The sequence below is a fragment of the Rhea pennata genome, chromosome 6 (genome assembly GCF_028389875.1).
Source record: "Rhea pennata isolate bPtePen1 chromosome 6, bPtePen1.pri, whole genome shotgun sequence".
In the NCBI taxonomy this organism is placed as follows: Eukaryota; Metazoa; Chordata; class Aves; order Rheiformes; family Rheidae; genus Rhea; species Rhea pennata.
The window spans coordinates 37,519,194-37,662,822 of NC_084668.1; the positions used below are offsets into that span (position 1 = coordinate 37,519,194).

The 143,629-nt window shown below is 43.0% G+C and overlaps 1 protein-coding gene across 1 annotated transcript; it reads left to right on the forward strand.

Moving 5' to 3' along the window:
- The first annotated feature begins 10,727 nt into the window (after positions 1–10,727).
- Positions 10,728–104,879, forward strand: CPS1 (carbamoyl-phosphate synthase 1). Its single transcript, XM_062578995.1, has 38 exons — positions 10,728–10,850; positions 19,827–19,936; positions 23,255–23,399; positions 24,885–24,974; positions 25,677–25,733; positions 28,821–28,913; positions 32,540–32,629; positions 33,743–33,871; positions 34,466–34,572; positions 34,987–35,128; positions 37,713–37,790; positions 39,383–39,481; positions 40,177–40,272; positions 44,682–44,871; positions 45,471–45,628; positions 46,382–46,510; positions 48,758–48,902; positions 49,297–49,507; positions 52,562–52,760; positions 55,013–55,189; positions 59,979–60,097; positions 69,602–69,743; positions 71,613–71,678; positions 72,255–72,318; positions 75,323–75,504; positions 81,098–81,292; positions 81,879–81,946; positions 84,874–84,949; positions 87,443–87,520; positions 88,504–88,611; positions 89,796–89,885; positions 91,094–91,264; positions 93,830–93,904; positions 96,799–96,897; positions 101,770–101,829; positions 102,760–102,872; positions 103,447–103,576; positions 104,781–104,879. Exons 1-38 carry the CDS (start codon positions 10,728–10,730, stop codon positions 104,877–104,879), a joined length of 4,503 nt encoding a protein of 1,500 aa, XP_062434979.1.
- The last annotated feature ends 38,750 nt before the right edge of the window (positions 104,880–143,629 follow it).

Below are 143,629 nucleotides of genomic sequence, written 5' to 3' on the forward strand. Positions count from 1 at the left end.
ACAAACTGAGGCTGTTCCTGACCCTGTGACCTATATATATATATATAAGCCAACTCCTGATCTTTGCTGTGATTTCCTGAGCACATGCTATTGCTGGGGCCTGCTTGACCAGGTGAAAGAAATGAAAACTTTCCAATGTTCTTAGCTGTTGTGGATTTTATGAACTTAGCTCCATCTTACCGCATTGGATGCGAGAGTTTTAATTCCTTTGGTTATAATGTATCATAGCATAGTGGAATCCTTAGTAAGTGGAAACAAATGAGTCAAGCTGATTTTACCAAACTTACGGCAATGGATAAATATGAAAAACAGTGGTGTATTTAAATGACTTAAATGTATACAGGAAAATGAATATGCGACCTTTATACTATTCACCTGCACATTTAGACTACTTGTTTTACTAATATCTGATTATATTCTAATCACATCTGTAGAAGTAGTTAACTATCCTAACACTGAAGTCTGTGTTTAGACCTCTCAACTGAAATATGCACTAACAGCTCTTTTTTTTTTTTTTTTTTTTTTTTTTTTTTTTTTTTTAGTACATTTGGTATGCTCAGCTCAATTTTACCTCTTGTGGGGCTGAGAAATGAGAAAATGGTGGCAGGAATGTCAGCGTGCACAAGATCCTCAGGAAAAACACAACCTCACCGCATTCAAAGCGTACACCCCTGGCCGCACGTGCATGGCTGTGGACGTGTGTCCTCTCTATGGGTGAGCAATGATAGTCCTCGCTCGAAAGTGCGGACACTTTAAGGCACCTGGTCTTTGTGGGAGAAGCCTGTTTCTGGGGTTTCTTTAAGGAAAATAGTAATGTAAAGAGCTGTGTTTGGCGAGGGACGAATATAGCAGTATGTGTTGCTGGGTATAAGGCTTTATCAAGTGCCTCACATCCCCGTGGAGGGTGATACAGTCTTATAATTATCTCCCTCCCACACTTGTAGTGATTCCTCACTTACTATTATACAGATACCAGCTGAATAGATGATGTTGGGGTTCTTTGGTTAGGGTATTGAACACTTACATGAGAGCATTGATTACGTTTTCAAACCTCTTCGTTCTCCTGCCCTAAATACCATTTCCTAGTCTGTTTAAAAAAGTAAAATAAAAGTCTTTGTTCTTTTTCTTCCCGGCTAAATGGCATTATAAAGGCATATAGCAGGAATATGTTGTTGTATTTGAAGAGCTACCTCCAGCCTTAGGCCTGTATCTGCATATCTATCTGAATGCTTCACTGCCCAGCCTAGTGTACAGTGGCTAAAGCTTTTTATCTGTTTTTTTCCAGAGTAACTACAGGAAGAAAGAAAAAAATAGGGATGAAGAGAAGAAAAAAGGCAAACATTTTGCAAGTCCTTCCAATCTGGAGCACTGGGCGTGAAGCAACAAGTAAAATGCTGATTGGTGAGGGATGCTGTAGTATGGTAAGAGGCCAAGGCCATGTTAGGTAATATCTGAAATATTAACACTCGCTTCCACCAAAACCAGGAACAGCCAGTACTGTGCAGACTGATGCTAAAGGATAAGAAACTAGATTGGAGAGAAATTCTGTGCATTCTGTTTTCACAGAGTAAAGACATATATTGAAAAGTAAGATCAATTTGCTCGTATATTGTTGGAGTTTGGGAAGAAACTTTGTCTAGGAAATGTCCTCTATCTTCACAGTGATGTCTGTTGTAGTAAAAGAAATGTTAAAGGCTGTTATTAGCAGGGTGTTTGCTGTCAGGATAAGGCAGATGTGGAAGACGGGGAGATGATACTTTAACCATACTCGTGGTATTAGCCCATAAACTAATAATTGGAACTGCTAGTATGTTTCAGTGGAGCTACTGTTTTCCTCAAATTAAGCCAAGCTTTAGCTCTGTTCAGTAATATGCTGGGAACAAGGAGTATCTTTTGTTTTCTTTTTAGTCCAAAGATGAACCCCAGCATCTGCAGCAATACAGGTTTCCCCCACTGTCCCACCAGTGACTGTTACTATGAATTCACTTTAGGGTGCCCAGCTGCCAGGAGCTGTTGTTCTAGGAAATGTGTGTGTCTATAACATGATCTTCTAATTTGGCATCTGTCTCTTCTGTTGGCTGCTTTGTCTCTCTGCTCAAATTCCTGACTTGTTTTCCAGGTCTCCCTAGACATAAATGTATGATCACAGACTGCAGGGTGGCCTGTGATGGGTCTGGCCAAGATCCTCTGCAGATGTTTGCCAAGTGGTTTAGACCAAATGGTCTATCCTAGGTCAAAATGTCCATGAAAATAGTGTGGTCAGAGAAGTTTTGTTTCAGTAAAGCTGTATTTAATTGGAGTTAAATTTAGAGTCCAAAAGAGAAATGGCAAAACTGTGCACTCCAGCGAACACAGTATGTGCACACATGCACATACACAATTTTATGTGCATAAATTAGCAGCTCAGTTTATGTTGCAACCTTCATTCCACATAAAAACCCATTAATTTATAGTCTAATCAAGGACAAGGCAAATTTGTTTTCTTTGTTACAGCAAACATACTGGGGTATGATATTCTCTCAGATATTCACCCATGATAGGACTTCCACTGAACGAAGGAAGCGTAACATGAATCTTGAGCAAATGCAACTAATCTTGCATTGTAAGGTCATGTTATTTTTAAACTGTGTAAAGAATGTGTAGCACGGGGGAGAGAGTGTTTGTCTGTGTAGTCCTTTTGATTTGTTTTTCTTTCATAAAGCTGGTTTGGCCTTTTTAGTGATCTATGGGAGCAAACCACTGGAGTGTATGAGGCTATGGAATCACAAGAGGAAAGGGATGATTCTTAATCCTGGCCCTTCTTTGGAGAGGAAAAAAAAAAAAAAAAAAAAAAAGGAAATATTTTTACAAAATGTCAGGGAATAAGAAATCATGCTGCCTTCCGAACATCTTCCAGTAAATAGAGTTCAGCTCTGGACTGAAGTCAGACACCCCAGACTCTTCTCTGGGTAGCTCCAGGACGCCTGGGGCCAGTGTCCATTAGTTGCATCAGCATGAAAATAAGAGTAATGTTTGACGTGCAGTGCTCAGCTGTGGCGTTGGGAGCAAACTGCCCTTTGCATAGTAATTATTGCCACGCGGGCTACGCTCTTCTTGGCTGCACTCAGTTTTAGCTAAGTAAGGGGTTTTTGAAATTGGCCTTTTGGAATGATATCAGTCTCCCTCAGAAACTACAAGGGTTTTCTCTGTTACTTTGAAATCAGCTGATCTAAGTGGAGCTACTAATCCCAGTGGCAATGGAATTTGACCCATTTCCAAGACTTTGATTCTTTTTTTCTCTTGCTGAAGATAAGAAAAGAACCTTATCTTTGTCCAGTTTGGGTGAAGCTTGGGCTCAGTAGGGATAGCAGCTGAGCGTAGCCTGGGCTACTCAAACCTGAAAGAAAAGTTTAAACCCCTTGAAAATGGGTTTTCTCTAGCCTGAGAATGGATATAACAGTCTTGTTGCTGAGCATCCTATAAATCTTGCTGGTCAAAAGCCTGTCTTGACTACTGTAATATGTGAGATTTGGAGAAGGAGGGAGGTGCCAAGATGGGCAATTCAGAGTTAACAAGTAATTTGCCCCCCCCCCTTTTTTTTTCTTACAAAAAAAAGCTATTTGAGACTTCCATGTGACCTTGATGTGAGATTTTTGAATTATTTGGTTACAGTTTCAAAATAAAAAGTCTTTATTATCTTTTAAAAGTATGATACAGGAAATTAAACTAAACGATCATTAACATTTTTGTGACCTGAATACCTTTGGTATTTGCTGCTCCTTGGGGATACTTTGTTTATTTTGATGGATGCTTCCTCTGTTTCATGAAACAAGCTGTTGGGTGTGAGGGTGTGTTCTTGCAGCCAAGTATTTACCTTGCAGAGCTAAATTACTATTAGCTGTCAGTTAGACTGAGCTAGTATTCTTGAAGAAAAATGTGAAACTGCATTTCAGTTTGATTCTGATGCTTTTTGCTATTTTAATTAAAAAAATAAAAGTTTTGTTTAGTTTTTAACTGAAACTTGCTTTTTGGTTTGTGTTTTGAAAGCAAAAATTGAATGAAAATTTCAACTTAAGAGAGAACTAGTTTCTTTAATAAAAATATTTCTGCAGGAGTTCAAATAACTGCTTTTTTTCTTGATCATGTTATTCAACAGCTCTTTTTCTTCAACAGGAGGATCCTTCTCAGCAGCACTCTGAATTGAAAAGACTGAATTTTCTGAAGCTCTTCACAAGGTAAAATGGTTAGCATGAGAAAAGGGTGGAGTGGAGCCACGGATAAGCGTAGAGTATGCTACCCTGGCACTATTTTAGCCTGGTGGGTAAAACTGCATTTGAAATAGTACAGATCCCTCCTTGCTCTTGCTTATCTCATCACTAGGAATTGTTTTTATCTAAAAAATGAATAGTCCTAATGTATGTTTAATTACTCGTGACTTTTTCTCAGTTTAAAAGTCTTTTGCTCTTTGAGGAGTTCAGAATATAATAAAGTTTAGGGTGAACTCTAGGTTACTTGAGACATTGTCACATTTGATCTCTACTTTACTGGAAACTGGAACAGGTGAGTGAAAGTTCTGTTTAGCCTAATATATTGAGACCTATGGTAGAATAATAAATAAAAGAAAGGGCAGCAGTCAGCTGTACTTGGCTTTTTGAAAACAGTCAGTCTCTATCTCTGAGGAATGAAGCAGGTGGATTTTTAATAAGGTTTATTTGGCTTGTTGGTAAGTTAGACAAACAAAGTAAGTGGTTGTCAGTGTTTATGCCACATGAAGGCACTCTGAAACAAGCAGAGAGCATGCAGACTTGAATGCACGCTGTTTACTCAATTTGACTGAGACTGAAATGGAAGAGGCATTGTTATGGCCAAACTTTGATCTTTTTAAAATCTGTGTGGCATATACTTGTGTCAAATACCACTTGGCAGGAGCTGTGAGATCCCAGGTGCTGCAGAATGGATTAGCCATTCTGCCAACTCGCGACATACTAACCTGCATATATTTTTCTGCCAGATTTCATGAGCTTTTCCAGTCATATCCATGTGAATGTGTAGCATGGTTTGTGTGGTATGAATTCCCAACTGCAGGGCAGTGGCCTACCTGTCTTTCAAGCAGGTGTGCTGTTGAGCTTCGTGCATGCAGGACATCTGATGTTTCCAGGAAACTTTGCTTTCCATATGTGAGTTCTGTTGAACAAATCTGTGCAGATACAGCCAGTATTTGTAGCTGCCCAGGAATCCTGAATGAATATATGAAATCATCAAATTTTAGTGATGCAGAATTTCTGCAGATATGATCTGGCAAGACTTGAATGCACAATAACTTGAAATGTTGCTTTTTATTTACCTTCTGGTGCTGAATCCCTTAGGTTATATCCTAAAATTTTCTATCACTGCTACAAACCTTGTTTGTTTGTTTGTTTTGTATAGGAAGGCCGAAGTTCTCTGGTAACCAGCTGCTACAATTTGGCTGGACTTCAGGAAAAGGGGAAAATGTCAGGATGGTCACGTGGGTTGGTAAGGGTGAATCAGAACGTGGCACCTTAGTCTGAAGATTGTCTTTTGATCTACTATGAACTTCTCGTATCAAAATTTAAAATACCCTTTTTCCTAAACCCCCTCTAAGATAGGATAGAGTCGGGGCGGGAGGGAGGGGAAACATTCTGGCTGTGGCTCAAATAACAGAAGTCAAGAGATCTAAGGTGTAAGGCTTGTACGTGATTCTTATTCCATTCAGCTTCTGCCCATATATACTTCAGTTCTGAAAGTCTTGGCTTGTGGCACTCTGCATCATGATTACTGTGCTGTTTAAGCATTGTGGGCTTTATTCAAAATGCTTCATTTGATCTGAGATTGGCTCAGAGCAGCAGGTCTGAAAGTGTAACTAGCTTGCTTTCTCTCCTGAAGCAATCGGAGAGGATCAGGTGATGGGGGATGCCTGGATGCTGTCAGCTCATTTGCATGTGAACAAGGTAACTTACTATTTCCTTGTGATACATAGGGGGAAATAAACTGAAGTTACGGCCTCCAAGGTAACAAGGGTTTGATAGAATTGTTAGCGGGATGCTGTGAACAAAAATTAACTTCCCTAGCTCAAGCTTATTGCTGTATCTACTGCAATGATCTTGTCTGATAAACCAAGACCTGATTAGAAAACATGTGGCAAATCTTAGCATTACTCAGGTGCTTTCTAAACTCTCCTCCCAGTTCCTTGGGGAGCAAGGGAAGCTTCCCTTGAAATTGAAGCCAAGGTTTCCAAGTCACTTTGGCATCCTTTCTGCTAGCTGTAGGGAAGGAGAAGGGTATTCATATTGTTCCCCGTGGCTTCAGACAATTTCAGTTTTGGCACCTTCAGTTGCTCTACTTTTCTGCTCAGGGTATTTTTGGAATATGTTTTAGTCAGGGAAAGACAGGATGATCAGAAATTGGACACAGTCTGACAGATGGCAGGAGACAGCTTCCAGAAGTATCTGAAAGACACTTGGAAAAATCTCCTCTTTGATCTCAGTTACAAGAAGGAGAGCCCAAACAGTTCACATGGACTGCTTGGTACACGGAACCCAATCCTAGTCTCAGAGGAGATTTGCACCTCTGGAGCCTCACTAGGGTGGAGGCAGTTACTTGGCACTTAGACTGAACCTGGGCCAGTATGTCCACAGATTGACTCTAATCTCTTGTCTTTTGAATAATATTTTTTAGGAGAGAACTTGAAAATGTCAGTCATTTTATTGCAATACTTGTAAAAGTTGACATGAATGTGTAGACTGATCTACTAGATCTGTAAAGGTGGATGAGTAATATTAATATCAGATGAAGAGAGTAATTCTATTTCTCTCTCCCCCCTCTTTTGCCATGAACTTGTAAGTTGCACAAAATTCAGAAATTCATAGGATTCCTCTGTCCCCATTTTCAGAATTTCACATTGCTCCTTTCAGCATTAGGAGCTTCCATTAATTTGGAAAATTTCCTCTACATTCTTCCTGAGGAAAGGAGTTGCAGATTGTCCCAGCAAATCATGAATGGTGCAGGGCTAGGGAGCCCCTGCATCTGCACTGAGCTTTCTTGCTGGTTTCCTTCTCCTGGCCTTATTGAAAGGCACTACAGTAGTAGGCTTCTTGCTTACCTTAATTTCCTTGCTTAGCTTGAGAATTGTCATCCCCTGTGAAGCTGAGCAGTCAGAAATGAGCTAGCACTGGGACATTTAGTTGATGCCCTCCTGCAAGCATTAATTCTATGTTGAGTCCACACAGCTGTAAAGCTGTGGCTGTGAATCATTCATGGAATAAATCCATGCCCCCAGAGTGGAAGCCCTTTCTGGGGATGCTGTGTGGTGATCATCAGTGAAATCATGCAGGAAAAAACAGTCCTGTTCCATAATCAACATTTGCCCTTGTGCTGGGGGCCTGATCTAATGATCTGCTGGCCTACAGCTATTACAGCGAACACTGCAAAATGGCAAGTTTGCAGTGGGTGTTTCTCTCCCAAGAAGATCTGTTTAGCTTTGAGTGGTGACAATTTCTGCCCCCTTTCCCTTCCTTTGGCTAGTGACCCATTGTGTTCAGTTCAGAAGAAACAGAAGCAGTAACTGACAGTACTCTCCCTCTACCCAGGCTGCTTGCTTTATGCAGTGTGCCCAGATTGGAAGAGGGAAAACTTGGGTTAAGAACTGATGAATAGTGGAGCTGATTTTTTGTGCACTTAGATGTGTGTGAGTGCTTGTGTGTAAGCTCTGTGTGTGTGTCTGCGTATCTCAAACACATGAGCTCCGAGTTTCCCCCCTCTATCCCATGACACCATTGCTGGAAGTCACAGGATGTGACTAGGGCAGTAAGATAGTTTGGGATTGAGGAAGGCGCTTGCCGACAGACCTGTGCTTGAGTGCTTTGCTGAAGTGAGACCAGGGAGGGCCCGGGAAAGAGGGCCTGCCTTCCTCCAGAGCCCCTGCCCAAACTTCATCCCCTGAAGGGGAAATATGATTAATAGTGGTATACTGACAGTCAAGAAAACAGCTTCTCAGTATCCTGGCTTTTAAGAGCACGCAGTGTTGTTGCATCTACTTAAAATCGTTCATGTCTACTTTCCTTTTTCCACTCTTCAGTGGTTCACTTCTTCTCATTGATTCCCCATTTCTTACTTATTTTGCCTCATTTGTGCCATTTTATTTTGCTGGCCCTGAAGTGTCTACAGTTCATCACCCTTTTTAGCATGCCAGAAGTGAGAAGAATATAACTTTGAAGTAGTTTCCTGCTTTTGATAGAGAAAAATTTCTTTTGCCTTACATAGCAGTGGAGGCCTTGGAAATGAAGGTGCTTTGGACAGTGGAGGGATAACCTTCTTACCCCCAGGAGGTCTGAGGTGGACTTAATAAATCAGTTTTGTTAATAAGGGAAAGCAGCAGGGTCAAATCCATAGCAGTCAGTAGAGCATCATTGCTTTAACCTTGCTGTGGAGGTAATGACAGGTAGTAGTTTCGTGCCTATTGTTCCCCCATAGAGCATTTAATTCAAAATATACAGCTGCCACATGAGCTCTGCGTATGTACTGCAGGCCCCTGACAAGCTGGCTCTGGTTCATGATGTGGTTACGTGTCTGTTGCTGCTCTGCTGAAAGGCACGGTCCTTTGTCTACTCTGTGTTCATGAATGGCTGCATGGTGGAAAGAAAGATTTGGCTTTTAACTGGATCTGTTCCCTGGTCTGCCTCATTGGGCAGCTGCATTAAAACTCACGTGATAGAAAGAGGTAGTTAGGAATGTGCAAATAGAATAGTTAAACTGGCAGTGTGGGTTGATGCTGATTCAAATACATGTGTGTGGGTGATTTCACTGATATTGACAGAGAATAAAATAGGGTGCTGAATTTGTCCTTCAGCGTAGACATAAAGCAGGGCAGTACTTCTGATCTTCAGAGAGCTGCATGTGACATTCATGGCAGTGTAAAGCTAACATGTGAAATGTAACTTTGGAAAAAGCTGGCTTCTGAATTGCATGCGAGAGTTCACATGTGTTTGCATGCGAACGTGACCTTTGTAGTAAAATGTACAGGTCTTTGTAAATCATTCATTTGTAAATTGCTTTTCCTTTTTGTATGTATCCTCTCCTGTCTGTATATCCAGCTTCAATTGCTAGAGGCTGAAGCCAAGTAAATAGAGGAATAACTAACACAAACACTTCCCAGTTCTTTATTTCTTTCTCTGCCAGAACTCCTTCTGTGAATCAGAATGATTGTCTGGTATCTTCTCGTAGAAGAACGACTGAGTCTTTGCTAAGCCACACGCTAATCACCAGTGAGCAGCAGGGAGCCTTGTTGGCCTGCTTCTCCCAGCTTTGCACACTTGTGAAGCTTATCTTTAAGCTGCGAACTTGTCTACACCTACTCTGTCTTCCACCCTATCTCTGTCCATCTCTCTCTCTCTGTCATCTGGATCCTGCCTTTTTCCATGTGTTTCTCATCCAAATCTGCAATATGCAATCCATCATACAAAGCCTATTGCCCTCTTGTCTTTGTGTTTTATTAGGTACACTACTGTTCAACCTACTGCTGCAGCGAGCTGTGTAGGAAATACTTTCATGTGCTACTGGCATCAGTTTTGACTGATCTTGAGCCACTGTATACGAAGAAGTCCTAATTGTTACTGTCAGATTAAAAAAGGTCAGCTAAATTTTTTAGAGCAGTATGTGTTGAGCTGCTCAAAAAAAGTCTGAATGTCTTTTTTCTCTCTTGGTGCTAATTGAAGCTTTGATCACCTGGGTTTTGAAAGATGCCTTGCCATTTTAATTCATGAAGGAGAATAATGTGCATTCTTCTCCCACAGCTTGTGTGTTCATTAGACATTTTCACCTCTGGCTAATGAGGAACATGATTCTTTTTGAAGACTATTGTGTGGAGTTATAGAAAATATGTGATAGTTATCAAGGTCTGCAATCAGTTAGGCGACAGCATATGGAACATTTCGTCTCATTTCAGCTGCTGTCCATTGAAATTTTGCCAAAAGGCTTATTTCTTTTACAATCGTTTTTTCCTGGCAATGTCCTTTCTATTTATTTGGGGAGAGGCAGCACTTTGGGTCTCCAGATGGGGCTTCTGGTGACTATGCGTTTTCCAAAAACAAAATAAAAAGACCACAGCTTTCCACAGAATTTAGTCCTCCCATTTTGCTTCTTTCATTACAAGTAGGTTTGTAACAGTCAGACTGTCCATCTCCCTAATGCGTAGACCCCAGATTGCACGCTGGAGAGCACTAGAAAGCATACTACAAACAAAAGCTCTTAATTTACATGGGCTGCTGCTAGAAAAACAAGTGGCGCTCTTCCTTGTGTCCTACGGAAATAATAACCCGGATGTTCGTTTCCGTGTGTGAAGGATGGTTCATGGCTGTGGGTGCAACTTCTCTAGCAGGTTTTGCTCTCCTCCTGGAGACAGAACTAGCATCTGACCTGTGATGCAACCTCTACAACAGTGCTTAGATACCAGCTTGAGGAAAAATGTTGCAAGGGCATCTAAGCAGGCGCTCCTCCAAAGAGGGGCAGGAGGAGGTGGGGCTACACCGAAGACTTTTAATGACAGAATGAATGGGAAGGCGTAGAGCATTGCTGTGCAGTCGGTCCGGCATACCGACTGTGCCTCTGGTTTCTGATTCCTGTAATCTGCAAGAGTGCATCGTCTGCGCCAAATCTGGAAGAAACACGTACAAGCAGATTTTTGTTTTGTCTTGTGTTCTTTAAACTTTAGTTACCCATCAGCAAGTTGCAAGATGACAAGAGTTCTGACAGCTTGCAAAGTGGCGAAGACTTTGAAAGGCAGATTGGAGTTTTGCAATGTGTCTGCTGATCACTGGAGTTTCACAAGGACTGGTACCAGGTTGTTGAGCATCAAGGTAACAGCAGCTAAGCTACCGTGTCTCTAGGAGATGTGTTTGGCATGCTTGGAGATAGCCCACTGCAGATAACAGTGCTTGCTTAGACATAAAACTGGACAAAAGGGAATTTGTCTGAACCCTAAGCAAGGGATTTGCTTGACGACAGGGCTTTATTGGGCAAGCAAATACTTGTTGTGTAGTCTGGAAAGGAAATTATAAGATAAATTCTATGAAAAGGTGGAAGTTCATGGTCTCTGTTAATTATTATCTGATTTTCTTCACGAGCATCCTACATCTCTCTAGGGCTGATAGCAACTCCTTCAATCCATGTCAGCCTGAATCAGCGAGGTATTTAAATACAAGTGTAAATTTAGGCATGTGAGTAATCCCGTTGGGTCCATATAGGACCATTTTCAGTGTATCAGAAACCAAGCTAGCTCTGAGACTCATCAGAGGTACAGTCAGCTCTCTGTGAATACGTCAGTGTATCAGCCTTTCATTGTAGTTACTGGAACCTATTAGTTCAATTCTCCAACTCTCTTCTGCTCCTCATTACAAGAGCTGCATTACACCAGCTTTGTCAGTGTAACTCAGGCAGTTGCAGCAGAGCACAGTGGTGAAGTGAGACCTTCTGCATGAATTGTGTAGCACTGGTGCTATTTTGACATCAGAGACAAAAAGGGGACTCTTGGACATGTGTTCTGTTGGATTAACAGTTTGATAGAATTAGTAGCTTGAGGAATGAGGTTTCAGTGGGTGAAGGCGAAGAGCTCCAGCAGACTAGGGCTGTGGTACCCAGTGGATGCTGCTTTGTACATTGGGATGGGGTAGGAAACTGATTAATACCATTTCTGTCCACTGTAGATTCAGGTTTCCCTTACCTGTTCCATGGCCACTGATTTCCATGAGAAAGCGGATCTCTGACCTCCTGACAACAGACCCATTACATCTTAAAACAAAACTTGACTGCAAAGAAAAAATGAAGACGGAAAGAAGCATCCCTATTTTTCTTGTCCCTTCTTTCAGCATGCGAGTTCTCAAGTTCATTTTTGGCTCACCTGTACTTGGAGACAAACCTTTTGTTTTAATTGGTATATTTGCTAACAGACCGGTCTTCTCCTCCCTGAGAGTGTACAGCGGGCATGAACTGTTACCTGGTTCACCATGCCGTAAAACACAGCGATCATCTTCCTCCCAGCAGACTGATCCTGATTGGCAATCAGATCTGGCTTAGGAGGATGTTATTTCTCCTTGTGATGACAACAGGAGTCTTGCTCATGAATTACAAACCCATCATGATTGCCAACCTCCCCAGGGGCACCATATGAAGAGGAAGAAGAGTGCAGTTGTGTATGGAGGGGATGATACAAGTTCTGATATGGGGAGCTAAGTTCCTCCCCAAGACTGCAGATACTTTGTTCCTCAGGCTGTAGAGGCTCTGGTGGTCTGGCACTGACCACTGTTTAAACTATGTCAGAGCCATCAGGTGGGAGAGTGCCATTTCTCACCTTGATTCTTGCAGGATAGGCACCAGCTTCTCATCACTGGACAGGAAAGTGCCCCTCAGTGTGACAGAAGAAAGTGTGACACAGTTTCTTTTCTGGGCTTAGTGCTTCAAACTGAAGTGGTATGGGAGGGGAAGGAGAAAATTGACTGCAGGTGTTGCTTGATCTGTGGAAGCTGTGAGTGCAGGTACTGCACTGAGAAATGCTGTTGGCAGAAGTCACTGCATCTGGAGTGTAAGAGCCCAGGGTTCGTACTTGGTAGCTTGGTTTATCGCTGGTGACTGCCTGTAGTGTCAGTATGCCAACGCGTACGTTTGCGTCTCAGAACGGGGATCTGTGCAAGATACACTCAAGTTCACCAGGGTTTTAGAAACTGTCCAGCCACCTAAGGAGGACTGAACAGCTCTGCTGGAACGACCTCCTGGCTTGTCTCTATTGTTTTTGATACCTAACTAACTGTTTAGAGCTGATTCTGTTACTTCTGCTGTGCCCTTTAAAGTGCAATAGTTGAAGGCTTGTGATGCAATGAAAGGTGAGTTCAAAAACACCTTACTGTGGCAGATAGTTGTAACTGCAGACTAAAAGGCAGCTTCTGCCTGTAAAGATCTGTGGCCTGTGGTTAGGACTGCTGGTTCAGTATTTGAGAGCATTTTTATTTATACATTCCAGATAATTCTGGTAGGCACCTGGAGCTGGCTGGATCTGATGTGCTCTTCTACCAATGCATTAGCATCTGAAGTTTGGATCTATTGTCTTAAATGACAGATTGATGATGTTAGGTACCTCTTTTGTCACTCATTCAAGGACTGCACAGTGGCAGACCTACCAGGTCATAGCTCATCATGCTGTGGCACCTGATTAAAAAGTTTCTTGCTCATGCAAAACTGCTGCCCTACTCCGAAGCAGTTACAGTACCAGCTGCTCTAGCGCCTACCTTGTTCTGCAGTTGTAAAGCTGCAGAACGATTGCTTGAAGCCAAAGGCACACCCAAGCGCTAGCAGAAGGCAAAGAGAGCATGTGCCTGTTTTGGAGACAGTGCTAAGTGACACCCCTGGGAACTATTTTAACTTCAGTCCCAGCAATGGCATATATACCCTGGGTGGATCAGAGCTAACTGGGCACTGTTTGTACTTCAGGGTGTGTTAGCACAGGTAGCCAAGTCCCACCGTGTGTCAGAAGTGCAGTGTCTAGGGGAGCATTTGTATCTGCAGTGTGGCTATCTGACCTGGTGCAAGCTGCGGTGCTGGCTGGCTTGCCCCAGAAGTGTCTGTAGGTTTGAATTTAAAACCCGGGAGCATGGGGCTGCTACTTTAAGGCAGTGTCAGGCTCATATACCACTATCCACAGGACACGCAGAAGCAGAAGTCAAAGAGCTTCTGTAATATAGATAGGCAAGCAGTAAACCAGCAGGCCTGAGAGAAAGTTTAGGGATAAGTGATCCTAAAAGGCCAACCCATTGCATAGTTTTGCTTAAGAGTATAGTAGTTAACTATAACTACGTGGGACAAGTGACCAAATGAAGACTTACGACTGTGCTTGATATTCTGTCCATTGTTACGGGTAATGGATATTTGTAGGAAGGTAGAGAAGGAGTGAAATGCACAGCAATTAAGATGTGTGGGCTAATGGCAGTATAGGTAATGATCCCTTTATTGTAAGTTTAAAGAAGTGTTTAGTTGCCTTTAATTGCTTTTTCTCAGTGGGCTATTTTAGGGAGCATAACAAAATACAATTAAAAAAACTTCCTGATCTATGTATAAGCTAAGCTAAGTATTAGAGAGCTGAGAGAGAGGTGGTGGTTTTAGCAGAAGAAGCCCTAATAATTATTCTCCTAGGACTGTTTTCTGTCCAGTTACACCCAGCATGTGTGAGGAAACATCACTTTAGATGAGCAGTCGGAGATAGTGGGACTCACAGATCTGTTTCCCCCTGTTGCATCCATCCTTTCCTCTGCAGGAGAGAGGCAGCGTCCTTTGGGGAATGGGGACCCTTCCCTGCAGACTGGGGCTATGTTTGCCCGCAGAGAGCAGGTCCGAGAGCCCTCTTGACTTTACCTGGGAGAAGGAGCCTTTGGTGAAGCATCTCCGTGCTGAAGTGCTCAGTGAAACTGCTTTCAGGATAATTCAGCTTCTTTGTAATCCAGAAACGGGCAGAGAGACTGCAACTCGAAGCTCAGATCATTTAATGCTTGTCTGAGGCCCATGTAGTTAAATAGGGATGTAAAGAGTAGTATGTGCAATAAATAGGTGGCTTGTAACCATATAGCTGGCTCAGTAAGGAGGGAATTGGGAGAGTTATAAAAACCACGAGGAGCAAGCTAAAAGTACAGTTAGAAAATTTGAGCACTGACTGTAGACACTATTTCAGATAACTGTAAACAGACTCCTCAGATATTATATTTTGAAGCAGGTGGAAAGTGGCAGAGAAGAGCAGCACTCTTGCCTCTGGGCTGCTGTGTGGGGACACTTGGTCATGGGCTGTGTGAGTGGCAGCAACGTACAGCGTTCTTCTGCCTGTACCACAACCGCTATAGATGGTGGGGAACAAATTTTCTTGGCATTGTTGTGAAGAGCCTTAAGAAATGGAAAGTTTGAGTTGTAGGAGCTGTTAACTTTTCTACCGTAGCACCTGTGCTATCTTTCTGGCTTTTCTTTCTCTTTGGTTTTGATGATAAAGGAACTAACCCAAAACTTCTCACTAAATTTAACTTAAATGTGAATCTTCTTTTGATATTAAAGACTTTGACTTGGCTTTTGATTCATTTTTAATTCCTGCCTTTCTGCTTTTCATAGTTTCAGCCAGAAGCAAACGTGCTAAAAAAAAAAAAAAGTTGACAAAAGAAGACCTGACTGTGAGCAATGTCCAGATAGATTTCCAGCCTGTGATAGTCTAGTGCTTCCAAGAAGAGATATTTTTCCAGCAGAGATAGGATTGTCCACTTTGTTGTTGGTTATGTGGTCTTGAGAGAGTGGATGTAGTGCAGTCCTGGGTTTCCACTGTAGAAGAAATCTGGTGGGGTTTGGCCTCTTCTGCCATTTTGATATGTTGGCTGTTGTGCAGCCAACTAAATGTGTTTTGTGTCTAGAAATGTTGTGCTGTGTGCAATTATGTCTCGTCTTAGAAAGGAGATGTTTTATCAGCTTCTTACTGGAGGGAAGTAAACTGGCCAGCAATGAAGTCAAGCCCCAGCTGTGCCTGTGCCATACACCAGCTCTTGTCCTGGCTTGGGTGCTTGGTGTCCTCCAGTAGCTCAGGGTTTAGCTTGGCTGTGCCAAGGGGGCCTGTGAGATGTCTTTGGAGAGAAGCACTGGGGAGCTGCTTGACTGGTTATTACAGGAGGCAAGTTTGAATTCCAGAGGAAAAAAATTACCTGTTCCGTTTTCAGAAAAGAGGTTTATAGCAGGCATGCAGTAAAAAAACAAACTGTACTGCAGATCTTCGGGGATTCTGCAGATCTGTATCATCCATCCTGTAAATGGGGAAATGGGGAGGGCTGCTAGAGCAGAGAATGCAGCTGGAACTATATTCATCCACTTTTTGACTGTTTTTTTTTTTTTTTAACTGCCACAACATATATATATATATATTTTACTTCATGTGTGAAGTGCTTAGTGCAGTGAGACCTGAGCAAGTTAACTCTTCAAGTTGTTTTGACAATATGCATAAAAGCTACCTATACTGTGGGAAGAGCAGTCACCATTTCTCTTGGCCATCTCCATCCTCCAAGCTCTTGAAGAGCCTTACAACCTCTCCAGAGCCCAGGGAGTTGTGTGCTGAGGTGAAGTTGCTGGTGAGTAGGAAGGAGAAATTGGATTGTAAGTGGTGTATGTCACAGTGGGTGTGTGTGCAGGAAACATTTTAGTTGAAACTACAACAAAGATTTATTCTGTGCTACATAGAGATGCTTCTGAAAAGCATGGAGACAAAAGGACCTCACAGCAGCTCTTTTGTTTGTTATTACTACTACTACTACTATTATTATTATTTTTATTTTATTTTATTTTTTTTTTAGTGAAAATCTCTCCCAGCTAAGTCCGGACTGGGTCAATTGGCCTTTTTTATAGCCTGTAAATCACACTTCACAATTAAAAACAAAACTGAAAAGATAAGATAGGTTGGCCACTTAGGGATATGGTAACACCTCCGCTAGAAATGTAAGCAAGAATAATTACTCCAAGAATGCTCAACAAACAAACTGAACTCTTAATTAAGAATAATAAATCAAGGAGGGGAGGGAAGTATTTGAATGTCTCTCCCTTGCTGTAACTGAACATGCATGCAGTTTATGACTGCTCAGGGATGTCCTTCTGCATTACTTGAACAGAACGTAGGGTCTTTAATAGTACAGCAGTGCTTGCGTTCGACTGAAGTTATTTCTGCACCAGTCTGGTGCGTACAAGAGCAAGAGGCCTGTTGTGGGGAGGAAAAGACATGCAGATTCCTATCAACTATTGCAATGTGAGTGAGGCTTGAAGGTCCTGGTAATGGCGCTGGATTTTGGCCCTCAGGAGCTAGGTGGATGTTAACTTTTCCAGTCCTTCCACCGATGTGGACTTTGCTTCCTGAAGGAGTACCTGCCAGGTAGATCTTGCAACTGTGGCTGCAATTCAAGGCAATTACCCCAGCTTGTGCCAATGTATGGCAGAACTTACCTGAAATGGAGTTGGTATCTGGGTGTTGCCAACTTGCAGGGGGAATCCATCCCTGGAAACAAAGGCTGAGAGAAGCAGATTCCCGAGGTCTACTTTCGATGCCAGTAGCATGAGCTGGATTTCCAGGAAGGCTCGGAAAGTGCAAAGGTCTGGTCCAGAGCCAGTCAAGGCACCCAGCTGACCTCTTTGCTTTGATTATGCTTTGAGTGTGGCAGCTCTCATGAAGCAGCTGCTTGTTTGCAGACACAGCCTGTGGCCCAGAGGCTGCTGCTGCTCTTGCTTCAAAATCCCTTTCAGAAAGAAGCATTTTCCCTGTGCCAGGGAGGGTCCTTCCTTTGGAGGAGTCACTGCTTCTCGGAGGCATTTTACAGTGAACAGCTTTCTCTGATGAGAGGCTCAGTGAGATCTGGGAGCTGCAGTTTCTTTTTGAGCTAGATCTAGGAGATTTAGCCACAAAATCTGTGTTTATAAGTGTAGAGGGAGTTCGGTGTTGTTGACTTTCCCACCCTATGGTTTGGAGAGGCTCAGAAATGATGGCTAAACCTGTTGAGACTGACTGGATGTTTGATGCTAATGAGGAAAAAATGCAAGGCTAAAGCCATCCCAGATACACAGAATTCAATTACTTCGCAGTGTGGTTTGGTTTTTAGTGTATTTTGCAGTACATTAGTAATTGATCGGCACAGTATTTATAACTGCAGAGAAGCTCTAGATGAATGTCTGCCATGATTGTTACAAAATGTTCAATTCTGGGAATGAAATTTCTCCTCACTGTGATTGTTCATCTCATTTACAGCTAATGGAAAATAGCTCTTCTGCTCCTTGCTGCAACAAATTGATCTTGGTTCTTCTCTAAAAATCCCAGTATGAAGAATTCTTCTGTGTTTTTTTTTTTTTAATCGAATTGTAAGATATGCTGAGAACTTCTGCTTGGTGGACCAGCTTGGCACATTTTCTCTGGCTTAGACTGGTGAGGTTTCTGCAGTGGCATTTGCTCAGTGACTGCAGCTCCAGGCCCAGGAGGCAGCCCCACTTTTGTTCCAGAAGTAGAAGTTTCTTAGGGTGCAAAGGGTTCATCTTCCACATTTCAATCCCCTATTAAATGCTTAAAGTCACTGGCAAATCTACTTCCAGCTTTGCCTTTTCTCTTTCCCTGTTGGTTGCTGGTGATTCTGGTGCCTGAATGAATCTCCCAACTCATTCTCTTTCTGCCTATTTACTGGTCATCTTTTAGTGGAAACTGGACTTCCCAGGTGGTTTCTCATCCAGCTCCTGGATAGGCTAAGAAAGATTTAATTTCTAAATCAGGCAAAAACTGTTATGTTAGTCTGGTATAAGTGAAGAGCTAGCTGCGCCATTGACTCCTTCAATGACTTTTGTAAAATCTCACTTTGTGTCCTGTTTTCCTCAGCTGAACCTAGTGCTAAGTCTATAATAGATCCTCCATTTCGCATTTGCCTGCAGGAATGTCCCTTCTGAAGCCATGGGAAAACGGCAGCAAGGAGGTTGCTAGCATCTCAGGAGCATTCGTTCTATTTGCTGTCTACCCAGAGGGGCAGAAGAAGGGGGAACTGAGGCTTGTGTCTGTGCTCTGCTGGGAGATCTGCGGGTGAATGGCATTTGTGACCATAAATCAAGGTGCAACCCAGGCTGTCTCTGCAGAAAGCCTGGGTTTGATAGTCAGACTGCTGAGGTGGGAGTGCAGCTGATGGCTGCTGCACACAGACCTAAACTACAAATATTGGAGGTGGTTTTTTTTTTAAGAGGCCTGAGCCAGGCTAATGATGACAGGCTCAGTACCAGGTTTAGAGTTGCCCACAGCCTGCAGTGTGGGCTGGAGCTGGCATGTCTGTTAGGAGAAGGTGTTGTGAAACTCAGCAAGATCCCTGTTGCCAAAGCGGTGGCACAGACATGCGGTTGAGGTGGGTTCTTGTAGTGGGCATTGCCCTGCTCTTGGATGGAAGAAGACCCATCAAAGGGGGAAGGCGGTGATTGCAGGTCCACAGCACCCTGCTCAGCAAAGATTCTACTGCCTGGAGCTGGGGGTGTGTGCTGACTAGCCCTCCCCACATCTGCCACTTTGGGCTATGTGACAGAGCTGTACACGAGGTGACAGCCACAGTGCTCTGCTTGGGACAGTAGAGTCCCTGAGGGAGAAAAAGAACTGCAGATTGATTAAAGTGATCGTTCCTCTCTGTTGGTGTGAGCTTGCTGAAAGGAAACGAACCAGGAGCATGATGTGGAGAGGGTTTTATTAACCTGCTGTATAAGAGCATTTTAAATTCATGCGGTATACCTGCATCTGCTCTCATGGTGTGGGATCTCATGTTGATTAGCAAAAAGCAAAAGCTGCTTCTGCCTTCAGCTTCCACCCTCCTCTAACAGCAACGCTGCTTTCTTAGGGCTGTCATGTTACGGCAGATACCACAGGAGGCTAGCTTCCCTCCTCGTGGGTGCGATTCGGCTCTCCTAAACGCTCGCTGAAACAGCTACTGCTTTGTAGGATGTTTCCCTCTAGGCTGCTTATTCCATGCTTACCTCTTTCAGGACAACTTATGCCTCTCCCTGAGATAACTGAGACCACGAATGTCTGTCTGATCCGTGAGTTTCTCTCTTTCCCTGTCTGACAGGGGAATAGGCCTACATTTAGAATTTTAGTTTTTGACACCAGTCCAGTTAAGCATGCACTTATTTTTTTGGTGGCTGGGGAGAAGAGAGGGGCATAACACAAGGCATGGGAGGCATGTGTCCTAGGTGTACCTAGGACTAGGTGTTACCTGTGTAAACATCAAGCCTTTTCCTCCTGCATTTGAGTCTCTTCATGTACCTTTCTCTAGGCGCAGACAGCAAACTTGGTTCTGGAAGATGGAATGAAGATGAAGGGCTATTCTTTTGGCTATCCATCCTCCACAGCAGGAGAAGTTGTGTTCAACACTGGTCTTGCGGGGTAAGGTAAAAGCAAACAAGGTTTAAGGAAGCAAACTATTCTTGGAGTACGTTATAGTGGGAGGGAGATGGTAGAGCAGCTGCTTTTTCCATAGGGTGCTTATTGAAGCCCGTGGGGTGTTCTTTACAGAAGCACTGCACTCTAAGGATATAGAGAGGGAATGAGTTAATGAAGAGACTTCAGTTAGTCCTTTTGTGTCATAGAGAGGACTTGTGATGGTGGACAACTTTAAAGATTGATATGACTAACACCATGGTAGTGAGGTATGTAGAGATCCAATTGAAATGCAGACACTGCTGATTTAGAGCAGAGGAACTGCTCAGTGGCTTACAGGAACAGGACAGTAAGAATCTCAGGAAAATTTCTGTGATGTCCCTCCAATTTCTGGGTCAAATACGGAGTATGAAACATCTGTAGCCTCCTGGGCAGTAGAACTTGGTATCTGAGTGCAAAATTTTTAAATCTGGAGGTTCTCAGGTTGGGTTCTCCTGTATGACATGTGGTGGCTCATACCACAGTTCAGAAAGCTTTTGAACTCTGTGCCCCTTCCAGCTAAAGGAGAGAGTCGAATTGCCTAACCTAGCATGACTCCAGTGTCGTCCTGAGTGGTGAAGCTTATGGCTGGCTTAGGACAGCAGCCAAAAGCTGCAAATCCTCCTGGTGAATTGTTCTGAGTAGAGAAAATCTGACCAGAGGAATGAGGTCTTTGGTGAGAAGGACATGTTCCTGGGGAGGTGAGACAGCTCTGAGGTTGGTTCTTGAGCTTTGCCTGCAGTCTTTCATAGCTGTCCTTGCCCAGCAGTCTTGTGCTCTCCAAATTCTGCTCTCCCTTTGAGAAACCAGTACCCACAGGATGAGTTTTTAAATGGTCCTGTTGGTAAGAATGTTAAATTGCTGCAGAGGGGAATCTGTTTGCAAAGTTTTGCATTAGTAGCCAATTATTTAAGCGTTTTGACAGCACTAATTACTTGCTGTGTTAATATACCTGCCAGCAAACAACTGTTTAATATAGATCAGAATGATGGAGGGCAGCAGAGTTCTCTTCTCTGTGATAGATTATGGGCAATAAATCTTGTCACGTCACAAAAGTCAGGCAGGGCCTGATGGATTAATTTCCCTTCCACATGTTAGTGTGGCAGCAGAAGCTGTTTGCTCATTTTCTGGTGATTTGGAGAGGGTGTGTGTGAGAAGGGAGAACTGTTTTGCTCTGTGGAGCATATGGGGATGGAAGGAACATGCGAAGCTTAAGGTTCTATCTTCAGTGCAGTCGCCAGAAACTTAACCTTGATTGATTTGGGGAGGAGGAGGAGAGTTTGCAGCGTCGTCGTTGCAGATCATAGGAAAAACAGCTGCTAGTCCAGAGGCTGCTGCCCAGTTAAAGAAATGCTGCAGCTCTGCCTGGAGCTGCTGAGCAAGGCATTGTGTCTGAAGGAACCCAGCTAAAGGCTTTCATTGACACAGCAAGGGGCTAAGTGCCTGCGTGGAGGAGGTGCTTTGGCAAGGTTGCGGCCTTCTGCAGCCTGTTTGGGCCTATAGCTCTTTGTCCATACAGGGAGCAAGAGGCTAGTAAAGGGATGTTTTTTGCCATGGCAGGTTTTAAGCCACAGAGTATTGCTTTCAGTGACCTTGCTGTTTCTAGACCCTGAGTGGGGTCAGAATGACCTCTGTGGTGCGACAATTAATATGTTGTCCTGTACCTTGTCTCCTCATCTGGACTCCCACACTCTGATTCATGTTGTAGAATAGGGAGGCAAAGTGCTTCATGTATTTAGAGCTTTTGAGTTTGAAGTAGCTGAAGCCAGCTGAAATGTTGTCTAATTGCTCTAGGATAGAGGGCAGAGAGCACCATTTTAGGTGTAGCATGTTGAAATTTCATTAAAAAATGTGCTAGGATGAACTTCTTGGAAACATTTACTCAAAAAAATCCCCCCAAAACAACACCCCAAACCCTAGTGTTGCAGCCATCTGTTTGGAATGGAAGAAAAAAGGAGGGGATGAGTTTCTCAGTTAACAAAGAATTAAAGCCCCTGAAATGTTTCCATATTTCAATTAGCTCAATAAATACATTTGCTTCCAGTATGTCTGCATGTGTTTCCCATGATATTCTGGTAAGAGAAGTGATTGACAGGAATTTCCTGAACTTAGTCAGGGCTTTGGGCAGGCACAGAGAGGACTGGACCTTGCAGCGTCTGTGGAGCTTCTGCTTCTATATGCTCCGCGAGGCATCGTGCCTGCTTAAAGAGCATTATGTCCCAATGCAGAGCTATGCCTCTGTACCTCAGCCAAGCCCAGTGGCTCTTTGTCCTTGTTTGCTGATTACAAATAACATGCAAAGGTTAATTACATTAGCTTTGTCGTTAACAAAGAGTGTTTTTTTTTTTTTTTTTTTTTTTTTTTTTTTTTATTGGACGCTTAACCAGTTGACTGGGAAGGAGAAAAAGATGCCAAATGTACATGTGCCATGTGCTTACTGCAATCACACTGCACCTAGTGTGGATGTTTACCCTGTGGCAGGAAATATAGGTTTGAACATAAGGAGAGGCCTATGTGGAAATATTTCGTGGCCATTGTTCATTTGACACATCAGTTCTCAGAGCTGGCTGCTGTACTGCGTTGTCTGTATCTGCCTGCAACCATTCTGGGTTTTGTAAAGATTTTCCCAATATTTGACAATTAATCTTCTGGCAGCAATTCATGTTCCATAAAAATGTTTCTTGTGACTTGCTGATATCTGGTAGGTGGTTGGAGTAGCTAGTTATGTACTATTTAAACAATGATGACAATAATAAATTATCTTCTATATAGGGCAGATTCATCTTGGAGTGTCTCAATGTGTTTGGCTAAATATTGGTGTAGATAACTTCATCAGTTGCTGAATTGCAGCTGCTTTGGGGTTGAAAAACAGCAATTGTTTTAACAGCTTGCAGTATGCAACAGAAAGTGAAGGCCTATTTACTAATCTGAAGCCGCAGAATAGAGGTGTGGGTAGGCAGACCAGAATTACCCTGTCACCCTGCTTGGGGTTGAAAGTGAGAATGGATCTGCTGGATCCAGAACTGATACAGGAGGTTTTGCAAAATCTTAGATTTGATTTCCCCAAAATCTTAGGTTCGAGCATCCATTACAGTAACATATTTCATCACGTTTCTAGATCAGCCCTTATTGGGGAGAAAATTCAGGCAGGTGCTTGAACATAGTTGCATTTTTTCCACATAAACACTGTTTCTGTCTTTTGTCCTATGGAAATTCAGGTCTATCTTATATTTATTTATTTGCTCTCTCGTTTTCCTCTCACCTTTCTATTGCTTATTGACCTAGATACACTGAAGCCTTGACAGATCCCAGCTACAAAGGACAGATTCTTACACTAGCTAACCCCATAATTGGGAATGGTGGAGTGCCTGACACAGCTGCTTTGGACGAAATGGGCCTCAGGAGGTTTTTAGAGTCTGATGGAATCAAGGTAACACCAGAGTTGATCGTGGGGATTGGGGTGGAGGGGGCGCTAGAAAGTTGGGCTTTTGCATCTGTGCATCAAAAAATTTCAGCCTCATAGAAATGGAAAGGAATCAACAATTCTTAACTTTTTTATTTGTTTTTCTTCTGGGTATTGACCTCTGCAGGAATGGTGGCAGCAGATACTGACTTGCTTTCTATACCAGACTATGTGCTATCTGAAAGTAATGTCCTATTAGTGATACACAGGGCACATTTTGTGAACTGCTGTCCTGGATGGCTTTTTTTTCACATTCCCTTCCCAATAAGATAAGTCTGTGTCTGCCCAGGACTGGCTGCCACAGAGAAATAAATGCCAGAGAAGCTCCTGTGTGCATAGATTTTTCTCTGTGTACCTACACTGTCACACACAGGGGAGGTGGCGGTTGTGTGCAGAACGTGGTACTTGCTAGTGCAGGAACCAATACTTAGGCTGTACTGGAACCTGTGCTGTCCCAGCTAGGCTTCTCTTGAGGGACTGAATCATGTCTCTGGTCTGTACAGTCTTCCCTGACCCAACTGGTAGCATATAATAAATTAAAGGAAGCCATATGGTATTCTGGCCCATTCTGTCATTAAAAATTATCAGTGTAGTGGGGTGTAGTATTGTACTGGATGAACAAACATTCCAGGAGAGATTTTTTATGCTGGAGGAAGGATGTAACTTTTTTTCCTGAGTAAGAATAAAGGAACAACAGGGGAAATTTAGGTAAAGATCAAAAGTTAATGCTGGTAAGTGTGTTCCAAAAGAGCAGCATGTCAAAGCAACCGAGAAGCCCATTTCTGCACTGTAAGGCCATCTTTGATGGCCCAATGTATGAAGTGGCCACAAAGAAGAGGGAAAGTCTGTGTGCTTTCTAGGCATCCCTTTGCATTGGCTAGGAGCAGGAGTGTATCCATGTGGTAGTGGCAGTACTGAAAAATGAAACATAATCAAGTAACTCCAGTGCCAGTGAAATGCTTTATCTGTCCTGAGGTGAAATGACTCCTCTATAAGCTGCTAACAATGGAAGTGGAGTTGCCTTTTGAAAAGAAATGCCACTTAAAAATGAAAAGCTTTCTTAAAAAAAAAAAAAAAAAAAAAAAAAATCCCCCCTTCCCCCCAAAAAGAAAACAGGGCATGTTTTCTCAGTTCAAGCAAATTTGCAGCTTTGCTTACCTGGAAGCCAAATTCTTTTATGAATTTTCAACTAAAATGACCCAGGTAGGATCATGACAGAGCATGGAAACGTTTGTATTTGCCAGTTACTTGTTCTATGCACTTCCACTGTGAGGAACGAGTATTACTTTCTTTTCATTGTATGAAAACAGCCACCAGGTCAGAGAATGGTCTGTTTATCCTAGGTTCTCGTCCATGATATGACTTGCAGTGGATGAGAAGTGAAAACCTGGAAGGTAGAGGACAAGTAGAGCGTGAACCTTCAGTGTAAAATGCCATTTCTTCTCTCTGCAGGCTTCAGGTTTGGTTGTGTTGGATTACAGTAATGAATATAGTCACTGGCAGGCTGCTCGGAGCCTGGGAGAGTGGTTGCAGGAAGAAAAGGTGAGAGAGCCAGAGGTAACTGCATTATGGGAACAGACCTGTATGGATGGGAGTAGGGGAAAGAACTGCTGGCCTTGTGCTGGTAACTACTCTTCTCCTCCGATGCCTTTACCAGTCTGTACTGGGCTCATCCTGTGTTTGCTAGTTCTAGTTCTTCATTTTTCTTTTTCAAAATACAAAGTTATTTCCAAGATCTGTTCAGCAGAAATGTTAATTAAATGGGGGATATCTTTATAAAAATCGTCCACATTAGGTTACATTCTCTCATCAGTAGTGCTGTTCCTAGTGGTTGCCACAGTCATAACCTCAAAAGATGTTTGTTCCCAAAACCCCGTTGTCTTGAAGGCAAGGGAATCAAGGATGTGTCAGTAGAGTGCTGCTGATATACGCAACTGGGAGAGGTTAGGGGAAATAAGGCAAAATGGGGCTCAGAAATGAGGTAGGGATTTGTCACGTTAACTTTTTTCTTTTTTTCACCTATGCTTTTTAGTGCAGAAACTAGAAGATTTTGAGAAGAAATCTATTTATGAGTGAGAATAGGGACAAGTGTGCGGGGAAAAAAAATAATAGGTAGTAAAGCTGCTAAGAGCTAGTGCTCCCTAACCAAGGATGTGCTTTTGTGAGCAAAGTGATCTTGGCTGCTCAGTTCCTCGGTCTGAACTGCTTGTTCTCCAACTTGCTCTTCTCTAATGTTTCCTTTAGGTGCCTGCTCTGTATGGGATTGACACCAGAATGCTATCCAAATTAATTAGAGACAAGGTATGATCCCCTTCCCTTGCTTGAGGTACATTAAACTGGTCATTACTGGACCCTTTTTCTGACATCGCAGGTGACTGGGGTAGCAGTAGTAGCTGCTGGGTTGCCTTGACCTCAAGGTGCTGCTCAGATGCTCATGCTCTTCCAAAGGCTCTGTGTCTTGTGTACGGCTGTGGCACTGTTTACATCCCACGGATCTCCCTCTCCTTGGCTCTGTTCCAGGTTTCCTCTTCTATGTATGTGAGCCAGCACAAGCTGATTTAAGTGACAGGCGTCAGCTAGATGTGCAGACACTCAGAGAGGCAGCAATGCTTCTGTGGGATTTTGTGCACATTAGTTTGTAGGCAGAACCAGCTCTGTTCAGCAGAAACTCCTCTGCTCCCTAGAGACATAAAGGAATGCTTACATTGACCTAAACTGGATTACTAACTCAGGCCAATTTTCCTTGCCTGAAGCAAGTTATTTTTTAATAGTCATTATTTTTTTCTGGTTCCTGAGAGCTGACAATTGAAGGACATGTGCAGGATTATGTTACTGAATGGGGGTTAATGTTAAGGTACATTTTACATTGACTAAAACAGCGATCAAAGCCACTCTGAATATAAATTGTTGTGCCTCTGGGGTTCTTCTTTTGTAATAGATTATTTGAAGAAGCTCTTTTCCATTTTGTTTAGATGATCAATTTGCAATCTGCAGTCCAAACCCACACCCTCATTCATTTTGTGGAATAAAATATGAATGACCCAGTTTGAATAGAAGAATATATGCAGAAGTGAATTCTTATGGGAAGGTGGGAGGTTGTCTGGCTCTTAAACAGCAGACAAATGCACTACAATGTTTGGTTCAATGGCAAATGGCAGTACATTTTCTGCTTTCTTGATAGATGCCATTTAATGGATCATCATTCCTTTCACCCAAAGTAAATATACTTTCAATATTTATCCAGTAGCTTAGCAGACAGTGTATGGCAGTAAGGCACATTATATATATAGAGAGAGAGTCCAGCGCAGGGCTATGAAGATGCTCAGAGGGCTGGAGCACCTGCCCTATGAGGAACGGCTGCAGGAGCTGGGCCTCTTCAGCCTGGGGAGGAGAAGACTGAAGGGGGATCTTATCAAGGTGCCTAAGTGCCTGAAGGGAGGGTGTCAAGGTGATGGGGACAAACTCTTTTCAGTTGTCCTGTGTGACAGGACAAGAGGCAACGGGCAAAAACTGAACCACAGGAGGCTCTGCCTGAACGTGAGGGGGAATTTCTTCACTGTCAGAGTGACAGGGCACTGGAGCAGGTTGCCCAGAGAGGTTGTGGAGTCTCCTTCTCTGGAGATCTTCAAGGCCCACCTGGATGCAGCCCTGTTTAACATGCTCTAGGTGACCCTGCTGAGCAGGGGGATTGGACTAGATGATTTCTAGAGGTCCCTTCCAACCTTACTGATTCTATGATACTGGGATTCTAGTGGTGTTGGTTTATGGTTTTTTAAAATGATGCACAATGTAACCTTTTCCCTCAGTCTTCTCAATCAGTGTGTTTTTTTTGGGGGGGGGGGAGGGGCGCAGAGGGAAACCCTGATATTTCACTCCCTGCCCTTTTATAAATGGGGGGGAGGGCGTGTGAGAACTGGGCTTAATTGTGATAAATGCATAAATGAGCAGTAACTTGTTAAATCAGATTCTAGAGGTAGATGCGAGGTACCATTTCACTGAGTAACCCAGTGTCAAGGTAAGCCACAGAGTGCTTGGGAGTTGGCGAGGGCTTTGTCATCAGCTTTTGTTGGGCTGGCTTCAAGGGGAGGTAGGGTGTCAGCCACAGTTAAGAGCAAAACTCTGCCTTTAAAACTTAACCCTAGTAGCACATAATGACAATGTTATATCCTGGGTCTTTCTTGCCTTAGGGAAGTAGTAAGGATATTTGAGACAAGCACCAGTTTAGGGTAAGAATATTACCGTAAGAAGGGAATAATTCCTTCCCAGAGTCATAACCAGATGCTTTGGAGCATGCTGTTTCTTTTCCTCTGCACTGGCTCCTTCTAGCTCCAACTAGCCTTCCTTCCATGAATCTTCTGCTTTCTTTCTGGGCAGTGGTGGTAGCTGCAACCTGGATGATACTTCACGTAGATCACCAGGCCTGCAGCATTGTTGCCTCGTTTGGTGCTGCCAATAAAGGAAACTTTCTAAGTTCTGTCTTGCTGAGGTCAGTGAACCAGTTTGCAGGCAGTACATATTACTCATGGAGGTATCAGTGAACCCATGAACTGTCCCAGTGTGTATGTTAGTGTGATATCCACAGGGCAAGCTGCATTTAACATGTTTTTATCATTGCAGTGTGATGTATTGAAAAGGTGATCAGCAACCACTGACTTAGCTGTTTCACTTTCCCCTTCCCATCCTTGAAAAGTTTTTTATTGCCTGCCTTGTCCCACTGTTGAAGTAGTTAATCCAAGGTTAATTCACTTGATTTAGGAGTGGGGCAAAGCCAAAATGGGGAATTTCCACTGAGCAGTTTAATGGGCAAAAGATGGAGGAGGACATGCTGGCAACTGCTGGCTTCTGTGGGTGGTAAGAGCAGCAAAGAGCAGAGCTTACTGGAGGTAACTTTTTTTTTTTTTTTTTTTTAATAGCTCATTCAGAAAACAGCTGTGCTGACCTGCCTCCCACACAGCTTTTCTTTACAGTGGCTCTGCTGCCTTTCAGGTACCCGCAGTGGGTGGTGGAAGACCTCACAGAAGGCTTCCAAGCCAAAAAGCTGCAAGCTGCCTTGTGGATTGCTCCCAGACTTACAAAACAGGGATTTGGGGAGCTGAATTTTGATCCCCCTGGAAGACAACCCATTTTACTGTCACTAGACAGCTTGCCAAACTGCCTATTAACAGGTTTTACTGCTGGCAGTGCCTCTTCCCCAAGTGGAGGCTGTTTAAACAGCTTTTTGATACCAAGGAAAGCTTATAAACTTCTGAAGTTGCAGAAAGTGGTTATAAGCTGTCAAGAAACCATCTCCAAGCAGCTGTTCTAGTTCCTCTGCTTGTCATCACCTGCCATAGTATTCACAGCTACTTCTTTGCTCATGCTTAGCTGTTTACTGTTGTATTTCCACAGGGCACTGTACTTGGGAAGATTGAATTTGAAGGTCAGCCTGTGGAGTTTGCAGACCCAAATAAGCAGAACTTAATTGCAGAAGTGTCAACCAAGGTGAGAACTTCTTCTGTAGTCCCAATGCTGCATGCTTTGAATATTAACTGCTTCCCATTTGCACAACAAGTTGTCTATTTTGCCCAAACAAACAGTTTGGGGACCTTTTCTAAACTATGTACCTTTTTAGACCTTTAAAGGAGTGTGACCATAACATCGTCTTCCTGGAATCCCTGTCTTATCAGTAATCTGGGCTGACTTGTTTTGGTGCACAGTAGTTGCTTAGTTTCACTTACATGGTTACCATGAAGGCATATGGCACACTGGATGATGTATGCTGTGTTCTGGAAAGTGCAGGTGTAGACTTTTGCTGTCATCATAGGACCATTCGTTCCCTCGTTAGGATCTTTAAGATCAATGGGGCTCTGCCAGTGGTTGCTTGGGTACTTTTCCCCACATGAGCTGGTGTGTTAGTGGCATAAGTGAGAAACAGTCGTGAGCAGAATGGGCATTGAGCAAGTGGGAGTTTGAAGTGCAGCCTGTGTCCACACTTGGCTTTACATGGGCGACTAGCTGCCTGGAGCCATCTGACTCCGTAGGCTGCCTTGCAGATTTCAGCCTTGGGAATCTCACCAACTCATGCCAAGGCCTCCACTGTATTTCGAGTCAGAGCCTTGTTGCTGTGCGGAAGGATGGCAATTGCTGATTGAGATTTTTATGATGTATGATTACAAGATGCAGGCGGAGCCATTTTCAGCAGTAAGTCAGCAATAGGTAAGGTTGCTGATGCTAAACTCTGCAATTACTAAGAGAGAATTACTCTAAAGACATTGCAAGTAGCATCTAAAAAGGGGATACAGTAAGATTAACAGAGCTTTCGTGATCTCGTTATGTTTATAACTTCATTTTATAGGCGTAAAAAGCAACATCACAAATAAAGCTGACAATGAAGTAAGCTGTTCAGTGTTGGTAATTACTGGACATGATAATCTATCTGTTACCAAACAGGAATCTGTTTGTCAATTATACGTTAGAAGTGACTGATTATACGTTAGAAGTGACTGATTGATAACCCCCACCCCCAGATGCCGGTGGTGTAGGCTGTATTTGCTAAAGGTGGGAGAATGTAGAAAGTTGCCGATGTTTTGGAGGAACTTTCAGCAGAGACTTATTTTGGTGTATGTGATGGTCTGGGTCCCACCAGACAAGAGGTGTTGAAGCGTTTGAAGCTACTAGGTCACTTCTGTCTGGACACGCAGTCCGCTGTACTCTTTTCATTCCAGAGTTTTTCTTCTCAATGACTATTTGCTTGCAGCCTTCCCACATCATATTTTCAGCCAGTTTTAGACTCAAATTCTTTATGTTTGTTTATAGACTGTGCAGTAAGCAGATGAGGGAAATCCTTTGGCTTTGGAAGGAACATACTTAATAGGTCCCTGATCCAGTTCCCAGTCTGGTTTCCTGGCTATACATAATTCTGGCCAAATGCCGGGGTCAGTGCTCTGCGATTCAGAGGCAGCATGAATATGAGAAGTGGTATGGGGAATGGATGTGAAGAGAACAACATCTAAAATCAGTCTCGCTGCTGAAGGAAATATGTTAACAAATCACAGTGTAAATAATTGGACAGAGGAAAGTTCTGAGATAAAAGTGATTAAAATAACTCAAGCAGTTTTCTTCCCTCTGGCAATTAGAACAATCAAGGAGACCCCTTGAGGGTGATCTTTACTTCATAGTTTTTCATAGATCTTCAAGTGTGGATGCTGTCAGGAACTGAGGGCTCTCTTAAAGCCCTTTTAAAAAGGAAGGTGAATTTTTCTTAAGGGACTCTGGCACACAGTATCAGTTGCTTTCAGTGAGAACTTAGCAGCTCAGTTCCCTTGATACTTTTGAAGCCCAGTTCCCAGAAGCCAGAGGGCAGCAGGTGGAAGAAGAACCATATTGTTGTCAGTTCCACCATGGAAAAAAAATCCATTTTTGTATTGGTGACCGTGAAGGTGTTGTCGTATTTGCTTATCAAGGACAGCATGAGTCATATTAGAAGCCTTGAGGGATCTGTCAAGACTGAGTTTCAGCAGAATTTCAATTCCATTCGTTCTTGAAAAAGGAACTGTAGCAACCTATAAATAAGTTGCCACCTACTTACAATGTGTGAACCACCAGATATGTTCTGATACAACCTCTGCTTTCAGCGTTACACAGCAGGAGTTGTGACAGCAGTGGTCACAACTACTGGCTCAGTGTAAGTCATGTACACTCAGGGGAGGATTGTGGACCATTGGCGGTTTGTGTGCTGCAGTCTGCAACCTTGTTGTGAAGGGAGGCAACTCCCCGCGTCCCATCTCTTCCTCCTTTGCTCCTGACACAGCAGTCAGTTACTCCAGATGGTGAGCAGAGCTGTCCTCACACAGGACGTGTTATCACGCACATCATAAACATCTCTTGATCTCAATCTTTGAAGATAAAGGATCAAACAAAGATTAAATTGGGATAATGCAAAGGGAGGTGTTGTAATATCCTGCTAATAAACTTCATCTTGGGCTCCCCATAGAGGAGATGCTTTTCTTTCTGGTTGGTGGTATTCCTTCAGTGAAAAGGTTATTTGTTACCTAGCACCAGGCAGAACGAGCATGAAGTTTAACATCTCTTCATAAGGCGGCCCAAGCAACCAAGGTGCCGAGGAAGCTGGTTAAAAAGGAGTTATTTAGTGTTAAAAGAAAAAAAACAAAAACACTGGTGTGTTGAACAAGAGAATAGCCACTTTGGATGAAGTACAATCAGGAGTATCAGCTTTCAGGAGCTAAGCTTAGCTTGGGGTAAGCACAGGGTGTTTTTTTGGTTTGGTTTTGGTTTTGTTCTTTTTTAAAGAAGGAAGAAAGGTGCCTTGCCTGCTCATTGTCAAGGCCTGTATAACATACAGTAGTGATTTGACTTCCCCATCTTGCAGCCTTGTTTGGAACCAGTAGACAAGTGGCTGTACAAAGCAAGATGGTCTAGATTTGGGACTGAGGCAGATGGCCCATGATGGCAGTTTACATTCTACAGTTGGGTAAGGGGCAGAAACTGGAAGAGGAGGTGCCAAGAGAGGTATTGCCTGACACGTAAAACTCTCGGAGCCATATAAACATGGGTCATGCTCAGTGGTGTACATGGCAGATGACTGGTCTATACTGCTGTGATGCACTAGAGATCATAGAAAATATATGTGGTATATTTTGATCTTAATGTGACCAGAGGGTCAGAGTAGTCTTTAAATGTGATGGATCTTTAGCCAGTGCAAAGAGGTCTTGCTCCACTGGCATCGGCGGAAGGACTTCTCTTCAGCAGAGACTCTCTCCCAGTATATCTGGCATTTCTCTTGGACTTCAAAAATCTGTGAGAATTTGCTTGCTACTTCACTGGTAATGAGGTGAAGCACAGCAAAGAAGCTGTTGTCATTAGCTATGGAAACATCTGATGTTTTCAGGGATTGCTGTTACTGCTGTAATTAATATATAGAGCAGCATTAAAGCTTCCACTTTCATAGAAAATGAAAGAAGCATTAATGGCTGGCGTTTCTAGAGATTGTTAAGGAGCAGTTGCTTCATGTTAGTCAACAGTCATTCTGCTACCCATCCTCCCTGTGTTAGAGAAGGGTAATATATAATTTACAGCAAAGTCTGTCTTTTTTCTAATCTTACCAACAGGTAATCAAAGTCTATGGTAGAGGGAATCCAATTAAAGTGGTAGCCGTTGACTGTGGGTTGAAGCACAACGTTATCCGTCTGCTGGTAAAGGTAGGTGAGTGCTTTACATCCTGCATCTCCTGCTTTGCTGTGGTATGAGCCTTGTCTGTGGGCTGTCCCCCACACCCAGTGTGTGCTCACTAGACCTTCATTCTGCCGGAATATAGTCATTCTAGCAGCATTTTAACTCCTAAAATGGGATACAATTTTGGGATGATTCCTGGGGACTGGATAATGTTTTCTGAGCTTCGTAGATAGTACCTGAGGTGGGGAGTAAGCGTACAGCAGCCTTTCAGCCATGAGAAAAACTGAAAGGTGAACTTAGAAGAACAACATTGCAAATGAACAAATGAACATTGCAGATGAACAAACATTGCAAAAAAAAATTAACTTATTTTTGACGGTGAGGATTGTGAAAGGCTGAGGCACAGAGGCCCGGAAAAGTTGTGGAATCTCCATCCTTGGAGATGTTCAAAACTCAACTAAGCAGTGTCCTTGACAACTTGATCTGAAGTTGAAGTTAGCCCTACTTTGAGCAGGAATCGGAGCAGATTACCTCCTGAGCTCTCTCCAGCTTAATTTATTACTTAATTCTATGATTCCGTGAAAATGACTTCCTGTAGTGAAGCTTTAGTGGTCCTTGCTTTTCTGGCCAGGTAGGAGGAATGAAGGTGGTGTCCTCCCATTTTCTAGATGAATAGCTTTTCTTCATCTCCACTTTTAATTCATGTAAATGTTCATCTCATTTTTGATGTGCAGGACTCTTTTCTAGCATGTCACAGAAGGAAGCTGTGAGGCCCTAAGTTAGCAGTTAAAATGAGTGCACAGTGTAAGAGGGAACAAAATGGATGCATTTTATGTATGTACGTTTTTGTGTCCAATTAGTAGCTTTTGATTCCATTAGTGAATTTCAGACAAACTTGACAAACACTGGTAAGATTAAAAAGTACTAAATTCTTACCATTTTGTGGAAGTAATCTGGACAGATAGTAGAGAGAAGCCTCATAAATGTCCCTAATGAAGGGCTTATTAATGTCCATAATGAAAGGCTGAAATCTGATCTCAGCCTTTGTGGGACATCAGAGAATGGGAACAGCCTCCAGACTCAAATTCATTTGTTCCACTGCTCCCTCTATTGCTTGTTCCCCTCTATTTCTCTCCCAGCGAGGTGCAGAAGTGCATTTGGTTCCATGGGACCACGATTTCACCAGCATGGAGTATGATGGACTTTTAATTTCTGGAGGCCCGGGGGATCCAATGAAGGCCCAAGAGGTGATTCAGAATGTTAGAAAGGTACAGTGCAATAGCCACAGGCCAATTTTCTTATTTTCATTTATTCATGTGCCTGAAATCTAAACAGTTGGTTTCACTAACGTGTTATGGACCATTTAGTCATTTCATGCGTCTGCCACATTCCTCATCTCTGTCTGCTGAGAGTTATGTTTCCAGACCAGTGGTTGCCATAGGGCTGCGCAGACCCTGATAAACAGTAATGAATATGAGCGTGAATACCACCATTACCTTACCAGTGCCTTGAAGCACCCTGTGGCCATTCAGCACCGCTGTCAGCTTATGAAAGAGCAGCGCTGTTTTCATGGTTGCTTCCATTTGAAATAATGTCATGCTCTAAATGGCACTGATACAAATTGCCATTGTTCTTTCCCCATGAGTAGACTTGAGACATCAAGCTATGCTCAGAGGTTTCCATTTAAAATGGAGAAGAGGAAACTTGCCTCCATATGCTTTTGCCACCTTGACTTCAGTCTTTTCCCAGGTCCATGTGACTGCTATGAGGGAACTGCGGGAGAGCTGGGCTTACTGCAGGGTTTATGCTGGAGCTGCTGAACAGAGGCACTTCAGTACCTCTTGAAAACCTTTTCATTTTAGGTCCTGGAGAGCAATCGCCCGGAGCCGTTGTTTGGAATCAGCATGGGCAGTCTAATCACTGGAATAGCAGCTGGAGCTACTTCCTACAAGATGCAGATGGCCAACAGGTGCGGCAGCACTGCAACTTCTCAGAGCCCTCACACACTGGCTCAGCATTGCAAAATGCCACAGAGCGGCAATACTTTGCTTCTGAACTGCGTTACGAGGAGCTAGTATGGCAGTAACATTACTTCTTCATTCCAGACATCTTCCTTACCTTAAATTTAAGCTGTGTTGTTGTGCATTGCTTTTCTTGAGGATGCTTTGAAAGTATTTGTTCTAACTTGTCCCAATTAAACTGAAGGATAATGAAGTTTCTACTAGGATTTATCGTTTTGAGTGGCTACCAGTACTGTACAGCTGCTACTGAACTGCTGTTGGTTTCCCCACGGCTATCAGCTGTTTGTAACTGTGGCGTTTGAACACATTCTGCACTTCCTTCCCCTGTCCTCTGACCCTTTCATTCCCCACTTCTCTTTCAGAGGGCAGAACCAGCCTGTTCTGAGTGTGGTGAATGGACGGGCTGTTATCACTGCCCAGAACCATGGTTATGCCATTGACAGCTCTACCCTCCCACCTGGCTGGAAACCTCTTTTTGTGAATGCCAATGATCAAACAAATGAGGTGAGCACATGCTTTCTAGATACCTACACATCACAACCTTTAGAGAGTGAAGACCATCTCCCCTTTATTTCATCCCCTGGAAGCTTGCTGTAGTGTTGCAACTAGTCATCAGGATTAAACTTGATGATCTGATTATCTCTTTTATGGGGACTTGCCTTACAGCCCCCAAAGGGGTGAACCATTGTCAGTGTTCTTCATACTAGCCCAGCATATTGGATCATGGCGAGGACTTCATGATTTCCCTTGAAGAGCTGCACTAATAACTTCTGTGACTTCCCGGCTGGTAGTGGTGCTCACTCCTTTGTCGTTGTCTTTACAGTTAGTGCCACAGGGACACTAATCTATGCTACTGTCTTGTGTTGGCTTCTATTTTGCCCAGCATAGAAAAGGAAAATTATTACAGTCTGATTTGGTCTGTTAACATGGAATTCCAGAAACTAAAGGTCAGGAATTAAATTTCCTCCTATGATCAATAGAAAGGGGTAGTTGCCTCTTGAGAACAACTTAGAAGATATGATAGAGACTTCTTGTCATGTGTCTTCCATGTAAAAAACAAAAACAAAAACCAAAAGCCTTGCCTTCGGAGGTTCACAACTGAACAAGGAAAAACATAGGAAGAAAACGGTATCCCATAGCTCAGATTTGACAAGGTCAGGTAGTCAGATAAATCTCAGGCTTTGTAATTGCCCATTTTAAGTCTTGACCGTTAAGCCTAGCTGCTGTGCAAGTCTGTAAGGTCTTGTTATTTATCAGAATAGCACTGAAAATGAGATGTTTCTAAAACTAATTTTCCTGGTGGGAGTATGCCTCTGTATAATTTGGTATAAGTGCCCCGCATCGAGTCTTTTAGGTTGAACAGTGCTGTTCTGGCATATTCTGGCTATGCTTTGCAGGAACAGCAACTTCCAGCTGATGTTTTTAGAGCAAGTTTGTTGTTTGCCACTTGGTGGTGTTTTTATCTGTACAGACCTGTCTAAACAGAGACAAAAGTTACCAAACAAGATCTTAATCCAAAAAGTGTACAACTATTCGGCTCAACTTTTGAAGTGAGTTTGCTTTGGCTGTGTTGACAAACTGAATCCTTCCATCCCCAGGCCTTTCATGTTTGCTTTAGCTGGCGACTGGAGGTAAGTATGATGGTAAGTATGATTGATGCGGATTTGGTGCTGACAGATATGGTCCTTTAGCTCACAGAAGAGAACGTCATGCTTCTAGATCCAAAGGACTTAAGTCTCACGTCATCACCCGATTTATGCAGAAGCACCATCATACTTACCTCCAATCACCAGCTGAAGCAAAGGACTCTATCTGTCAGCACCAAATCAGCATCAATCTCCTAAACTTCCGTAAGTCCTCTGTATGTGGGAGAGGGACAAGGAGCAATGTTGGTTTAGCATGGGATGTACAGACAGGAACAAGGTTGGATGGGCTGTCATGTGTAGTTTGTTGCGTTCCTCTACTTGGAAAAGAGGAGGCATTTCCTGGGCCTGACTGGACCAATCACAGCTGGGCAGGACCAACACAAGTTTCCAAATCCTCACAAGATAAGGAGTGAATATTTTAAAAGGTGTTTTTAAGTAACTAGAAATAACATGAACATTTAGAGAAAATGTGACAGGCTGATGACATTCTTCACTCGGAGGGCAGTAGCTTGTACCATAATGGATCAGCTGTGGTGAGGAACTCATCTCTCATCCCTGTCCTATTCCAGCATCCCACCCTACAACTCTGAATGGTGCTGTTGCACTACAGCAGCTGTTGGGACTCTGTTGTCCCTCCTTATAGGGAAGCAAGTTGTATCAGAGAAGTATTTTCATGTATTCCATCTTGTGGAAATTCTCCATCTGCATCTGGAACCGGGGGCCATTGGCAGTGGCAGGGTTGTTTCCCTGTGGACCATACTGCTTGATGCTGTCAGGCCACAGAAATGAGCAGTCTGATTCTCCTGGCTTCAAGTGAAGCTTCAAGCAGCATTTCACCTTAGATCCTTCAGAGCTATTGTTCATCCAGAGCAGTGGTCCTGCTTTGTCACATGCCTGAAAATAGGTGAAGGAAGACATTGGTGAGGCTCTGTGTCAGCATTTAAAGTGAGTTATGGAAGGCTGAAGTAAAGAGCATGAGCAAATTTCATATCTCCTCCAACAAAACCAGCCAGATCAGGACAGTAAAACCAGTTCTATAACAGCCGCCTTCAAGGTGATGTTGTCTTCTTGTGTACATTTTTCTTCTTCACCTGGTCCAGTGTTAACTCTGGAAGGCGATTAGCAAATCTGCTCTGTGAAGCTCTTACAGTTTATAATAGAGTTTGCTATGTAATGGCATCAATGCCTTCATTTTGCTTCTCAGCCACGCAGTCCGGTGTGTTGCACAGGTTCACACTTGGAGTGTTAGCAAAAGAGCAAGAGGCTCTTTGACTTACCAGATAAGTTGTTTGAAGACTGGGAATGAAATGAGTTTCAACTTGGCAGCCCCTAAATTAATCACAGTCCCCTGGCCTTTAGTACATACAGGGGTAAGTACTCGCTTTCTGTTCTCTTGCCTGTTAGCAAGGAGGTGTCTAAGACAATTGTTTTGATTTCTGCAGGGAATTATGCACGAGACCAAACCAATTTTCACAGCGCAGTTCTACCCAGAGGCAAGTCCAGGGCCAACAGACACAGAGGTACTGTATGGGGATTGATCTGGGTTTGCTTTGAGATGGTTTGTAGACTATAGATATATATTAGCTAAGGTGAAAAGTCTTTATGTTGTGATTGTCCTAAGTCTTGTTTTTAGAAAAGTCAGGATTCTAAAAGAGAGTATAGCCATGCAAGGGCTTGTGCCTGCTTAGCTTGATCCGTAGCTAATTATAAGGAGCAGCAAGGCGTCTATTGACTTCTGTGTGCTCTGGATCAGTGACTCCATTCATATGACTTGTATGCTTTGAGTCCTGGTGGGATTATTTGTGTGTTGGAAGTTATTGAAGTGTTTAAGCCTTCACAGAATCAGGCTCAAATCTCTTGTACTTGAGGTGGTTGTAAGAGGAAAAAGAATCTATCTTATAGAAAAAAAAAATACCAACCAGATGCTTTGTAATAAAATCATTGACTTTCTAATACATTTTAGTTCCAATTTCAAATATAATAATTGCTGTAGAGTTATGTAAATGAATTCACACTTCCTCACTCTTGTTCTCCTAAGTGAAATGAAATTTTAATCCCCCATCTGTGACTTTGCACAAATTCTATAGCAATAGCAACTGGTTGTGTAGTCACAGAGTATGACTAAGCAGCAGCAGGGGATGTGGAAGGCAGGGAAGGCATGTCTGAACGTAAATACACTATTTAGCATTTCTTGAGAAAGCAAGCTTGAAGAATGCTTAGAAGTGATTTATTTTAATCTTGATTTGATATTGTTGATTAAGCCTACAAGTAAATCTCTAGATATCAAGAAGTTTCGTACCAGTCTGATTGACTTGTGTTTTTGAATTCTTTTAAATTCACCCTCAGCTATGTGTTTTCCCAGCCATGGCACACTTCAGCTGCTTGAATGGGTTTGGTAAACATCTTGCCTATCCTGCCAGACCTGCAGGATCTATTCTTACTCCTAGTTGTAGGTGATTGCCTGCAACCAGCTTCAGGAGCCATATGGGCAGAAGCTTTGCACGCTCAGAGCTGGGTGCAGCTGGAGCCTCCCCTGGCTGCTTGTGGCTGCCTGCACGCCAGTGAGGGTCGTGCTGCCTCCTGTGCCTGGTGCTTGGCTGGCTGTGAGGCAGGCAGCGTGGGCTGGAGGCACATGGAAGCTGAAGAAAAGTTTTCTCCCATCTGCTCTGGAGCCTCCTCTGGAGGACAATACCGATCTAGTGCCACTGACATATAGATACATCTATTCAGATCCCAGCTCAGTAGCAGGCTTCATTCCATGTAGTTCCCTTGATCTAGTTAAGTGTATGGTCTTCTGATTTTTAACTTTTAATGCACAGTCATTTATTACACTGTCAGCTGTATATGAGCAGAGCACACAAACGTGATTTATATGTGTTTTCTCCCTGATACGACCTCACTTTCTTGAGTGCCGCTTTGTCAGGTATGTCAGAAGTCATTAAATAGATTTCAGATTTGTTCCCCGTCTTCTCTGATGGTGTAAATACACATCCTAAAGGAAGCAGAGCAGAGCTGATGACTTTAGTTCTTCAGTGGCCTGTTTTGTCCTTCTTTGCATGGTATTTATTTAGTTCTACTTTGGGAATTAAATACATGTGTTTGTTTTTCCTAGTTCCTCTTTGATTCATTTATGTCACTGGTTAAGAAAGAGAAAGGCACTACCATTGCCTCGGTCCTGCCCAAGGCTGGAGCGGCAGCTTCCAGAGTGGAGGTCAGTGTACAGATACTCGTTATTCCTGCATGTCAGTTAGGCTAGAAACTGTTAAATCCTACTGAGCCCAGGATGCAAAATACATAGCCTGAAAAACTTACCGGGGATGACAAAGACAGGCTTCCCATACAAAAACCGTTAGATCTTTCTACCTATCTCATAGTCATCAGGTCTCTCTTGTTGTGTTATTAACTTGAGGAGGTTTTAAGATCTGACATTTCATATATTTTACTTTGTAGTCCTCCCAAGAAAGGAGCCCTCCTAACACATATAAGGTGCCCTGGAATAATCTGGCCGTGAGAGTTTGCCAGCAGTTTAATACTGATACTCTGTTGCTTAGCAAATAAGTCTGGAATTCCTAGTATGAGATGAATTTCATACAGTTTTACTATCTTAGAAAGCAGCTGGACTTCATGGGCAACCAGACTGAGGCATAGTTGTCTATAAGCACATGATACAATCAGCACATTTTTTGTATGCCTTATGCATAAGTCATGTATTTCTCTAACCAGCTATGCAGGGGAGAGGTTCAGTAGAACTATTCTTGGAAGTAAAATTGCAGTGTTTTTGAAGCTGACTCTTCTTCACTTCTAGAACTTGTTTTGTAATTTGAAGCTGTTCTGTGCTGCGCAGGCTGTTCATTCCCACCACTGTGGGAAACATGCTGACTGTTTCATACCATTTTGCACTTCTAGGTCTCCAAAGTTCTCCTCCTAGGATCTGGGGGTCTATCGATTGGTCAGGCAGGGGAATTTGATTACTCTGGATCCCAGGCTGTGAAAGCCATGAAGGTGAGAGGATACTCTGAAAATGTTAGTCTAATTTAATTTTACTTTCCCTTCTCGTAACTTAACTCTGATCATCCAGCTGTCACTGAGGCGGGGAAGCTAGCGAGAATTAATGACCGTAGGTAAATCTGTTTTCTTCTGTTTGTGAATTTCTTGGTTGAGTGATCTGAGTTAACTACTCAGAATTATCTACCAGAGAGAAATTTCCTTGAGTTTGCATTGCAGTCTTAAAGCAGTTTGTTATTTGTGAAGGGTGACTGGTCACTCTAGGCTTGTCATATTGTCCTGTGTTCTGGTCGAACGAACGTAAATGAAGAGGAATATGGTCAGCAACATCTGAGCTGAAAGTACTGAAACTTTTGTGGCATGCAGACATACTGCAAGGCAGAATATTGAAAAAGGCTGAACTGTTAACTGCTATCAAGACCAACATGCACAAGATTTTGAGCCTCTTACCAAGATACTTTTTGTAAAGGGTGAGATACGTATATACACACACACACACACACACACACAAAAAGGATAAAATTTTTAAATTCATATATATTCTAACCTTTGTTCCCAGAATAGATTCATAATTTTAAAAGGAAAAAATGAAAAAAATTGTTCCTTGGGATGAATTTTGTCCTGTAAACTTACTGCCCAGTTTTTGCTGTTCCTTTTCTGAAGATTGTAGGTATTTATGCTTACTGGCATGAGCAAAAGTGCGTGTGTACTCCTGCATGTGCCTGAGAAATGCATGCTTTTGAGGAGATGCACGTTTTACTTGCAGCCCCCTGCATAGTCAACATGTGTCATGGGTTTTCTGCATGCCATTCCCAAGTGAATGCATAGTGCAGTTAGGTCCTTATGTGGAAAGGCTCATCTCCAGCTCTGGCTGTTTCATGCTGCGAAAGTACAAAGCCTCTAGAAAGGTTGCTAGGAGAAGAACTCATGCTAGGAGAGGGGGTGGCAGAAGGACATCAGTATTCCTGCAATAGGGTTACCGTTGGTAACGTAACAGTGGCGTGGCAAGATGTGATTGTTGTCTAACCTCATGTGAAGGAGGAGAGCTTGCAGAACTGTCACAGATCCAGAACAGATGCAGCAACCTCTTTCAGACAAGGTGAAGATTGTGAGCAGTTCTGCAACCAGTCCTGCTTAAGTCAGGCCCACTCTGTTCCTGTGCTGACTGTGGAGTTAGCAACAGGAAAAGTCAGTTAGAGTAATCTTAAAATAAATCTGAGGTAGGTCAGGGTTGAATCTCAGTCTTACAACACATCTGGTATTGCATTTGCTTTGTTTGTGTTCTGTGTTGATATTGCTAGCTACTAGTTTGAAGTAGCCACATCGTAAAGAAGACAAGGACGAATTAGGAGTGGATGATGCCAGAGTTGGTGAGCACAGATAACAGAGTTGGAGAGAAGGCCTCTCTCTTGCCTTCATTTTCTCTTTTGTCCTTCAAACTCAGCTCCAGTTTCTGGAATAGAAAGTGGGTTTTTTTTTTTTTTTTTTTTTTTTTTTTTTTTTTTTTCCTAATGATAAATCTCTCCAGCTTGATCTTCCACACTGCCCTTTTCCTTCCTGTGGCCATCAGCCAGCTGCTCTGATCTGCAGGCTCATCAGCCATTCCAGCGGCAGCACTTGCTCTTCCTGACCTTGCCTCTGGCAGTGTGATTTACAGCTCTATGCAGGAGAGGAGGCACTTGGCCAGTGGCTGCCAAGGGAAAGCTGCAGAGCGTGGAGACAACAGGGACAGTTAATAGGAGACAAAAGAGATTTCTTTCCCCTTAGACTTTTCTATTTCTTTTCTTCTTTTAAATAATCAATATCGATTCTTACTGCTGGGCATTCTGCTTCACTGTGCTACTTTCTCTTCTTCCTAGTCTGTTAGGCCCCAGTGCATTTTAAGACAAGTGCTGTTGTTTGCATTTAGTCCTATACTGTTAAGTGTGTACCTCTTTTTAAGAGTAAAACCCTTGAGGAGCTGGGCCTCCGCTGGTCAGTGGATTTGTATTTGCAAGAATATTCATGAGAGGCAGGAACAACCCCTGAACAGCAGGGCCTGAGAGCATCTGTGGATAACAGAGACTGGCTCATGGTCATGTGAAATATCTTCTTGCTTACTTGCTTTGGGGATTCTCCCAACTGTTCTGAATATAGGTGGGTATTATACCAAAAGAGGAATAGAGCCCTCCTGGAGTGTTATTAATTCATTGTTTTGATTAAGTTTTGACAAAGATCTCCAATGAGGATGGGGGATCATCACACAGATTGTTGTGAACATATAAAACAACAAAAAAAAAGTTGAAGAAAAGAGTTGTATGGGCAAATAAATGTAAAATCCAGCATCCCAAACAAATGGGCCTGTGAACACGGTATCAGTAAAATGTATCTCTTAGCACAGTGGGCATTAATTCTACGCGTTAATTATTTTCCTTACTGCTGCCAACTGGTTCTTAAGACACCTTGCCCCAGATAAGCAGGAAAGCAAGGGCTGAGATGTGCGACTACTCCAGCTCATTGGAAAGTGATGTTCCTTCCCCCTCCTCTTGCATTACAACAAAAATAAAATCATGAATTTCTGAGTACATTTGTCAGAGAAGCTTGTTTTGATCAGAAAACTGTCCTTCTCCCTCTGCACGGCCGTGAAAATTACCCAGTTTTGGGGTTTTAGAGAAATCACTCCACGTTTTCCATAACAGTTTAATCTTTTCTTTTCTTTTCTTGCCCTGCTCCACACATGTCCAAGGAAAGCACATTTTTCTATTCAGTGAAAAAATCCAACTTACCATGAGAAAGTGTCAGAAATTTATGGCCAATTTTTAAAGTGTTATCTTAAGTTATTAAAGGAAAGTGAAGAATTTAATTCAGTGTCTGAAGTCGGTAGGCAGAGAGAACATTGTTAAGAATCTGAGCTATGTATTTGTTCCCCCAAACAGTTGGTTAAACAATCCCAAATTTGAACCAAACACAAAAAAAAATCCTGTGGTGTTTTCGTATTGTTGGTGAACTAAGGAAAAATAGCAAGTTCCGTACATGGTCCCATAACGCTCCCATAGCATTTGCTTGGGGAATGGCTGACCTCAGCCCACCAACTCTCTTCCTGTTATTTATTTATTTATTTATTTATTTTGTTACCATTTCTGATTACAGTTCCTGTTTGTTCTGAAGCTTTCCATAATTGTTTTTTATCCTGCTCTCTTTCCATGTAGTTAATCCTTTCTCTTGAAACGTATTTTACATCTATAGTTAGCATTGTTTGCAAAGGATTTGCTTATTCGTGGAAGCTTACTGTCTTATAAGAAGTTGATGGAGATGAGAATAAATTCCCATAAAAATCAGGTCACAGTCTTTTCACTTTCCAATGCACCTTTTCATAAAGCAGTAACTAACTGTTCTTTATCCGTCTGTGCTTGACGTGTTTTTAAGCTTGGCCACATTCTAGTCTCATTGTTATTAGCCAAACTTAGTTAGCTTTCTCATTACCCACTAGTACTTCAAGAGAGAAGAGAGTTGATAATCTCAGCTCTGCCTTAAATTTTTGCATTAATGAGCAAATTGGAGTGAAATTCTACCTGTAGCTGGGAGGGTGGCAAAACTCACAGGTATAGCAGGAGGCAGATTATAAACTTTAGTTTCTCTTTCTCTCACAGATGAGAAATTGAGATAAATAATGTAGATTTTTTGTCTAACCTTTGCATTGCACATAGAGGCAGGCTCCATCTTTTATTATATACAGTATCAAATAAAAAGGTTTGGGAGAAGGTTTTTAAGTGTTATTTAAAGTTACTTAAGCATTACTTTTAACATAACTGAGAGATCTTCTTCAAGTCTTTCTGAGTGTACAAAAAGAGATCTCAGACTAGTATAGATTTTTTTTGCTGTCATCTTCTGTATAAGTGGGGGTGATAACACTAGGAAAATTAAAGTCTCTTTCTGGAAAATCTGAAAATGTATTCTTGTACTTTTACTAGTGGGTACAAAAATTAGAGAACTATTGAGATACTCATGATCAAAGAGCTATTGCTTGACAAGAAAAGATAGTTTTTGATTAAAATTATTTTGTTTTGTCATTTTTGGTCTGACTTCCAAGAGAAATACAACATAGATGATTATGTTGATGTGTCTCCCAGTCTCCTCTGTGTAACTTCTGAACATATTAAACAATTTTAACCGAATTTTTGAGTTGGGTGGGAATCTCCATTTCCTCGAGTTTCACAAAAGTAGAGGACAAAAGGAAAGAATCAGTGTCTTACTGGTCTGTTACAGGATACCAGAAGTCCATTATGGGAGGAAGCCGTAAAGAACCAGGCTTTCTAAATTCCTCTGTTGGTGGCATTGGTTGTTGAAGGCCATCTCCTTGCTGCTGATAATGCTATTAGCTCTTTTTCCACGTGTACCTACATTTAATGCAGACTTTCATTTTTCAGGAAGAGAATGTGAAAATCATTCTTATGAATCCCAATATTGCTTCAGTGCAGACCAATGAGACTGGCTTAAAGCAAGCTGATGCTGTCTACTTCCTTCCTATCACTCCACACTTTGTTACGGAGGTCATCAAGGCTGAGCGGCCTGATGGATTAATTCTGGGCATGGGTGGCCAGACAGCTCTCAACTGTGGTAGGTACAGCACAGGTACCTCGGCTCTCCTTGCAGCTGAACTTGTTGCTTTCATCGCTTGCTCAGCAGACTTCATTTCTACTGAAACGTGAGACCCATGCGTCCAATACATTGCCTGGGTTACCAAGGGGAGTGACTGTGGGCCAATGAGTAATTGTTAAGCTGTGAACATCATATCTAATGGCTATTTTTGATAGTTAAAAGTAATTTGGGTATTCTGCTTTGCAGCTTAAGTCTGTGTTATCATAGCTGGATTGGGGGTATTCTAACTATAAGTAGTGATCTAATGAGTGAACACCTTGAGGTAGAGACCAAAATGGAAAGCTGGCTGTGTTTAGCTCCTTGCAGCATTATCCAATAACACTGATTTGCTTTGAATTGAGGATGATGGCCAAACAGTAACTTCACCTCTAGTGCCAGGTTTCATAAATTTTAGGCCGGAAACTTTCACTTTATGGCTCTTGAGTTTTAATACTGAGAAATAGTAAAATTATATGTTGATGAGGCCAGGCAAGCAGTCAGCTAGTCAGATATCTTCTGGATACTTTGTTCTTCATCCAGCCTCAGTCATCAAAACTCTGACTTTGCTCCTTCTGCAGGAGTGGAACTCTTCAAGCAAGGAGTGCTGCAAGAGTACGGTGTGAAGGTCCTAGGTACATCAGTTGAATCCATCATGGCTACAGAGGATAGACAGCTCTTTTCTGACAAATTGACTGAGCTGAATGAAAAGATTGCTCCTAGCTTTGCAGTGGAATCGGTAAATCAGACAATATTGAATATGAAGTTACTGTTGCCTGTTTTAGTTATTAAAAAAACCTAGTTTTGTTAGCGAATGCTTAAGACGACTGTGGACACTGTAGCTTGTACACTTTCACCAGCACTCTACAGTGATTGATGTTGGTTCACAGTGATTTAGAATGGGTGAAAACGCAATTAGACACTTGGAAAGTCTAAGCTAATTTAACCACTGACAAGAAAAGTGAATTAGAATGGGAACATACCTGTGCTGCGGTACAAAAATATATACCATTTCAGTGGCTACATTTTTTTTTTCCTGTTTTATTTTGCACAAGCTATATAGGCTTAGGATTTCAGATCCTTAAAGTCAGCACTACTGAAATCCCTCCTGAAGATGAAAGAGTGAAAAAGTAATTGGTTCAGTGGGAAGGCCTGTTTGAGTTTGGAGGAAACTCTTAAACAGAGATGTCTGTTGGAGGTGTTATTTGGTACTGTAGTCTGGGAAAGACAGACCAGGTAAGGACATTTCCTCAGGAAGTCGACATGTAACTTAAGAACAGAAGTCACTTCCTGGAGTCTGTGCTCCCATTTTCTGCTGTTTGGCAGAACCTTTGTTCAATATTACAAAGCTGAGTTAATTTTTTTGTCTTATGTCTTCAGACAGAGTAGTGTCTTACTGATGAGATTTCCATTTAAACAAGCAAATGTGGTTGAAGACTGTTCAGCTTAGTCGTTGTCATTGTCTTTGAAATGTATTCCCCTCTGCTTTAAGGTTGAAGATGCTTTGATGGCAGCCGAAAAGATCAGCTACCCTGTCATGATACGTTCTGCTTATGCGCTTGGTGGTCTGGGATCAGGCATATGTCACGATAAGGAAAGTCTACGGGATCTTAGCATCAAAGTACGTCTGCAATTGCAAACCATAGGAATGGAGTTAGGACCTCTGATTTTTAGATACTCTTCTCATAGTTAAAAACAGTAGAGGTTGTACATACGCTATGTTTGTCCCTAAAATGTTATCATGATAGCGTCTAATGTTCTCTTCTCATAAATCTTGCTACTAACTTTGGTAATGCAAATGATTAAATGACACATGAGTTAAATTAATCAAAAATTAGTCATAAATTTGAGCAAATGTTTCAGTAATTTTGATCAAAAAAAGAAACATAGTAGACTCCTTTCACCTGCCTTCAGGAGTGAACAGTGCATGAAAGATGATCCAGGAGCTAAAACCTCTGAAAAGCTCATTGATAACATAATATCAGGGACAAAAGAGTGAAGAGGCTTGAGCCTCTGCTGTGTTTCCATCTAAATGTGGCATTTTTGCTGTGTTGAAAGCTCATGTAGAGATTTAACAGGACAGCACTTCAGAATTTTGGCATTGGCCAGCTGTCTCTGGCTAAGAAGTGACAGCTCTCTTTGTAAGGAATCAGAGACTGTTTTCTTCAAATTTGCTGAGAAAAATAAACAAGTAATTGCAGGGGGGTGAGAGCCTTTTTTTCTGGCAAAAATGCTGAATTTTAGGAAAAGAATATCAAATTTTCTTTAAAAACTTTGTTTTTCTGTTTTTCCTGATTTGCTGAGATTCTTAACCTTTCATGAATCTCTATAATGAAACACTGCTAATGTCAGCAAGAAGAGCTCTATGTGAAAATTACCTTTTTACATTCCCCTACATTGGGCCCAGAATTTGTCAGCAGAACAGCAGCGTGCACAGTGCCGAACAAATACCTGCTCAGGCAGTGTCTGTCCCAGGGATTCTTGGGGACAAGACAGACAGGAGCAGGAGAGAGGCGGTGAACATAACCCCATGTTATAGATTGATCGCTGAGGTTGAGAACACTACTTGCTCAAGCTTACACATTATCGTTGTTCAGAAAAAGCAGAAATTTACTCAGAGACTTTCTGAGTACAGCTGTCTGAAAGGTTGCTGTCATTTTTAAGTGGGAAATCTGGTTTTGATCAGCATTTCTTTCTGTTAACAAAAATGTTTTTCATAGAATCAGCAAGGTTGGAAGGGCCCTCTGATGATCATCCAGTCCAACCCCCCCTGCTCAAGCAGGGTCACCTAGAGCACGTTAGACAGGGTTGCATCCAGGCGGGCCTTGAATATCTCCAGAGAAGGAGACTCCACAACCTCTCTGGGTAACCTGCTCCAGTGCTCCGTCACTCTCAGAGTGAAGAAATTCCCTGTCATGTTCAGGCAGAACTTCCTGTGGTTCAGTTTTTGCCCATTGCCTTTTCTCCTGTCACATGGGACAACGGAAAGGGAGTGTGTCCCCATCCCTTAATGTCTTGATTTCTCCCTGAAAAAATGTGAAGTAGCAACTCTTCGTAAACATCTTACTTTCTCTAAAATTTTAGAGGTGGTGCAATTCATGTTTTTAGTAAAATACTCATGTTTCTGAAACCTCCATTTCTTTCTTCCAAAAGTCTGATTTGATTTTATTATTTGAGTAAAGATTTCATTTTTTCTCAAAAATGGTACTAAAGGAACTTCAACATTTTGAATAAAGAACAGTATTTCAAAACTCACAAGGTAAAATAACGTGAGTATTTTTGGATTAGTTTGACTCTTGGCTCTCAATTCCACAGCTCAGCGTAACCTTTGTTCTTTCCTTTTCAATTAAGAAGATGATCTGTAATATTTCTATGAATGAGATTTTCAAACACTGGACTTCAGGTGTGACTGACTGGGTATGTAATTCAGATAACCGAACATCTGTAGGCATATCTTTTCATAGCACAGCCAGTTTAAGTAATCTGGCCTTGAGTTGATGTCTCTGAGTCTGCTTATCTTGAGTAGAGTACTGCAGGAGCAGCAAGGATTGCATTGCAGGCACAGCTGGGTGTTGCCTTGCAGCACCTCCAGTTCCGCGTACGTTCAGTGAAGGGAACGGCTAGGCGGATGTGCAGTACCACTCCTCTAGCCCAGGCTTTTTTGCGCAAGTACGAAAAACCCCTACACATAAGGTGCTTGTCATCAGTGCTATAAACTTTGCTTAATTTCATCTCTCTCTCTCTTTTTTTTTTTTTTTTTTTTTTTTTTTTGTTGGTCTACGATGTCTGGAGAGGTGCCATAGAACCTTAAATATGAGAACATCTAATAATGTTTTCTTATTGTTCATTTTCTCTAAAATATCACCAGGCATTTGCAATGACTAATCAAATTCTGGTGGAAAAGTCGGTTGTTGGCTGGAAGGAGATAGAGTATGAAGTTGTGAGAGATGCTGCTGATAACTGTATTGCTGTCTGCAATATGGAAAACGTTGATGCTATGGGAGTCCACACAGGTAGGCTTGGGTGCAGGGTGGCTCACCACAAATGGCTCTTTTCCTATTCCCATTTAGAGCCCTTCTGCTTGCCATAGTTGACATAGTTGTGTGATCAGTAAGGTGGGCTCTAGGAGTACTACTTAGGTGTTGGGTACCTCTAGTTTGGGTGTGAAGCAAATTTTGCTAGGCTGAACCTACTACTGTGATCCCATTCTCCACAAGATTACCAGTCTTCTCCAAAATCCAGTGCTAGGACTCCATCTGTCTGTGCCTTTCATTGCACTCACAGTTTGAATGTCCGTTTAACTTTGTTGCTGGGAAGAGGTTAGCATAGAAAGTGACCTGTGTGCTAGCATTTACTGCCGCTGAAGTGCTTCTCTTTTTCCTTTTCTTGCTGATTTGTGATAAACAGGGGATTCTGTTGTAGTGGCTCCAAGCCAGACGCTCACTAATGAGGAATTTCAGATGCTGAGGGATCGTGCCATCAAGGTTGTCCGTCATTTGGGCATCGTGGGAGAGTGTAATATCCAGTTTGCTCTGAATCCGACTTCCTTGGACTACTACATCATTGAAGTTAATGCCAGACTCTCGAGAAGTTCAGCTTTGGCATCCAAAGCAACAGGGTAAGATCACTTTAAAAAAAAAAAAAAAAAAAAAAGGTGAGGAGGAGAGGAGAAACACACAAAGAGAAAATTATGGTGAGGGACTTGGATCAGTGTATTATTTAAATATATAAATGACAGCTGCAAGAAAGAATAGTTCCTGCATCTGCTCTTCATGCAGTGAAGGCGAAGAGGCACAGGCATAATTTACAGCAAAGTCGACTGGCTGTTAGGGAGAACTGTGGTGCAGTGTGGGTACTCAGGGGTAGAGTTCTGGATGTGATGCTTCTAAGAAAAGTTCCTCTCAGCATCTGCTTGGAATGACTGTGGGAGAGATGGTCCTGCTGTGAGATGGAGGAACGGGTTAGTGACCTCTTGAGGTCCATTCCCACATGCTGATGCTATTACTACAGAAAATGGAAAAGCTCTTGGAGGGAGAGGGGAAAGCAGGGGAGCCTAATAGCTGTCCTTACAAAGCATATCCACTCTGTGTGTTGGCCACAAATCATTTCTGGGACCCAGAGGACATAGCTATTTAATGAGCTGTCCATCAGATTGATGCAAATGGTATTGCTAGGTGCCTTTGTTTTGTTGGCTAATCATAAACTAATCAAGATGAGGATGGTCCAAGCAGGCTGTTTAGAAATTGGCTGCTTAATTGTGCTTTGCAGATGCTGTTGAGAGGTGCAAATTAATCTCTCATTTGCAGTTCTCAACAGCTCTGGTGGTTGTTGAAGTGCCATAGCAGACTGGAGGTGAGCCATGGTAGTGGACAGTGGGCATTTGGTGGTTTTCTTTTGGGGGACAGACTTGCAGCAAAACATATCTGTGTGTGTGCAGTCTCGCTGTGGGAGTGGCACGTATTTTAAATAGTGACTTCGCAGCTATTCAGCCAGCCCCAGACCTAGCTGGTAGCTCTACAGAGAGTTTAGGCTAGGAAGCCAGACAAGAGCTGCTGTACTTGAACACTGTGCTCTTCCATGATGTTGAGGATATGAAGTCACCACTCATCTGTTTAATTTGACCTACTCCTGGGATTCTCAAAAAACAACAAGGGTCTTTGGAATAGTAGCAGTGCTGGAGCTGATTGTGCTACAGAGGACTTGGTGCTGAGGGCTTGGTCTCTCTGTGACAGAAGCAGTGGGGGTTTCCTCAGAGCTATTGCACATGGATTGTCCTGACTGAAAGCTATCCAAACAGCTCATGGTGAAGTTGACTATGATAGAAATACAGGAGAGAAGCAACCAGGGGAAGATACCAAAAGGCATGTTTGGATTTTGCCTGGGATCCAGTACAATACCTGGTTTCAAAGAGCTGAAGATTTCCTGCAGATGGTGCCAGTGACTGGTGACCTCAAATATCCTGCTTCAGTGAATGAGCAAGGGACACTGGAAAAGTTAAGGGGAAGGAAATGATTATGGTATGCTCATTAAGAAAGCTTTTGGCTGAGGACCGTTTCTTACTCAGTTGGTGCAGCACCTGGTACTACAGGGCTCTGGTTGTTTTTGCAATGTGTATTTTATAGTAATCAGAGCTGTTCATCTGTCAGTACTGGTCATGAAAAGTATGTGGCATAAGAAGTAAATGTAGGAAATATTGTGGGTAATTTTTCAAGAGGAGATTTTTCTTCTTATACTGGAATAAAGTAACTTGTCTGCTTGCTGATGAGGCCTTTCCAACCAACTGGAAATTATGAAGAATAACATCCTTAGCAGAATGAGAACAGACAGTTCTGCAAGTGACTCACTGCATTTCTTCTGCTCCAGCCTGGCCAATATCAGCTTCACAGACCAGTTATCACTCGTCCTGCTGGTACCCTGGAACTATGTCCGCTGCTAATAGCAAATTCCCCTCTCCTTCTGGTACCAGGATTCAAACAAAAAGTAACATTTTGGAGGATTGGGGGGAACCCATAACTTTGCTTTTGAGGAAAAAGAGAAAAGAAAAACAGGAAAACTGTTTAAGGATTTTGTTGATGTTGTGTTTTATGGGGGGAGGAGTTGAAGGGTTTTTTTCTTTTCTTTTTTTTTTCTTTGTGTGCTATATGAGACACCATGAACTCTAGTGTCCTATGTATGCTATTGCCAAGTCCTTGCCAGAAGCAAAAGTTATGTTACTCTGGCATTGGCCACTGAGCTGAGGTGACTAACCTGGCTGCTTCCCAACTGATGAGGCCGCACACGTGCGTGTAGTGGTCCGCGCATGCCAATGACTGTCCCAGCCCTGGCCGGGTGGCATCCGGACACTGCTGTGGCCCCCGAGGTATCAAGAATGTCTCGTGCGGGTATATAATGGAATTGTGCTGTTCTGAAGCAAGACGCCATAGAAATGCTGCAAGTCTGGCACTACCACACAGAGATACTCGGATCTTCTGCTTTGGATGGTTGGTTGGCTGAGGGGCCAGGCAGGTCCCTTGTGATTATAGCTGTACATGTGAGGTACCGGTGTGTCTCAGCTGGGACTGTGGGGTTTGCTCTTCAAGGAGAGGTCTGTCCTTTAGACTATTAGGTAATTAGTCTGTCTAACTGTTTATACTGGTAAACTGTCAGTGACTTCAACCAAGCAAGAACTGTGTCACCTTGCCATGTGCAAAGTGTAGTCCAGCCTGTCAGGAGCTCAACATTTAAAGATAGAAAAACAACCCAACCACCCGCAGTTCTAATTTTACATGTAAAGAAGTGAGGCAGGCGGTTAAGAAGCCGTATTGCGAAGAAGCCAGTGACACAGCCAGGAACTGAATGCAAATGTCCTGAATTGTAGGGCCACACTTTAAGCTTAAGCCTCTTGCTTTTCTTTCTTTCTTTCTTTCTTTTTTTAATTTTCTAATAACTATTTCCTAACTTTAGTCTCTGGATATGAAAGATACAATTTTCTTTGTAAGCCTGAGACTCATTTTTCAGATGAGCTATGCTTAACAGTCTGTACTAGGAACAGTGAGCTGTTGCCATTCACTTTTGCAGGTAATTTCATTAAAGCAAATTTGGAGGATTACAAAGCTTCCTTGTCACTTGCAGCACAAGCCACAATATTAAAGTGTTTGCGTCTCTACCCTTCTCTACCTCCCCTCTCTGGCAGGTATCCATTAGCATTCATTGCTGCCAAAATTGCCTTGGGGATCACCCTGCCAGAAATCAAGAATGTGGTGACAGGAAAAACCTCTGCTTGCTTTGAGCCCAGCCTGGATTACATTGTTACCAAGATACCGCGCTGGGATCTGGACCGGTTTCAGGGTACCTCTAACCAGATAGGAAGCTCCATGAAAAGTGTGGGAGAGGTGAGTATGAGACCTCTCTGCTTCCTTTACCTTGCATCACTGGAGAAAGTAATTTCTTTTTCTTGGACGCCCACAAGATACCTAATTTCTTAGGTCTAAATAAGCCACACTGCTTGGGAAAACTGACTTTTGAAGATACTTATTCAGCTCAACTGAGTTTTGCCCAGCACTATATTCAACTGGAATGAATTAGGAGTCTGTGATCTTGGACATCTCAGTATGGATTCATAAATAGTCAGGTGTTTTTGTTACGTATTTTTTTAAGGAATAGAGAGTCCACTTCAAATTGCCTGAGGTTGACTTCATTCTTAACATGCACTAAAGGACTCCCAGATTTATTTTTTGTTTGGAGTTATATAGCTGTAGTTAAATAGAGTAGCTTTTAGAGTTGTAGTTTGTTAAGATTTTCAGTCTCTGTTAAAACCATGTGCCTAATTTCAGCATACTTCTGAAACACAACATGTAATCTTGCTCTACAGTTTGACTTACTGCTCTTAGAATGTGATTGTCTCCTATATCTGAAACATGACAGTGTGACTTTTAAACTCTTTTTTTTTAAGGTGTCTGAGACAGTAACAGCATTTTCAGACCAAATTTTAAGAGGAGCAAAATGGGTAAATTACCCATCTAGTTAGTTAATTACATATTATCAACCAACACAAAATAATTAATTGTGTAGTCTGTTGGCTGCTTATTTTTTTTCCTAATGCTTTTCAAGTAGCTATTCAATTAAATTATTTTGACACATGAGACCTTTCTAACATCAATTCTACCTTGTGCAGACAACAAGCCCTCATCACTGCTGGAAGAATTAATTAGAACTTGGCTTTGCTGTGGCAATTTTTACTTTTAATGGTGATAAGGTTTTTCAGTGACTTGATGCTTCTGCAGATTTTTATTTATTTGTCTATTTTCCTATTAACCCTCTCTTCTTCAAGGTTTTTACATTGTTCTGCAGAGCTGGGGTTCTCAAATACAGTCGCCTTGTGCGCTATCACCTGTAAACGCTTCCTGGCCATATGCATTTGCAGGAGGCATTACTGAGTCCCTCCAGGGGCTGCATATCACAAAAGCAGAACCACCTGAAACTGCTGTTTCTTGGGATGGGACAGCAGTGTGGGACTCTGTGTCCCACTCCTTAGCTTGGAAGAAGCTGCTTCCAGTTTCTAGTTGTGCAAACAGCAACAGCTGGGTAGAGGGAGATACAGGAAGAGTCAGTGCTTCAACCATCCTGCTCTGTGATTGCCATGGGGTGAACTGCAATGGTGGCGGCGAAGCCGGAGCGTTGCAGTTTACTCCTGGTGAAGGCAGTCAGCAACAGGTTAATCTCTAGGACCTGTGACTCAGACAGGGTGTGTTTGAAGCAAAGAGCTTCTTGCAGCTGTATCTATTTTAGTATGGCACAGTAGTCTCCCTAGGCCCAGACCTGAAATCAGATTGCAGCACCTACTGCATTTTTATTAATTGAATGGTCTGGCCTGGCCTGTTTTTCCTGAGCTCTGTTGTGCTGGGCAGTGGAGCTGTGAGAAAAGAGAGAACAATGTTATTTTTTTTCTCTGACACTTTTCAACATTGAGATATTTATGCTGTTAGGGTTATGTTGCCCAGGGAAATGAAAATGTAGGAATTTGAAAAAGGGCTCTGTTACCTCAAAGATTTCTACACAGAAGGGCTTGTTTTCTTATTAGCTGTGGTATCGAGTTTGAAGAAGGGAAGCGCTAGCGTTGCTTTACTAGAAAGGAATAATCTTTAAGACAGTCCTCATAGGGAAGTGTGTCCATTAAATATAATTTAAAGGGAAAGGAACAGATTTATTCATCTGAACCTTAAAATTCCCACTGTGGGTTTCTATCTCTAACAGGCTGTTAAACAGAAATGTCTTTCTGTGTTACTACACACATGCTGCTGCACAATGCTTTCCTCTACTAAAGTGCTTCAAAGCATTTTACAGAAGAGAACAGCAAGTTCCTTTATTTTATGGATAGGGAGACCGAAGTACAGAGTCACTTGTCTGAAATTCCCCACTGCTAATTATGGCCAGAGCCGGACCTCGAACTGGGACTCTCACGGCTCAGTCAGCTGCGTCTGTCGTTAAGGCAGCATGGCTGGCTCAGGGAGGGGGTCTGCAGGCTGTAATCTTTCTCTGTGTCAGTTTAGACTATCGTTATAGTTGAAATTTGCCACCGTCTATTATTCAGAGGCGAGCGGGGCAGCAGCCACCATACCTACCGTGCAGGTGCTCTGCGTTGCAGGTCATGGCGATTGGACGCACTTTTGAAGAGAGCTTCCAGAAGGCCTTGCGGATGTGCCACCCCTCTGTGGATGGCTTCACTTCGCGTCTGCCCATGAACAAAGCCTGGCCAGCCAACTTCGATCTCCAGAGGGAAGTCTCAGAGCCGTCCAGCACTCGGATATATGCCATGGCCAAGGTAATAAAAGATACAAGGCCCTGAACTTACACCTCTTGAATATAGTTACACACTTAGATCAACCAAGGTGGCAGAGCTAGAGTGTTCTTTACCCCCTTGCTTCTCTCACTCATGCACACTGGGATTGTGTTGTATAGCATGATCCTTGCTGTTGAGGTACAGATGTTTTCTATCGCTCATAATTTCCTCTGTGGCATGCAGTGGCTGGGTGGTTATGTGTCTTTTACTTCTCTTGTTACCACCTATGTTTTCCCGGCATCATCCACGCTTGTTGCATTCAGCAACAGGTGCGGTCCATGCCTGTGTCTTGGCATGTCAGTCTTTAGCTGAATGCTAGTGGAAATCTGGATCTATTTTCTTTTGCTTGCTCCTATAATGTAATTGTTTGCTAAATATTTGCTGTTGTTTGGCCCTTATTTACCTTAGCATAAGTCACAGTCAAATTTGGCTGTTTTTTGCAGATTTTTATTAGTCTTTGTGAAAGGAAGAGGGGGAAAAAATGATCATTTTGAGAAGTGAAACAAAGGAGGATAAAGAATGGTAAGCTGCAATCTGAGAACATTTTCTTTTTGCAATTGCTGCATTGCCATGGCTTGAAACTGAAAAAAAGAAAAAAAAAAAAAAAAAAAAAAAAGAAAAGAAAAAAGGAACCACTATTTAAATTTAGCATCCCTGTTCTCTGGATCCCCTGCTGTCTGAAATAGGCTCTCCTTCCCTTAGCATTCTTTAAGCCATCTCCTGTCACCTTAGGCAAATCACTTCATCTTTCAAGGCCTCCAGGTAAGGGTGGGTTTTATTGTGAGGGGAGCTGGGGTGTGAAATTATTTCTTCTCTCTGTTCCATGGTTACTGCCTGTGTGTGTATATCATGGTAAATGTGGAGTTAGGTACTTTACAGAGTAGATGGAATTTCACACCTTGGCTTTCCTGCGGCTAATTTGTCCACATGCCCATACCCTCTATAAGAGGAGGGGACAATTGTCTTTTATAGCCCATCTGTGTCTTGTTCTTTAAGACTGCAAACCTTCCTGGCAGGGAACTCCCACTTACTATGTTTTGTGCCTCTGAATTTGCATGGTGGAGTCTTTTAAGCCATCTATGCTCATGTGGATACAGCTTACTTTGTCTTCCATGTAAGTGTGGGGAGCTGAGGTTGTGCTGTATTTGTAAAAAGGTTTTCACATCTCTGTCCCTCTTATAAATGACCTGGATGAAAAACAGAAAATGCTCTATGAACATGTGACTTCTCCAGCTGTTAACTCTCAATTGTCAAGCAGGGGGATATGTGTGTTCATAAGTATAGAGCAAGCTTCAGCAGCTGTGCTCAGTTATTACAGCTTTCTCCTGTATCTGAGAGGAGAAATCTTGCTCAACTCCTCTTAGGGGCTCAGAGGGCTTCTCTAAAGGTTAGTCTTAGCCCCATGTTAGCAGAGGAGGTCTGAGGAGGTGAAGGTGAGTTTTGGCCCCATTTAACACTCTGAGTGTTCACAGCTGTTGGCATTTTCACTGGAAGTTGTTTGAAAAAAGGAAGATCAAGCTCTTAATCCCTCCCTAAAAAGAGCTGCCTTTGTCTGATACTGCGCACTAATTCATCCCCATTAATAACTGAGGCAAGCCCTGCTGTTCTGGCTTTGGCAATATTGGGAAGAGGTATCTTAGGCAGCTGGGACAGCCTGCCTGGAAATCCCTATCCAGCTTGCTGACATTTAAAAACCAGCAGCTAGTCCCTGTTAGCCCTGGGCTTTTGTTTAAAACAAGATGAAGCTTCATTGCACATCTTATTCCCCACTACCACCCCAGCCCCCATTACCCAGCTTTCAAGGCGTTGTACTTTTTTCGCTCTCCTTTTTCTGCTGGATGATGAAAACAGTAACGCTTCAGCTGAAAAGAGAGTTTGACTCCCTTTCAGAGCTATTGCTGTTGTAATGGGACTCCCTGTTGTGTGTGAAAGGAGGCAGTAGGAGAGGGGCTGAAATAAATATGACTAGTTCCTTGATGAAGAGTGACCCAGGTGCTACCAAGAGATATGTTTGCCTAATGAACAGGGCTGTTCTGGTTATATTACATCTTTTCTGGGTCCTTTGAGGGATTGTGTATAGCTGATGTCGGTAGATTTATGCTGTGGACTTGATCGACTCTGTTTCACACCAGGGCCTTGATTTCCTCGTTGTCCACGTAGACATGTTAGTTTGCTCTTGAGCTCCCATCTGCAATCAGCTAGATACTTCCTTTGGTAAGGAACAGGCACAGGAAAGAACAAGAGTGCTGGCCCTAGAACCAACACTGCTCATCCTGGAGACCAGGCCTGTGCCCGACACATGGTGTGGAGGCAGTCCTGCAAACCCTTGGCCTCGCAGCCTGAGGCCACAGTGTCTAACGGAGGGATGGTTGCATGCAGGTGAGCAGGGCTCTGAAGTCGTTCTGTCCTGCTAAAAGGCTTTATCTTTTTGTGTGCCCCCCGCCCCCAAACCCGTTCCGGTTCCCTTCTTCCTTGCTACTGCTGCTGCTTTTTTTTTTTTTTTTTTTTTTTTTTTTTTGCTATAGACTTTCATGTAGATTTGAATGTGGTAAAGCATTCTCAGAGTGATCTCCTGATCAAATCCTACAGAGATTTTCTGCCTGGAAAAGTGATTTACACTTATAGGCATGGTAGTTTGGGAGCAGCAGCTATCTGCAAATGCATTCTCTTCTTCTAGTCTCCAGATTTCTGCCACAAGGGATGAAGTTGATTTAGATTCTCTTCCCCACCTCCAGTGAAGGGAGGGGTGGGCATTTGTCTTCTCCGATTTCCATGAAATTCCCTAGGACTTTCAAAGTGTCCTAAGTAGACTACGTGTATGTGGCCATGCTACCTCTGTGTGTGTGTGTGTGTGTGTGTGCGCGCGCGCGCGTGCGCACGTGTTTGAGAGAGACTGATGGTTGGAGATCCTAAAGATGTGCAAGTTTGTACATCTCTTTTGAGTATAGATGGGTAGAAGAGAGAGCTGTTCATGTCTCCACTAACATTGCATGTGACCTCACCTTCTGAGCACTGAAGAACTGAGATGGGAGAGCCCTCTTATGAATTATACTGATATTGTATCCAGTGGTAAGAAAAGCTTCAATTGAAATTCTCAGTGCATACACACATCTATAGAAAACCTCAGCCTTTTTAGTGCCACTACTCATGGGATTGCTGTGGCAGTCCCGAACTTCATGTTGCCAGTGTCTGGAAGAGTTGTAGGCCTGTGGGGTCCGTGCTGAAGGTGCAGTAAATGACTGGTTCCCTCTAAATGAACAAAATGTGCATTAGAGACTTTCACTGCTGTTTCCTCTGTTTGTGAAGAGGCCGTATGTTTGGTCAGCAGCTTACTTCCTCTCCAGGCCAGAGACTCATTGTGAGAAGAAGGCCTCGGCAGCAGCAGCCTGGAAATCCTTTGGAAAAAGTAGAAATTGCTTTGAGGTGCGCTCAGTGTTTGCAATACCGGATGAGAGAGCTGCTGTACATCCCTGATGTGGCTGGTGCCTTCTGGGGGCACAGCACTGAAGTGACCTGTGTATGTGTCTCAGCTGGTATAAACTCTCCATATCACAGGGCTGGAGCACACGGTGACAATGCAACATTGCGTCCGCAGACTGATAACTCGGAGGAATAATGCCAGTGTGCAGCGGGCTAAGCTCATTCCTGGATTAACGCTGGCTTTCAGCAGTGGCATTACGCTGGCTTCGTTCCAGGGAGGTTGCCCTGCAAGAAAACAATTAAGTGCAGTAACAAATTAATGAGGTTGATTACTTCAGCTCAGCAAAGATACCGTGCTGGTATTATCATTACGGTTGATTGTGGTTGTTTTATCAGGAGAGTTGTAACAATACAACCACTGGTGAGAAGTATTTTAATTTCAGTGTGGTGATAAAAGATACAACTGCATCATGTTGGGGCACTTGCAGAGATTTTTTTAATGCTGTTGTGTTCTGTACAACATTGTATTTTGATGAATAGCTCTATGGAGTTGCTTTTTACTCCGTGACAGCAAATAGTTCTGATTAAAAAAAAAAAAAAAAAAAAAAAAAAAAAAAAAAAGAAAAGAAACCAAAACAAAACAAAAAAACAGCCTCAATAAGATAATACAGGGGAATTTGAATGGTGTTGATATTAACTTGAGATACAGGAAGAGAAGCCAGATTTATGCTGTAACTGCAAAGTGTTGCCTGGGATTGGGCTCTCCTTTCAGAGATATTTTAAGGCCACATATTTTGATTCAGCCTTGTTTTAAAGGGTAAATCAAGATTTTTGCTCCAAAGTAAAGAGTTTCTTTGCTCCAAAGCAGAGTAGAGAACCTGGACCCTCTTGTTTAACCTTTGTAACTAGGAGGTTGACATTAAGACTGAGATTTAGGGAACCTTAGCAATAATGGATGCGGATGGAGGAGTCAGCATAGCAGGCTGAATATGCCTGTCAGTATGTAGTTACGGGAGATATTTACCTACTAGTAGGCCTTGCTGCCATCAGGCTGATGGCTCTGTGAAATGCAAATTCTGTCTCACTCAAGCAGCTTTTTTTTAAAGAAGCATGTGTGGGAATGAGCTGGGACCTGGCTGGTCTCTCCATACCTTCTGCTGGAGGTACACAGTTTTGGTCTCTGTGGGAGACATGATAGACTGGGGTAGTTGAATCTTGTGTTTGTCCGGTATGACCTAGGCTAGTTCTTACGTCTTTGTATTATACAGTCAGGGCTATCTATTTGCAACTAGCTTTGTATTTTTGAAACATGTATTAAAGCATCTGGTTGGTGTTTTCCTCCTTTTGGCAGGCCTTGCATAACGAAGTCCCTGTGGATGACATTCACAAACTCACAGCCATTGACAAGTGGTTCCTCTATAAGATGCGCAGTATTGTGAACATGGAGAAGATCTTGAAGGAAGTGAGTAGGTAAGGAAAAAAAAACCCACAAACAACAGAAACCAAATCCCAAACTTTCTCTTTGAACACAGTGGTCCTCTGGGAATCTTTCTGCTGGGAAACACTGTGGTGGGCACTGAGCACAGGTACAGTAAGTGCTGAAGAGCTTACCTCAGTGCTGAGTGTACACATGTTGTCTTCAACCCTGGTCCATTCCCAGAGGAAGTGTCTGAGAACACTCTTCTTGGGAAAAGCACTTCTTTGGCTGTTTAAGCATCTTGGCTGCTCAGAGAGATTATGGAAATGCTAGTTTATTTTGCAAAATTCTTGCTCTATCTTTGAGGCTAGGACTGGGAACATGAATGCCCTGTGACTAGTAACAGCAGACTGCATGCGTATACCTAGGACAGAGGAAGCCTTCAAACACAGGACTTGTCCTGACTTATTACACCTGAGGGTCAAATATAGTGCATTTTTTGGCCTGGCTGATTGATTTTTAAGCTTTTCTGCCTTGCTGTGGTAATGCACCATGTGTTGCTTTTGTACTTCACTTTCAAACACCTATAATTCCAGACATATTTAAATATAAATCTTCTGCTTTCTTTAAGAAAAATGACCATATAAAACTAAGCAGAAAAGATAGCAGTAAATTAAAGTGCTTGGCTGTATTTCAGTTCCAGCCTCTTGCTGACTTGAGCTTTCCCTTCATGGTTTACGAGGTCGGGAGAACCTCCTTGCTGAGTTATTCGCTGCTTGTTGGCTTACTTTGCTGCTTTGGATATCCACTGTGTTAACTGTGTTTTACCACATGATGGCACTGGAAATGCACAGTAGCTAGGGCATCACGAAGGTGCTAGTTAGTTCCTCTGCTGTGATTTCTGTTTCTTTGACCAGCTGCACGGTTTTAATTGAGCAGTTCTTGGTCTCCCTTGCCCCCTGGAACAAGCTGGATTGAGAGCTAAACAAAAATAAATGTGGGGGGAGATGTTAAAGAGGAGGAGTAGCTTGGTTATTTACAGAAATCTGTTCAGCTGCACAAATTTTTGCCCTCTTGGATGCCTTAAATACATATATATGTAGCTCCTGAGGATGAAAAAAAATACCCAGAATCAATTTGATTTCCTCATTGTTGGATGGCACATTCTGGAATGATACACTGGGGACCTCATAGCGTGGTCATATCCTCAACTGGTATAAATCTAGCTTCAATCCACTGAGGCTAATTGTGCTGAACTGTCCTGTATCACTGAGGTTGCTATCCCCTTCTCCACTACAGGTGGCAAGCAGTAATACTATTAGCAATGTGACTAGTAACTAGTACTATCTCACATTATTTTTCATCCTTATGATGAGTAAGTAACAGACTGTATAGCCTGCCTGCTGCAGGAAACCCCTTCGCAGTGTCCAGCCTTGCGTTTGTATCATGCAAGGGATGCAGTACACGGATGCAAGTGGATTCATGCAGCTCAACTAAGATTGCTGGTGGTGTGATTTACCTGGCCGCATTCACTGCTCAGTGCAGATTTGCACTCTGGTATCCTTACTCACACCTTCCCAAGGGGAGACTATTTTAGCTCACAGCCTGGGAAGGTGGGAGTGTAACCTGCCCTGGAAGGAGGGGAAGGCCTGTCCGGATGCATTATGTTGCAGGCGTGTTGGCATGAAGACAAAGGGCCGCAGGAAGGCACTTCTGACCTGAACTAAGAGACTAGTCCAGTGAGCCACATCAGGAAACACATCTCCACAGTGCCCAAGGGAAAGCTAATTGAGTGATGCAAATGAGACTTGGCACATGTGTGCTCTTCCTGCAGCCAGCTGTTCCTAGTCCCCAGCATGCCCGGCATGAGTTTTACCTGTGCTGCGGGATTATTTCCAATTGAAAAGAATGGGCTGTGACATAGTCATTGCATTAAATCTTTGTTGTTGAAATATAGTTACTGTAACCAAAAGCATTTGCCTGGTTTCCATGCACTGTGGTTGGCTACAAGCTCACTTTCAAATAGGTCAAATTCATCCCTTTCTTTCCATCTCCTGATGGAATTTGGGGGCCTTTGCAGCAAGGCTTGGGATGCAGTTGGAGTTGCAGCTCTGCTGAGAGTTCTTGATTTAGGTTCTGTTGATCTGTTGCAGAACCTTGTAGCAAAGTGATGGTCTCTTCCATGAAGAAGTTCAGAGACAGAGCAAATGGCTACAACAGGCAGACGGAGAGGGAGGGATCAGAGGCACAGGGAGACCCCAGACCTACCTGGAGAGACTTAGTTGAGCACGACACCTCACAAATTTACACAGAGGAGCTGTTTCCATGTGTGAAAGGTTGCATGGGATAAAGTTATGGGATGAAATCTTTATAACCTATAAATATTTGTCCCTTCCTGTTGGTGTGTGGGCAAAACCAACCAGCTACAGAAACAGTAGAGTGGGAGACCTTCTTCCTCTAGGTTTGGCATCATGTATCTTGTGATAGAAAACTGAGGGGGAGGGCCCTGGAGTAACCTCACACTTCATCGCCCTGACAGCTTGTGAAGGAGAAAGGAGTTCAAGCAGACCATGTCCAGCTGGCTGAGACAGGAGGGAGATGTGGCCTGAAGTACGGGGTTATGTAGCCGATCCATAGGATCCAATAGCATTTTAATCCCCAAGCCCACAACTAAAGCCTAAATTTGGAAGTAGCAGCTGGGGCATCAAGACACTCTCAAGACACTTGGGTGTCTGTGGTGCAAGGTAAAGCCTCTTCTGTGTTCCCTGAGAACTGTGGCTGTGTGCAGAAAGTGTATGGCAGATAACACCATTTGTAGATGCAAAGGTAGGCAGCTGTGGTGAAATAGCCTCTTATGCACAAATGACAAAAAGACAGAAGCCCTATTGAAAGTCAATAGGACTTGTGCTCCTAAGCCACTTGGGTGCCTTTGCAGCAATTGAACGTGGAAATAATTGTATTTGGTATTACTTGGGAGCTAGTAGGGATGGAAGAGAAGGAAGAGTGATTGGGCCAAGTTCTCTGTTGGGTAAATCTGAGTAAGTTCATTTCGGAGAAGACTGGGCCATCTTGCAATTTGCAGAATAGTGAGTATGTTGCCAAAGAGAAGCATTTCAGCTTTGGTAGAAGCTGTAAAGATGAATGAAAGTGAGATACATAAGGGCTTTGAGCAGAGAATGTACCCCTGAAACTCCTCATCGCTGGTGGTTTGCATAAAAGAGGTAGGCGCAGTCCTGAATTCAATCTTGTGGCTTCTAAGGAGAAACAGTTTGACAGTGGGAAAAGCACGGTGGGGTGGAGGGTGCAGACCCACTTTAGCCCAGCATTTGTAGCTAAGTGCTCTGCTCAGCAGCCTGTGGATGAAGTTGTTCATTTGTGAATTCCTTTTCTAAGCTATCGTCCTTGGATCTGTGAAAGGTGTGCTTTGAAAGCAGCTTGCTGGAAGCATGCCTTGGTTTCAAAACATTACTGTAGCGGAGTATCCACAAAAGTACAGGTGCTGGAATTAAAGCCTGGCTCCAGCGGGTGACCTGGGAAACAAAGCAGGGAGGAAAGATCAGGCAGGCCATCAATAAACTATGTTTCTCCAAAGTGGATGTTGCATACCCACTCTCTTCAAAAGCGGGTTTTCTGCTGACTTGTATACTTCAGGGGCAGGGCAGAAAGCATAGGTCAGATCTTGCGTGGATATAAAGCAGAGTAGCTCCAGCAATGCTAAATAAGGTTGCGCTGATTTATACTGTTTGAGGAGCCGGCGCTGACGTATTTGTTGTACTCGCTTCTAACAATTTGGGAAGATTACATGTGTCTTCTGAATGAACTGGAGAGCAAGGAAGACTTGGAAACCAGTTAGGGATTCAGCACGTGAGAGGAGAATATAATATAAGCAGTTGTATACCAGAGCTGTTGTTTGTGCTTTGTTTGGATCTAACTTAAGATACATTGTCTTAAAGAGGCATTGGTGGTAATTTCAAAGCTATGTTTTCCTTCAAAGTGTCTGTATATTTGTAGAACTTCACTGCATTTTTTTCCCCTTGATACACATGATATACAGGTATGCCCTTAAAAGCCATGGGGGCATCTCTGCTTCCAGAATTCCACACACTGGATATCCATATCGTGGTATTTCTGCAGAGACTTCAAATGGTCCTTTGTCAGTGTAGAAAATAGCATCCATGACCTGTTTCTTGGCTATGTTTTTGCTTGAGCTGCTGCTGTTTCAGCACATCACTTAATTCTAGGCATGAGTCGTTTAGATTTTAGGAAGCAGTGTGAGGTTCAAGTTACTTAAGATTTCTATGATGAAATTTATTGGCCTATGGACCTGACAGTTGAAGATGCAGAGCACTAGAATGATAGTTGTTCAGTGAGCAAGATGTCTTGGTTTAGAGCTCCTGCTTCCCTAAGTGCTCCTTAGACAGCTTTTTGTCAGTCATCTCATGAGCTTCTCAGGAGGGGAAATTTGATAACAATCTGCCTCCTTGAGAAGAGATGCAGGGAGAAAATTTATACACTGATCTCATTATTTTAATTGTAGCATGTTCAAAATCTTGTGAAACGTCAGGAGCAATTAAGGAAGCCAGTAGGAGCCTTGAAGTAGAGAGGGGTTGGTGAGGAAGAGAGGCAGAATTGCCTTTGCACATAATCCAGCCTAAAAGAAAGCAGGCTTGTGAAATGCTCCATGACTCCCCTGAGAAGGGGAGAGCTCTCAGGGTTCGTTAGGATTTTTGGCTTTTTTGGCTCCAGCACTGCTTGCTTCTGTACATTTTACTGGCAACGGTCAAACTTTAATGTGGGTTTAAAGCCACCCCCTCCATATTCAGGAAGAGCCGAGCCCAGAGTCCCTGCTGGTGGACTGAGCTGAGCTGGTGATGGCTCACCTTCCCAAGTCCCACGGATATTTCCAGGCTGCATGAGCGATTGCTGGGATACCCCTGAGATGTCCTGCAGAAGTGGGCCCGTGAGCTTACAGGGGGAATGTTATCCAGTATAACAGATGTGTCCTGAATGCTTCCAGCTCGGGCTTTTTGGCCCAATTCACCAAATATTTCTGATCCATGTGATTAAGGCCTGTTAGGATGTGCCTAAGTAATATGCAGGGTGGACATAAACTTGACAGCACATCTAACATGAAGCAGGGCCTGATTTGGGAACCAAGCAGAAGAGTGCTGCTTTGCATATAGAGCTGGGCCTTTCTGCTGGCATGTTTGATTAGTATTGCGCCTGAACTGGTGGCTCAGATGAAAGTTGGTTGGGTGGAAGAGAGGACTGTACTGAAGCGAGCAGGCTCTCCTGATAATTGTAGTGCTGCCAGTGTTCTTCCAGTCATTTAACAGATTTCTCCAGGTCCTCTGTGCCAGGTGAAAATTTTCTCATTAAGGGGAATTTATTCCATTTTCTTCTATCGTATATTATTGGAGAGGAAACATGAGTGGATGGAGTTTCAAAGATGACAAAGTAGAATTTTTAAACAAAAAGCAACAACAAATTGACACTGGAAGGCTCAAAGAAGGCACAAGCAAGGTTTGGGAGAGGTTTGTGTTGTTTATCAACTGCAGCATGTGCAGGAAACGTAGCTTTCTGGGGAAGTGAACAGCCATTAAATGATTATGGCAGTGGGGAAAAATCTGATTGTCTGGTTTTGAAGCTCTAAAACTTTTGTCTTACAAAAAGTGGTGTCTTACAAAGTGGTGGTTGGGAAACGGTGCTTCAGAGGAGTCTGGAATCATGGCCGCTTCATCCTGCTTTGTTTCTGAATTGATCACAAACCCGTTAGTTCTGTGGAAGATTTTTTGCTTGGATTTATGAAGAGTAAGTGATGCCCCAGGGAAAGTGGGAAGGCAGTGATGTAGGACTGGGTCATGTGTTTGGGAATAGCCCCAAAGGATTTTTTCTTCTTCTCTTTTTAGTGCTTGATTAGTGGAGAAGTCTTAGAAGGGTCATTTGCACTCAAACGTTCAAATTTGGAGATCAGCATGATTCTGCTTTTGCTGGCTTTAGTGTCTACAGCAAATCTAAAGGGCCAACTTTGCACAAAAGTCGTGGGACCAGAATCAGTTAATGCTGAATCTTAAAAATCATCACCTTTTAACCTCAATGTGTCTTGGTTTCACTCTCTTTTATATGTATTTCACCCTACCAACACTCTGCATGTTTCTTTATATTCTTAAGATGGAAATTGGGATATATATGCTAAAAATTAGTGTTATTAGTAAAATTAGCCAGTTATAAAGACATCTGTCCAATGCACCCAGGGAAGGAGCTGAGTTCCACAGTGGTCCTGAGAGCATGGATTTGCAGTGCTCTAATCCGGTTCCTCTGAAGGCAACGGGAGCAGTTGCACTGGTTTACACTGCATGTGCTTTCTCTGGCTGTCACTGCAAATCCCTGAGTGCTGCCTCCGGGGCTGCTGTACTTCTCATCTTGTGGCAGATCCTGAACTTAGGTGCTTGGCAGGCAGCACTGGTGGGTGTTTGACTTGTGTTGATTTTCTATGATGATGTAAAATGACAAAACTCATCCTTAGGTCCACAGAACTGGGCTGTCAGTTCTAACCGCTCCTGCCCTGTGGTGCTCTGGGTGCCTTCCCTCCTTATTAAGTTGCCTGCCTGGCAGTGAGAAATAAGAAAACTCCACCTGTCTAAATGCTGCCTGAACAGAGGTTCCTCCACATCTTTCTTGGCATCCATGTTGAGAGCAACATCTCTCATCTTTCACTCTTGATGCGTTGGGAGTAGCAAAGGGAGAGCACACCATTTCCCCTTCAGGTACTCAGTTCTCGCACTCTGCTTACCTTGTGCAAAATTGCTTACCTTTCTGTGTGGATTAATAAGTGTCCTAACTTGACCTAAGCAGCTAGCCCAAGGCAAATGAATCACGTCATAAAATTATCACTGGTTCTTGTCTGCCCATCCTGCTGGGGGGGGGGGGGAGGTGCAGGCAGGCAGCTGGAAATGATGATGAGAGATGTTGTTAGAGCAGGGTACAAAGAATGGAGTTGAAACAAGACACAAATGAAGGCAATATTCTTTGTTGGTAATTAAATGACAGCTAGCTGTATGTGTTTCTGAAACGGGAGTGAGGCGAGAGAGGGAGCAAAAATGCACTGGAACAGAGTCATTTTCTTGGGGTCGTTAGGTCTGCTCACTTGTACTTCAGTAACGCGGAATCTGGAAGAGAAGTGTAATGTGACTGTGTCCTTTCTAATTGCTGCCGATGGCTAACATCTGTTTTGTGAGAGAATCTGCAGGTTCTGCTTTCTCTGTTTCTTCCTGTAAAACACTCATGCGTGCCTTTGGTTCTGGTATTCACAGTTCACACAGGAAGTCCTGCCCTGGAGCTGAAATCAGAAAGTCGGAAGGGCTCTCTCTGGAGAAGCAGGGGAGTTTTATGGTGGAAGAGTTAGCGCATGGAAACAGCAGGCTTTAATGTAGCTATTGGGATGCTGCAAAGCAGGTCTTATTTTGGGAAGTCTTTCTGCACCTAGAACCACGTTTAAAATGTGGAAACTCAAAGCTGCTGGATCAGGCAGGACTGTTTCCTTGTGGTACTAGCAAAGAGCAGAAGCTGTTGAAGTAATAAAAACGAGGTGGTGGGGGTTGGGTAGGAGATGCTGCCTGTAAGTGGTACTCCTGCCGGAGTCCCCCAAGGACAGGAACGGGCTGGTTTGGTTACCCTGTTACTGGCAGATGGCATGTAGCTCAGAGCGTAGTGGTTTCGATGAGCGTTTCCTCTGCAGATGTTCACAGGCTGTCTGCCCCTCTCTTGTAGGCAGCTAGAGCATCATTTGCTTGTAATGCAGGGGGGAGAGATGCGGCATTAGAGGAAAAATGTGATGGATTGTGTCATGGAGGGAAATCCATCTACCCTGGGGTTTCGACCCACAAGTTTTTGGTCCTCCGTTCTGCCCTCAGAATAGCTGGTTTGCCGTTTCTGTGACTCTCACCTGTCTTGCACCAGCCTGACTTCACGGAGGGCAGTGGAGCTGCTCCGTATCCAAGCCAGAGTGGAAAATCCAATCCAATGACTCTTTCATGCTTCAGCTTCCTGACATATTCCAATAAAGCAGCCTTACCCCTCTCCCTCCACTCAAATAACATGATGCTATTTATTTAAAAATACCATCAAGCAAAGGACATAATTCAAAAGCTCTGATTTAGGAAAATAGCTTGTTTGTTAATCATTTCCTTTCTCCTGATTCAGAGCTTGCTTGCTCATAAAATATTGATTTATTGGGCAGGCAACAATGCTCTTGGCAATGAAGATGAAAAGCAGAAGTGCTGATAAAAATACATAGACTTTTTATGTTTTTGCAAAAACTAAGCTTAGAAAAGGTAGCTTAGTTTCTGCCTGTCTCTGTCAGGGTTATATGTGGAGTCAAAACAAAATGAAAGATAGTATGGGAGAGTAAGAGGTGTGTGATGGAGGAAATAAAGTGGGGATGAAGAAAACAAAAAAATCACAAGCAAAATGGGTAAGAAACCACTGAGCTGCAGAGAGGGCTGGGGAAAATACCAGACTTGAAAGAGCAAAAACTGGGACTCCTAAAAAGCAAAAACAGAAAGAAATCCAGAACACACACAAGTGCTGAGAGGCCCTGATTGCAAATAAATATGAGATGACAAAAGGTGTACCCCAGGTTTACTATCTCTCTCTCTCCCTCTCTCTCTCTCTCTCTCTCTTTTTCTCTCCCTTTTTTATAATGCAAGAAGAAGAACAAATGATGTGAAAAGAAGTATTCTTGAGACAGGGAGAAGGAAATGCCTACCTGAGCACATGAGCCTCTGGAGGTTGTTTCCACTATGTATCTCCTAAAGCCAAATATTTTTTGAAAAGACTGGCCATTTCTGGAGCTAGACAGAACATCCCTAGTGACAGAAACAGGAGCATGTTTGAGACAAATGGTAGTGCTTTGAGGCAGGTTGTCACCCAGCTCAGCAGGGTCAGGGAGCAGCGATGCTCACCCCAGAAAGCTGGGATTTTCACACCTCTGTGGGGAGCGTGTGGCTGCTGTGAAAGGCAGGAGGGGCAAGCACCTGTGCTATTGATCCAGCCCAGTCTGGTGAGGCCTGTGTTTTAAAATTTAGAATGGTAGGAGAAAAGCAAGAGAGATTCAGTTGAATTTCAGGCATGCGGAATCCGAGAGAGAACCACCCTGCGTCCTCTGCAGAGGCCCTGTTGGTAAATGACTGTATGGATGCTGTGGGTATGGTGAGTGTATACTAGCCTGGTGGAAAATGCTGCCTGAGAAATGGTGGGTCCCATCATGAATCACTCTTTCAAGTCTCAGAAATGTAATGAAAAAAAAAAAAAAAACTGCTGCACATCCCAGTGGCAGAAGTGTGCCTAGGCTTTACCTAAGAGGTGCTTGCATGGGACAGACGTCAGAGGTCTCTTTTATACTGGATGAGAATGGCTTAGCTGGGCCATCATCTTCCCTTTACATCCATGTTCCTACAGCAGGAGCCCCTCAATGCGGTATGGAAGATAAAAGCACTCATATGTCTTCAGACTTGTACTCTAAAGCCTTATGTAGAGTTTTCTGTATTTGAACCCAGCGAAGCTGTTCCTGAAGAGACACTGAAGAGAGCCAAACAGATCGGCTTCTCGGACAGGCAGATTGGGAAATGCCTGGGGCTGACTGAAGTCCAGAGCCGTCAGCTGAGACTGAGGAAGAATATAGTGCCTTGGGTGAAACAGGTACTGTGAGAAACATTACTGTTTGATGATGATGGTGGCATGGGGGCTTCTAAGGATGCAAGAAACGGGAGATCTCTATGCCATTAGAAGTAGTAGAGGTAAATGAAGTGGAAACCCTGGCTGTGTTACCATCTATGGGAATTTTGATGTTGACTTTAGAGGAAGCAAAATTTCATCCGTCTCGCCTTGAATTCTTCACTGCAGTCCTCAGTGCAATAACATGAACCTGTAGGCTGAACATCCCTGAAGAGGGATTTAAAACATTCTTGTTCATGTTGTGTGTGGCTGAGGTGGACATGGTTATCTAGTTTCAGAAAGAGCTTGAGAAGACTGATGCTGGCACACCATGTTGTGACCGTAAAAGGTCATAGCATGTCTTTTCTGTTGGTACTAACTTTTTACAGGGTAGTACTTTATTGGAAATGTCCTATTGTTATGATTCGTTCACTATTCATTGTGATAGCACCGAGCATAATGAGCTCATCTCGTATTCAAGACAGTGTCACAAGTGCTTTGCTAGGGTTCTGTTGCCGCGGTTTAAGGGATGTTGGTATTAAAGTGCCACCAGCTGTTTTTGCCCTTAAAGGCGGGGAAAAAAACCCACTCCAAACTACTGAATGTTTCTGAAAGACCCCATCTGTATCCTCAGACCTGATTTCAGATGCCAGATCTCCTTCTGTTCCACAGCTGCTGTTTTCCTTCCCTGTCCTCACCTGGCCTATAGAAACGTGGCTGGTCTTGCACTATGTTTTTTTTCAACTGCATATGGCACTGCAGTATTGAATTGATTTGTGTGCCAAGGTTTCTTTAATAAGGTCATTCTACTTATGCCTGCATTTGTGGTACCAAAGCATATGTTTCTTTTTGAGCCATGAAGTACAAGTCACAGTAATAGCAACAGTAATGAGCAGCAGAGACTTACATAGTGCTAATGACGTTAGGTCACATTCTTCATTACTCACAAGGATTTAGACATCCAGTAGGGATTTGTGAAAATACTTGGAGAGTGGAAAGATTCTTAAATTGTGGGATGTAAATGTTCATGACAGGACTGCTTTAATATTGTTGCCCATTCAGTATTCCGTGTAGAAATGTTTCAGCTCATCGTTCAGGGAACTTTAGCAATAGCTAGTGACCTAGATGAACTAGTTACCACGTGTAACATGCAATAAGTAGTTGACACGTACACTTTATGAACAGCCTGGAAGGGAAATTATTCTTCTGGGCTCTCTGGTGACTAATTACATAAGAAAAGTTGCTGATAAGTACATGTAAGATGTGGTTGAAAACTACTCTTGCTTTGTGTGCCATTTAATTATCAAAGCAAGAGATTTATTATAACATAAATACAGAGTACTTTCTCTGCTACTACTCAAGATTATCATTAAGTGATAATTGCCTATGCGTTTGTATTCAGCGAGGGATTAAGATGGGGTCAAGAGTATAGCATGAAGAACCCAGATGGTGCAGCTAAGGAATTCAGGAGACCTGGAGGAATGGAGATCTGTGCGATTAATGCTTTCAAAGTAACTAGAGAATGAGGAGGGCAGAAAGAAGGAGGAGCGGATGGAAAAAGATCTTGAGCTGTGGAGGTGTTTTATCAAATGGATGTGGAGCTGAAACTGCAGCTTATAAAGAGAAGGTAAAGCCTCCTACTGACTGAACTGGAATGCCTGGGGGAAAGGCCAGGCAATGCAAGAGACTGTCTGCCAGCATATCACAGTTCAGGTCGTCATCTCTGTGGAGGAAAGAAATGGTGGGAAAACAAAAGACAGAAAGGGAGGGGATGATGGTGGAAAGAGCAAACTATGTGTAAGAAAAATCTTGTATTGGCCAAGTCACAATCCCTTCTCTCCTTCCTTCTTACAGATCGACACGCTGTCAGCAGAATATGCTGCAGTAACTAATTACCTCTACATCACGTACAACGGGCAGGTAGGTGCGTATGAAAACACTAGTCTCATCGCTGTCTGTTTTGATTCCTTACTCCTATGTCATGTGATTTCTGGAGATCTTGCAGATGTCTCTGTAGCAGTTGTTTTTCATAGTGTTACGTGTAATCCCCTTTCGGTAGGCCTGGGAGATTCACTTGCCCAAATACTGATCCAGTGCATTCAGTGTTAACAGGTTGTATATTGCTGTGATCTGTGCTATATCAATTGCATTTACGTCCTCTGTGTACGGATCAGATGCCGGGAATGCAGCCCTCTGGGACTCGTGCATCATCCTTTCCTAACATTCATTTTTTAGGAAATGCACAGCTCCTCAGGCTGCTTGAGTAGGAAGACAAGTCAAATAAGTGGTGCTGTGTCTCTTCTCATTTAGGTACAACACCATTAATTCCGGTGGAGTTGCACCTGATTTACACAGCAGTAAATGAGATCAGACTCAAGCCCTGAAGGATCAGACTGTTGGATGTGGGCTGAACACCAGAAATTGTTTGTTCTCAGAAGCATGGAGTTAGCTGCTGCTGAGTACAGATCCTAATGACTTTTCTCCCTCCCTTCTCAGGAACATGATGTAAAATTTGATGACTGTGGAGTGATGGTGTTGGGCTGTGGACCGTATCACATAGGTAAATCTTTCTTACAGCTCCTCTGTCCTCCTTGCACCCTCAAGCCTTCTTGGATATTCTTGTGGTTCATTTGTTCCTCTTCTCATACGGTGCCAAAACCCTCCAGAGCACAGTACATAGGCCATCAATTCCTAGCACAAGGTTTGTCTTTTACACTTGCTTGGGGACTTCATTTCATGCCCTGGAAAAATAGGAGCCTCTTTATTATTACTTTTCACTTGAAACTGGACAGCACGTCACCTAGTCGTGATTGTTGTGATTTTCACAGAGTGTGTGGTTTTTTTTTTTTTTTTTTTTTTTTTTTTTTTTTGTTTTTTGTTTTTTTTAAGGTCTTACTTTTTGCAAGTGTTAAGGCCACTAGAATCTGATACCTTGTTATGGAAGTTTGTTGTTGCCACAACTATCTTCAGTCAAATGTGTTTACTGCAAGCTCGTGACTATGTTGTTAAATGCTATCTGTTTTATTACTGTAAGCATATACGTTTATGCTAATATTTGTATATCTTCAGCTACTTCTGTATAAACATTTCTCTGTGTGCTGTTATTTCAGCTCACTTTAATGATTATGCAGTGTTCTCATGGTTATGAAGATTGGGCAGACAGATTGTGCTGAATTCTTTGTATGATGACTTTTTCTTTTCATGAATCCTTCCCAAATAAGCTTGCAATTATTAAGAAGAAAAAAACTGTTTGTTATTCAGAAATACTTTTGCTCTGCATCTCACAAGCAGTGGTGATAGTTTTTGATAGCTGAAATTTAAATTGCATTAATTTGTTTTGCTTGGACAGATAGGTCACATGATACACTTCTGTTGCTGATTGTAGGACATGTCTTTTTGAACTCTGTTTCCAATATGAATATTGAGATGAGTGAAATCAGGAGGAACGCTCCAAGATTATGCTATTTTCTGTGAAAACCTCTGCTAGTCAATGTGCTGTATAGGACAGTTGCAGAAACTGAACATGGAAAGGATGGCAATGGTATTTAATAATTTGATTGAATGCAGATGAAAACATTATGCACTGTTCACCTGAAATTACTGATACTATGGATTAAGCATATGCGTCTGATCTTGGTCTTGCCTGTTCTATAATTTTGATTAGATCTTGACAATCTTCAGAGAAGATAGTAATTAAATGAATCTTCAGAGAAGATTGTAGTTAAATAAAGCCTGCTAATAGAGAAAACAGTTACTACCATCTAAAAGATGTTTTCCAGGTGCAGTAGCCAGGTTGATTTTTTTTTTCTTATGTTATTCTTGGAAAGCAAGTATGCAGCATGCTTTTTGCCTATGCTTTCAGAACTATAATCTTAATGCAATGGGATTGACTTAGTGTTCCCTGTGGATTTACATTTACAAAACGGGGGCAGGTCGGAAATAGGTAGATGATTTGGATGGAAGTTAAAATATGAAGTTACCATTTTTAACCAAGCTTCTTTGCTTTTTTGAAAACTGAATTCTAACTTAAAAAATGGAAATGAAGAATTTTGTTCAAAAATATTTGAAAATGTATTACAGGAAAACGTTGATAATATTGGCATTTTTGCACAACAACAAACTTTTTCTGAGGAAATGTGAGGTCATTTCACAGGTCATGCTATACTTTGTATATAGAAAGAAAATTACCCAAATTGAACTGATTTATTTTCCTATTACTTCTTGATAACTAAGATAACAAGTAGAAACATTATATGAATTTGGACGGTTAGTGACTCTTGATCTTCAGAGACCCCTTTGACCTCTGACTCTTCAAGAACCTGAATTGCGGAGTGCAGCCTTGGGGCTGCTGGTCAAACGTTCAAGGCAATGCTGCTCTTCCGTCCCACCATGAGGCGATATCCTGTGCTGGGACAGGGACACCCTGATCAGGTTTTCTTTCAATGAAAGTCAGTCCCGAAAGGCAAAGGTGTATAAATAAACTATTGCACTGCCTGTATGGACAAGCAGAACGCTCTGTGCGATGCCTGTTGTGGACAAAAATCCAATGTGATCAAAACCTGAAAGTGAGTTCAAAAACATGTGTGTATTGATGTAGTAATTATCTTTGCAGGAGCAGTGTCTGGTTATATCACATCAGTCATTACTGGTATTTCTAGCTGTTTAGTGTCTTTTCCTTTCGCACTGTATGGACCCAACCATTACTGATGGCTGAAATATACTGTGTTCTGCTGTTCCCTGAGTAGCATCCGAAGCAGTCAGATGGGGACACTGAATGACCTTCATGTCCCAAATTGGAGGTTTTATATGTGTATAAGAGCCTGAATACTGGAAGTGAAGTAAGAAGAAGGCTGAATGAACATCTGTTGACCCTTCTGGGAACTATTCAGTTTCAAATGTGGTTTCCTGCTTTTTTGTGGGGTTTTAGCTGTGGCCTAGGTAAATGATGAGGTTCATTCTTTTTAGACGTAGGGAAATAAACTGTGTGCCTGTTGGTGAGTGACCTGTGAGAGCCTTCTGCTCAGTGCTAGCTGTTGTGGAGATGGCAGTTCAGCACAGTCTGAATTTCTAACCTATCTTATGACACGTTTATATGTGAAAATACTGATATTAGTAATTATCTGTCGTGTAATGAGTGCGTCATGATGAGGCCAAGATTTTGTAAGCATAACCATTTAATGATGTTCTGTAAATTTAAGTACGCATCATTCTCTGTTGAGGGTAGCCCTCATGGATGTTTGAGCATAGAAATTCATAGTATTACTAACTGTTAGCCTAATGATTTGGTTACAAGACTATGTGGCCAGCAGTGTGCCCCCAAGTCCTGATTCCCCAGCTGTCATCGACAGGGACCTTCTGGACTCCTAAGTGAGTCCCTCTTTGCCTCCTCCCTTGAGATGTAGCCACATTGGTTAGCAGGCAGTAGGAGCTGGATGGGCAGCAAGAGGGAGATGGGAGGACAATTAGATAGGAACCAATACTGTTTTCTTTCTGCTAAGAACATTTGTTTGTGTTTTCTTCCTCCCATCCTTCCTATCTTTGCCTGCTTTTCTGTCTCCTGGCAGGCAGCAGTGTGGAGTTTGATTGGTGTGCTGTCTCCAGTATCCGCACGCTACGTCAGCTTGGCAACAAGACAATCATGGTGAATTGCAACCCAGAGACAGTGAGCACGGATTTTGATGAGTGTGACAGACTGTACTTCGAAGAGCTGTCATTGGAAAGGATCTTGGACATCTACCAACGTGAGGTAAAGACAAGCAGTAGCAGCAACAAAAAGCCATGAAGCAGACCAAACTTTTCAAAATTCATGTCGCCAGCTTGCTTTGGCAGAGCATCTGGGGGGGGCGCGGGGGAAGAGCTTTCTAGCTAAAGCTGTTTGGTTTGGATCCCAATGTTGCATTTTACACATCGTTGATGTTCCTAGCAGACTGCTCAATAATGAATGCCAAATAAATATTAAATTATTTTGCAAGATGGCATATTGTGCAATATTTACAAGCAGATTTAATTTGCTGCACAGTCATTTATCGCACAAATTGTTCTGCCCTTGTGGTCCTGAGCTTCAGCACTTGAGCATATCCTTGACTTTAGCACAAGTGCTTCCCCTGAAGCAAGTAGAACAACTTAGGTACATAACACTAACTAGCACTTAAGAGCTTGCTGTCTTGGGCCTTACAGTGCAGTGGGGATGTGTTGCATATTGTCCAGCATGCAAACAGGCAGGCTGGGAATGGGCCACTGGAATCACCATCAAAACATAAGATGTTCCAGTTCCTGGTCCAGATATTACATGTGTCTGTCCGGGATTTTCAAGAGCTCCAAGCTTCTCATACTAGGATATGGAGAGGAATCCCGGGCAGATTTGATGATGAGAAGATTTATGATGGAAACAAGTTGTCCTGGTATAGGAGATGTTGGTTTCTATCTGGTAACACACTCTTCTTGGGTGCGGTGGCTGAGACTCTCAAAGATACTCGGGAGTACTTCATCTCCATTGAAATTCAGTGGGAGTTGGCTATATAACTTGCTGAAGCAACTTTGCAGAACCCAGGTCATGTTAAGCTTTTGATTTTTCTTGGCTCTTCTTTCAGTACGTGACACTTACAGGAGATGAGCTCCTTTGTGAATGTGAGCAAGTTTCTAAAATGGTTTTATAACTTGGCCAGATTTTGATCATTTCTAGATTTGGAACCACAAAAAAAGCCACTCAGAACTGGAGTCCTGTTCTCTAAACTTTGTTCTAGAAAATCACTTGCTGTTTTGGGATCATTTTCAGATTGCATCTTCATGCTTTCCCATTTTTTTCATCTTTTTTTGCATCATTAAATTTTCATGAAAATGGACTCTTAGTGGAAATCATAGGTTTAGAACAGGCCAAAAGACTGGCAGCTTACAGGAGTCTTAAAGGATGATTTTCAGATGCTTTAGGATTTTCCATGAGGTTCAGATCTGTAACATTGAACTCTTGTTTACTTAAAACTGAACTTCTGAACTTGGGGCGTGGAGGAAATTGGTGTGAGATTTTGTCAGAGAAACAACACTGATGAAACACAGCATCTAATTACTGCAGGATCAAAGACAAGGTAGAGATTGGTGAGGAGGGAGCAACTACTCATTTTAAAAACAGAGTGCTCGTAATTAGCAAATCAGGCAAGAAAAATATGTGAGATGAATAATGCGTACATATTGAAGCCTGGGTTGTGCTGCTTGTGACAGCGATGCTTAGTGAGTTGGAGGTCATGTTTTTCAGCCCATACTCTGGCCTTGCTTGTGCTGGGAGATGTTGCAGACTTCAAGGTCTAATAGCAGCCTTCTCTGGTACCCAGAGCTGGAGGGGAAGAATGCTCTGGTTATTACGCTGGCTCAGCCAGCCATGCTCATCAGCTGAAGCATGATAATGCTTCTGGGTGTGCTTTTAGTCTGCTGGTGGGAGTGAAAAACAGGGAGAAAGGAGATGCAGGGAGTTTGCAGAAGGTTTTGGTATGCTGTTTCAGGGGCAAAAGCTACCGATTTGATGTTTGCTCTGATGATGATAAATTCATTAGGCTCTGAGTTGAAACAGCCAAAGTTGTGCTATGCAGTACATCTCAAGAAGAAGGATGTGTGCTCAGCTGTTTTGGAGCACTTCTCTTAGAGAATGACAACAGGGGATGGTGTCATTATACTGAATTTGCAAGTGAGGAAATTTGAGTCTCTGAGGCATGGAGAGACTGCAGAGTCACGCAAAAGGCCACTGGCAGCCCTGGGGACAGACCCCGGATCTCCAGCAGAATATGGTCCAAAATTGATCATTTGCTCTATGCTGTTTCTTTAAAAATGAGCAAGCCAAATGATGATGTCCTGCAGACTCCTTCCTCAAGAAAATGCAGAAGTCAAGCGGTTGGAAGTCGGTTTCTAAGGAAACAACCAAGCTAAAAACTGAACTCCTGATTCAGGGATCTCTCACTGATTCTGCAAATATCTCCTCTCCCAGCTTACCTTAAAGCATGTGAATAGTGTCATTATTTCAGCCCTTTTAAACTTTCTTGCTTATTAGACTTCCAAGTTGTAATGAACAGTGTCAGTGGGGCAAATCCTTTGGAAAGCGCTGGAGCAGTGACAAAGCATAGGTAAAACCATGGGCAAAACACGGGCAAAGCCCTTTGCCTCAGTAGGGATAGTTTGTACATCAGCTCCCTAAACCTTGTTAGGGTAAGCATCAAACCACAGGCAGCTACTGAACTTAGCTAAACAAGTGCACTGACTTGTCCCCTTCTTCTGATCAGACAAATTAGGCTATATTAAGTTTACCAGTGAAACTGCGGGAACTGGAACTTGCCCACTAGTGTTGCTCGCACCATGGCATGATCCTATCCTGGTGACATAATCAGCTGTCCCTCCTCTTCCTCTCCATCATGTCCCTTTACCTCTCCCTCTCCAGTCAATGTTGACAGCTCTGCAGAACAGAACTGGCCTTTGGAGTGAAGTTTAATTTACTGTGAATGTGCACAGTTAGGTGGCAGTCTAAGGGGACAAAAAAGATTCCTTCCCTCAGACTTATTTGCTTTTTGTTTCCAGAGGAGATGTTCCCTTTTTATTTTAATATCTATCTGCTTGAGGGTCTCTTCTGATCTTTTTCAGTTTCTGAAAAGATTCATAAAACTAAAAGAGGTTCTTAGGTATGATTTTAATGGTCTAATTTGTTTTCAAACTTGAGGAAAAAGAAAAACCAACTCTATTACTGATGGCATAAAAGGCAAGGTAGTAATAAAAGAGTGATTTTTATTATGAAGTGGAAAATAATTCTCTTTAGACTTCTTTCACTGGACTATGTACATTGTATATTTAAAAAAAATATGCTGGCAAAGATACTTGTTTTCCTTATAGTTAAAATATGGTTGATGACAAAGTGTTATGTAGTAGAGTCTGTATCTGTCTGCCCACACTGCTCAGTGGTGCAGTCCTGCTCCTAGGATGGCAGCGGTGGTCTTTAGGTGAGAGTGTTATTTGGGAGATACAACAGAGCTGTAGGAATTCAGGCTGAAAGCTGAGTCTCGGTTTATGGCTGTTTCCGAGTAAAAATGAATACCTGAGCCTTTGCTCTCTGTTTGCGTAAGTCATCCCCTCTACCTTCTTGGAATTGGAGTCCCTTAGGCTATCCCAACTTCAGTGTAGGCAGTATTTTGATTTTACAGGCTCAGTGACTGGAATTGTTTTGAAGGAAGAGAGAAGAAACAGAAGGCTGGAAAGCCAGAGGTTAAAATTTGTTTCGGGTGGATGAAGCCAGCTCTGATGCCGTGGGGCAGGCCTAATCGGGCTCGTAACAGCCCTGTCCTCGCTGCGCGCGCGACGACCGAGGCGTGCTTTGCTCCCGGTCCAGGCGCTCACAGGCGGTTCCTGTCGGCCAGCAGCTGCGTGTCAGCCCGTAAACAAGCGCTTGGGGAAAAGCAAGACACATGATTTCCAGCGCTATATATTAGCACTTCAGGCAAATAAGTAATCTCGTCACCCTTGCGATAATAGGCACTACTTACAGGCCAGGCTTTTTTAGTGGATCTTTATTACGGTAGGAAATTAACCATGTTAATTAAGTTAAGCCGGGTTTGTATTAGCATTTATCATCTGTTTTTTTTCTGAGTCAGTTCTAGTCCATCCTGCTCACAGCTTACAAGCCTCCACTCTAAATCCCTTTAAATCCCTCGTTGAGAAGTTGCTTTTCCAGGAAGGCCAGTGGTGTTAACCTTCTGCAGGAAAAAAACATACTTCTTAATTAAAAGAACATTGATACTCTAAAAAATAGAGCCAAGCCGTGGATCACCCTGTGCACTGAGTGTTTGATTTATGCTTCTCATTTGCTAGAGGTGGTCAAAGCTGTGTAAAACACATCTCTTGGTTCAAAAGAGCCCTTCAGTACTGTGAAGCAGTGCTGTAGGCCTAATTCTTCTTTGAGCAAAGTTTCATGAGCTTTAAATTGGAAGCACAGTGACTGTTATTTAATTACCCTGAATTATTACATGATCTAAATGTAATTCAAATTGTCATCATTGTTGCAGGTACTCTAAGGCCTATTATTCTTACCACTGAAAAATTTCATGCCAGATGTCTTGAACTTGAAAGCCGTAGAGATGATCTATGTAGAAAATGCCCATATTTGCACCTGAGAAAGGATGTATATTGCAAGCAAGCTCACCTGTCTTTTTGTTTTATGCCACTTATTATTTCCTCACTTAAAATGTTCTGGTCACGCAGTCAGAAACACAAAATATGCCGTTGTGGCTGAAGGATGCTGCATGACCTGATCTGCCTCATCTGCTTCAGAAATTGAGGCACTTGCAAATCACCTGCATAGAAAGGAGCTTGTTTCTGGCTGAACGTGAATGTGACTACCACAAAGAGCTAGTCAAGAGTAATGAAGAGCAATGAAAATAAAGGGTTAAATGTGTCCAGAATAATTCATTATCTCAGGCTCTCGGACAGATCGGCCTCTGTTAAGCTACGCTCTGCTTTGGTTTGTATGGGCCAGCACAGGGTCAGCAATGAGTGCTCCTTAAAGGTTGGCTTCTGGGGTTGAGGAAAGTTATTTGCTTAGCAAATAACTGTGCTGGCAGAAAAGAAATGACTGCTTCCAGTTGCTTTCCATTGCCCCTCTGCTGGAGGTTACTGCCTTGCAACTCTGTATTAAAGTAATAATAATAATGAAATAAAAAGTTTGCATGAGGGCCTGCTCAGGCATTCCCTGAACAGGAGTGAGGGAGGAGAGGCTGTTTTCTCTGAAGAGCTGGGCCAAGGGAGAAAGGGCCTAAAACACCTTGTTTGTTTGTGCTGTTGTGTCCGGAGGTCACAGCTTGGGAGTGGGAGCAGGCTCGGCTGAAGGAATGGTCCCCATGTCTGCATGTGGAGAGCCTAGGGGGACAGCTGACCTCAAGGAAAGGAGTGTTACATTTTGTTGGCGTAGCTGCAAAGCTAGGGAGCGCCTGGCAGTCTTGGGCTTATCCTCACTGGGAAAGTAGAAGCAGTTAAACACGAACTGAAAACCACCTTAACGGTCTGTGGTTCTAAGAGAAGTTATAAACTCTTGGCTTAACATCCAAAGGCATGCGAACAGTGCAGGCTCCTGCAGCTTCTGAGGGAATTAAACTTCAAGTTACTGCTGTGTGCTGAGAAACATCAAGCAGGATTCTGGGGTTTTTTTTAGGGAGGATACACTCTGTATCATGCTTTATTGCCTGGGTACCTCTGGGTCAGCACATGTATGATCTGCCTTTGCTGAGAAGTAGTGTAATCTAAATGTTGTATCTTATAACAGCTCTTAATGTTTAGTAAGACTGAATGTGACTGTGCTACTTTCTCTCTGCCGACAGGGGTGCCGTGGTTGCATTATTTCTGTAGGTGGGCAGATTCCCAATAACTTGGCTGTGCCACTGTACCGGAGTGGAGTGAAGATCCTTGGCACGAATCCTTTGCAGATTGACCGGGCAGAGGATCGCGCTGTGTTCTCGGCTGTTCTGGATGAGCTGCACGTGGCCCAGGCCCCCTGGAAGGCAGTCAGCACATTGGTAGGTCGTGATGTGCAGCTGGGAGATGATATAGTGGCTCGGTTTTTATGAGCATCTCCTCAGGGGGACTGACTTACTGATAAATGTTGAGATTCTGAAAATGCTTAACATTCGGCAGTTTTTAAACTGCCAAGGTTCATGTACTTCCTGATTCCTGCTATAGCTCAGGTCTTCCTGCCAAGCTGTGCTTTGAGGGAGTGGATGGAAATTGGAAGGGAAGTGTCTTTAAATCTTCCTCACAAAACATGGGGAATATACCCAGCAAAAGTTAGAGCCACTGCTAAGTTTGTCTAGTTTATCCTGTTGGCCTTTAAAAGTATGCTAGCAGTGGGAGATTGCAAAGGAACAGAGATCTGACAGCACCACTCTTTTTCCCTACTGAAGTTCTCTGGACAGGGCGAGTCTGAAGATCACAGCTTTGGAATACAGAAAGAGTCTATTCGGTTCAGCTCAGGCTGTAGTCCCCCAGGATTTTTTTCCTGCTATCTTAATTGCTAGTAAAGTGCAAATGCAGCTAGACTTAACATTTTGGATGTGACTTGAAAATATTTTCATGTTTACAGCATGTTTTCCTCCCTGTCTTTAGAAAGATGCAGTTGAATTTGCAAGCTCCATGAGTTACCCGTGCTTGTTGAGACCTTCCTATGTTCTGAGGTAAAGCTCAACCGTTAGAGCTCATAAAGTTGGATGTATGAACTGAAAAAGCCCTGTCAAGGCAGGGGGGAGAAGCATTTCATGGCATGTACAGAAAACACTGTGCTGGGTACATGCAGAATAAAGCTGCCAGGCTTAACAGGTGGGACAACTGCTCAAATCAATGAAGGAAGTCAATGGATCCCTTGTATCCCTCAGGCACAGAACAAAGATAGGCTATGATCATGATAGTGTTTGTTTAACACAGTTACCTTTTTCATATCTCAAGACCAAAACCATGAGCCATCTGGGATATTCCTTAAGGCCCCTGAGACTACTCCATTGAGTCTGCCTGTGCAATTAAGCTAGAAGATTGTTTGCCACCAGTAAAACAGAAGGGAACATGCTGAGGCCATTTAGTGGGGTTAGCATCTGTTTTCAGAAAATGACAGCACATCTTCTGAATGCAGCTTCTGATTTGCAGGGCTCCACTGCTTACAGGCATGTTTTATATCTCTTGCACTTTTGCAGCTGCTTCTCTTTAAGAAGATAGTGCACAGGACCACACAGTTCAGGCAGCTAGACTTTTTGAAAGAAGTTGCCTCAGCACACACAGAAGCTATGAATGATCACTCTTTTCCTCTGTGAGGAGTTTCTTCATAGTTGAATGACTCTGCACAGACAGTTTGGGCACAGTTAGTAAGTGCAGATAGAATTGGAAACAGGATCCTTTTAACATGGAAGAGGAACACATGTCAAAATGAAGGGGCATAATACTCATTTTCAATGGAGTCCAAAAATCATAGAATCATAGAATCAGTAAGGTTGGAAGGGCCCTCTGGAGATCTTCTAGTCCAGCCTCCCTGTTCAGCAGGGTCACCTAGAGCAGGTTAGACAGGATTGCATCCAGGCGGGCCTTGAAGATCTCCAGAGAAGGACACTCCACAACCTCTCTGGGCAACCTGCTCCAGTGCTCCATCACTCTCACAGTGAAGAAATTCCCCCTCACGTTCAGGCGGAACTGCCCATTGCCTCTTGTCCTGTCACACGGCACAACTGAAGAGAGTTTGTCCTTGTCCCCCTGACACCCTCCCCTCAAGTACTTAGACACCTTGATAAGATCCCCCCTCAGTGTTCTCTTCCCCAGGCTGAAGAGGCCCAGCTCTCACAGTCATTCCTCATAGGGCAGGTGCTCCAGCCCTCTGAGCATCTTCATAGCCCTGCGTTGGACTCTCTCCAGTAGCTCCATGTCTCCCTTGTACTGGGGAGCCGAGAACTGGACGCAGTACTCGAGATGAGGCCTCACCAGGGCTGAGTAGAGGGGCATCCGTCCCTCAAGGGAGGATAAAATACTTTTATTGGGGGGGGGGGGGGGAGACAGAGGGAGACAGACAGACAGAGAGAGAGAGAGAGAGAGAGAGAGAGAGAGAGAGAGAGAGAGAGAGGAGGCTTTCATATATGTTCAACCCTCAAAGGAAGTATCAAAGAATACTTGAAGGGAAGTATCTTTTAGAAGCTGCAGCTGAATGATGACTTTTTCCATCCAGTGTCTCTTGCAGTGGGGTTGCAGAGCAAAGTTCAGAGCCTCCACTCAGTTCAGGTGGATGAGTTAGGAAGTGATAATGTCATTCTCTAGATTTTTGTGGCATGCGCCTTTTGGCCTGTTTCCATATCTATTAAATATAGTATAGGCCTTTTCCATATAAGTATTTGCTAATACAGTATTTCCAAGGTAGTTTGAGCAATTCAAGGCTGTTCAGGGGGTTAGGGGGACTTTAGGGAGAGAGTTGAAACTACAGAATGTCAAACTTGAAGAAATAGGGAGTGAAAAGCCCTAGCACAGCATACTGTCTGGCTTCTATTTGCAGAGCAGCAGCCAGCCCGCAGCTATGTTCCTTCATGCTTTGAACAGTTGCAGCCTTTAATATTTGCCAATTGCCTTGGAAAATTAAATGCATTTCCCCCCCTCCCTGACTTGTGTAGTATGCGCCAGCTCATGTCCTCACTGCTATGAGTGACATAGGTCTTGGGATTTAATTGAACTCTATTGATTTACATCAGCTGAAGATGTAGCATGGTAAGTATAAGTAACTATAGGTACTTGTAGCTATTTATCTTTGGTGAAAGTGACAGATTTCTACCAGATTTCCTGGGATAGATCCTTCCTCCACTTTCCCTCGCAGCTTCTGTGAACTTGCCCACTAAACCAAAGGAGAAGCTGAGCAGCAGTGTGGTAAAAGTGGTTAATGTGGCACCTTTTAGAAAAGCTTCCGCTATTTAAGAGCGAGCTGAATTACTGATTCCCAAACCATTTTTTTCTAAATCTCCTTCTCTGATATTACTGGCAGCTACATTTCAAAGTATATGGCTTTCAGATGCAACATTCAGGCTTTGGAAAGCCTTTAGGGGATGGGCATAGCAAAATAATTCCCCAGCAAAGAACAGTCCATCTGCTTGCACAGCCATAACCAGCACCTGAGGCCTGGTGCTTTCCTGGGTTCCTGTCACTGATGAGCACATGGGCTAAAGGTGGGTCATGCATCTTTCGAGTGAGCTGAGAGTTAACCTGCATGTGTAATGGCAAAAGGCTGCGTCTTGAGCAGAGATCTCTGGCTGAGTGACCATCTCTTCCAGCTTGAAAGGAGATTTAAAGGCCTGTATCAGAAAGGGGTTTTGGCAGCAGTGCTAAGACTCTACAAGTGGAGTTCTTTATTTGATCCTTTTCTATGGTTCTGGTGGTTACTTGTCTTCTCTAGGAAGTGGAACAGAAGTCCGTTCACTACCACTCTGCATTGCTCTCAGTCAAGAGAGGAGCAAGCAGCTTGCTTGGCTAGTCTTTCACATAAAGATGGTTGGCAGCCCTGCACTCCACTGTCTTAGCACTCTGATGTCTCCCTTAAAGCCACGAGGAAAGCTGACCTATTTTCTTCGCTTTGCGTTTCTCACAGTGGATCTGCAATGAATGTAGTATTCACTGAAGAGGAGATGAAAACATTCTTAGCAGAAGCCACCAGAGTCTCCCAGGTATCAGCCCTTGCTCCGTCACTGCTTTTGCTTGTCCTGATGTTTGCTGTGTTTGTTCACCTGCACTAACTTTGTTTTCCATTTTTTTTTTCTTTCTATATTGCTTTTTCCCTTGCTCTTTACCTTCTTCATTTGGGGAGGAGCCAGTGAGATGTGACTTTGTCCACTCAGATCGATCCCTAAAGGGCAGACTTGGAAGCCTGTGCAAGCATCCTCACTCATACCAGTGGGATCCCCTCATGGAGCAGGGACAGCAGTTAGATGTACCCGGGCTGCTATTTCTGAGCAGTTTGTTATATAAAAGTCAATATACGGTAGTGATCTGGGACCCCACATATCCCATCCAAACTTGCTAATAGCAAGCTAGGCCAACCATGATAGCACTGAACTTAACTTTCTCTTAATTTCTGAACCATTTTGCCTGGTTTCTTTAAACTTTATGCTGGCATCTCCTCTCCCACTGGTGATGTGGGTCATCTTGGGTTTTTTTTTTGTTTGTTTGTTTTTTCTCTTCAATCCATTTCTTAAGTGCAGAAACCTTTGCAAGTTTTTGATATGACATATAAGTCTCCAGATCACGTACTGAGTTCCATTTTCCTTTGATACAAAAGCAGGACTGCTCCCTGCTTACTGTTAATCCAGTGGGATTGTTGATCTGCAGAGTGTGTAATGTAGAAGATGAAAGCTCTGGTTTCTTTGCTAGAAAAAAAGACTAAAAAATCTCCAAATTTATTTTTGAAGGACATTCAGAAAAGAGGGGGATTTGGTCTTGTACATTGAAATTTAGAATAGTAAAATCTGAGCAATTTCCAAAAGACATGAGTGCTTCAGAACATAGTAAACACAATTCAAAGCTTGAGTTTCTTCTATACTTTACATCAGTATTATTGTAATAAAGAATGTTTGGAAAGCTGAGAAGGTGGGAAGAGAAAAACATTAAACAATTGGGCTTGAATGAGGAATATACAGAATTTTGAATCTGGCTTTTCAGCAGTCTGAGTGTGGCCTGGTGTCTTAGTCTGTTTTTTGGGGGGGTGGTTTTTGGTTTTGTTTTTCCTTTTTTTCCTAGTCCTTATTCAGAACAGTACTGAAGCACAGTAAATATACTGTCACTGGACCTGCTTCTAAGCTAGAGGAGTTAACTGATAGGCATTTTTTATACTAGTCAAGGCTTTGTGGGCTGTGAGGGGTTCCAGTGAAGCTAGCAATATTACTTGTGAGCATACGAGTGAGTATGAGCATGTCTGTGAGACATGGGATTAATTTTTCTGGTTATGAAAGCTTTGCCTAAATCTGCTCCACCTAGCAAAGCTTCTCCAGCTTAAGAAGTGCCTGACTTGTGTTCTTCTGTTGTTTTAGCTACATCACTATTATGCTGTTGCCTTTTCATGGCATTTAAACTGTCAGTGATGCTCAAAACTTCTTGGAAGAGTTGAGACAGATTTGAATAAACAAGACTGAATGCACATGTAAAACCTACTAGTGAAAAACTGCAGCAAGTCAGAACATTATAGGACACAAGCCACTAAATTTATGAAATGGTGTAGGCTGTGACATTGTCCTTGTCTTTGAATTTACCCTTGCACTGATAAATGTAAGAGATTGTTCTTGTAACTTTTGAAGTTGCTTTATATTTTTTCAAAAGGAGCCTTCTGAGCATGCACAGACCGTCATTTATTCAATTTTATCTTCTAATAAATAACAAGCAGTTAATAGTGGATGGGACAGGTAAAATGTTGAGTCATAAAAGTGGCCTGGAAAAATGCTGTGGATTAGATTTTAACTGTCTTTTGGAGGTGGTAAGAAAGCCTCAGAGAAGAGTGGGCAGGATGGGCTGGCATTCCAGAGGTGGACAGGAAGAAACGAGTGGAAAACTGTGACTATAGGGGAATGTATTAAGAGTCAAGAGTCACTCCTGGCCAGCTATTGTGTGGCAGCTTCTCCCCAGGAAACTTGGGAAAACAGGCAGAGAAATGAGAAAGAATGGATCTGTTGCCTAAAATGTGCAACTTAACTAGCAATCAGCCACTATGCAAAGTCGTAAGTATGCCAAGAACCAGTTACTCTGTGAACCAGTGTCCCCAGCTTGGGGGCTCGAGAGCTCAGAGGGAGGAAGGAGGGAGATAAGGGACATCCTTGGGAGACAAGATCAGAGGTCACTCGATCCATGCAAGTGTCCTACTGTCGTCTTTTGGGCTATGGTCTCACCTGAAAGCTCTTTATGTATTTGTCTCAAATTTCCCGGTCATGGTGACAAATTGTGGAGGACTCAGTCCTGCTTGACTAATGCAGCAGCAGCTTTGGGGAGATTATGCCAGGTTTGCCCCATTGTTTCTTTGGCAAAGTTCACCTGTCTGCGGAAACAGGGATATTAATAACTGGTCGTGTGGGATTCTGCTTCCAAAGCTTTTTCCAATGATGAATAGTGGAACACTTGGATGGTCCCCAAATACTCTCAAATAAAAGCTTTCTTTTTTCTTGCCTTGATGACAGGATCACCCTGTGGTGCTCACTAAATTTATTGAAGATGCCTGCGAGGTGGAAATGGATGCTGTAGCCAAGGCAGGAAGAGTAAGAATTTTGCTTTGACTTAATATTTAACTTCTTTAAATCAGAGGCTTGCAAAAATGTGTGGTTTGAGTGTTTTACTATACAATCATGAGGTTGTACTGTGTAGGGTAACAAGAAGAGATGAATTCATCTGAGGTCTAAAAAAATTGTGCTTGCAAAACTCAAGACATCCTTACGCTATTGTATGCATATAACTACTTACTTTTTAAATGTCACTTAACCACATGAATGAATCCTTTAGAAAATAATTTTTATTGGATTTACAAATCACTGGCTTCACAAGTGACTTGCATCAGAATTATATCAGCACTCATTATGATATTGCCACAGTGGTTTTATTATTACAACCTCATCTTGTATTTCATTACTAACCAAAAACAATTCTCTCAAACAACCACAAATTTTTCATATAACAGAAATGCTCTGTTTTCAGGCTTCCTTTTTATCCAGCAGGCAAGATCATTACCTTTTTGGGTATCAAGGTGCCACAACTTGATGCAGTTCATTTAACTTAAACTTCTTAGGTCTGAACTTTCCATGCTTGCATTTCTATATGATTAACCTCTCCCCAAGGGGTCAACAGATAGGGTCAAATGATGTTATTACACAGTTGTTCCTACTGGAAAATGGCAAGATCTTAGAGAACTGGTTTAGAGGCTTTTAATTAGTTTTTACCTTCTGAGTCAAAAATTTGTGTTAAGAGGAGGGAAGTGAAAGGACTTCAAGACTGTGATAGGTTTTAGCATGTTTGCAGTTTGCTGAGCTATAGTATGAAAGACACTAGCATCATCCCTTCATCCCTATGTCCTGTAGATGCTTCAGGCCTGTTCTCTCCAAGAGCCTTTTCCTATCTCTCTTCTCTTTTGGATACAGCTCAGTTCAGGAGTCTGTGCCACACTGTACCTAGAAGAGGGCATGGAGATGGGGGGACAGCTCGTGAGATAGAGTGAGGTGACTAATTGTTCTCTCGGTGCTGTGCGCAGGTTATCTCACATGCCATTTCAGAGCACGTGGAGAATGCTGGTGTTCACTCTGGCGATGCCACCCTCATGTTGCCCACACAGACTATTAGCCAGGGAGCTTTGGAGAAGGTAGGTATTGTCCTAACACCGAATGGCGAAAGGAAAATAAGAGCTTGAATCTGCTTCCCCCTTGCTTGGGAGAACTTCCTTTGATTTCAGGAGAAATCAGCTCAGTTTTTTTAAAGGCCAGTGTGATTTGTGCAAATGTAGCATGTCAGTACACCCCCAATGAGCAGCTGTAGTATGTGTGGAGTCGCCTGAACTGTGGCCCATTCATTTAAGCAGCAGAGGAAGAACATACTTCCTGGATCCACTGGAGCGTTTTGTTTTGTTTTTGTTTTGTTTCTGGTTTATTGTTTTAGGACAAGCTTCCGTGGCAGCAGCAGAGCAACTGATGCGTATTTGTGCCATGGTTCTCTTTCCCCTTCTTTAAATGATTAGACCAAGTTGTATGACTACCTCTTTTGAATCGAAAGAGCGTCAAAATGAGTGAAACTCGCCTAATCTTCACTTATTCCCTCTTGAAAACTACATCTAGTGATGCAGAGTCAGCTTTCAAAATGCATTTTCAAAACAAAGTAGGTCATAGCCCATGATGTCCTTCTGTAAAGATCTTGCTTTGAAGCTAGTAAGAGCTGTAACGGAATAGTCTGTGCTCCACTCTGCCTACAAAGATGTCTCAGGCCTTGTTCCTGAAAATAATTACCTCCTGAAACGAAGATATTCAAACACCTGTAGCAAAGTAGAGTGTTTCCATGACAATTGAGAAAGTAAGACCATGATGTTTTTTCCCAGTTTGCTGCTAACTCAGCTCCCACTAATCCGTGATGGGATGGGCAAGTTGGTGAAAGTCTCTTGGGAGACCTGCAAACCAACAAGTTAATCTCAAATGGCAAAAAACTTCATTATTTCACCAAGAAACATACACAGGCTCCAGTGTGCAGTGCTGGGATTGCTACTGACAGGACAAGCTTTTTGCACTTTCTCACACGTGCAAGCCTGTGCAGAACTGCCATATTACTTCTGCCTTCCAATGGAGCTCTTGTCTCTAGATTACTAGGCAAATTAAACACTTTGCTTCTGAAAGATCATACTACTGCTAAAATAAGGGTATAGGGAAAAGTTAGGCTTGAGCAGAGGGAAGTTTAAAGGAGTGCACATGTGAGGTGATTTATTGATATGTTACTGTCTATTTGGAGGGGTGGTTAATTTTGTAATGTATATTTTAAATTTTTATTCCTTTATTTTTGTAGGTAAAAGCTGCCACAAGAAAGATTGCAAATGCCTTTGCCATCTCTGGTCCATTCAACATTCAGTTCTTGGTGCGAGGAAATGATGTGCTGGTAAGGGCTCTTCTGACTATGGGAGCAGACTCTGCCCTGGACATTTTGGTGCATAGTTTCTACAGTCCCTTATCACAGAAGCTCTGAGGTAGTAGCAGTAGTGGGTTTCAAAGCTGTTTTGTCTGATGGTGTGTGGATTGCTTGTGCCACTCCTGTGTCACACAGTTCTCAATGTGCAGGAGGGAGCATCCTCTCCTGCCAATACAGCGCAGCCATTGAGGGTTAAGCAGGTCTGATTGCCTTGTCTATCAGCAGTAGCTTTAGCTTCTCTGTGGGCTTTGGTCTTTCTCAAAACTGTCAGTTTTGAGTATGATAGATAGCAGGAGACCTATGCCCCCTCTTACGAACTGAAAGCCATTGTTTCCGACGCTCTGATAGCCTCTCTGGTCTTTGGCTCGTTTGATCACTGCAGCAAGCCTTCCAAGTCACTGGAAAGAAAGCAAGATAATTTAAGTGCTTAATCCATTAATATAAGCCATTAAGATGGTTATCTAAACAGTCTGGTCTTAGCAGCTATCAATAGCAGAAGTACAGCAGATGTCTGGCCCTTTGTGGTTAACAGGTGGCATGCTGTTGCAAATGGAGGAAGGTCAAAGGAATGAGAGCGGAGTAGGACTGAGGAAGCAGTGAATGGAAAGCCTGACATGGAGTGGGGAGATGTGTTATTGGCAAAAGATCCTGCCTGGGCTATGAATTGAGAAAAATGCACTTGTAGCTCTTCACCTTTCTTTTGGTTCACACACAGTTTATTACTCATAGTTATTCAGAGACTCCACAGAGGGAGATAAAGGAGTCTTTCGTTCCTTGCTTTCCTTCAGCTGTGTTTGCCTCTCTGGATTACCCCTCTTTTGCTTCCACCTTCTTTTTTATTCTTCTCTGCCACCTTCATTCTCACTTGCAGCGATTCCTCTCTTGCTAAAGAACTCCATAGTAGACTTCTCAGCAGGATGCAGAAATTCTTCCTTTTTTCTTTCTTGGGTCACTGAATATCAGTGAGGAAAGTCAGTAACAAATGATTGCCCTGTCATTCATGAACCAATACCATGGAAAAAGAACAAGGAGAGCAGAGTATGTATGTGCCTGTTATTTGGCAATCTGAAGAGTATCTCTGCAAAGGGAAGGACAGATTGCTTTCCAGAAACCTGGATCAGTCTTTTTCTTCACTGCATGATGCCTAATCCTGATATTTCTTTTTTTAATCTCAACAGGTGATAGAGTGCAATTTGCGGGCTTCACGCTCCTTCCCTTTTGTATCCAAGGCTCTGGGTGTGGACTTCGTTGATGTGGCCACAAAAGTGATGATTGGAAAAGAGGTTAATGAGTCATCCCTCCCCACGCTGGAGCATCCAATTATCCCCTCCAAATATGTTGGGATTAAGGTACAGTTTCAGAAGGAAGAATGCCAAAAAAAAAAAAAAAAAAAAAGGCAACTGGCACATTTGTTGGCCAATTAGTACTTTAATACCCAGAGAGCAGTTTACTCACTGAGAGAATTGCTCTTTGGCTAAAGGCCAAGTTGACCTTTTCTAGTGTCCATTGTGATAATAGACATTTTGAATTTTACAGAAAATCAAAGGAAAATTAATTGATTATTAACAGAATTGGTTACCCTTTATTGATTATTTCTAATGACTCTGAATCATGTTTCTAAACTGCCTAATAAATATACACTTGTAGACTTGAATGCTGAAGTTGAGGCCTTTCAGTAATACTATCTGATGATATTTGTGGAGATGTACAAATCTGTGTTTTGAGTGTCCCCTGATTTTGTGTCCAAGATCTGGGACATGGGCTTTTCAATGAGCAGAATTCTTTTTACATGCACCACCAGTTAAAGTGTGGATGAAGGCCTTGGATCTTTTGATTTCAGTGGGGCTGAGATTTCACTTTAAGTAATTACTGAGATACAAAAAAGTACTCTAAATATTATTGAGTGCTAGGTCGGAAACAAAATTAATAGAAGTTCATAATCATAAAAATCTAGAACAGCCGTGCAGATGATATGATGGTTAATGTGAATTGTTTATACAGAAATTTTCAAACTTTAATATTTCCATATGAGGTGAATACTGAGAAACAGAAAACAGAGCTAACATCCTTCTAATAAAATGTTCAGTCCATTAAAATGCGGTTGAAATCCGTGGGCCAAGCCAGCTGGTTATTTGCAAGCCAGTCAATTCAGAAGCAGCTTTGCATTTTATTTTGATGCTGCGGGTTAACATTTTCTGAAATTCTTACTTGAAATTTTTATTTTTGTTAGTATGATTTATTTTTATAATTTTCTATTATTTAAACCTGGAGCTTCTGTACTGTTACCAGCTAAACTGTCAAGAGTTCCGTTTCCGCTGGGAATGCTGGCTTCTGAGCGGAAAAACAGCAGCACTCCTGAAAACTTGACTACAAAGCCTTTTGCACTGCTTGTGTTCTGCATGGATTTGTCAAATATAAAATCCTGCTAATGCCTTTGGAAATGCTAAACTTGAAAAACATACCAGTTAAACCTGGTTCTTGTTATTCATGCATCGTATTTTCTACACTTTCACGTTTTTGTTGCTAGGAATATTTCTATGGAAATGAGATTTTGTTTCTCCAGCGGTTCTTAAATGCCCAGAAAAGAGAACGTGAAACTAATGCCGCCTTTTTCAACATAGGTGCTCCCTTGTGAGTTCAGAGTTCCACCACTTAAGCTTTAGCGACTCAAATACTGTCTTGCCATGTTTGCCTGCAGAGTGGCAGGACTACTGCAGGCTGACCAAGATTAAATACTAGGTAAAGCATGATTAAGTGTTAAATAAGTTTCAGTTGCATTACCCGAGTGCTGACACGTTTTCATATTCACAGCAAGCAAAACTCAGGGAGCTGGTTAGGAGGCTTTTGTCAATTGTTATCATTCGAGACGATGTGTGTGTTAAAATGAATCCACCCTAAATGTCAGCTCTCAGCTTGAGACTGTAGAGTTGGCTGCTGTAGAAAATTACTCTTTACTGGTAAATAAAGCAAGACTGATCTAGAAGGCAAGAATATACGTACTGTTTATTGACACCCTTTTCACAGCAAAATTCTGCTGTCACATTTTAGTTGGTCATTGTTAGGCATCATGAAACAGCCTCCCTCGTGTCTGCAATATTACCCTCAGAGACTTCCAACAGAAATATGGCTTTAGACTTAAATACAGATTCTTTTCTAAGTAGCAAGGATGCTGTCTATATAAAAATATCATTAGTAGTTTAAGATGATGGAGAGAGTAACTGTACAGGAAATTATCCCTTAGCAGAACATTCTTGAATGTTTTTATTGTATACGGTCTGTGTTTGTTGTATACGGTCATTAGCTTTTTACTAGGAAGTTTCTTTTTTCTTTAGTCAAATTCAACCAGAGAACTCTGAGGATAATGAAGGCTGCAATGTCCTAAATCGTCAGAAATAATGATAATGATTAGGGATTTTAATGTATTGAAACAAAAAGTCAAAAAAATTTTGCAGGGAAAAGGGATAAAATCTAAAAATCATTTGCAAAATTTCATCTTCGTTCTACTGAAAGTGTGTTCCTGTGGAATACTTTCTTTCCTGTGAGTGAAAAATTTCTGTTGAAGAAAGGCTTCAGATAGTATCTCTCCTCATTTCATGAATTCGGTGCTTCACAACCAACTTAAAACGTGTCTTAAAAATGGTAGTGAACTACCACACATTAGAAATCTGCCATCAGAATGTGAGCAGGCTTACAAGACTTAGGAGGAAGATTTATTGGTGAAATGCATGTTTATTTGTTCCAATCCTTCATCAAGGTGCTGGGGAAACTCATTTGCCAAGTACTCCTTTGCTTATCAGACTTGATCAATGCTTATTATAGATTAAGTCATCTCTCTCTCTCTCACTGTCACTGGGTTTTCTATTGATCCATTAAATTTTCATTCACTGCCTTTTAATTTTCCTGTCTTTCACCAGGCCCCAATGTTCTCCTGGTCCCGGCTGAGAGATGCTGACCCTGTTCTTCGATGTGAAATGGCCTCTACTGGGGAGGTACAGTAGCTTTTTTGTTTTGTTTTTTAAAACCAAGTAATCTTTAAACATTAATCTTTAAATATTACCTTATAGCCTGAATCATAACAGAATCAATAGGTTCTTCAGAAAAATATCTTTCCTATCTGTAAAAACATTGTGGAGAACCCAGTTTATTCAACCACTGGATGTCCCTCTTTAGCTGTGTCTCAGGTTCCTGAGTTGGACCTGCTTGGTGTGACAGCATAAAATGAGTTTCTTTAAGAGCTATGGGGTTCTGGGACATTCTCAGTGTGCCAGTCCATTTTATGACTCACCTGCTTCTTGACAGACAAGCGTATGCCGCTTTCAAAATCCCCATTGAAGCGTATCAGAATAGCAATATCAAGACTTCAGGTCATGACTATTTGGTCCTGGAACATACTGTTTAATGGCTACAAGTGTGTGTGGTGATATTTTTGTTGTTACCTGGTATCAGCGTACGTCCCAGGGTGAAGAAGAGTGAATAAAACGTGATGGCTGCAGGACTGAGCCTAGGGAGGGGAGCGACTTGACTACTTTGCCCATTCTGTCTACAGGTCGGGCTCTGAAGGGCTTCTGAAACCTGTCTCTGCCGTATACTTGGGCACACTGAATCAGGCCCAAAGCTGTTCCGACTCCTGCGTAGGCTTGGAGCTCTCGTATGATGAGAGCCCTGACCTTTAAGGAGTATAGATTTTCCTATACGTTATTCAAAGAGATCTTAACCCTAATCTAGAGTAAAGAAGCCTCCAAGTTTGTTTACAAGTTATTGCTGATTTGTCAATAGGTTTTGTAGACATATCCACGTGGTCTTTAAGCTTGCTAGCTCTGTAGTTTCTAGAAGAGAGTTGCAGTAGCAAGGGGCTACTGGACTGGAAAACCCACTTAAAAGTGCTTAAATACTGAGATCATTAGAGTAGGTTTAGCTCTGCTCTGTCTTACCTACACAGGTAGCAGAGCCTGGGTTCCGTTTGACATGAGCTTGAGTACATCTGCATGAGCTGTTTTCACAAGGAGAGGCTTCATTTTCATATGAGCAAGCAGCAGACGCAGATACATAGCTAGAATAGCCTTAGATTTTTCTACTCTCTCCAGAACTGTTTTATTCTGCTCTTTATAATGTGTGTGAAAGCAGTATAGCAGATTTCCTCTTAATATAGTTAGTAGGCAGAAAAAAAGCCAAGTATTCTTCTTATTTTCAGAATAAAATTGACTTCACGGAATACAAACCAAAAGAACCCTAAACAAAAATAGAATAAAAATGTAACTAAGAGCAAGAATTATTTTTCTGAGCTTTACAAGGAGTTAGAGATTATCTTGGTTATAAGGGAGGGATTATTAACTTTTATGAATTGGAAAGATCTATATTCACAAGTGCCATAAAGTGTGACAGTTATGAAGGTTTTCTTATGAGTGAAGTAAGGATAATAACTCTCTTCTGGTAAAATGCTCAATTATTCCTCAAAGACATTTTTAATACATGCAACTTGATTTGGGCTTGAATTTGTCACATCTATTTGGTGAAGATCTATTTTGCTGGCCGTAGCAGTTCCCACATGAGTAGAAATCGCAGTGCTTGGGGTCTCTTGTGTATCCTGGTTGTTCTGACCATGCAGTAGTGACAAACCTCTGCAGGTGGGCTGGAAAGCTCCCTACTCCACGCCTGATGGGTAGGGTGTAGGTGTCCCTAAAAAAGCCTAAGACATGCATAACCCCTCAGAGCCGAATACACCAGAGAACAGACCTACCATTCAGAGCAGTGTTTTTAGGGAAAAGCTGAGAAACGAGTTGTCATGATATTTTTTTCTCTTCTCTTTGAGGAGTTTTTTTTTGTTTCCTTGGGTGTTCTTTTTCATTTCAGAAGTTTTGGCAAATTGTCATTTGTTCGTCTTGCATAAAATACTGTTTGTGTTCGCCATGGTAACAGTGCGACCGCAAATGTGAAGGCTCACTCTGTGTTGGGAAGGACCATGAGAGGAAAAAAGAGCAGTTCTGAATCAGCCCCTCTATCCCATCTGTGTATATGTGTAGATTTGTTATTTCAAAGAGAAAGATCTGTTTCTAAGTGTTTTTAACAAACATGGAGTTGGCTAGAAAAAGTGATTGTTTTTCGTTTTAAATTTATCAAAAATTTTTGCATTCTTCTTTTTGTTATCAAAATTCCAAATTTGGATGTGGGACGCAGTTTAAGTCTTGCAGAAGATCATTACCATATGACCTTTTATAAGCACCTGAGCTCCACAGAAACTTCTGAATGATGGAGTACTGCTATATTTATCAAGTTTTTATTCATGTAAAACAGATTGTTTTGAATTGGTGTGATTATTTTGTGATTTCCTTTGGTATGTAACACTTCACCTGCATTTTCTAAGTTTGTGGAGTTTGAATGGATGACTACCTTTAAAAGCCATGGTATCTTTCCACAGGAAATGCCTGGAAGGTCATGACAGCACAAGTGCATGTGCAAGTGCACAAGTTTGCTCTGTATACACACAGAACTGTGCCTGTGTGCATAATGCTCACTGGTACTTAAGCATTATATATAATGTTAAACATTTTGCAATGCACTCGCAAGTACCATGGAGCAGAAGCTGTGTAAACCATCCACATAACTCATAGAAAAATCAATTGCCGTTACTCCTTGGTGTGCTGTTTGAAACTAAAGTGTTGCTTATTCCTTTATTATTGCTTCATTAAAATCATGAGATTTGTCTGCAGTGATTTTTCTAGGCTTTTTTCTCCTTGCCCACAGACTCCAGAAAAAAAAAAGAAAAAAGAAAAAAGAAAGCCTGATTCTGTGTGAGGAAGTAAAAACAGTATATTCAAACATTTTATTCCTTTTTCTTTTTAAAGCACTTTTTTTCTGATGCCTTTTTCTTTGTGCCTATTCGCAGGTTGCCTGCTTTGGGGAGGATGTGTACTCTGCCTTCCAGAAGGCTATGCTTGCCACAGGGTTTACATTTCCTAAGAAAGGAATTCTGATCGGAATCCAGGTAAGTCCGAAAAATCAAAGCTGAGAAAGGACTGACGCAGACGGATTCCATAAGTGTTGCTTTATTTTCATTCATTCGTCTTTATGACTTAAATGAGAGCTGTCCACTTAAATGCGTTTCCCTACAATCCATGTTGAAATGGAGCAGGACTGCGGGAAACAAACACAAACGAGGGATCTTTTGTGGATTCCTTGGGGCTAGCCCACCTCTTTTCTCCACTCCTCATAGTTTCCAGAGGGAGCTGCAGAGGTTTGCTAAAGGCCAGTCCCTTGGATCCCTGCAAGCAAAGGCCTGGAGGGCCTGGAGGGACTGGAGAAAGTAGGAGGCACCTTCCTGTGGTGGGTAAAAGTTCACAGATGATCTGCTCAAAGAGACCTCCTAGCTGGAACCAGCATACATCTGTGTAGTTGCACTTCTGCTTTCCCTGTCTTGCCAGAGCGCTTTTGCGCTCCCCAGAGTTCTCTCCTCCTAGGGACTGCATCTCTGATACATACTCTGCTGCTCCAGAGATTCTGTATGAGACTAGAGTCTGAATTTGGGGGCTTCATCTCTTGCTGTCAGCATCCCTCAAAGCTGCTTTACGTGGCTGGAAGTTTAAGCAATGTCATAGTGAGAATGTCCTTCAATACAGTGGATTCTGCAAAGAGCCTTTCCTGAGGGAGTTGCTGGTGGATCTGCCTTGGGAACAGCACAGCTCCACTTAAAGTTCTGGATCGGTAAAGAGGAAATGTATTTCAGGATGAAAAGGTAGCCTGGCAGAAAAGCAAAAGGGCTGGTTTTCTACCATGGAGTAATAACCAACTGTGGGAGATGCTGAAGATGGATACGCTTGTAAACTTCCCGTGGTGTGTGAGTTTCTCAAAAAAATCATTTGTTTCCTCTTCAGGTAGAACATTCTTAGGCCCCATACAGACAGTTGATTGCCCTCTGCCATATTCCTGTTGTGTTTGTAATAGGCTTATGTCCTACATGATTGCAGAAAGCCAGTAAACAAAGAAGTAGAATGTATTAATTCTCCAAGCAGAATGAGTGCATTAAGTGTGTTGGACTGTCTGTACCAGCCCAGGGTGTGAAGGAAGAATATGAGAATTGGCCAGCAAGGAACATGGTTTCTCCTAGCACAGATAATCACTTTTTCCTTAATATATATGTGGGAATATATATGTGGGAATTGAAACCATTGCTAGAAGTTACTTCAAATTAGCAGGAAAGTCTTGGCTTGCTACCTAGATAAAGTTAAAAAGTTCAGTGTGAAACTCTGGTCGGTTGGTACCTTTGCATCTAATCACTACAATAGCAAGATTTTAAAACAGCTGTTAAAAAGGGGAAGAGAAAAAGCAAGAAAAAAAGAGCACAGTGTCTAAAATTCAAGCCTGTTTGCCTAGTAGTAGTTAAAAGGGAAAGGCAGCAAAAAGTAGTTTTAGCTGTATAAAGCATTTGTGTAACTTCTGTGTCAGTATCTGTTAAACTGAGCTAAACGTTCTTTGTACGAAGGTCTTAGGAAGGAAAAAGAAAAAAGGGGGTGAGGATAAAACAACCCCTAGAAGCCCAATCCCCCAAGCCTTTTAAAAATGATGAGCTTCTGTCCTTTTTAATGAGTGGTTTACAGTTCATTTTCTTGTGAAAGAAACTGGAAAACAACAGATCAGTCCCTTAAAGGTCTCTCTTTATCTCAGAAAATTTCTCATACAATTAAACTCCAAAACAAGAAGTGTAATACTAGTGCTGAGGACCAAATACTGCTCTCATCTCTCCGGAGTTTGTCCCATACCCACCTTTGGGGTTTTTTGTTTCGGTTTGGTTTTGTTTTTCTTTTTTTTTAATCTGTGTCTGCATGCAGAGAGGAGAGCTGAAGCCTCATAAGAGGGGAAAGCTGCAATCCTGATCTAGACCTGACGCATAAGCTACGTGTACTGTCTTCCCCGAGTACACACTGGAGAAAACAGTAGTCCTTCTCTGCAGAAACTAGAGGCATGTGGACAGCGGCAGCAGGTGGGCTGTAAACACCAGCAGCGTTGTTCTCATTTCAGTTGCGTACGTGAGGACGTCTGCCTCAATCTGGCAAGGTGCAGCGTGTGCTCGTGGGAGGAGTACTGGCCTAGAGACAAACTAAAGCGGCCCTCTGGTTGCTGGGGACGTCGCAGCATGCAGGAACGCGCATCCCTCTGCTCCTCCAGCTTTCAGCTCCAGCATCATTTCTGTTAGCTGCTGCCGTGCACTCGGGGCTGATTCCTGGCAGGAGCACGTACACCAGCCCACTCAGTAAACTGTGAGGAAAGTGCTATGTTTCCTCTGCAGTGGATGACATACTCAAAACACACCTCTTCTCGGAGATTTCTTTGCTTAGGGGTTAGCTGCTTTCTCTGATTTTTAGACTGAACTTTTAAGTCTTATGTAAATAGAAATAAGCCTCCTTCCTTCAAATGTGTCTAAGGAGACCCTGACTCAATATATTTAGGTTATTTAGTATAGCACATCTTTGTGTCATTGGTATTAATTATGCAGAGGTGAGAGGAGGTTGCCTTCTTGAGCAGTGAAGTCACATAGATATTAATCAACAATTAATTAACAATAACAGAGAAGGAGGTCTTAGTTTCCTTGCAAACATGTCACTGGAGTGTTTTGGGGATCAGGACTCAAAGGGCTGTGACTATTATTTTATTATTATTATTATTTTTTTTAATCCATAGCCAAAACAGGTCTCAGTATGCACAGGGAATGAAAGCTAGCCTTGCTGAGAGAATTTAGATTGCTGAACTGACAGTTTGCTATTCTATGGTAAATCCTGCTAAGGCCACTTAAAAAAGGTGGATAACTAATCACCTTAAAGATCCAAGAGGGAAGCAGTCCTTTACATCTGCATGACAATGTGAGGCAGGTTGGGTTACCAGTCTGGTCCACAAACCCACTGGCTTGTCCTGGAGTTACAAGCACTATCTGACGTGGTGCATCCCGAAGCTCCCCGGGGTTTCAAAGGCTCCCAGGGCAAATGGAGCATGGCTCCCTCACTAGACAAGCGGATCTCTGCCGGTTTATGCAAGCTGATCATCTGACCTCCTTTCTTTTCACAATTTGGAGAAATCTACGATGCTGAAACCCTGAGTCTGCCGTTAAATAATTTATATTTTATGCAAGAGGAGTTGAAAAGCTCATTTTGTTTGCTTCCCTGATTGGACTATTCAGTCATATCTCTGGGATAGAGTGCATCTGTCTTGCATCTGTGCTGGTGACCACGAGATGCGGAAAACATTAATGGAGTATTTTATTTTTAAATCCCACCATTCCAAGACTGTTATTTCAAGGTAACCTTCTGCCGTATCTGCTGCCTTGGTTCATTAGATGCAAAAAGTCTTGTGTGCTGTACATTGGACTTGGATTCAGTGTTCAAGAGAAGAGATGAGCTACTTTCATTTTGAGCCTGATTGTAGTAAAAACTGGTATAGCTATATTGAAATAGCTGAGGATTTAGTCCTTTACGAATAGCAAGGCATGCTAACATGGGAGAGAAGTTAAAAGAAATGGAACTTTTCCTATAAAGGAAAAAGAATACTCTTCTCCTGCAGTAAATATCTTGCACTAAATAAATCTGCTTGTACTTTTCACCTTTAGTAACTAATGGTTTCTTACACAGGTTCTTTCAGTCAGCTTGTAAATCTGCGGCTGCTCCGATGCAAGCTGACAGCTGTAATTTCTTTTCATGGAGAGGCTGTTTTATATGTCACAAGTGCTCAGTACATGTTTGATAGAAGTTTATAATACTGTTGTGAAAGCCAACCCTCCTGACCAGAAGGCAGAACGGTTCTCTCTGACTGGGAAGCTGCCAACCCTGTCGCATTGTATATTTATATTTTTCCAGTTAGTGTACAGAACAGAGCAGCTTTAAAATGAGGTTTTTTCCAGGGTCTGCAGTGTTCAAAAAACTTGTTGACTCCTTTTCTTTGTTGGAAATAGTTCATCCTTGAGAACACAGTCAGGTTAAGGCGTTCAGTAGCGCCAGCAGAGAGAAGGGAGCTTGCAGTGATCCTATCTGCAAAAGCCCAGACCAGGCTAGGGTTAAAATTAAGATTCAGGTTAGCTTTGAAATGAGAAGGGCATGTGTTGCTTTTGATCTTTTCATTGCTATACCTTCAACATGAAGAAGAAAATACATGCCAGCATCAAATTTCTGCTCACATTTTGCTCTAAAATAGGTGGCACATGAGCGCGTGCCTCTACAAGAGGTCATCTCGTCTTTATTTCTTCTGAACAACCGTTGGATCTGGGCATGCCTTATGAGAGAGCTTCTCAGAGGTGTCCTAAGTGTCTGAGTAGTCAGGCCCCCATAGGAATGGGGCATCCCAGTCTCTCAAGTGGTTTTGTATTTTCCCTTTCCACATGCCCACGAGAAATGAACTCATGCATGAACAGGCTCTTCACTGTGTCAGTTTGCAAACAGAGCATCCAAAGGCAGCCCAGAACTTGTTCATATTTGCCGTTTGCCAGAATGGAAGGCCAAATCTTTGAGAGGTGGTAGAAAAAAACATTTAATTAAGAATGCTACTTAATTAAGTAGATGCCTCTAGTTGGTGAATTTGACAAGATGATTGCACTGATATTAAATATACAGTGCTGTTTTGTAATTGCAGCAAAACTTAATGTGGGAACGCATACCCTGGTGTGTGAGACAAAGCATGTCTCAGCTAGGAGTGACTTTAGGTTTCAGTATCCAGGTGATTTTCTTGGCATGGTGCTATAGATACGCCTGTGGACTGGTGGACCAAGCACAGAAAAGTGCATTTGCCTCTTTGCACAGTCTGTAGAGCTGTGTTGCCCAATGAAACCTTGTTTCTAAATCCTAGCTTTGATGCTTTATCTGATGAACTTCTTTTTCAGGATTCCTTCCGCCCAAAATTCCTCAGTGTGGCAGAACTACTTCACAAGGAAGGTTTGAAGGTAGGTGGATTGGGTACTTAAAAATCTTAGAGAGCTTTCTAAATCTGAAATGTCATCAGCCAGCTATGGGAAAGAAGAACTTCAGAACTGATTTGAGGACAGAGTAAACAGCGGAAATTTTTAAAGTACAACTGGGATTTTTAGCCAGCGGGTATCACGCAACTGAAAGTCTTCATAATTATTTACTTGAACAAACAAGATTAAGTCACGAGGGTAAGAACAGCCCTGGCTCTGCTATCAGCCTGCAGCTAGGATGTCACATGATAAATCCCTCCAGGTTCTCTAAGAAACAAAACTGCCAGTCAGGTGGTCATGTATGAGAGGAGGGGAGGAAGGGAAAGTCCTTCATGTAGGGAAAGTCCTTACAGTTTGTTGTCTTCAATGGTATTTACAAGCTGTGGCCACGTGAATTTTGTTTTGGTTTTCATTCCTCTTGTAACTCTCCTCTATGTCACTTTGCATGTGTATCCTTACTGAAAGTAAACACTATGGTCATAGAAGATTGAGGAGCTTTTTTTAGTATTAAGTGCTGTTTGTGGGTAGCTCAGTGGCATTAGTGTAACTTGGATTTACAGTTCCACCTTTCAAGACTTCGGTGTAGGCAAGTTAAAAAAAAAAAAAAAAAAATACAATTCAGTCAGAGTGACTGAGCCTAAGTCCTGTTGAAAATCAGAGGGATTTACGTTTTCCTAAGCCACTTAACTGCCTCTGGATGCGTTACTACTATTCATTGACTATCATCAGGCAGCAAATCACAGATAACAGAAAATGGGGAAAGTCATGTCAACCTGTATGTCTCTTTATATGGAGAGACACCCATGCCCTCTGAAATCAGCTGACAACCAGACTGAACGTTGGGTCCAACCCTCACAGATTAAATGAAAAGTTTCTATATTATAAAGCACACAATAACGTGTTTTCCCTTAACAGCTTTATGCCACAGAAGCAACTTCTGACTGGCTCAATGCTAACGGTATCCCAGCAACTCCTGTGGCGTGGCCATCACAGGAAAGCCAGAATCCCAGGCTCCTTTCTATCAGGAGGTAAGGGCAACACTCAGCTCATCAAAGCTATGTTAACATCCATGAGAGCAAAGGTAAGGTGCAGATTCCTGGTCCTGTTGAGATCAGGGTGGTGCCTTTAATGGGACTTCAGGGATCCATCCCAAAGTTTTGTTTTATATTTAGTTCTGCTTGCAATTGCCACAGCAAGGAGACTTTGGCTTAGTTAATGAACATGTCATTGAATGCTCCTGATGAATATGGCATGGATGTATTTTTTCTTCTTTTTTTTTTTTTTTTTTTTTTAATTGAGAGCGCATGGGATCTGAATATTTAGCCTGTAGTGACACTGAGGCATGTGTTTAACAGAGTTGTGCTGAGCTGTGTGAAGGCTGAATTTTGCTTTGTGTTGATAATGGGATAGAAACAAAGCTTGTGTCACAGCTTGGTGCCTTAACCCTTCAATCCTGTGTTCTTAGGATGCGAGATTTTAAAATAACAGCTAAGCTCAAATAAAAATCTTCAGCGTTGTTTAGTTGCCTGCCTGCACCATTCATTGCAGAATTTTGTTATGCAAGATGGACTGTGATACTATCTTGTGCATTGTCTCGTTCAGGCTGGTAGGGGATAAGAAAATAGATCTGGTGATTAACCTGCCCAACAGCAACACGAAGTTTGTCCATGATAACTATGTGATCCGGCGGCTGGCTGTTGACAGTGGGATTGCTCTGCTCACTAATTTCCAGGTACTTTTCAGGTCATTCTTTCTTCTCTTAGTCACAGGAGCGTGTAGAGCTTTCCAAGCACTCGCAACCTTAGATTTCAGTGTATGGGGACCCTGGTTATCTTTGAGAAGTAATAATGTGTCTGAAAATCATGGCAACACAATTGTTTGAATATATTTCCTTTGTGCTACTATGCAAATTATCGTTGCTCAAAGCAAAAAGCAAATTTGGAGTCCTGTACTGCAGCCCAAGATGCTTCTATTTCATTTCCAGTTCAGAGCAAAATGCCTGCAGAGGATTCCCTGTAACATGTTTAAATTATGAGTGGGAACAGATTTTTAGTAGGAAGTTTCGCCGGTACAACTCCTTAAAGTTTGGAGCAGGTTGCAGCTGTACTTTCTTGAATGATTCTTAGGGCAATCCAATTCCAGCACACCATCCAGGTGGAAGTGCTGCCTGTGGGTTTAGTCCTGTTGTAGTCCCCAGCTGCTGAACATTTTGTGTTTTGTCGCTCCTGACAACCCCCTTGCCCTTATTGATGGGGAAGGGACATTTAGTAATGCAAAGTGGGACTCCTGCTGCCGGCAGTACCTCAGCTTCCTTTACATGTGGCTTCAGCTGTCACAAAAGGGCCTCATCTGGCTCTTATTAAACACAGCAGCCAAATTCCTGTTGATTTTAGTGAGTGCTGACTTGGAACCCAATGACTTGAACTGGTGTCTAGCTGTGCAAAATCTTCTGCTGTGATTTGAATGAATGGAGAGCAGACAGTGTGCCAGGATCCAAGTTCACAGACAGGATAATGCCAAGCATGATTACTAGGAATGGGAAATTGAAAACCCATCCTCTGCCTACTAGCAAAACACACTGACAACCAGAAAGGGAGTCCCCATCCAAAAGTTATTGCCAGACCTGCTTGATACATTTATCTGAACCCTTTTGATTGCAGAGTTCAAATCTCTCAAGTGTGAGAGAGGATAACAGCCCTATTTTCTTTCAAAGGTTTGGACTGTAGGGAGAAACAGCATCTCTTGTGGTACACAACTGTCTTGCCCAAGAAAGCCAGCATCTCTGGGGCTGGGGCCAACCTCTGTGCACAGTTGCTTTGAAATTGGCATTGACTTGGATGGACCCGCACAGGGTAGCTGCGGGGGGAGACTCTTGAAGTGTGGATCCTGCTCCGTTACTCTGCCTTCTGCAGTCGTCCTCTGCTTTATATTCACAGGTGACAAAGCTGTTTGCTGAAGCTATCAAGTACTCTGGGAAATTGGACTCCAAGAGTCTCTTCCACTACAGACAGTTTGACAGTGGAGACCAAGCATAGAAGAGCTATCCCCAATCTGCAATCTTATCATTTCTGATACTACGAAAGAGAGAGGATCCCAGACCATCCACCTAACCATCTTTCCATCTATTTCAAAGCATCTACAGTATTTGTCTTTCCAGCTTGCAGAAACTAATGCCCAGATGATACTTCTAATTGAGATGTTTATTGGAAAGCCATCCTTTTCCCAGCCTCTTCACCCTCTTTTCCCCATTTCCACTTAGGAGCAAATATTAGTTACCCACTGGTGGGTAGATTCGGATGGCATGATAGCAAAGGTGATGGAAGGAGATGCAATCGATCCTATGGGAGAATAGTTCCTTCTTTTTATAAGAACCAAACCAGCTCTTCCTTCAAAGGTCTTTCCTTGGGTCCATACCTGCAGCCATTCTCATGCTGCGCTGCTGGAGCCTGGCCCCAAGTTTCCATAGAACAACACAGAGTTTTCTCTTTCTGTTGATGATTATTGAGGATTTTACAACTTTCTTCTTTATATAACAATTAGCCTTCCTCCTACTTGATCCAGTGTGAACATCTGCTGCGGTGCAGAACTGCTGAGGGTCATGACTACGACAGGAGCTCTTTAAAGATGAAAGAATCTGAATCCCCCATTATTCCTTGACAGCAAGTGACAGGCATGATGCAGCTACTTTTTGTTTGTTTTTTAACTCTGGCTAAACATATCTTTTGCAGCCTGCAGTTTTGTTGGGAGAGAGAGGCTGTATGTGTCTGTGCTGGAATTGCTTCCAAGTTCTGTTCAGTGCTTCAGTCTCCCTTGCATTTTTTTTTCTGTTTTTCTTCCTCCAATTCTGGTTCATCATTCTGAATTCAAGCAGCAGTCCCTGTATAATAAGAGCGCTCTCTCTCTCTCTCTCTCTCTCTCTCTCTCTCTCTCTCTCTCTCTCTCTATGTCTGGCTTCCAAGGTGGGGGATTCCCAGAAGACTTCTGTATATTGCTGTCCAGCATTTTGTGCCATGCTTGCAGGCATTAAAGTTGAATCCTTTCAGAATGAGGTGAAAGTGTTGCAGTGCTTTACTGATTAGTCACCCTTTCACTTTTGCTCCAGGCTTCTCTGCTGCTGTTTCGGCTCTAGCAACACCTGCTAATTCTGTCCGTGGAGCAAACTCCCACTGAGCCACATGTTGCACATTACTCCTTGCTGTCTGCCCAGCAGAAGAGTTCAGCAGCTCTACAGCCAACGGCCCTACGTTTTGTATATGTTTACAGCAGACAGATGGTGCCTGCCTCTAAACATTTACCAGCTAAGGAACATATGTGTCTCTTTTTCCCCATATTGCAATATGTACGTAGCATACCCTGGAGTCCAGAAGATTGAAGGTTGGACAACTTCTCCGATATTTGCTGAGCAGCAGGCCCCAGGATAAGCTAAAGCAGAGTGTATTCCCCCAGCCACGCTCCACCTACTGGTGATGCCAGTCCAGGGGCACTGCCGGCTGGTAGCTTCCTTCATCCCAAATTTGCTGCAAAGCCTTAATACCAGGAAACTGCCTGCTAGTGCAAGATACATGGTGGTGGAGCCAGGCTGAGCAGGCCTAGCAGGGCTTGTCCTGAAGCTATCAGCACTAGAAGTAGTGTTCAGGAGATAAGCTGACCTAGACCCCTTGCCTGTGCTCTCAAGTTCCCTTGGATCCTAGGAAGCTTCAAATGTAAGTAGAGAGGAAGCAAGGACTTATGGATAGTCTGAGCTTTTTTATAACTAATTCTGAAAAGTTTCAGAAAGCATATTAAATCTCATGCGAGATGTTAACGAAACGAGATGCAAAGGAGTAGAGACAAGCTTTGATGCCTTAGGTGCCAAGAGAATCACAGCCCCTCGTACCTGAATTCTGAGCATGGTCTGAGTTTGAGCTCCTCCAGCCATAATCCTGCTAGCACAACTTGGGTGGGAGAGGCCCTTGCCAAGAGCCTGGTGCTGCTCGTACGTCCCAGGGGTGTTTGTGCCATGACGGTGCTGCCTCCTGAAGTGGTTTGAGTCGCTGCCCCTGCCTGTGGGGTGCCACTCTCAAAATTTTGCTGGTGGACCTAGTTGCCTGAAGGCTCCCAAACCTCTGTGATGCTGCGCCGGGCCGTTTCACAGGCGAATGTGCTGCGCCCTGCTGTCGACTGGATTCCCCGGGTGCCCTCCTGGCACGTGGCTCCCTGAGTCGGGCCAGGCGCGCGAGCATGCTGAGCCTCCTCCGCGGGCCGTGCTGCTGGAGGAGGACCCGGCGAGGGGGCATGAATTTTTCACGCCTGTGCTGTGCTGGCAGAGCTGGCCGGCACAGTGGAGTGCTCCTTTCTGAAATGGTTGGGCATTTCAAATATGGCATGATGGGCCTGGAGTAAAAGATGTGTGTGTATTTTTAAGTTTCTACTTAAGAGGGAAAGTCGTTCCCCTCCACAAAGCAGTGATGACCAGTGGTCTGTTAGGAAACCGTCACTCTTAGGTTTGACAGAAGCGAGTGCATGTTTAAAAGGCAGAGCTCCTGCCTCCTCAGAGATCAGGCAGTGATGGGAAACGAGCAGCAGCAGGACGGGGCGAACATCTGATTCCCTGCTAGGGATGCGTGAAAGGCAAGCGAGGAGCTGTGTGGTAGAGCAGTGGGCTAAGAAAAACTCCACCTGTGGGGTGGGAACTTTACAGAAGAGGTTGCCAGCTCTGGAAGATGGAGGGGAAATGGAGAAACCTTTGCTGATTTTAATTAAATTGTCTTAAACAGCGGTCCTGCCAAGCAGCTAACACTCTGACTGTATGTGTATCTATGTATACATCTATCTGTATGTTCATATTATTTATTGCAGCAGCTGCAGGTACTTGAGCCACAGCATCTTCTCTGTCCACAGACTCTCCTACAATTAGAGTGGAAATTAGTAGCAAAACACACCACGGCTGAATATATGCTGAGTACTTGGTAATTACGCCGCAGTGTTACATTTTGCTGCTGGTGCTGAACATCAATCTCTTCCCTCCTCCTCCAAAGCAGGTGTCACTAGTGTGCTTCCAAACTTCATCAGACACATCTATATATACACCGCCCCCTTTGCCCTCAAAATCACTGCTGGCTTCTCTGCTATCTCCTTTTGGTGTCTCCTCCCCTTCCCCTGGAGAAGGAAAAGTTCTTGCTGCTCTTGACTGGTGTAACGTGAAACTGTAACTCTTGTTGTGGTCAGAAAGGAGCCAGGAAATGACCCCCAAGTTTACCTTCTGCAAACATTGAATTATTGCTTGGCTGAGTTTGTTTCTCTGTATCCTCTTCTTTGCATAATGAAGGTGCAGACACTACAGAAATAGATTTTCAAGTAGCTACAGCTGTTGTGATCAATGCAGATGTAAAAGAAAAAATAATTAGTAGCCTTTGTACCATGTTCATCTCTGCCTTTAACAGATTTTGCCTTATACATGTGTTTTTCATATTAATCTTGGAGGGTGACAATCACTGATGAGAGGGTATGTTGTTCAGGGCAAGAAATGGCCATTTGCTAATCTGTGAGCGGTCAGATCATTTTGTTTTTTCGCTGTCTAAAAAAAAACAGCTAATAAAGAATCACATGAAGGAAAAGGAGAACAGTACAAAGCACAGCTTTTGAGGTAGCACAAGATCAGCAAAAGCCACGAGGGCATATGAGTGGACTTAATTTTTAGTAACAGAGACCTTTATTTTTATCAGCAGTGGTCCAGCTGCTGGGTTCCTGTCTGGAGCCGAAGCTTTTCAAGGGTACCAAGTGCTACAAGTTGCAGAGGCTCAGCTTCGCAGGAGGTACTTCTGAATGTTGAGATCAGGCTCTTGATCCAGTTTGTCACCTCCCTGAGTTTACTTTTGCCCCAGTTAACATCATTTAAATTGCTTGGAGAAAGGTTTCTAGCAAAGCAGGGATAATTTGGCATACTGAAAGAAACAAGAGTGTAAGAGAGTGGGGACAACTTTTTGTTACCATTTCCTACTTCTGTGACAGAGGTCTTACATGAGCAAAACTAGCAATGAAAAGCTTTGAGAAACCTCTTTGCTCTGGGACCATTTGAAACAACTGAAATCAGGTTTCTAAAAGTCCTAGGGGTGGCCAACTAGGAAAGACTATGATCTGAGAAAGCTCCTGGCAGCAAGCAGAGGGATGTGTCTTGCTTGGCTTACAGCTCACTGGGTTTTTCTGAACAGGACATTGTCACCAGGCTGTAAGACAGCTTTTTTTCCCCTTCCCCCACATGCCTACTGTATTTTGCACTGTTGAGGTTTAAAAGCCTTGCTTGTGCTTCGGTCCTCTGTGCTTGCATCAGAGGCATCTAGTAGTCTGAGTAGTTATCACCTTATTATAAAGATACTAAAGTAGCCCAGAAGATGGATGTTAGCGGTGTGTTAAAGCCCACAGCCGCAGCGTGTGCAGATGTGGACAGCCGCTGTCGGGAGCGTGAGCTTCTGCAACTACCAAGACAGGGTGGTGAAGGGAGAGGGCAGCCCTGGCTCCTTCTGGTGAGAGCCTTTCTGACTCCGGTTGGTCAGCCGAGCAGCCCTTGACCTTGGGAAGCTTGCAGCAGGCGTAGTTAGTGCTGCGGTTGCCTCTGCAAGGGCAGGAGGTGCTGCTCTGCCACGCGAAGCCTATGAACGCTGCGGCCATAGCCATCTGCAGGACACTGAAATCTGCTGTGCTGCAGCAGCAAGCTGCCAGGTATTACCCAAATCCTTTATTTCTGTTCTTCCTGCATCTCATTGTATAATGCAACATAACGCAATTTGTAGGAAATAATTTAATTACACTGTAACATTTGTTTCACTCTTTACCATTGAAGAGGATTTAAACATTTTGATATCTCTTAATTAAATGGGGAACATGATATTTTGTCATTAAGTAGCTGGGCTAAACTCTCAGTCATGCTCGTAATTAAAGTCTATTGCATTCTGCAAAGTGATGATACCAGTTGAGATAAATTCCTTTAATTCAGGGAAGTTTGTAGTGATGAAACTGAGAGACAAAAGCATTTGTTGCGAGTTATGTTCAAGCTTCATGGTAATATACTTTGGGGAAAAGATGAGTATTTGCTAGGGAGTGATCCTGCGCTTTGGGATTACCATGGTGTTGAGTGAATGCACTGGTTCATTTAAGCTGGTGTCAGAGAGAGTAGCAAGTACCAGTAGTTTCACAGGGAACCACAAGGATTGCCCAGAGTTGGTAGTTCTGGCACAGTTCATTCCTTGAGGGAAAGTTTCCTTGTAATTTCTGTTTTTTAAAGGTTCTGTTTGTTTATTTATTTTTTTTACTTGAAACATGAAGTTTTTTAAACTCTGGGGATGCAGTTTCTATCAGTGTCTGCAGAGTTGCTTACACCAGTACAAAGCCAGCATGATAATGCTGCCATGCTGATTTTACAGCACTTTTGGCCTCTAGGGTAGATGATTGCACATGATGTTTATTGTAGAGAATCAGGTCCCTTGTCAAGAAAAATACTCCCTCTTCCAGCTCCAGCCAATCTTGTTCTTTTTCTGACTTCCTGAGCATTACTAAATGCTGCTAAGCTCTTGTCCTTCAAGATCTCTTGTAGTAATGAGACCTCATTACAGCTTAAAATGGCCCTCTGCTATTCACCCTCTTTGAGAGGGAGAAATGTTACAATCATCCGCTTATGACAGTGGCAATGTCCTCTTTTGGAAAAGAAGTGGGTTGTGTTTTGACTAAGTATCATGTGGCACAGGATGAAATGTTTGCTGCCTTTCACAATGTATGGAAAACAGCATTGTGGAGATGGAAAAAAAGAAGAAACTCTCAAAATCTAACCTTTGAGATTATCACCTTATTATAAAGATACTAAAGTAGCCCAGCCTGAGCCTGGGACTTTAGTCAAATTCTGAGTTTGTTGATGTGGCCAGCTGAAGGCAAACAAATAGCGTGTTCTTACTACCAGCAGGTCTGAGTTCTTAATGTATCCTAAAGTAAGCATAGAAATATTTTGTAGTGCCCTGAAAGCAGTTACAAGAACAGCAGTGTCTATCTATTTTGCAGCTTAGTCTTTAGCTGTTGATCCTGAAAAGAAAGTCCCACCATTCCCATGTCATCTGTTTCTCCTCCTGAGATGCTGCATGGATACCCCAAAACATGGTGCCCTGGTAGCGGTATGTCATGGGGAGTCTCTCCTGTGGAGTTTTCAAGTGAACAACAAAGTACTTGTTGCTGTTAGCAAGGCAGCTGGCTGCTAGAGCTTGGCACAGGTAAGCAGACAAATCCTTTAATGGTACTGAAGAGGAGGTGTCTGTCCATGTTATAGTGGGCATTAGTAAAGTATAGTACAGCAATGTTATTAACTATCTGAACCCTGTGCAAGGCAGACAGAGTCAATAAAGACCCTTAAGGGCACTATGGCTCATAAATAAAGAGAATGTGGATTGGGGGGGGGGGGAGGATCAACATTTAAGCCCCTGGGCACATTCCAGGTTTGTTAGTACATATTTCTTAGTTGATGCTTTTAAGTCAGATATGATAGCTACAGTAGATACGATAGCAACAGAGGTTGCTATCCTATAAAAGGACTGGGAGCTATTTCAGGTGCAAGGGAAGACGTGCTCTGTAGGTAGCTGTGAGAGAATCATGAGAGGAGCATCACAGTGAGAATATGGGAGTGCAGCTGATGGTCTTGCTCCATCCTCATGCTCCTCTTGTCATGTAGTCCAAGATGGGTTAGATACTCCACTAGACTGGAGCGGGAGTAGTTCATGCTCTCCGTGAAATGGTTTGTGATGGTGTAAAGAGCAGGGGGGGAGCAAATGTGGGTTATAGCTGTATCAGCACAGCTCTGAAATAAATGCACGACAAAGCAACCACTTAAAATTTCTGTTCTTGCTGGCGTGAATGTGCCTGAAATGAAGCTGGAGATGTCTGGCCGTTTCGAGATGAGAGGAAAGTACCTCTGAACAGATAATACAGATCTGAGACCTTGGCAGAATGGAGAATGACAGTTATGTAAAAGCATATCTAAGAGCTGAGTTGCTCAAAGATTGCATTTCTGTTCTGTGGGATCTAAACTTAGCACAATTGCACTGCTTTATGTATTAGTGTAAGCCTAGGCATCCTGAACTAAAAGCTGGATTTTTTTTTTTTAATTAACTGCAGGAAGAAGAGCCTCAACAAATTCTGTTCGCTATCTACCATCAAGAAAAGCCTATTAACAATAATTGTTGGGTTTTTAGTTTTCAAAGAACCCATAATTAAATTTTATTGTCTCATAAGTGATTAGAATTAATTGCTTCCACACTGGCTCTGGTGCTTATTTTCTGCTTTGAATTGGGAGTGGCTATTCTGCAGAATTCCTCCATTTACCACAATCCCCTTCTGTTACATTTTCTGCCAAAGCAAATCCATCACAGAGTCTATTCACCCTCAGGAATTACTAGTAAGTGACAGGTGTTGATTTAATGCATCTTCTTTGAGAGATCAGGATTAACTAAACAGAATGGCTTCTCCCGCTACTTAAAAAGAAATATTACATATGACAGAGAAGGGGATGGAGAAACCCACAGCCATGTTGGTTAGGTATTCAAACTAATGCATTAAGACTAAGTGTTGTGCGTGAGCTCTCTTCTAAATGGTTTTGCTGTGCTAATCTGGGGGTTAACCCTGTGTGGGGAGAGGTTGCATTAGAGACTTGTGCGTTCCAGTAAGTAAAGGAAGCTGTATTATCTTTGTTGCTGCTATACTGGTTTAGACCACTTTCACGCCAGTTCTGCTAGGATTGAGTCTGACCTAGTTGCTAGAGCTGTGCCTTTTGTAAGCTTGTTTTTTCAACATCTACTGGGTCTTGAAAATCCTATAGACCTGCTACAAGGCCAGAGTACATCATGTTGGTGACCAGCCACATCCCATTTTCTGTCTGTGCACAGCCCTTGCCAGTTGGGATTTGTCTGAGCAAAACCCCTGGGTCTGGCCAGCTGATGGGCAGTGTCGTGCCCACTTTACCAGTAGTGTTCTGCAGGGGCCTTTCTAGCCAGCAGATAGGAATGAAGGTGTCATCCCTTGTCTTCATCTTTTGCACGACCTTTATTTCATTGCTCCAGGTTTGGGTTTGGGTTCCCTTCCCACCTAGTGCCTACTTGCATCAGAAAGTGGAACTTGCTTTTATCCTAAATTAGCTTTGTCAAGTACTAGCTAGTTGGGCCAAGGCCTAGAGCCTCATGCCCGAATGTCTCTGAGCCATTTTAAGAGCTTCCAAAAGCTTCAGCCCTCAGCAGCAGTGCACCCGAGGTGCAGCTGAAGAGCAGAGCTCATCTGCTCATGCCTTTTCATGGGCCACTTGCTGAAACACAGACATTGCTGGCTTTCTCCTGCCATGCAAGGTGCAGGTGTTTGACCTTCCATCTCCTGTATTAACATGTAGCAATGGGCAACTGTATAAAATCTGCTTGTAATAACTTCTGGAATTGAATGGATTTCATTTTATTATCTGTCCTATGGAAAGTTATCACTGTCTATTCAGCTCCAGGACATAGCAGGAGGTATGAGAGATTTTCTCTGTACAAATGTAAGTATTAGACTTTAAGGAGTGTAGTCACAGAAAATTTATATGGACAATTTCCAGTCCAGCTGAATAACTTTGCGTATGTGAAAATATTACTAAAACAGGTTTCCTTAAAACTTGTCAGTGGTAGCAAGGAATGCCCCTAATTGCTCAGTTCAGCAACTAAATCTGTCCAGGGGGATTTGGATAAGGGATAAGTCTCTCACAGAGACGAGGAGGTAAAGCTCTATGGGGAAAAATTAGTAGAAAGGACTTTCAGTATCCTTCAGAGAAAAAAATGTGTAGGTAAATGTGTGGCAAATTTATATATACATACATATATACATATATGTGTGTGTGTGTATATATATATATATATATGTATGTATAAAGTGATTTTTTGTATCACTTTAATGGGATTGAGAAGTTAGCGTCCGGAAGTCGTACGCTGTGGCAGTGTGGTTTGTCTGTAACACTATAACCACCTCAACAGCAGGCTCTGTAACAAGGATTAACTTGGGCTCCTGTGTTTCCTAGCAAGAATTTGAGGATTACCATTAAAGTGGCAGGAAGCACCCTGGCACTAGACACAAAGGTTGCGGGGTAGAATATACATTTGCAGCACTTGGTAATTAGCTGCAGCACTTTGATCCCTGCTGGAGGGGGTTACAGCTATGAGCCCCTCCACTGGGATGCTGTGATTTGCGTTACCTTGCTCCGGAGCGGAGCAGCTCTTGCTGCTTCTGGGTGAGAAGGCTTTAAATGTGTGCTGACTCCTACCAGCTCCCCCCATCTTGCAGCAGGTCTACGTGCGTAGGCTGTGTGTGGAGCAGTGTTGAGCTTGCAGGGGCTGTTCCTAACAGTGCTGCGAGTCTCCAAGATGAATGATAATCCTTGCTGCCTTAAAGTATACCTTCCTCGTGCACTGACGAACTTCAGTAGCAAGGTAAATCTGTGATTCAACAGCTTTGGGGAGCACCGATGGCTACTGGTGGAAGGGGATCCTGGAGTGCCGCTGCCGTTGGGTTTTGCTGCTGGGTCCCCAGTGGCCCTGGGCACGTGCCATCATCTGCAGCCCCTCCTTCAGGTTGTAGCACTGGCATGCCACGTTGGGAGCTAGCTGTGCAGAAAGTATTCATGCAAAAAATCTTCTTTTCAGGGGGCTTATTTCAGTGTTTTTTTAAAGAAAACAAGAAGAGTGGAAAATATTTCTAAGTCATCTTTTGAGGATCGTTTTTGTTTATGTTTGTGTTAAAAACCATAAAGAAAACAGCTCCTAAAACCCGGCTGTCTTCACAGTAAAATGTGTAGCAAATAGTGCCAGTTCGGTAAATGTTACCATTCATTTTTCAATAAATTACCAATTTATACTTCTGAATGTGGTAATAAAAAGAGATAAAAGGACAGAACAAGGAGGAAAAACTTGGGAGGTTTATGTTTACTGCCAAGCATTTGGTTTTATGCTTATCTCATGGAAAGTTACTCCGTATATCATGATAATTGACTTCACCAAGTACCTTTAAAAAAAAGACTGCTACAAAGCAGCGTGTTATGTGAGAGCAGGCTGTACGTGGTATTTCCACTAAGTATAACATCCTCCTTGGAACCAATAGTTTAAGATTTTTACAGTGTTCCTATTTTGTGGTTCGTTCGTCCAGTCAGCTGCTGAGAATGAGCAGAAATAAAAGAAAAATATTTATAGTTCCCTTAAACCTCAAACAAATCACCACTTACCTACTATCGCTCCAGACTAATTGATTCTTGAGAACTTTATGGAGCAAAGGCTTTTTTTCTCCCCCTTAGTTCTAGCTATTTGCAGGCAGCTTTTCCATGTTTCTGACCAGATTTGGACCCACCAGACTTGTGAGGGCCACTAGATCTTTCCGCAGTGTCCTGGAGCAGGAAATGAGGACTGGTAAACAGCTGAGATTCTGAATTTTTCCATCACTCAACACAACAAAAGCAAGTTTTATTGCCGGTCTATTTTGGAAACCGCATTTGTGACAGTTCCTCTCTTGAGTCATCAAGAAGAGCAGACGATGGGACTGTGGCAGCAATAAAAAGCCCTGCTGTTCTTATAAGGACTTTAATTACTCACCTCGTTACAGGTGAGACTGAAGGGGGGCTGGCAGCAATGCCAGCTCCAGCCCAGCTGCGAAGGATTTATTTTTCTCAATGATGAATGGAATAGGCTGTAAAAATACTGTACAAGGTTGGCTAATAAACTGTATTTTATTAGCTGTACTTATTAGTGGTGTTTACAGGCTAGTGTGCTGATGGGCATTTTGATGAGTTAGTATTCCTTAATTGCCATCATTCTGGGATTACAAAACAGAGGATAGAAAGCCAAGAAACCTGGAAAACTTAACATATGCCTATGTCAGGTCAAGATTTATAGCTAGACAGTGAGCAACTAGCTTGGCAGCAGGTGTTTTAAATTGTTACAGCATTGGCCTCATCGAGTCATTTGTTGCTTGTTTAGAGTAGATTGATGGTGCCCATGATTCACGGTTGGTTGTGATCCTGAAGAAGACACGCGTGCTTGACCTGTGGTTCTCTTTGGAGCATCTGGGGCCCATAGCAGACCTGCAAGCTGGTGTTGGCTGACTTGTGTCCTTGGGTCTTTCGAGTCCTGGTCTAACACCATCACCTTCTGCCATGGTTTTCCCTGTACGATTTGCCTTTCGTAGTTCCTACAAGCAAACTGGCATCTCGTGGCTCTCATTGCAGATTGGAGCTGTTTTCTAGACTGCTTCCAGCTAGTAATAGCAGTGCACTTTTCTAGAAATGCTGCTTTGTAGGGGTTGTGATGTTCTCGCGTGTTGGCAGCATTACATCTCAGGCTATCATACACCAATAGAACAGTCCTATAATCAAAGTAATGACAAGCTAGTAGGAAATTAAGTTTGACCTGAGAGAGGCTCTGTGAAAGTGCCTTCGTGCTTATTGTCTTTGGCTCTCTTCTTATTGTCTATCAGTCAGACAACCTAAAACGTGATCTGCTTGCAAGCAAAAAAGGTTTTCTTGAATTTTTTTTTTCTGATTGTGCTTCCTTCTCATCCTCCCCCTGTGCTGTTAACTCTGCAAATTCCACATGATTTACTGTTTCTTTACTTTTTATGCCTAATCTCCAGTAGTAAATGTTGTGCAGGCAGGCGCGGCATCCTCGGTGCCAGCTCTGCAAGCCCGTTGCGGGCTGCCGGTTTGCCCGAGGGTGCCTGTGTGGTGCTTAGCAAATAGCTGAGTGCAGTTTGCAGTGGAGCCGGCTCCGCGCTGCAGTCTTAGCCCAGGCACTCCTGCAGTCCTGACAGAGAAAAAGCACTGTGAAAGCAGATAGCATTCAGAACAGCAGTCAGTGGGGACCAAGCTTTTAAAGAAGTTAGGTATCTAAAGATGCAGATCACCAGAAGTTACTTGGCTACATACTTTTGTAAATCCCACTTTGTGTCAATGGCTGTCTTAGGAATCGTAATACCGTTCAAAATAGGCTTTTTATCTCAGTTAGAATGATAAAGCAGATATTCCCAGGTCTGGTGGTGTGCTCTAAGAATAAATCTGTGCATATCTGTGGTGGAGCTGGAGTTTCTGACTTGGAGCCTGGTGAATCCTCTGGGGAGACTTTCTGTTAATTTGGGGGATTTGATGGAGAGCCCAGAGGGTTATCTCCCCAGATATGAAAGAATCAAATAGATTTGTAGCTTCTCTTCTCTCCCAGAGCTGACTCCTTTTCCACTATTTGCATCTGGGAAAAGAAGCAAAAATCATATATCCTAGCATCTCATATACCCCAGTAGAGCACAATTACAAAAATTGTTTTCTGTTTTGTTCCCCTCATTGAAGCATCAGATCTCTAAAAAGTACAAATCACTGGAACAGCTACACGATCTCGCTGTCACCTCACCAAAAAGTCTCTCTCCTCCCACCAACTGCAAGATTAGATATTGCTCTTCATTACTACTGAAAGGAAAAGAAACATTTTATTAAATCATTGATACTTCATCTTTTCTTAATGGTCTCCTATCTAAATATTGGCTAAGTGCAATCTTATGTATTTATAGAGCAGCCAGAAGATTTTCCAAGAGCAATATGTATGTGTATATATATATATAATACATATATATAAAATACACACACACACATATATGTGTATATATTTACATATATATGTATATGTATACACACACACACACACATATACATGTATATAAAACAGACCTGTCTCTATTTCTCAAATTATAAGAGTAGTCATTTCCAAACAAACAAGAGAGAAGGAAAATAACAAACAGTGGCATTAGAGTTAGGTCTGTAAATACTCTAAGGCTTGATGTTACAAGAAAGTTGGTCTTACTTGTTTGGTGAGCACCATGAAGATGGTGGCCAAACATGTTAACATCTGCACTGATAAATGATACTCACACACATGCAAGTCCCTCCATATACTGCCATGTACTGTGTGTGAATTTGAAGGTGGCTATTGCGACATGGGGAGAGGACATAGGACTCAGTGATCTACAAGGAAGGTGGTTTTACTAAACTAAGAGCAGGAAAAATTTGAGATAGACACTTCCCCCCCCCCCCCAAAAAAAGTGTGTATTTGGTGAAAGAAGGGAAGCTCTGTAGTTACTTAGCTGCTGTCACTGGGACAGCCGAGGAGGAGAGGGAAAAGTCAGTGGAGACAGAGGACTAAAACTTGTGTGTTTTGAATCCTATTCTAATGCTAATTCTATTCTGTTCAGCAGGGACTTCCAGGATGTCTTTTCCATCTAGATGCTTGAGATCACAGAATCTTCTTATGCCTACCTCGAGGAGGGGTTAGATTTCCACAGTCAGATTCATCCTCCCTAAATTCAGGTGTGTAAAAATCACACATCTAATGTGAGCTAGCTGAGTTTGGCTCCCTCTAACTGGTGGAAAGAAACACTTCCGTGTTTGCTTTTGTAAGATATCTCTCTTAGGACAATATTAATCTCCCTTTGGAGGGCCTCTCTCTTTCCATTGGTGATGGTACAGAGCTATTCAGGGCAGAGTAGGGAATAAAGCCTAACTATGAAGATCTTTATGAGACTTAATGAATGGACAGTAAGGTGTGAGCTAAAATGCAATGTAATGTGATGCAGTTATGAAAAGTAATCCTAACTTCCTGTATAAAACAGTGGGCTTTGCATTAGCCTTTCTCACTGAAGTATGAGATACTAGGGTTACAGTGGAAAGTCTAATGAAAGTGTTAGCCTGGTGCTGAGTAGAAACCCCCAAATACTGGGATGATTAGAAAAGCAGTACAAAAGGACTACTTCAAATGCTGCTGTATGAATCAACTGCTGACCCGCACCTTGAATACTGTAGGCAGGTCTGGTCTCTGCATCTCGCAAAGGCTATAGTAGAGTGGAAAGAGGCTCAGGAAAACGCAACAAGGCTGATCCATAGTAAAGCTTCCGTACGAGGAATGAGTTGGAAAGCTTTAATTCTACAGACAGAAAAAGATCGTGACTGAAGGATACTGTGGTAGAGTTTATGAAAATATGAGTGGGAAAGTGAGGATGCGTGGGAATCAGTTGGTCACTGCAAGATTATATATGTTCAAGTGAGCCTGGAACATATTCATGAAGAAGAAATCCACTGTTTTATAAACACATAGCAGTAATACTTAGTGCTGGAAGACGGTGAGCCGAAAATAGTGAGAGGTGCAGCCATTTTATGTTTTTACCTTAATTACAAGTTATGGCAAAAATCCCTAGGAATCTTGTTCTTTGTCTGGAGAAGCTTGTGTTGCTGTATGAAGAACATCTATCTGCAATCGTCTGGAGGTTTATAGTCTGAGACAGATCTAGTAGCACAAACTTTGGGCACCCAGGTATGCACTTAACTCCACTGAGTTAGGTATGGACTCTACACAATTTGCCCTGTAGAGTCTCAAACCTGTCAAGCTAAATTAAGCTCTTTTGGTAGGCCAAGTGTTTTATGCTATGCTTAAAAATTCACAAAAATAATGCTAGAAAGTAGAATGCTTCTTTCTAGAAATCATTGTCTTGAGGACAAACACTGCCCTCTGATCCTTGCTATGGTATGTGAAGGTGAATATCTCGGGTAAAATTTCTCGTGTGTATCTTGTAGTCATTCAAACAATCTTTCTCAGTGAGATGTAGAAGAGAGATTTGCCTGGAGCTGATCCAGTGCTTTGTGGCTGCAAGTATGGAAGAGATATTAAGGTAGTGAATCGAGGGGCTGCTAGAGGTTACAGAGATGTCATTATTGACGTTGGCCTCATGGCACAAACTGTAATGTAAAGGGACAGATTTCTTTCAAATGTGTGTGGCCTCCACGATACGCAGTGTATGTGTGAGGCCAGGTCTTTACTTTTAGTAAAAGGTTACATGTCAAAATACAGGGGATATGCTATTGTAAACATTGGGAGAGGGGCTGCTGCACTTAGTGGATTTGTAGAAAGTATAAATCAGGTCAGAACCTGTCCCGTAGGCTGCAGCTTTCTCTCTGTTACTCCAAGTTTCAGAAAAGGTTTGGGTCTACTGGCAAAATTTGACACTGGTGGCCTAATCAGATGTAAAATCCCTCCCCCAGCGGTATCCCTGCTTAAAATTCCTAGCTATCAAGCAGCCACTTCCTTCCAGATTATTGGCTTTTCATGTTGCTCAAGTACAGCCTTTTCATCAGATTGCATATGTTCTGATCGCTTTCTGGCAATTTTTATTGTAAATAGAGCCTATTCAGCCATAGTTTATATAACCACTACCCAGATAATACCCTCCTAATGACCACTTTCCTGGGAGAAATACAATTATATCTCTTTCCCATTTCTGCCAATTGCATTTGAGTTTGCCACAGAGCCCAACATGGCCCAGCTATTGTACTAGTACAGATGGGTGGGAGCTACAAAAGCCTGAATTGGAAAATTCCCAATCTCTTAGTAAGTCCAGAGCACTGGTTTACTTCTTTTTGTGTTAGGGGTTCCCATCGATTGAGTTGGATAGAGAAACTTTTGTGTGCTTTTGAACTTTTTCACATGCTTGAATGGACACAATTTCCAAAGGTCTGTGGAAAATTAGAAGGTTCACCTAGCCAGGGGTGCAAACTGGCAGTATACCCGAAAATCTTACCTGATGGAGTGTCGTTTAATGGCATCGACTTTGGGCTTGCTTCTGCTGTAGACATACGTTGTCCACTTCTAAAATGGTTGGAGTCCATTTAAGCTGCTACGGACATATGTAACTTAAGGATCGAAGGCAGGTGAGGATTAGAGACCAGTGGGTTGGAGGGTACGAGGGGTTATCACAAGGAATAGCCAGTTGTTTTGCCATCAGCTGGCAGGTAGCAGCAAGGAGTATATGCAAATATTCTAGCAGCAGATTAGATGATTGGTTTCTGTGTCAAAATTCTTCATAATTCTGCTTCCTATGATATTTTGAGGTGCTGGGTTTCGAAAGTATACCTCTGAGATGAGGGCAGCTGAAGTGTGGAGTGGGACAGAGCACAGGGCAGCTAGTGGCTACCTTCTGGACCCACAAAGCTAATATGCCTGCTGTGATAAAGCCTTTGAAGTCTCTGTGTGAGTAGTCTGGGTGACTGCATGTGTCAGACCTCTTGTCCTGAGCCTGGCAAGTGATCAGGGCAAGAATGTCCTTGTTACTGCTTTCCTCCCGGCTTTCCTGAGTTCTGCAACATGGGCAGATCTTAGGAAAGGAGGGACAAGACTACAGATGCTGGATGAGCTGCACTTCTCTGAGCCAGGATGTTAGTGTTACCTCTCCCACCTCCCCATCCTGTGTCAGGTGAAGCTGGTGATGAGTAGATGTTTGGGATGATGTTCCCCATCTGTGAGGACACAACAGACTGAATGGTTTGGGAAAACAGTGATAAATTTTCGAAGTCTTCCACCAAGCTTTTTGGATGCCTGCATGCTTAGGCATCTGCCAGAAAACCCTACAAATTGCATGAATTTTCACAGTATTCTCTAAAAGGAAGTTGCTCCTTTCAACATGTTTCAGGTGGGGAGTCCAAAATTGTTAGCTGGGCAGAATTCTTAGGCTTTGGATTTGGCTACTTCCAAAGGTGCTCTCAGGTTACCCAGAAAACTATAACCGTTAGCCAAATACCAAAGCAGGTGCTGCTATTTAATTCTGTAGCTTGGCGACTCAACTAGAAAAATTGAAGGAGGAGGGCCAGACAAGTCTGAGCTAGAATGGTGTCTTCCCACAGGCAGTGATATGCGTAATGACACAGGTTTAGTGTCACTCTTGTAGAAACTTTTGGGTTGTTTTAGAATAAGCACAGTGGCCTTATATCTGCCTGCAAAATACATGTGCATATATAGATGGATTGCAATTATAGATGTTCAGAAAGTGAAGCATTTCTCACAGGAATACTGATGTATTTAGAATCTATTTTGATTCTTAGGGAAACAAGACAAGTTGTGCATTTTTTTCCCTCACAAGCAACTTAAGCACCACACCTTAGAAGCATCCTAGGTAAGGAAGCTTGCCAGCAGAGCGAAATGGCACGCTCTTGTGTCGAGCGGTACAGGAGGAAGAAGTTGGGGAGGGACCCAAAATGTCGTCAAATGCCTTTGTGTGAATCAAAAAGATGCCTTTGTGTGTATCAAACAGATAGCTGGTTATTCTTCTGTCCTTCTGTAGTGGGAATAACATCTTTATGCTGCCCTGTGAGGGAAGACTCCTGATCCCTGCAGCCTTTGCATACTGTCTTTGATATAAGAGCTCAGGCTGCTTTTTCTAGCTGTAAGTGTATTGGCAAAGAAGAGCTCTTTGACTCAGGCTTTGGATGCAAAGCCCAAGACTCCCTGTTTTGGCAAAGGAACCACAGGAATGTGGTACAACATGGACCAACAGCCTGTCTGGAAGTAATACATGACAGGTTTCCTACTAAGCAAGGAGAAAGAGAGATAAGGAGAATCAGTTCTTGGTATCTTCGCTAGGCTTCTTTCATCATGAGAGCCCTTCCTTCCCCATCACTCTTCCTTAGCTTTACACTGATGTTCCTGACCTGGACCCTGTTGCTCCTCTTTGTTTAGCTCCTTGGAAACTTTCTTCTTCTTCAGTACTCAGTTTTTAATCCTTCTCTGATTTGCTGCACCAGAGTGCTGGTGGTCCCTGAAGAATGACCACGAGTGATTCAGACCAGGAAGGCTGCAGGTTGAGGGGGCAACAGGAGCACTTAGTACTGCCAGCTCATGACGTGCCTGAGGCGGCATAAACTGAGGTCAGTGCCCTGGTAATCTGGATTTAATGGGTCGATTTAAGGCCCGTGATCAATGCATTCCTTTGGGAGATGGTCCCAGTGAACTTATGACATTACCAATGTGTGTAACTTTGCAGAGAACTGTATGAAAAGTCTTAAAACCAGACCATGTATATATGGATGTGTTTCTCTCCCAACAGTTCGCTTGTAATAAAGTCTGGGCTTGGGCCCAATGGGTATGTTGAAGGCCAGGCACCCACTGCGCTACATCATACATGTTTCCGCATGAAATACTGTTACTGCCTGCAACACATACACAATTTGGAAATTAAGTAAGAAAATATCCCTGTACCCTCAAACTGCAAGATGAGGGACCTGTTGGTTGCATTAGGCTACAACATAAACTGTTAGCAGTGAATTTTAATGTGAAGCATTTATAAATACTTTTATATATTTAATATTCTGTGGAGATATGGCTGATGCTGCAGTTCTTAAAATTGCACTGAAACATGATATGTAGCATGCTCAGTGGTCCAGTATGTATCTGTGTGCATCTCCAAATTGCTACTAGCATTCTGGGTATGTTTTCAAGGTAAGTCTGTATGGGAAAATAATTGCTGGCTGAAGTGTCAATGCCAAATTCCATGACGTTGGATCACAGCTTTCATTTCTTAAAAACAGCCTGATTCTGCTCTGTTACATTGCCAGTGATGCTGCCGGGAAGAGAAATCAAGCCTGTGGCCCCTACTTGGGCCAGGTGGCCTCTCGGACCTGTAGGCCAGGCTCTGATCTCGCTGACATGAGACTGGATCCATCGCGACTTGAGTCGCTCCAGACTGATGCAGGTAGGTGATGGAGCCTGGAGTCTGGCTAAATGAACAGCCTCCGTGAGCCTTTGTGGGTTGCCTGCAAAGCTTTCAGTCTCTCTGCGGGTCTTGCAGTGAATAAAACCCTGTCAGGAATTAGCCCCAAATGAGTAGTACTGTGACTGGCTCAGGCACAGGAGTCAGCAGCACTCACACTCTGAGAAAACAGTAGCAGATTTTTAGCCCAGAAAAATGGGAAAATGAACCACAGGGCACAAAGTAACCATCTGGCAAAGAAAATGTGTCCTGAACAGTAAATGATTTAAACAGACGCACTGATTTTTCTGCTTTCTCGTGTCAGTGTCATCTGTCTATTGTTTGTTTGTTTATTTTTAAGGAAGGGATTTTCAGGAAAATGGCAAAGTTGTAGAAACTCTTGGGAACAGTATAAAATCCATCTCCTGTACTCCAAAGGGTTGCATGTGGCAATAGATCCGACCAGTGCATTGCCCGTGCCTGGCAGATGGGAATCCGGACTGCCGGGAGGACTTTAATACTGTGAGCAGGATCTAACCCGCTGTTAGGTGGGCTGCAGCATTTAACTGTTTGACATTATGCTGGGTATAAGTTGACCCCTATTTACTGAATGACTTCAGTGTTTGCCTTGCAACACTTGGTGTTGTTCATAGGATCTGCCCCAGGTTTTGGATATAGAAAGATAACAAGAAACGCTGACTTTGGTAAAAATGGATCGGCAGACTTCCAGTGCGTCGGGGCTGTCCCTGCTCACGTGATTTGGGTATAACCAAGGGTGACCCTCCACGTATAGAAAGGGCAGACAGAAGACACCTTGGAGCTTTACCCTGTCCTTTCAAGAGGTTTTTTCTTGTGTTTACAGACATGTGTCTAGGGTAGACAAGGTGTATCTGGACCTTCTGTAGACATCCACAAGCCAGTTCTAACTACCAGGTTCAAGTATTGCTACCAGTTAACTTTGCAGCCCTGAAACTGCCAGAGAGAGGTTTAACCTTTATTTACTCTTTATTTTATAAGATGATTGTATTCAGGGTACAGTATCCTGAATACAACACCTTCAGTCAATACTGTTTAAGATAGGCTCCTCTTCCTAGCCCAACTCTGGCTCTAGGAGAAATGGGTAATGATGAAGCCGCATGTTTGTTCAATCCTGTTTGGAATTTACAGTGCTATGTAAATGATTTATAACAGTCCTAAATAATTGATGCCTCTGGAAATGGATTCCTGTCGACAATACATTCTGACCCAGGCCTCCATTTCAGCCTTAATATCCATTTAATGGGGAAGTTGGTCTGGTTGCTTTAGACTCTCATTTGTGTATTGAAATGTAATGCTTATATAACTGGTGATGGTTCTCTCTTCTGTAAAAAGCAAACTGGAGAGACTGAAGGCCCTGTGGGTACGGATGAGCTGTGATATACTTCCTTCCTCTGAATGGGCAATCCCTACTTTGTGAGAGATTGTTTGAGGTGTCCTAGTCTGTGCTTTGTGGTACGCTGGTGGTCTGAAAACTGGAGTCTTCCAAGGAAAACACCATCCCCATCACTGATCAGGTTACACATAAACAAATGAAAAAGTTAAAGCAAATCTTTGCCTCTCACTCCTTGCTTCTCTTCAACTACCCTAAGCTTGAGATGGAGAATCCTTTACTTGTCATCTGTCCTCAAAACTTCTTCCGGGAGACCACTTCCTTTCTTGTTTCTTCTACCAGGTAAACCAGTTTTAGGCTTTTCATTAGATTGTCCTCTTCTTTCTCAGTGATGTGTAGGGAGAGCTTCTGTATGGGAGGCTTCAGCTTACAGGACTAAGTCTGTTGCCCTGTGGTTAGATCTGGTTCCCATCTGCTTCCATCAACTTCTCTTCCCCCACTGACTGGCTCTAAGTGCTCACTGCCTCAGCCGGGGCCTCCCTCCTAAAAGAAAAAAGGACACTTTGGGATTGTGGTGGAATTGGTTATTCCCCTGTAGCTGCAGTCACAGTCGCTGGTGTTCCCACAAGGGAAAACATTGGTACAGAAAATTTTGGGATGTTGGAGGTGTTCAAGAATGGGCATTTGCCTGCGAGCTGCCTGCCACCGCACAAACTGATTGCAAACCAGAAATTCAGAGAGGGGAAGATCACTTAGCAGGAAACCCAGATCTGTGAGGTGAGTTGGTTGTATCGGCATTCACGGTGCACCCTCTTCCACAGAGTTTTGATGGTTATGACTTCAGTCGCTTTGGCCTGTGGTCTCATCTGTGACAAGAATAGCACTTCTGTGAAGTGAAACATATTGTTTATGTATTTTGGAAGTAAGTATAAAAAGCTTGTATGTATTTATGAATAAATGCAATAGAAAAATAATTCAGCTTGTCCTTTAGAGTCGGTAATCCCGAATAGCCAGAGGCCTGGCATTGCACCTAGTGCTTGATTACTATTTTCAGTCATCTTATTAAGTGCCTGGTTTCACAGCGACTGTAGCACATATCTCCAAGGGGATTAGCACACTGAATACAGAGTAATTGAGACCTTGCGATCATTCTGTCACAAATATAAACAGAAAGGAGGAAAAAAAATGCTATTTCTTAAGCTAGATAGTGCAAAGGAAGGAATTGCCTTCCAAAAGTAGAAGCCAGCACTTTCAGAAGTCACTTTGATTTTGAGGTGTCTCTATTGTTTGATACTTGACTTAGTGCATCTTAAGGGCTGCTGGTTTCAGGGATGTGGTGCCTTCACTGTGCTATTTAATGAACCATGCACAGGGAGCACCGAACAGGGAACTTCTCCGATATGCAGGGAATTCCAGCTTCTCCAGTAAGAGGGGCAGCCTGGGAGAGGTGAAGTCTTTCTGGGTACACCCCTGTAACATGCCACCAGGCAAGCTGTCCTGGTGCTCTGGGATAGCACTAGACCATGTTCAGAGTAGCCTGAAACAAGGTAGGACAGACCTGGGGCTTCAGATTATTTTTTTTTTAATTTCCTCTTAAATGCTACTGAGGTAAAGCAGTATAGTGCTGCTTTTGTTTGTGGCTTGAAGGAAAGGTACCTGTGAGCCCATAGCGTGAATAAGTCAGCTGAGATTTGCCTGCTGGGGACGCTTCTCCAAAGACTTAGCTCTTCCTCCGAGTAATCTCGTGGCTGTTCAAGACCCAGTTCCTGCTTTTTTTTTGCTGTCATGTGTATTGAGTTGGTGGTTTTCGTCTTTGTTGTGCGGCTGACATTTAGACCGCTAGGAAGGCGGAGGCTTGGTGATGCACTGCTGAATTCTCCAGGAGCATTCACGTGACTGGCAGATGGAGGCAGCCAGCGCTTTACGGGCGAGTGATCACGACACAGCTGCCAGGCCTGCTGCAAACCCTGCAAAAGGCCAGCAAGGGGAGTCAAAGGGAATTATACATGTTACCCACAACCTAGCCGCAAAGCAAGCGGGGTAAACAAACTGCTTTTGCTAATTCAAGCAGAAGGAAAGCAAGACGTTTGATGGCTTTGGCCCACATTCAGCCTGCTGGTGACAACTTGCAGCCTTGTCATGGTGTTGAACAGTTTGCTGGGCGGGTTTCTTGCTCCCAGAGGTGGGGAGGTAACTGTGACGCCGTGGTTCCTTCCCCTAGGTGCTTGTGTGCACGGTCCCAGCGCGTGTGCTCTTGGCTCCTGTCCGCGGTGAGGAATCAGTTGTGCCCATCGCTGCGGAAAGCTCCGCGCGAGGGAAGGCTGGTGGCCAAAGGCAGCTTTCCCAGGCGGGCTCCTGCCGAAAGGCGCCTGGGCATGGGGCCAGCGGCGCTGGCTGCTCGGCAGCTCTGAGCCGCCGTGCCGGTGATAACGTGGGGACAGTTTTGCAGGCTGTCGGTGACCGTTGCGCCTGAGTGGGCCAGCTGAAGGGTAATGGGATTTAATTGCTCTTTGGAGGAGAGGGGACTATTCTTTTTCTTTTTTCTTTTCTTTCTTTTTTTTTTTTTTTAATTTGCAGTGTGGGATGTATTTAAAAAACACTTTATGAGGTGAGGCTGGAAGGGGAGAGGTAGTGGGAATGGCTATGAGCCTTTATGGAGTGGGATGAAGCAGCTTTGGAGAGTAAATAGTATTCTTAAACACCTTTTGAAAGTAGCTTTCTGGCTCCCAACCTGCCCTAGGTAGCTGGGGGCTCTGTGGGACCATTTTACTCCCATCCCACCAACCGTCTGTCCAAGCCACAGAAATCACCCTGTAATTTAATTTGACTCCATCTTGCGTGGTTTGGCTCTTTCTGTGCAGGGAGGAACTGTCAAGGGCATTGGCAGGCTGGCGTGGACATGAATCCGGCACAGCAGTAGTAGGGAGCCCCCGCTCGCCCAGCGTCTGGCACCAGCTTGCAGTCTCCCTCTTAAAACTTGCTTCTTCCCGAGGAAATAAAAAGAGATGTCTTGGCTCCTTTCTCCCCCAGCAAGTGTCCTGGCAACAGAGAAAGGTCAGTAATGGTTCTCCCCTCCCTTCTCTGTCCTGTTCCTTCTGTCTGGCACGAGGAGCTCTGGCAAATCCAATTTATTTATTCATTTTTCATTCTTGCCGGTGCGTTTGAAGCGCTAACTAGTGCCACGGGAAATGAGCTGCGGTAGAGCCCCTGCGGGGACCCGGGGCAGCACGAGAGCTGATGGATTGTGTGCTAAAGAAGCAGCTCTCTTTTTCCATGTTTAAAGGTGCCATAAAGCACAATGCCCAGGATGCAGCTTAAGTGAACACACCCACAGGAGATTCCTGTTGGAGATGGTTTTATCTACATTAAGAATATTCATGGCTCCTTGTTTCTCAAGACTACTTCAATTTCCCTTATTTATGAAGACTCGAGTAAAGAAAATCCATCATCTGTGTTTAAACGTTTGTCCTGAAAAAACAGTGTTGCCTTTGGCTTTGCCTACAAGCTTCTAGGTGGTGGTTGTATCTTGTTTTGTTTTCTGCTTCCCTCCCCTCCCCCCCCCCCCAATTTAGTCTCCCCTTCTTGCATCTAGTCCAGAGATGATGGACTTGTATGATGGGCTTTTATGGTGTCTGTTAAACGCTTCCTTTGAAGCAAGCTAAGCTAATGATATGGGTAATTAAACCTCATGCTTCAGGATATGAGATGATTGGCAGCAGAATCAGGATGGCTTTATTTCCTCCTCACCGCCACTGTCCTCGGCCCAATGTGGCCACGCACGGGTGCCAAGGGCCAGTGTGTGTGTGGCAACGTCACCTCTCTCTGGAGCAGCCAGCTTTCTGGGAAAGGCTGCGATTAACAGGGGCTGATACATAGCTGTGGTCTGTCCTGCTGTGCCAGGCTCCATATGTGGAGGTTTGGGTGGTCTCAGCAGACCTCGGTTCCCTGAAGTCTCAGTCTGAGCCCTGAAAATGGGGGGCCGGGGGGGAGGAGGTGCTTTTCAGCAGGCTAGAGCAAGCTCTGTGCCCTTTATCGCCAAGAAGCGTCTCGGACAGGCCTTTGAAATGAAAGGGTGGCTCTACCCATGCGAACGTTAAAGTCGTGGAATCTACATTAGCTGGAACCATCTCCTTGGCAAAAATTAATGTTGCTTCCAAACAGCCCCTTACCTTGCTCTGCAGCTGGATAATGCTCCTTCCGTTCCTCTTTCTGTGTCTGATGGGCTGCCCTGAAATGCACCCAGAATGGCCACGCACAGATCAGGGATCAGCTGGATCTTTGGTACCAGAAGCAGGGATATGACAGTGGTGGGAACCTGTGGAAAAATCTCACCCTTGATCTTTTATTTTCTAGTTCCTTTGTCTGTGAAACAAGAAAGAGGAGCTCACTTTCTTTTAAATATTGCTAAGCAAATCCAAAGATGGGTCTAAAACCTAAGAAACCATAAGCAACTCATTAGCTGTTGGAAATGTGGTAAGTTACCTGCTGGGAAAAGTGATAAATTTGTGTTCTTGCATATTTTTTACACTTTCCTCTTCTCCCCCCAGTAATTAAGACTGCTTAATGGCAATTTTGGTGACCCGAGTATACTGTTGGCCCATGTTTGCAACAGTTAGCTAGCACTGTGTGTTGCACGTAATGTAAGGGCTTAATTTTACAGAGTTCAGAGTAACACTACTCTGGTTGTGGAGTACCTGTATCAGGCGGGCACTATCTGTAGCATCATTTAATTGTTTGGAGGGAAGAGAAAAGCAATCACCCACCCACCCTCTAAGGGAAAAGATAAAACTGTAGATAAGTTTGTATTTTCTATTCTGAATGTCAGTCAGATTCAGAGACCTGCTTTAAGAGCTGCATCAGCTTTTATTTTTATCACTGATCCAAAGCTGTCCGGGAACTTTCAGCCAGTTTCCAGGCTTGGTTTAAAGCTAAGCAGTAATCTCTTTAGAACGCTTTTATAGGCGCATCTTTGTTGTAAAGCTGTACAGTAAACATTTTTTTTAATGATGCCTTTTAATGTCCTCCAGCACTTTGCCTTTGTCCATCCATGAACCAGCATTCTGATCTGACACATTGCAGCAGTGTAGTTCTGTTAATATTGAATATAATATTGAAAGGCAGTACCAGTCCATGCTTCAGGAGTCACGAGCTTTGTTTTAGAGCTGATGAAAATTGTCATATTGCTTGAAAGAAAGTGCACAGCCTCCGTCTAGTGGGTTCTCTGCAGGACTAAACAACAGGTTTTCCCTGAAAATCAGTTCAGGCCAAATCTTCAAAGATACTGACTGGAGTGGGAGTAAAGCATTTATATATCTTGAGGCCCAATGTCCACTCCTTTGCAATGAGTCCTGCCTAGCTGAAGCTGCTAGACACTGTCCTCATAAGAACTCAGTAATATTTTCTAATAAAAATAGCTGCAGTTTTATCTTGTCATTATTTTATTGCAGCAGGTATTTTTTTTAGACTGCTTTATTTTCAGGAGTTTCTTATTAATTTTGGCCAACTCTTGCAATGTATTATCTTCAAATTGTTCTGCTGTGTCATAGTTATATGTCCTAAGTTTTTAAATAACTTCCCATTAGAGTTGGAGTGGCAACTGGTGTGATTTCGGTGAACAGATATTTTTAAACTGTTACCAAACTGTGTTCTTATTGTGAGTTTTGTGTGTCAATCTCCAGCTTGGGAAACCAAGCAAGTTTCAGGGTGCTGCAGCTTAAATGGGGGGAAAAAATCAAAGCCCAGAGACATGGATGGGTACAGACTCCACACTGTCTGGAAACACCTTGGCAGGATCAGCTCTGCCTTGTCATGTCAGATTGAAAGAGGTGATTTGAAAGCGAAAGACTGGTTGGGTTTGGCAGCCTGTTTCCTTTGCTGGTTCCCTAGGGAGCCCCAATCTGAGCAGAGGCCAAAGAAGTGTTCCTGAGGAATGCTGAATTGCCCCTGGTCAGGACAGTGGTTTGGCTGCGTAACAGTGCCGTCGAGGTTGGGAAATGCAGGTGCAAACATTACCCTCCATTGAAACAGGTTAGCAGGTTACCATCCTATTTCTGAGCATTGAGGCTGCAACCTGGTTGTTGGCAGCACAGTGTTAACTATCTGCAAAGGGCTGAAGTTTAAAAACCAACAAAACAACGTGCTCACTTTCCTCTGCTCCCACACAGTCACTGAATGTGTTCACAGGGGATTCTTTAAAGCTGGAAAGAGGAGGGAGGGGAGTAAAGAAACAACCTAGCCCTTTCAAGGACTCTGTTAATGGCCCAGGGACAGAGCTGTATCCCAGGCGATGGAGCTGTCTTACACAAGAGCTGCAGAGCCTACTGGAAAAGCACATGTACCAAGAACATTTTCATTATACTATATTATACTCTGCTTTGATATGCTGAAATATAATGACAGAATTATGCTAGTCGTGATTTCTCTCTCTCTCTCTCTCTCTCTCTCTCTCCTCTTCCTCTGGTACTTCCACATTGAAATCTAGAGTTCTTGGTCTCCACCATCCCAGTGAACTTTTGCTGAAGTAGAAATGCCTTATTCACCTTGTTCCTTACTGGTAAGATTAGCCCTCAGGAATCTCAAGCCCCTGAGACCAGGAGGGACATCTGGAGCAACAAAGACTTACCTTGGTAGAGGAGGATCAGGTTAGGGAATGGAATCCTTAAACAAACTACATGTACCTGAGCCTGTGGGCCCTGACGGGATACACCCAGCAGTGCTGAGGGAGCAGGCCGATGTCATTGCAAAGCTGCTTTCGATTGCCTTTGAAAGGTCATGGCATTTGGGAGAGGCTCCTGAGGACTGGAAGAAAGCAACTGTCATGCTTGCCTTCAAGAAGGAGAATCCAGGGAACTACAGGCCAGTCAGCCTCACCTCGATCCCTGGTAAGGTGATAGAGCAGTTAGTCCTGGAGGCTGTTTGCAGATATGTGAAGGACAGGATCCTGTGTCAAAGAGAAAAATCACCCTCCCCATCTCAGTGGGAATCACTGGGGGTCTGAAGTAAATGAGTGTACTTTCACTGATGTAAAATTACTTCAGTGAAGAACCAGCCCCTGAGTTTTTGATGGTATTTTATTGGAAAAGAGGGGGAACCATGACTGATGGCACATCTCTAAGGACACGTAACCTAATTAACCCTACGTGTCTCATGTGCAGTCTGCTGGGTTGCAAATGCAGTGAAGCGTTTTTAATTTCCTCCTCATACTGCTTTGTGCAGTTCACATAGCAACTTTGAGCCAGGTCGGGGCTGGAAGAACGTTAGCACAAGCCCCTCCACCTTTCAGTTGCAAGCTTTCCTGACAGAGATATGTGATAGTTTTCTTCAGCTATATATGAAAGAGAGAAGGTACATATTAGAAAATCAGAATGCTGAATGTCATGAAGATGGTATCTCTTTGGCTGTGATGAAGGAGGTTGTGGGAGCCCGGGGGAGCCAGCTCTCAGAAACTGAGTGCAGGATTTTTGAAGTGCTGAGCAAAAGCATGCATAATATTTTGTGTGGATGGTTGTTCAAAGAACTGCATTTGTGCCCCCGGCACCCTGTGCATGCAGACCCTCACAGAAACTCCTGGAGAAAATTGGGCATCTGTGAGTTGGGAATTTCTGTGCTTAAAACCAGTGCTGGAAAAAAAAAGCTTCACAAACTGATGTTAATTTTGTATGTGATATTCTTCACATAGAGCTCAGTGTCTAGCTGCCATTCTGGAAATGGGACCATCTCAAGTTTAGGTTAGACAGAAGACCTGGACTCAGTGAGATCAGGTAGTAGCTTGCCTGACTTTCGTTGATAAACGCAGATGCTCACATTTGAATCTAGTTATCAACCATTTCTCTGATCGTGTCAGTGGGTTCTTGTGAAACGTCTAATACAGCCCTGTGGCAAGGTCTCTCTGAGAGCCAGCATATAACTAGAAAGCACTTCCCCCCCCCCTCATTGTGCTACAAGTTAATAATCATAGCAAATGGAGAAGCAATTTGGAATGATTTAGGCAGTTACACTACCAGCAATGGTGGCTATTTTAGACCTACTGGAAGAAAACCTTGATTATAAGGACTTTAAAATGACATGTGAGAGAGGACAGGAGAGTCTCTTTTGTAGCATGGTAGTTTGATTATGGTGCTGTGTCTCTAAGCTCAGGAGAATGAGGCCAAATGTTGAGACTTGCTACTTACTCCTCAGTCTCTCTTGAACACTTGTCATCACTGTGTGCTGCGAGGGATGGGATGGGATGAGGGTGCCAGTTCTTGGGATGCAGTTGCGTTTCCTGCTAAGGTTTTAGAAAATAGTGTTTTTATTTTCTGAAGTAGTTGCTTCAATAGATAATGACCAAGTCTCACCCAACTAAAACATCCCCACGCCTTAGCAACTGCCTTCCGCTGCTAGGGAATGATGAATTAAGTAATCTGTGGTGCAGTGTTCCTGGCTGCAAGGTTGTAAATGGCATGTGTGTGGCCCCAGAAATATGAGATCCTACACTGGTTTTTAAAGAACTGCATCAACAGTAATGCTGATAATATCTTCTTCTCCCAGGGAGAATGTGCTGAACCGAAGTCTGCTCCAGACAGGCCCATGCATCAAGGGGTGATGAGCACATGCATCTGACAGCAGATGCTTCCCTTTAAGGGCTGCTGAGCTGAGTGAAATATTTCTTCCTGAGACATTTTGCGGTAGGTTAGCATGTTGCTGTATGTGAACTATTGCTGAGGCGGTTGCTGGCAAAAAAGAGCCATTTAGAAAATAAATGAGAATGAAATGAATCACAGAAACGAAGCCTTTCCTATTCAGAAGGATGTCTCTGTGCCCTGAGCATCCCTGTGGACTGAAGCCATAGCTGGTGTTATGGTCCATGTTTTTGTTGGCTTCAAACGGGTGACGCCAGTTTGTACCAGTCAAGGCCTGGGGTCAGATCTTCATGCCAGCAAACCAACAGAATTAGCTATGCAAGAACAGTGCTCTCATGTTTCTCATCCTCAGCAGGGGACTAGCGGGAAGATGGGAATGCGCTGCTGCTGAGAAATAGGTTGTGGCCTCTAATGTAAACTCTGAATCCGTGCATCATCCTAAGCACTAGATTTCACTGTCAGCAAAAGCGATGTTTGCTACCTCCAGTTTGTTGTGATCCAAGCAACTGTGGGGCTGTACTCTCTGGTCAGATCAATGGGGTAATAGGGGCTGGTAAAGGTTAAAAAAAACTTTCAAAGGTTTTTGTGGGGGGGGTTGCTTGTTTTTAATTTTCTTTTATTTCTTTTTTTTTTTTTTTTTTTTTTTTTTTTTTTTTTTGATTTAGACTGTTGCAGTGTTCTGGTAAGAGCAAAACTCCACAAATTGTTGAACTAGTAGCATGCTCTTTCCTGTCCACCCCATTTCTGTTATATGCTTGCCTGGTGCCAGAAAAAAACAAAATACTGACTGAAGCCCCTAAGGGAAAACCCGAAGCTTGCCTTGCGCAGTAGGTGGCTCTCCTCAAACGGGGCAGGCTGGCAGCTGGCTGGGGGTTGCCTTGCGGCAGCCTGTTGGTCTCGAGGAAGCATTTACTGTCTGGAGTGGGCTGCTGCTGCAAAGTCCAAGCTCTGGTTTGGGTTGCCTGTTCACAGCTACATCCTGTTTTGTCGCCATGCTCAGTCTCCTGTTTGCTGAACGCTGTATTTCCTAGCTGCTCCTGTTTCCAGCTCCTACCTGCCAGTGGTTTTCTGCACTGGACAGGAGACAGCAAACACTGAACCGTGGCCATCAGTGGAGGCACCTTGGAGATTTGCACAAGGCTTGTCTGTGGGCAAGGTCTGTCGTCCCTCAAGGCCTGCAGTTCTGTTCCAGGGACAAAAATTCCTTTCTGTCTGCAGACCGCAGGGCATTTTTACTCCAAACCCTTGGATGACGTGCACCAAAAACAGCTGGGAGGCTTTAACACCACTTGGAGAAAATGGCCATGCAATTTACCTGCATCCAAGCTCTCATGTTTCAGAGCGAAGTGAAAGGCAGCAATAATGAAAAAGTGAATTTAAGAGGTGGGATGTGATTTGAATCCTCTGGGGTTGATGAGACTGCATCTGAGAGCTGCTCATCTGGAACAGAGCCAGTCTGTCTTTTGAAGAAGGGCAAGAGCCTGACACTGGCTCTGAGGCTTAACTTCACCGCGTCCCTCTGGGAACTGGTGCACCAGCAGGCAGTGGCTCCTGGTGTGAGCTTGAGCAAAAGGTCTTCTGCAGGCTGGCCCCATGTTGGAGGGGCTCACTGTACCCGACCACGGGAGCTCGGCTGGAGTCCTCCTGCTGCGCCGCATCCCCTGAGGAAACGCAGAAGCAGCCTGTTAAATAGTGACTTTTTGACAGAGTCTGAAGGGGGATTGAAGGAGCCCCAACAAACTCATTGTTTTTAGTGGGGCTGCGAGGGGGAGCGTGGTGGCGGCAGGGCGGAGCTGCGGAGCGCTGCCATCGCTGCTTCCTAAGAGTTGAAGCAAGCAGAAGCCCTCTGTGCCTGGCTTTGCTTCAGAATCGCTGTCTGCTCCATCTGACCAGCAGAGAAGCTGCCTGAGCACTGCTAGAGGGAAAAGTGACAAAACTGCAATCCAAATGCGGCTCTTTCATGCTCTCAGAGTGACAGAAAACACCTGACACCGTGTGTTGGGGAAGGCTGCCTCTTCCTTTCAGCATGCTGACAGGGGCATTAAAATGTATTTATAACAGCTGGGGATGGCTTGCCCTGAGGAGTGAACTTAATTCGTAGTCTGCCAGGCACTCCTTTATGAATGACAGTGATTTGTCCCCTGTGTGTTCGTTCTCCTTCTTGCCCTCTTCTGTTCTCCTTGCATTTTATAAAGCTGTATTTGACAGTCTAATTTCATATAACTAATAACATTATGTAGTGAAATGAGCTCAAATGTCCATTTAACTCTCCAACACTGAACTACTTGCTAAACACTACTTTTCCCACCTGTCCTCCAAAGCCACTGCTGTGGTTAAGTCTTCTGATCTCTCTTCAAATCAAATATTATGATCTGACTTCTTTCTTCTGTGTGACTAAGCCAGGGAAGTCTTCTGGACAGCTGAAAGAGGCCCTTTGTTGATAAGGTGCAGCAAGTACCTAAATAAACAGCTAACCTGCAGCCTGAAAGCGGTTGTTTTAATTTTTCAAATAGAGACCTTGACATCACATCTCAACTGTTTCCCTCAGCTGGACATCTAAATAAAACAAATGCCGGAGTCCCAGCCCTGCTGCAATCAGTGAGGGCACTGGTGTGGATTCTGGCAGGCGTCAGGCTTTGCCTCCGTCGCTGCTGGTCTTTCCTGCCCCTCCCAGGTCTGTAGAGGGGCCTCTCTGGCAGAGGACATGCGGGAGGCTGCTGCTGCAGCAGATGACAGAGGGAGCTGTGGAAACGCAGGGCTTCAGGAGGGGGCAGGACGCCTGAGAAAACTTGACAGTCGAGTTTCCTAATCACAGAGATTTTCTTAGTAAGTCTCACTGGTTGGTTTATAACTGAGGATATTTATTCCACACGCTGTAACTCTGCACAGGTTCCTGTCACACAGAGAAATGACTAAGTTTTTGTAATGACTTTGTAAAAAGTTTTTTGCTCTTGGCCATGAAATACCTTCGGGCACTGGGTTCTGCTCGTCGAGTCTATGGGAGAAATTTTCTTTCAGTAGCTCCTCACATATGTAGCAAGGAAATATATCTCTGTGGTCTTGTATGGAGAAGGTGCAAGCGAGCATTTGCTGTGTCATTATCAACTTCTTTATCCTGCTCTTGATCTTCTATACCTTTATCATCATCTTATTTTTCTCTCAGGAAACTATGCGATCCCATCTGCCACCTCTGTCCCTGCAAGCATCAGTACAGGTCACTTTTGGTGCCCACCTTTGGAGGCCATTTACTTCAGAGAGCCAGGCCTGTCCTCGCCCTTTCTTGTGCCAAGGGGCAGGACATTCAGTTGACACTGAACCATATGAGGAACCAGACTTTCTAGAACTGTCTTGAAGGTAATACTTTTAAAATCTTTTTTATTTTTTTTTTCTTTTGAATCTCTGCTTCTTCAAGAAATTCCACCACGTTACATCTGTGAATTATATGTTTTGGTCAAATTTCCATTAAATGCTTGCTAGCAAGCTGCAAAAAAAGCTTTTGATTGAAAGTTGCATGTTTTACAGTATAGCTCTGGACCATTGGCCTCATCTTTTCTTGGCTATGTCTCAGCCTTGGGATCTGAACATTAACATGGATGTTCCTCACCTTCAGCAAGATAAATTCTCTAAAAAGGGAAGTGGGGTGGTGGTGGGGGGGGGAGGAACCCAAACTCTAAAGTTAGTAGCCTCGCAGACCTCCTCCCTTCAACGGAGCAGTGCAAATGGCTCTGCCTCTTACCTGTATTGCAGAACCTTGGAGCACATCCTTCAGAAATGGGAGAATCAAATCTTTTTCTACTCATTATCTGTGCTCCAACTTCCCACATGGGAGCAGAATGTGGAGGGAGGTGACTGGTAATGGTCAGATCCTTCTGCTGATGTTTTACCTTTTCTGTTCCTTATCATGCTGTGCAAGCACAAGCCAACCAGTGCTGACTTCCCTTTGCAGTGGAGAAGGAAGGGGCATCACCCAGATAGCAGGTAAGCACTCCCTCACTCTTTCAGCCTGTATGGAGTGGAAACTTAGTTCTGGAGAAAAAGCCAGAGAAATGCCTAATATTATATTTTTAATAATAAATGTGGCCATGTGGAGTAATTAGAAAGATGACAAGTGCCAGACTGTGGAAAAGTTGATTTCTGATGTTTGCACTGACATCGGTTCTTTTGGCTGGCTGATACATCACAGCTGATGTGGCCTACATTAGCAGATCTGAGTTGCATATTTGAGAAAAGCTGCAGATCTTTTTTTCCTTCCTAGCAGTCTTTATAAAAGTTGGCTCAATGGATTCTTTTTTTGTTCTTACTCATTAATATGCATTTTAAATGCTTAATTTAGAAACAACTGTGGTCCTTGATCACCTTCCTGTTTACATTTTGATGTTGTACTTAGAGCAAAGGGACCCTTCTTGTACTTCGTCTCCCTCCTCCACTCTCTGAGCTTTGTCACACTCCTTTGGGATCTCTTTTCAAAAGATCAAGAGTAGAGAAAAGGCTTCAGATGCCATAAATATTGCAGGAACCAGTGTTCATCAGAGAATGGCCTCCTTTAAGATCAATATGTCTTCCTGAGGGGGCATTCAGTCCTTCAAAGTAAACAAGCTGGGAACATTAATTCAAATGCTTTTATACTAAATACATATACATGAATGGGCCTGTGTGGCTGTGATAAATAAGTGTTATATAAGTGAGGTTTAAAACAAACCGCATATGCAGAAGGACAACTCTGCAAATTTCCTAGGCACAAGCCAGTTCCTACTGCAGATCATCTGACGACCAAGATAATTTTGTTAAAGGGCTAAAAGGAAGTTCTCCTAACCTTCGTAAATAGATTGATTTGGGCTATGAGAATCCTTTCCTGGGAGGAGGAATACCATTATGCTGATGCATAAGTCAGGACATTTGGCAAAGCTTGCTGAGTGTGTGTTTTTGCAGTCTGTCATTGCCTGTGCTCGAAAATGTGTTCGCTGCTGTGGCGGGGAGAGAGATGGAGGGGGGGTACCTCCAGCTCCAGGAGGTAAGCTGGAGACGACCTGCCTTTCTTTCTGTGTCCGAAGCGGAAAACTGGCTCAGGCAGAAGGCAGTTATTTTGAGCTGGATCATAACCTGCCAGTCCTCCCCAAGGTGAGCAAATTGCATAGCTGTCAGTACCCTGAAATGAAAGCCTAGCAAAGATCCGGCTTGTTTGGGAGTTGGGAAATACCATTTAACTCTTTCCTGATTCTGATGCCAACTTCCCTCCTCCCAGTGCCGCAAAATACTGTGACAAATTAAACTTGTTGGACAAGAGGTCCCTGCAAATTCAGGTGTCGTGGGCAGTGTGTTTGAGGGAGCAATTCTTTTCCCTATTTCTTGTTTAGCTCCCGGCCAATTTCATCTTGCTGGCTGTGGTATGACTGCAGAGTATTCCCTCTGCTGGAGAGAAGGAGTAAACCCAACAGTTTTTGCAGTAATTGCTGAGTTGCTTTTGCATAATCTGCAAGACTGCTCTTTTTCAGTGCATATCTTACATCAACATAAACCAGAAATAATGCAGTCCCATTGTGGTAGGCATCTGGCAGCACAGTGTACAGCTATGTGATACTTCGATGGAGAATGTATGAAATCATAAGACTGACTTCATGAGAGCCTCCTCCTCACTCTAGAGGGCATCAGAGATGAGACTCTCAGAAGTCAGAGTGGTTCTGAACAGAATATTTGAAGCTGTTCATATTCAAGATAGCACCTGTCCCTCAGTAAAATCAGTCTCCTGCAACTCTGGAGAAGTTAAGTGCTCTCAAAAATACTTGAGGCTTTAGGTTATTAAGTCTGGATAATGGTTTCAAGAAGATCCTTCCCTGATAAACTGTAACACAGGAAAGAAGTGAGCAAAAAAACTGACTAGGGAACAAGGAGAGGTTGATAACAGAGAAACTGTTATTAATTATTATGCATTTGAAAAAAAAAATAATAGCTAAGTGGAAGGAAGGAGAAGGAGAAAAAATCTAAACAAGTGTAGGAATTGGCAGGAAAACAACCTTGTGGTCATTAATTCAAATCTGGCACAGTTGGTAATTCCAAAAAGTCACATCATATGATAACAAGCGTGGTGGCTGAAGTAAGGAGACAAGGTGATAACGTTTACACTGCTGCAATCTGTTTTTTCTTGTGTTTGAACAACTAGAGAATTTCCTTGTAACCCACAAGTTTTGTGGTTCTGCAGGATGGAAAAAGTCAAAAAGCTTCAGCATGACTGGGCCGGGACTCCTGATTGTGCCAGGCATCAGTATAGCAAAAACATATCTCCAGGCCCACCAGAGTGCTGCAGACATGGTAAAGTACCAACATCTTCATTATTTTGTCACTGCCATCAATTGCTTTAATCTACTGGGTTTGTGTAATCACTCACCTGAGCACAGAAGTTAAATGAGCATAAAAAAGCAAATCTCTTCCTGTTTGTTATGTGAGTGAATTTTTCAAGCGTGGAGGAATTGCTGACCAGATCAAACCAGCGGTCTGGTGAGAACGGTCAACCCTGGCTCTGAAACACCTCATATCAGAGGAAGGTGTGAGAGCCGGCGAGCTGGGCACTACCAGGGCTCTGCTCTCCTGGGCAGGCTCCAGCAGCAGTGGAGTGCAAAAATCCTCAAACACTCCTTGCAGAAAGTTGTATGATTCACTTCAAGAATATCATGCAATTAAAGCAGTGGATTTATTTATCTGGCTGTGTGAATACCAGTCCCCTGTCTTCATGTTCCCACTCTCCTGTGTTTTATTTTTGCATTAGAGACTACAGTTCAGGGATCCAGGACTTCAGTTTTCTCCTTCCTGCCCTTCGCCTTCACTGGCGCTGAACATAAATCCCAGCTGTGTGCTCCTGTCCTGATCAACGCAGGTTACATGCTCTCTGCCCTTGCTGTGGCCCTGTCAATGTAAGCAGGTCTGTTCTCGTCCCTTTACAGAATTAAACCTTTGCAGTAGTTAATCAATTAGTTTTTACAGTTTTTAATTTCTTTTCTGCCTGTGTACAGAGTCTCTGATCTCAGGTGGTGGAGAATGAGTTTGTATCACAGCATGGTGTGCTGACGTACCCATACATGAGGATGTGTCTTTCATGCCTTCAGGTAGGGGTGGCTCTGTTCACCTGTTTTTCGAAGTGCATTTTTTTTTCTGTGTCACAAAATCTCCATCCAGCAACCTTGAGTGCTGTGACTAAGGCTTATGGGGAGAACAGTGCCACAAGCTAGCAACATGCAAGACGTTGCTGGGTCATTAGTAAAAGAGAGCTTTGTAAGGTGGGAGCAGGGCTGGCAGCTACAAGGTTGTAGCTGGGAGGCAGTCATGCTGCTGCCCATGCTCGTAGTTTTGAAGGGCAAATTCCACCTCTTTGCTGCAGAATGATAGAGTTGCCACAAAGGAAGCTGCCAGCTCACAGGTCCTGAGGCACCCCTAGCTCTCTTACCAGCAGCTATCCACAGGATTTCCATTCATGTTGTTCTTCACCTTTAAATTAATGGGCTGAAAGCTCCAAGTAACTTTTATTTTTTTTCTCTCTCTTCAGTTTGGGGCTGTATTTCTCTGATGGAAGGTTAATAGGATGCAAAACTACCAACCAGAAGAGTCAATTTTCACACAGTCGTTCTGGTCCTGACATGCAGTAGGTACAATTCAGGGGAAATTCATACAGGAGGGCTGGAGGAACAAATGATAAATGCAGCAGGCCTGGTAAGGCTGCTGTGAGTTATTTCTTAACCTTGGGTGGCAACACAGTATATATATGTGTTTTGCTCAAGGCCTTCCAGCTCACAGATCCCACTGCCATAGGTACGATAAAGACTCCCAAGACATCTCCCAGGGCCTCTCATAGGAAAGCCACAAGCTCCTGATCTCCACCGACTGTGCTCAGTACTGTTGCCACTGATCTGCTTGTTTAGGATTGTGTCCACTCTCTTTCTCACAGAGTGGCTGACATCAGGGCTCTTTCTGAAGACTGTGAAAGCATTCATATATGCTGAATATGTGGAGGAGTATCAATTCAAACTAAAATATATATAATTATATTGATTTTAATCAAGAGCTCTGAAAATATTTGGAGTGTTGTAAATAATTGGGAGGTGATGTTTGACTAGTTCTAGCGTTTATTGAATTGACGTGTTTTCCATATATATAGCTGGGAGATCGCTTTTGGAATTTGTATCATTTTATTGCAAAAAAACTTTGAAAGTAAAGCAAAAAGCAAAAGCATCCAAGCGATCTACAAGTGAAATGTCTACTGCACAGGTTATTGTGCGGAATAAGAGAATGTCTCCCTGAGTGGTGCACCATCATTTGTTCTTTCGTTAACTCTAGCTCTTGTGCTTGAGTGACTTTTTCACATTACTGAAAGCTCTTGATAGCTGCAATTCTCCTCTCCCTTCCCAAATCAAATTCTGAACCAAAGCCCCCTGTAGTTAATGCAAAGACTCTCATTAACTTTGTGGTTTTTGCAGCAGACCTTAGTAGGTTTTTTAGACATAGAGAAAAGTAGTTACAGCTTTTTATAGAAGTTACAGTTACAGCCATCCCACTCTTTCACCCCATTTTTTCTCCTACTGATTCTCATGGTTATGACTCCACGGATTCTTTTCTGATCTGAATATTTATTTTTAAAGGACGAATTTCCAGTGCTCTGTACAAGTACAAAGAAGCAGGGCATGTCCATATGGTCAGTACTGACATGGAAAGCCAACTCTACCTTAGCTCTGGGCTAATATAGTGCAATCCGCCTGTCTGGAAGCTGTGAGGCAGGTTAGAGTGGACGTGTGCCCAAATGATTTAATTTGCCACTCAAATCTGTTCCCTAGACCTAGCAGAACAGTGGGCTACTGGTACCACTCCAGTAAAGAGCACAACAGGCTGCTGAAAGCAAAATGAGGCACTGATGTACTGGAAGTCTGAGTGACAACAAGCCAAATACCCACCTGGATTAGCTCTGTGCAAAGCTTCCCTCAAAATGTAGCTTTGTATTTTACTCAGTTTGGGTTTCTCAATATATAGGGTCAGTAGGGTGCCCACTCACCCTTCATGGCCATGCGAGGCAGGCCGTTACCCAGCAGACGGGACTCATGAAATGAAAATGCAGCAAAGGGTTTCTTGGAGCTTTTCCTTCTTTGATTTATTTAATTTGGCTCCTGCTGTGACTAAAGGTGGGGAAGACACAAGCAGGCAGGCTGCAATATGAAAGGTTAGCTGCAGAGAGACGCTGGTGTACGAACAAGCAGAAGCGAACACTGAAAAAAGGTCAGCTGTTTAAATGGCCTGATTTAAATAAGGCACATGTTAGGCTCTACTGCCCCCAGAGGAGATTCCTTGTGTGGGTTTATGAACTCTGGGAAAGGGGCCAAGTTAGCCCTAATTATATTCTGTTTAATCAGCTATTTAAATAGCGAACTGTTTTCTTGGCTCTCTTCCCCGCTGAGATCACATCTTTATACTGTTGACCTTTTTATTTCACGCAAGAAGCTCTCTTGTTGGTTTAGACCGTACTTCTGAACACAGATAAGTCGTCTGCACTTAGCTTGCTCCTATATCACCTCTCTTCTTGGAGGAGAGAAAGTCCAAGGTTATTTATTTCCCATACACTTAATATGAAAATGAAATATAAGATTTCATTTTTTTCATTTTCACTATGCAAACTCAAGAAAGCCCTCTGGAAAAAAAACGGCAGTAAGTTTAAAAATTTAAAGTGAGTAGATTTCCAGTCAATATCAGGAACCTTTTGTAGCTTTTGCTTTGAACAGTGCTTGGAGAAAAACACAGCTCGAATGTCTTCAAAATATGTATCGCTCTTCCCTTCCAAAGCTTCAATTAGCTATAAAAAAATGTCACGAGAGCAAAAAACTAACTTTGAGAAGTTCATGCATTATGTTTCACAGGACTGTTCTCTACTATCAATACTGAGCTCCCCTGAAAGTTAGCTGGGTCTGGAAGTAGATCAGTTGAAGAGAGACAGCTAAAACCACACTCAGGCCTTTTCTGCCTCTGTTTGGAAAGGAGTCAGATCTGGGCTATATAGAGCTTCCTTTCTAAAGAGCTAATATCATAGATTTTATCCTGGTCCCTACCTGCTGGTAGATTGAGATCTAAATGTTATCTTTGGGACCTGGAGACAGACACATCACAGTTATGGCTGTAATTTCCTTCAAAGCATTTCTGAGCCTCCAGTACTATCGAGATGACATATTCTGCTGTTTGTGTTAGGCCAGAGGTGTCCAGTTTC

What these genes read in the sequence shown, in the direction of transcription:
- CPS1 (XM_062578995.1), top strand. Translation starts at nt 10,728, where the DNA reads ATGACAAGAGTTCTGACAGCTTGCAAAGTGGCGAAGACTTTGAAAGGC. An exon ending in TAGAGTCTGATGGAATCAAG is followed by an intron (nt 23,400 to 24,884) that starts GTAACACCAGAG and finishes TTCTCTCTGCAG; the next exon opens with GCTTCAGGTTTGGTTGTGTT. An exon ending in TTCACAAGGAAGGTTTGAAG is followed by an intron (nt 101,830 to 102,759) that starts GTAGGTGGATTG and finishes TTCCCTTAACAG; the next exon opens with CTTTATGCCACAGAAGCAAC.